The sequence below is a fragment of the Glycine soja genome, chromosome 6 (assembly GCF_004193775.1).
Source record: "Glycine soja cultivar W05 chromosome 6, ASM419377v2, whole genome shotgun sequence".
Lineage (NCBI taxonomy): Eukaryota > Viridiplantae > Streptophyta > Magnoliopsida > Fabales > Fabaceae > Glycine > Glycine soja.
The window spans coordinates 455190-599368 of record NC_041007.1 but is presented as its reverse complement, the minus strand read 5'-3'; the positions used below and the strand labels follow the sequence as shown (position 1 = coordinate 599368).

At 30.6% G+C, this 144179-nt stretch overlaps 14 protein-coding genes and 2 long non-coding RNA genes across 19 annotated transcripts; 5 read left to right on the top strand and 11 right to left on the bottom strand.

Annotated features, from left to right (window-relative positions):
- Positions 1–18103: 18103 nt before the first annotated feature.
- Positions 18104–20340, bottom strand: LOC114414446 (V-type proton ATPase 16 kDa proteolipid subunit). Its single transcript, XM_028378715.1, has 3 exons — positions 20152–20340; positions 19542–19827; positions 18104–18597 (listed from the first exon to the last, which is right to left on the bottom strand). The coding sequence occupies exons 1-3, from the start codon at positions 20225–20227 to the stop codon at positions 18465–18467; spliced, it is 495 nt and encodes a 164-aa protein (XP_028234516.1). The 5' UTR covers positions 20228–20340; the 3' UTR covers positions 18104–18464.
- Positions 20341–24015: 3675 nt separating this feature from the next.
- Positions 24016–24616, bottom strand: LOC114414447. Its single transcript, XR_003667214.1, has 3 exons — positions 24557–24616; positions 24359–24454; positions 24016–24277 (listed from the first exon to the last, which is right to left on the bottom strand). It is a non-coding gene; the product is annotated as an uncharacterized LOC114414447 (long non-coding RNA).
- Positions 24617–35787: 11171 nt separating this feature from the next.
- LOC114414037 (probable ribosome-binding factor A, chloroplastic) lies at positions 35788–37259 on the bottom strand. The gene is made up of 4 exons (XM_028378408.1): positions 36801–37259; positions 36535–36708; positions 36237–36439; positions 35788–36088 (listed from the first exon to the last, which is right to left on the bottom strand). Exons 1-3 carry the CDS (start codon positions 37257–37259, stop codon positions 36305–36307), a joined length of 768 nt encoding a protein of 255 aa, XP_028234209.1. The 3' UTR covers positions 35788–36088; positions 36237–36304.
- A 2479-nt stretch (positions 37260–39738) lies between these two features.
- Positions 39739–40357, top strand: LOC114414133. The gene is made up of 2 exons (XR_003667126.1): positions 39739–40005; positions 40204–40357. It is a non-coding gene; the product is annotated as an uncharacterized LOC114414133 (long non-coding RNA).
- A 6026-nt stretch (positions 40358–46383) lies between these two features.
- Positions 46384–47402, bottom strand: LOC114414445 (auxin-responsive protein SAUR50-like). Its single transcript, XM_028378714.1, has one exon. The coding sequence runs from the start codon at positions 47162–47164 to the stop codon at positions 46844–46846; it is 321 nt and encodes a 106-aa protein (XP_028234515.1). The 5' UTR covers positions 47165–47402; the 3' UTR covers positions 46384–46843.
- Positions 47403–57979: 10577 nt separating this feature from the next.
- On the bottom strand, positions 57980–59392 carry LOC114414036 (pentatricopeptide repeat-containing protein At3g12770-like). Its single transcript, XM_028378407.1, has one exon. It carries the CDS (start codon positions 59390–59392, stop codon positions 57980–57982), a length of 1413 nt encoding a protein of 470 aa, XP_028234208.1.
- An 884-nt stretch (positions 59393–60276) lies between these two features.
- Positions 60277–60837, bottom strand: LOC114414443 (auxin-responsive protein SAUR23-like). The gene has a single exon (XM_028378712.1). The coding sequence runs from the start codon at positions 60761–60763 to the stop codon at positions 60476–60478; it is 288 nt and encodes a 95-aa protein (XP_028234513.1). The 5' UTR covers positions 60764–60837; the 3' UTR covers positions 60277–60475.
- Positions 60838–62923: 2086 nt separating this feature from the next.
- Positions 62924–63459, bottom strand: LOC114414442 (auxin-responsive protein SAUR23-like). Its single transcript, XM_028378711.1, has one exon. The coding sequence runs from the start codon at positions 63412–63414 to the stop codon at positions 63112–63114; it is 303 nt and encodes a 100-aa protein (XP_028234512.1). The 5' UTR covers positions 63415–63459; the 3' UTR covers positions 62924–63111.
- Positions 63460–67301: 3842 nt separating this feature from the next.
- LOC114414444 (auxin-induced protein 15A-like) lies at positions 67302–67753 on the bottom strand. The gene is made up of 2 exons (XM_028378713.1): positions 67573–67753; positions 67302–67408 (listed from the first exon to the last, which is right to left on the bottom strand). Exons 1-2 carry the CDS (start codon positions 67751–67753, stop codon positions 67302–67304), a joined length of 288 nt encoding a protein of 95 aa, XP_028234514.1.
- Positions 67754–95045: 27292 nt separating this feature from the next.
- On the bottom strand, positions 95046–95345 carry LOC114414032 (auxin-responsive protein SAUR21-like). Its single transcript, XM_028378402.1, has one exon. It carries the CDS (start codon positions 95343–95345, stop codon positions 95046–95048), a length of 300 nt encoding a protein of 99 aa, XP_028234203.1.
- Positions 95346–107520: 12175 nt separating this feature from the next.
- Positions 107521–111326, top strand: LOC114414441. Its single transcript, XM_028378709.1, has 5 exons — positions 107521–107950; positions 109487–109783; positions 109953–110168; positions 110270–110398; positions 110937–111326. Exons 1-5 carry the CDS (start codon positions 107708–107710, stop codon positions 111153–111155), a joined length of 1104 nt encoding a protein of 367 aa, XP_028234510.1. The 5' UTR covers positions 107521–107707; the 3' UTR covers positions 111156–111326.
- A 5011-nt stretch (positions 111327–116337) lies between these two features.
- On the top strand, positions 116338–118650 carry LOC114414008 (COBRA-like protein 2). The gene is made up of 6 exons (XM_028378387.1): positions 116338–116458; positions 116555–116637; positions 116797–117253; positions 117493–117652; positions 117741–118003; positions 118251–118650. Exons 1-6 carry the CDS (start codon positions 116380–116382, stop codon positions 118544–118546), a joined length of 1338 nt encoding a protein of 445 aa, XP_028234188.1. The 5' UTR covers positions 116338–116379; the 3' UTR covers positions 118547–118650.
- Positions 118651–120288: 1638 nt separating this feature from the next.
- On the top strand, positions 120289–124706 carry LOC114414439 (5'-methylthioadenosine/S-adenosylhomocysteine nucleosidase 1-like). 4 transcript variants are annotated; one of them, XM_028378706.1, is made up of 8 exons: positions 120289–120449; positions 120544–120607; positions 120957–121048; positions 121487–121593; positions 122196–122270; positions 123041–123115; positions 123999–124091; positions 124288–124706. In XM_028378706.1, the coding sequence occupies exons 1-8, from the start codon at positions 120392–120394 to the stop codon at positions 124483–124485; spliced, it is 762 nt and encodes a 253-aa protein (XP_028234507.1). In that variant the 5' UTR covers positions 120289–120391; the 3' UTR covers positions 124486–124706. The 4 variants fall into 4 exon arrangements, with proteins under 4 accessions (XP_028234507.1, XP_028234506.1, XP_028234509.1 ...); XM_028378705.1 differs by having other exon boundaries at positions 122999–123115; XM_028378708.1 differs by lacking the exon at positions 123999–124091.
- A 1785-nt stretch (positions 124707–126491) lies between these two features.
- LOC114414438 (5'-methylthioadenosine/S-adenosylhomocysteine nucleosidase 2-like) lies at positions 126492–130385 on the top strand. The gene is made up of 8 exons (XM_028378704.1): positions 126492–126651; positions 126727–126790; positions 127069–127160; positions 127504–127610; positions 128321–128395; positions 128747–128821; positions 129602–129694; positions 129902–130385. The coding sequence occupies exons 1-8, from the start codon at positions 126555–126557 to the stop codon at positions 130097–130099; spliced, it is 801 nt and encodes a 266-aa protein (XP_028234505.1). The 5' UTR covers positions 126492–126554; the 3' UTR covers positions 130100–130385.
- Positions 130386–131555: 1170 nt separating this feature from the next.
- On the bottom strand, positions 131556–133818 carry LOC114414437 (putative ER lumen protein-retaining receptor C28H8.4). The gene is made up of 6 exons (XM_028378703.1): positions 133360–133818; positions 133045–133244; positions 132800–132940; positions 132631–132711; positions 132101–132225; positions 131556–131978 (listed from the first exon to the last, which is right to left on the bottom strand). Exons 1-6 carry the CDS (start codon positions 133580–133582, stop codon positions 131930–131932), a joined length of 819 nt encoding a protein of 272 aa, XP_028234504.1. The 5' UTR covers positions 133583–133818; the 3' UTR covers positions 131556–131929.
- A 1777-nt stretch (positions 133819–135595) lies between these two features.
- On the bottom strand, positions 135596–139308 carry LOC114414436 (probable alkaline/neutral invertase F). Its single transcript, XM_028378702.1, has 5 exons — positions 139138–139308; positions 137936–138411; positions 137161–137592; positions 136444–137002; positions 135596–135983 (listed from the first exon to the last, which is right to left on the bottom strand). The coding sequence occupies exons 2-5, from the start codon at positions 138368–138370 to the stop codon at positions 135688–135690; spliced, it is 1722 nt and encodes a 573-aa protein (XP_028234503.1). The 5' UTR covers positions 138371–138411; positions 139138–139308; the 3' UTR covers positions 135596–135687.
- Between the last annotated feature and the right edge of the window lie 4871 nt (positions 139309–144179).

Genomic DNA, 144179 nt, shown 5'->3' with positions numbered 1-144179 from the left:
AGGAAACAAAGTTGTTGACTGACTTGCCAAGATTGGAGCTTCATTTACTTTGAAGTTGTGGCAGATTTGCCCAAGCCTTCTTCTAAATGTTGTTTTTGCTAATGCCTTAAGTGTTCTTTATCCTAGGGGTAGCTAAGTTTTTTCTTTCTGTTCTGTTTACCTTCCCACTAATAAAAAAACAATAAATTAATTAGATTACATTTTTTTAATTAATAATAATTTTAATTGCAAATATTTTTTTTAAAATCACAATAATTTTTTAAAAAATTACTGAACAATAATTATTAATTATTACAACCTTGCTACAGCGTATTAATTTATAGCATTGTCTTTTGTTGATATATTAAGAACATATTCATAGCATTGTCTCCTTAAACGTTAACACATTCACGTAAGGGAGAATGAATCGAAGACTCTATTTTTGACAAATACTATTGGAAACAATAGATAATTGTTTTTATTAAATAAAGAAGAAGAAAACGACAACATACGTAAAAGAGAACACATATTCCACTCTTGACATGCTATAAATACTTATTTTATTAAATAAGGAAGAATAAGATGGAAAGGGATATTAAACTTAAATAATATTTAAATATATTTGAATATCTCATCGGAAAATATTTAATTATTTATAACCTCACATTATCTATTAACAATAAATTTTAACTTCTTTCTGTCTCGCCTGTTAAAAATGTACTTGTTTTTTTAACTTATATTTTTATTTGAATGTAAGAGTTTTCTGTTTTGCGAAACTTCCTTCTATTAAAGACACTTTTATTAGTCTTATATTCTTGTTAAGAGTGTACTTATTTTTTTAACTTGTATTTTTACTTGAATGTAAGAGTTTTCTATTTTATAGGTCTTTCTCCTATTAAAGACACATTTATTAGCCATATGTCCATCCTAGTGTGCCATGGACCATGGTTTCACATTTTGGTAAATACAAAATTATTAAAAGATCATTAAAAAAAACTTTGTTATTTCATACTTAAAACTCCTGAAAAAATTATCCATAATATATATAAAATTATAGATGTTCTATCAATGGTCAAACGTTTATTGAAAGAACCACGTCATTTTATTTTCAACATCTAAATTCCCTCGCTATTTATATATAAATTATAATTGTTATTTTCCAATAAAATTGTTTTTAAGAGTTTTTGTCAATTTATATCACTTTTATATTTATTTGCAAATTAAATTTTAATAATTTTTTATCAATGATTAAAAATAACTTTGGATCACTATATAAGAACTTCATTAACCAGAAGATTTAGCTATAGTTATATTTTTAATTTTTAAAACCATCTCAAATTTTCATTTTACTCTTTACAAAAAACATTATTTAAATTTTATATTTTATATTTAATAAAATAATGTAATTTTAACCTATATTATACATGTTTTTTAGATTTTAATGAAAGATTAAAAATGCATCATTTTATTAAATATAAAAATTAAAATTATTTTTTATAATAGTTAAAATTAAATATCATGATATTTTTAAGGATGAAAACTTACCAAAAGAGGGATGTATTACTATTTACATCTGAGGTAGTGAGGTATGCACGGGGAAGTTATCAACCGGGCGAGGTTCATCAGTGCATATGTGCACCTGTTTTTCAATTTTTTTCTCCATTAATGATGAATTACGGATATACCTAACCTGCCACAAAGGGAACCTGCACGCCCCTGCCATGCCAAAATTTATGTATATTATATAATGAAATTGTAAAAATTGTTCATTTTAATATCTTAAATTCGAAGAATTTTTTTTAATTCCTCAAGTTCGTTTTGGTGGACTAAAGAAATAAAAATAAAAGTAGATTTGAGTATCTTGAATTCACTTAGAAAACTAAAAATAATATTTTACAATTTTGAGAGAGAAATACAAGTAGATTTTTTATTGGGAGAACAGAATAAAAAATGTCTTATATTTAAAAATATATTTAAGCTTTTAAAAAAATTAAAGAGAAAGATGATAGAGGTTAATTAATTAGGAAATAAAAATGCTTAACTATTTTGAAATTAAATTTTATATATAATTATTGTGGTGATTTTTATATACAATTACAATATTAAAATAGTGGTAATTTATAATAATACTCTACGTTAATAATAAAATAAAATAAAAATATGAAGACGAAAAGTAACCATCGTTGAACAGTACTATAACTGGAACCGGAAGGTTGGAGTAATTTAAGGTGATAGATTAATTATTTTTTTATCCGTAAATATTAATTTTTATTAATAAGAGAGATTGAATCAGTAATTTTTTATTATTTTAATCACTCCATTAATCATATATTTCCAGAGTTAACTGTAAGAATATATTTTTTTATATAAAATAATCGTTCATTGGTATAAAGAAAAAATGGATTAGATTAGTATGATAATAATCCAAAAGAAGCACCGGATGAAAAGAAAAATAGAACATATAAAAATATGAAATATTTTTCCATTTTTAGTAATATTTTAATAGTGCCGTGATTGGAGATACTATAAGGTTAGTTTATTTAATTTGTTAAAAAAATATTTTTTAAAAAAACAGTTTAAAAAAACATTAAAAGATAAAAAAAAAAAAGGTAATCAAACATGGCAATAATGAATTAATGATTTAATAGCTTCACCAAATGAAGCTCTGCTCCACCAGCGGCTGCTGCCGTGTCCAACGCAGCTACTTGTTGTCCACGAAAGGTACGTCTTAGCGCTAACTCTGTTTGACTATTTGAGTGGGAGATTCTATAATCTTATAATCTTATAATCCGTGCTCTAACTTGTCTCTTCCTTTTCTTTTTTTCTAATTGAAGGTCTTAACCTCTCATAGAATGTTCCACTCCTGAGTTTGCCAATTTTGCTTTTGCTTGACATTCGTGTGATGATTGTGCACTAATGATAATATAGCGTGTTTTTCTTTGCATAGCAAATATAGCGTGTTAAACACTTTAAAAGACGCATTTAATTAGAATACTAATGTAAAAAATACTATACTATTATTTAATTATAAATTATCATTTATGACAATAATGTAGAATTTTATAATATTTACTTAAATTATATTCTCTCTAAAAAAACGTTAAATTATATCTAAGATGATTTTTAATTAATTAACAATGAATTTTCTTTTACGATTATTCAAATTAAACTCAACTACAAAATTAAGTCAGTATTAAAATAACCTGATCTAATTTAGTATTTACGAATGAAAATCTAAGATTCTGCGGATAAAGATGAATTTATAATATAAAAATAAAATAAAAGGAAGCAATGATAATATTACAAAATTTAATTAGTATAAATAAAATAAAATAAAATGTTGAATGACAAACTGGAATGTAAGAAGCTGAAGTTCGATGAGACAATAATTATTAATCAACATAAAAATCTATAAAAAAAAAAATATAACTGCAAGTCTTAAAAAATGATAAACTGGTTTTCAATAAACAAGACAATAAATCATAATATAGGAAATATTTTTGTAATTTTGGAAATACAAATTTTATTTTGTTATATAGAGTGTGCTTGTTTCGTGGATAAAAAGTTTATTTCCATGAATATAAACATGAAAACCTAACATTCTTATATATGATATATTTTTTAAAAATTGATTCTTGGAAGTGTTTTAATTTTCTTTTTATTATGTTTTTTATATTTTATTTCAACAAGATGAAAATGTGATATTTTCATAGAAGATATGAAAAGTTATTTTCTAGTATATATAACTTATTTTTTATTTATATTTTAAAAATTATTATAAAATATTATAATGTAATCAAACACATTTTTAAATATACTCTTAAATAAACATTTATAGTTATCATATTTTTTTAAATATAATTTATGAGAATATAACATCATTCCATGGCACAATCATTATATAAATAAAATAGGTAGATGTATTTGATATTTCATTTTTGTTATTATTATTAAAAGCATCAACAATAAGATTTAAATTAATTTTATTTTATATTTATAGAAAATAACTACGGTAATAAGCTAATGACAATAGGTTTTCTGATGTTTAGGTTTAGGGGTGGAATGTTCATTTAGGATTTATGATTTGGATCATTTAGGATCTTATCTAACTTATTTAATAAAAAGATTAAACTTAAATTTTTTAAAAGGTCTATTTAGGTAAATAGATCAGATCACATATCAACTCATTTAATAATAATATTTTAATTATAAATATGATATATAATATTATAATTATTTTTAAAAAATATAAAATTATTTTAATAGTTTGATGATTTATTATTTTAATTAATTTTTAAAATGAGTTAATTTCTATGGGCATAAATGGGTAATAAAAATATAATTATTTTTCTTTTAGTGAGATTTAAAAGATTTTAGTAGTATGTTATATATGTAATGTTTATAAATAAAATTTGTTCATTGTGATTTAAAATTATTTTTTTAATGAAAATATTTGGTTTTAATTAAAAAATAATATTTTTTACACTTTTTAAAATGAAATAGACCTTTAAAACCAAACATAAATTTAAAAATATACTCCTAACGCATATCTGATATAAACTTAAACTATAAAATATAAAAAATGTCACTCCATTTACACCCTGTTCAGGATTGAAGAATCCGGCTTTTTTTTTTATCAAGTGGGTGTAAATATTTTATATTTTTTTCACATGGAGTTATTACTGAAAATAAGTTAAATTATAATATTTATTATGATTTTTGAGTTAGAACTCATAATAATATTATGACTTATTGTTTTTTTTAACTAAAGTCATATAAAATTTTATAACTTTAGTTTAATTTTTTTATTTACAATTTTAAAGTTGTATATGTTTTTTTATTTTTATTTTAGGACTTTAAAGTAGTAAGTTTTATTTTTTTATATTTTATAACTTTGAAGTTATAACTTTTTGTTTTTTTTTACTTGTAAAGTTTTTTGTTTATGATTTTTTTATTTACTTGTATTTTCTTTTATCTTGCTTTCAATTTTTAAAAAATTTATATATAATTTTATTTATTTATTTATTAAATAAATATTTTTAATTTTAATTGTTATTTTTTAATATCTTGTATGCATTTTTTATATGGTTTTATTTAACATGTTATATATATTTTTGTGGTCACATCTAGATAGATGAGTGTGTTGAAAGTCTCATATGACGGGTAGACATAAGAAAAATAGGACATGGTGAAGTGCCACATCGAATAAAAACAGTGTCGAGATAAACTATATAAGTGGGGAGCAATCCTCACCTTACAAGCCGGTTTTATAGGATTGAGTTAAACCTAAACTCATTTTCTATTTAAAATTTAGTGACAATGAGTCATCATGAAGAGGAGGCTCATAAGAATGAGTCTCATAAGTAAAAAGAACATAAGACGTATGAATTAAGTTCTAACTTACTAGTGTTCTCTATGTGCCTAAATTGAATTGCAATCTGATATCTGTTTCACAGATGATGGATGAATTGTCATCTATGTATTGTGTAAGATCGTATTTCGAGGACTCTGATTAGAGCAGGTGAACGGAGGGATGAACTCTATTTCCTCAAAGGGGTTCGAAATGTGAGATCTTACAAAATTGATGGTTTGCATTCCATAGACTTGTGGCACAAACGATTGGGACATCCTTCTTGAAGATTACCCAGTTGATTCCTAAGGTTAGAAAACACAAAGATAGCAATGTAGTGAATAAAACATGTGAAATATGTTTTAGAGCCGAACAAATTAGATAGAAGTTTCCTTTGAGTGAACATAAAGTCAATAGTGCATTTGAATTAGTTCATTGTCATTTATGGGGACTATATGAAACTCCTTCTACTTGTGGTGCTTTTTATTTCCTGATAATAGTTGATGATTATTCATGTGTTGTATAGATATACCTATTAATTGATAAACGAGAAGTATCGAAATGCTTCACAATTTTTTTTGCTCTTACCAAGTCAAAATATTCAGAAGTGATAATGAGACAGAATTTAACATATCCCATTTTCCTCATGATTACCCGTCATGTGAGACTTTCAACACACCTCTTTGTCTAGGTGTGACCATACCTCCCCTCACGCTCAAGGCTACCTGTCTAGAGCATGACAAGCATAGGGATCTATTTAGGATAGACTCTAATAGGGCATGTTGAAGTCTCACATCGAATAAAGATATTATCGAGATAAACTCTATAATTGGGAAACAATCTTCACCTTACAAACCGGTTTTGTAGGGTTGAGTTAGACCTAAATCCACTTTCTGACATGGTATCAAAGTCTAACCTAAACACATTTTCTGACAATTTTTAATATTATTTTATTTAAAATATTTGATATATTTTTTGAATATTATTTTATTTAATATATTTAAAATTTAAATATTTTTTAATAATATTATTGAATTTGATTTATTTTATAAATAACATAATGTTATTTAATATATTTAAAAAAGCCGATAAAATGGATAGGTACAAAATTTAGTCCCATTTGATAAAAAGTAGAAGAATCCATAGCCGGATGAATAAGCCAGATAAAATCGAATCGAATCGAATCTAAACGGTCAGCTCTGTTTGTACCGAGGTGAATGCAGTGTCTGTACCGAGGTGGCAGCGTGTAATAATCGCGTAGGAATCATGGACAACTCTGGTTTTTTGTTTTGCTCAAATTTCAACCTAAAAAACCATAATAATAATATTTTATTATAGGATATTGTTATGAAAACTTTTAAAATAATGACATCTCTAAAAAATGTCATCTTTAAAAAATGAATCATACATATATGGCGAACTGCGGGTGATTATATTCTATCTTAGGTTTTTTTCTTCGTTTCTGCAATGAAAATCACTTTGATAAGAGGACTAATTCTTCTTAATACTTTAGTATTACACTTAATATTATATATTGAATTGAAGAAATACGTAAAATTTTCTCTCAATTGAAGTAAACAAAAGGAGGAATTCTTTGAACAATCGCATTGCGTTCATATATCTTAAATACTTAAAGCTTGCCAATTAAGCTAAAAACTTGTTAAGGTGTGTTTGGTTAAGGGAAGATAGAACAGAAATAGAGAAAAAATGTATAATCTCATATGAGTCTCACACATTCAATTATTTTAATTCAAAAAATTATCTTTTATTTTTATTTTAGGTATTTCCATCCTTTAAATAAATAAAAATAGAGAGAGTTCTTCACGCGAGATACCTTTTTACTGAATCACACAAATGCGCATTGTTTTTTTTTTTGTTTTAAATATTAATGGTAAAAAAATATTTAGATCACAAATATCTTATACTTTACATAGTTATGTTTGAGTCGGGTCACAATATTATAGATAGTAAAATTCTTGCTTTAAGTATTAATACAGTCATGTACTCAAGATTTAAACTTGATAACTTTAGTTAAACTAATAGTGATGAATGCAAGGGTGGGCAAACAAGGATCTTGTCCCTCTTCTCCCTCAAGACTCTTTGTATATGTGAGAAGAAGAAAAATTAGATAAATGAATAAAATTAGTGTATTGAGTTGACGTTTATTTTATTTCTTTTCCATAGTAATTTTCATGTATAGTTTTACACATAACATTAATAATAAATATTTCTGTGAAACTCATAATTTATTAAATAATTATTTTTAGAAATTAAGTGTTCAAATAATTATGTAAAAAAAAATTGACCCCTCTTTTGATACATCTAGATTCATCCTTGAGCTGAAACAATTTCATCAAAATTGATTCACGGACTGGGTCGTTAATTATTATTACTGTTTGAAAATCTTAATATGTCAGGCTTATGTAAATAATAAAGAAAAATAACAGTACGAATGCAAATTGTTTGAAAATTTGAATTTTTTATTTTATTTAACTTCTATTATCTTTTTGGGTGTTGTTTTTTGGGTGCATTTTGAGAGTGAGGCAGGGCCACGAGGAATGGACAAGAGCTGTTAGTAGGACGAGAAAAATAAAAGAAACAGTGGGCCCCAGGGGATCTGAATTTCCTTTATATGCGAGGAGGCCCACAATGGGGATCAGATTGCAATTAAGTGGGCCCGGTGTCTAAATTCTTGACCACTTGTGGGCTCGTCGCGGATTTCAAATCTATTTTGTGTTTCAGTCACATTCACATTGGCCGTTAACTTCCGTTATCCTCCATGTGTCATCTCATCTCTCCAGTGTCTCAAGACTCACGCATCCACTACTTATCTTAGGATTATTGGATGATTGTGTAACCATTATCAGAATATTTTTTTTCATTGAATTTAATTTGTATATTGATGGTGTAAATTTTACACCCACATCCAATTATAAATTATTATTTGATTTTAAAATAATTATTTTAAAAGTTAATAAATTTATTTTATATATTGAGTTGTAATTAGATGATTGTATAAAAAAATTTAAACTTTCAATAATGCATATTTTTCTCTCCTTTTAATTTTACTTCATAGAGTGTTAAAAGTGAGTGTTTTTAAGACTTAGATTAAAAAAGAATTGTTAGAAAAAAATAGTGTTAAAAAGAATATTAAAGAGAATCTCTTAAGACTTAGATCTTTTATTCATTAAATATTTATTTTTATTTTCGAAAATGTGAGATGATTATAAATTAATTCATAAAAGATAACAAATTCAAACTTAATCACTATGCAAAAAAATAAGTAAGATTAGTCCTGCAAATAATTTAATGATAATTTAATTCCTAAATTTTGTAGCTTAATCTCAAATTGACTCTTAAATATTATAATTTAATGACAAAATGATTTCATAAATTTAATGACAAGATTAATCTGATACACTTTTTGTACATTTAAAAAATAAATTTGAATTTTTCATTTTTTAATAATCAATTTATCATTATTTTACACTTTCAAAAACCAAAATAAATATTTATTTATTTATTTTAAACATGTTGTCTTATTATTTTTGGTATATAATGAAAACAACGAGGTATGTACCAAAAAAAATTTGACAATAATTTTAAGATAGTGAAAGACTTAATTTGAATATTTGTCTTTTATCTTATTTTTAGTTTAATTTAATCTTTTATTTTAAAGAAATATTTTTTTTTATCTTTTTAAGATAATTCAATTTGATCTGTCCCTTAATGTAAGTTTAACACCATCAATAATTTTAAGATACCAACAATTAAAAACGACTATAATATTTTAAAAATGTGTTAATTACAGTGTGGAGATAGGTGAGAAAAAAAGTATTATGTTTCATGACAATTTTCAGGTGTTAATATTTTAAAATTGTTAACAATATTAAACTTCCATTAAGAGAAGGATCAAAATCAACCATCTTAAAATGATAAAAAATCAGAAATAATTATTTTTAAAAATAAAAGATTAAATTAAATTAAAAAATAAAATAAATAACCAAAAAGATCATTTAATCATTTGAATACAAGTCTAATTTTTATATATTATTACTATTTTTTAAATTTCAACCAATAAAAAATTATTATTAACATGAATTTTAAGATTATTATTGTATTCGTTAAAAAAGATATTACGGTGAAAAAAAAAACTTATACTCACATTTATGATTGAATGAGAATATATTTTATACACTTTCGGTGTAAACATCTATATTATACACTGGACGAGCTAAAATACTAATGAATCAATATTTCTTAATTAGTAAGCATCTTATATAAGATACCAATAGCAATGGGTGATTGGTTCAAGTAATTTAATATAAGTTTAATTTTATATATTATGACCAGTAAAAAAATTTACAACATCAACTCATAAAAAATATTATTAACATAAATTTAAAGATAATTATTTAAAAAAAAAACCTTATCATATATATGATTGAATGGGATTTTAAAACTATTTATACACTCTCAGTCTATGAAATGTCAATGTATTGTCAATATTCCGGATTTGTATAAAACTATTTGCGAACAGATACCTATGGTTTTATTAATGATTATCTTATTAGGATACCTAACCTGGTTTTATTTTAAAACTAATGTTAACTTTTGTTTTAGCATACACTTTTCGAAAGCTACGATAGAAAGTGTAACATACAATATTTGAAGTTGCTTTTTCGGTGACGTTTTTATTTTAGCATTTTGTTGTTAATATATAGAGAGAGAGTCATTCACAGAAGATTAGGAAGAGAAAAAAAAAAACATAAAAAGGACCTTTTGATAATTAGGGGACAATTTTTTTCTAATTTATTAAACGAGGTCAGTTTTTAAATTATTTACTAATCAGAAATAAATTGTATGGAAGATTACGACTTCAGATGCAGAAGTCGTATGGTTTTTGGAACTTTTTTTTTATGAAATCATAAATTATTTTATGATTTTCTTTTTTTTATTAATGTTTATTTATTTTTTAATATTAAATATACTAAAGTCGTATAGAACTACAAGACTTTAAAGTTTTGAATTATCGTCCAACTTTATAGTATTATTAACTAATTTAATTCTGACAATTAATCCTACAAAAACAATAAAAATGTTTTTTTAATAATTTACTAATAAAAAACTTCTTAAAATAAAAATAACATAATACATTAAAATAAATAAAATAATACAAATTATCCACAAACATAAAAATAAAAAATACATATAATATTACGGATCAACTTGTTTATATAAATAATTACTACAATTAGGTCTCAAAGATAAAAAAAATTATATCTTAAATGGTAATCATCCATACGACTTATCTTCATTTGGTAAATTAGAAAAAAATTATTCCCTAACAACAGCATTAAAAAAGTTTCAAATATAAAAAATGTTACCTTTTTGGTAAATTAGAAAAAAATTATTCCCTAATCATCAAAACCCCCATAAAAGGAGCAATCAGAAGCAGTCACTTGGAGCTACTTCAACCCTTGGGTGCCAATAACTAACAACAGCATTAATCAAAGGGAACTACGCTAACCACTTGTGAATAAACTTCAAAAGAACCTCACCTATCATTATATCTTTCTCGTTTTTGGTAGATGGAAATCAAAGGTATGTTGCAAATTTATGGTATTTTTAATCCATATAATTTTTTCAAAATTTGTTTTCTGTTCCCAACTTTTAAAATCAATAGCATTCGTCCTTATATATTTTAAATATTTAAGCTTTTCTATACAAAAAAAAACTAAAACCAATGTTTTAAAAAAGAGCCAAAAAATTAGTAGGAAATTGAAAACATTTTAGAGACTAAATATCATTAACACTATTTTTATTTATCTGTTATTTAAAAATTTCAAGATAACCTTAATCATCCTTTTCTCAATCTTGTCTTTATATAATAAACAAAAATTATTAGTTTATAAAATGTTAAGTAATAAATATAAGAAATGACATATTGTTTATTTTATTTAGGTGTGCTCATTGAATGAAATTAAATTGATGAACTCGACAATCTAAACAATTAAATCGGTTTGGATTATTGATTCTTTTACTCCAAATCTGAAAAAAAAAACTATTAGTTCAATATTCAAAATTGTCTTTTTTTAACCCAAATTTCAAACATCCTAAAATTTTAATATAAGAATTGTTATTAATTAGTTTCAGTTTAAAAAATTATTTATATAAGAATTTGTTTGAATTAAAATGATTATGATATATATATATATATATATATATATATGAATGTTTGTTTTTACAATATATTAAATATGGTTACAGTAATTGAATAATAAAAATTATATCTGTTTTAATTATTTTATTTAAAATTGATTGAGTTAAATAATTATTTTATAAAAAAAATAAGTGTTTGCTATAAGATTGTTAAAATTATTTTATAATTATAAAAAAAGTGTAACAACTTTATATCCTGATTAAAAACATTAAAAGATTATAACTACTGTAAAGATAATTATTATAGTAATAATATAACATGTATATCTAGTTTGAATAAGATATTTATTATATTTAAATTTATGAATATCAAGAATGATTTACATCTTATCATATTTTATTTTAATATATCTTGAAAGAAAATCAAATATTAGATAATATTAATAATTAGATAAATTTAGATAATAGAGCAAAAAAATACAAGGAAAGATTTGATGAGTCAAATCTATTGAAAATATATCTCATGTAATTTAATCTTAAATCATATACTCTTGTATTATATAAGGATAATTTTTTTTTCTCCTATAACTTTATAGACGGTCTTTCTCAGAAATAGAAAATTAGTATATCACATGAGTTTGAGAAGAAAGAAAAAATAAAAAAAATCTTGTTAACCCACTAAATGAAAAAGAGGAATAATAAGAAAAGAAGGCGTGAATTACTATATGTTTCAAGAGTTGAATAAAATAACATTCTTTTTCTAAACTTTTATGATATAGATTCTTAGAAACACATATTTTTGAGTTTTTTGGTCATAAATTGATACATTGATCCTTGCATGAATTAGTTAATGTGATGATTGCAAAATTTGGTTCAATACCATTCTTATGTGAAGTTATATAAGTGTCTGATATAATAATATCAACATATAGTTTTTACTATTCATGGGGTTTAATATAATTTTACAAAAAGAGATACTGTAATATACGAAACGTCATTGATTGCATATTAAATCTTGAAATGTATTTAAAAATTCATGAGTCAACTTGCTTGAATTTTGTGTTTGGTTATCATATATATCAACTAAAATATATTTTAATACGTGTGTGTTTTATTTCATAGTTAATTATTAACTAGCCTATATGATGCACCACACACACACATCCAATGAGAACTTGGGAATTCTTTAAAAACTTGTTTTGATCATGAAATTATTATCTCATTAAAAATGTTGTTTTCAAAATTTAAGAAAGAAGCTTTAGTTTATTGTCTATTCAACTTAGATGAGAGAATTGAAGATTTGGTTTATTGTTAGTTTAACTTTGTATATGTCTATATTTGAGAATAAAATTATTTATTTATGTAAGGACTCGTTTATTTATAATATTTAAAGTATTTCAAATCATTAAAATTTATAAATTCTTATTTTATGGACATTTTAAAGTATATTTTTAATTGGTTAAATTACTCATTTGATTCCTATAATTTCATGGTTCTTACCTTTTTAGTCCCTATAGTTTGAAAGTGGTATTTTTAGTCTCTATAATTTAGATTTTAATTCTCCTAGTTTAAAAGTGTTCTTTTTAACATTGCTCCACTTAATGGTGAAGGTTAAGATAGTTCTTAGAGTGTGTAATGTGAGAGGCCTAATTCAACCCCAAAAGCTAGCTGAAGGGGTGAGGTTGGGTTGTCCCTCACTTATATATTATAATGTGAGATTACTTTTAACTGATGTGAGACTTGGAAGCGAGGGCTAGCGGCTTAGAGTGTGTAATGTGAGAGACGTAATTTAACCCTCCAAAAGCTAGTTCAAGGGGTGAGGGTTACCCCTCACTTATATATTATAATGTGGGATTACTTTTAGTCGATGTGAGACTTGAATTATTTCCAATAATAATAGTATATATGAGATTGTAGGTTTTAAATACATATGCTAAAAAAATCCATGTTTTTCATGGTATAATGCTTTGTGGCGATTTACTTAAAAATAATACGATGTTAGCTAATTTTTTTTTTTTTGAGAAAGAAGCTAATGTTTTTACTGTCTACCTTTTTTATATATGAATAAAAAAACTTTTTTCTTTTGCTGCCCTTTATTTTATTTTTTCTTTGTTTTGCTGCCCTTTCAATTCTGCACCTAACAATTGTTTCATATCTGCATTTTCTTTTTTGTCCTCTCAAAACTTAAAAAGCCTCCTCAAATTGCATCCATTTCAATAAGATACGTTCTTAGAGTTGGCTTTTTGCAATATTTATTGTAGCATGACGGGAGGTGATAAAAAGTGACAAATAAACAACGAGGTGGTCTATTGTGTTTCCATATTTTTTTTGAATTTTTAATATAATAATATTTTTATTTTCAGATTTAAATATTGTAAAGTATGTAAATATATAAAGTAAAAGAATAAGTGTGTATCTGCTATTCATTTGGATTAAAGTGCCTCTCAGAATCTTAACTAACTTCAAATCAATAGAAAATACACTTTTACTTTTCTCAATTTAATTAAATTACACATTTGTCTTACTTCATTTTCTATAAAAACATTATATATTTTTACTTATTATTATGCGCTCGTAGACACTATAAAAAACCCGTAAAGAAAATCAAAGATAATAAATTACACATGTGTCATCAATTAAGAAATTACTAATGGTTCGGCTAGTATACTAATTAATGGCACATTTTTTTTGACTGAATATATTAAGTTATTAACCCAATAACGAAGATGTATATTATGAGGCTATGAGCTATTATTTGCGAAGCGAGATTAAATTAAAAAGAAATGGTTGTTAGTAATGATTCAAACAACCAAAAGGGGACAAGAGAGTGACGCACATAAAGGGGACAAGAGAAAATGCAATGTATAGAAACTTTATGATTTGGCAGGCATATGTCGAAGAAAAAATGCTCAACAATCTAAAGAAGGAAAAAGCGTATAACCCACTTCGTCAAAGGAGCAAATGGAGCTGCATAAGCTAAACAACTTGGCATGTATTTGACACGTTTCATGTTTCTTTAACTTATCCATAAAATGAAACCATGTCCTAATTTTTTCTGGTCATCAATTAACCTAAGCCACCAGCTGCTGCTTAATTGCTACCTGACAAAGGACACCCACCCCGCCCCGAGATAATGGTAGAACCATTATGATTTTTTCCCCCACAAAAAATTACAATTTTATGATATAAATAAAAGAACGCTGTCTTAATCCAAAGTTGAATTTTTTCACACTTATCACGTCATATGGAACAGACAAGATATTATATTATATAAAAAATATTGAAGGTGTAATAGTTAGCATATGGCTACAGTTTTCCTTCTTCTTTATATATATATATATATATATACGTGGAACAATCAAATTAAATTATATCAATTTAACTTAAGAAACTATTATATTATTTAATAATTTCATATAAAATATGATTTTCCATTATATTATATTTATATATTATAAATTTTATTAAAATTAAACAAAAATAAAAAGATAATCAAATGATACATATTTTATTATATCTTAAAATTTTTATATTAAGTCAATTTTGATTTATAAGATAACAAATAATTTTGTATTAATATAAAATTTTATACATTTGAGTTATTGTGTATGTATAATATTTCAATTTTTTTTGCGAAATATATAATATTTGAAATGAAATTGATTGATTTGAGCTATTAGATCATAATAATAAAAAAATTAATGAATGAGATTAAAACCCATATTAAAAAGTCACGTGCTTCCACGGATTTGGTTTCTTTTCCGAACATGTACACAGTCTTGCAATTCACCTTCATCCCTCATTCATTTTAGTTTTTGCAATTGACCCTATTCTTTCCAATCTTGCAATTGACATGGACGCTGAAGAGTTTATGACTGTTTGTTGCACCGACATGAAATTAATTGACCCTATTCGCCTTTCAAATCATGAAAAGTTTCGGAACATTTGCTCTATCAACATGGATATTGAAAGTGCCAAAGGCCAAGCTTGGAGCAGTGAAAGAACGATTTGGACGAGAGATCCATGTTTTTTCAAATGCTACATTATCCAATGTTGTGATTAAAATTGTGAGTTGTGGAAAAAGAATTGGGGAAGGAAGCAGCAGACACGTGAAACTTTTAAAACAGGTTTTAATCTCATTCATTAAATGTTTTTTTAATTATGATCCAATGGCTCAATTAATTATTCTCATTTTGTGTTCTCATTTTTTTTAGAAGAGATGTGTTCTCATTTGAAACATTTCTTTAACAAAGAACTTTTTTTTTAGAATTATTAGAAGTGCTATAAAGATACTTTTCAAGTAAAAGTATCTTGACAAGGGTGAATTAAAAAATACTTGCATAAAGAAACAATTATATCAACAATCAAAGATTTTTTTTTTCATGTGTTGAATTATTTACACTCAAATCCTGTAAACACAACTCACGTCACAGACATTTATGAGTATTAATTCCAAGATATTTTTTTGAATTATCTTGACAAAGAGTATTGATTCCAACATCGGAATGTATGTATTCACCAAATTTTAATTGTATTTCCTTTTCGTTTAATTTCATTTACTGTATTTATTTTCTAAATATTTAATCTCCATCAAATCTCAATTTCGATTTCTTCTCTAAAATCAAACTATTTCCAATCATTTTTTCGTTATTACGTTCTTAATTATCATTATTTATGAGTTTCGAGAGAACTGTTTATTTTTGTTAAAATAAAAAATATTATAATTGAAGTAATGATCATTATTTCATTAAACGCATAAAGTGTAACTTTCTTAAGTAGTTAAGTTGAAAATATACTTTTTTATTACTTGTTCAACCGTGGAATTTAACATGCGTATACTTTGTGTTTAGTGTGATAGGATTCTAATTTCTATCTGGTTTGGGATGTTATTTTGTTTTGGCTCCTTGTAATTGTGGTCCTAAACTTGAATTAAGATCACCAACCTTTTATGCATGTGTCTTTGTGGGAGTTTGGATTGACTTAAAAAATACACGTTTAATATCATCATTTTTTTTATATTCAATATAAACGCATAAGATTTTAATTAAGGTGATGTCAAATAAAAAAACATTAACACATAAACTAGTATTAGATACATAAAATGATATGCATCCTATTTACCATCACATTTTCTAATTACTTAAAAGTTATATTAAAGACTATTTTTGACTTACTGACAACATAATTTTCACTATTTATGTATGCCTACTAAACTATTGAATTTTATACACAATAAATTTAGAGACTAAATTACTAGTAAACAATAAGTTTAGAGGCTAACATGCATATTTACTCTTTTTTTGGTAGCTGAATTATTTAAAAATCTCTTAACTTTGAATGATCCTTCTGATATGATGCACCTTACTAACTTTGTAGTTATTTTTGGTGATATCGAATTTGCACAGGCACTATATTGATGAATTCAACTAATTTTTTTTAGATAACAGAATAAAGAAGCAAAACTAAAGCGCTATAGAGCACGCACACAAGGTACACGTCTCCAACGTCGTCAAAAGCAATAATATGTCACATGGGGGAGGGAGTCTAAGTCTACATAACATGGGAGGGGAGGGATTCAACTGAATTATTATAGCTGGCTCATGTCAAAACTTAATAAACTTAAATAACTGTCATTCCCACGGCAATATCATATACTTCCTACTTCTCATAGGAATAGAATTTGCTTGAAATATAATAATATAATATTCATGCAAATATAACGTACCTAAGAATAAATTTTCACAACCTTCTAATAAAATGGGTGTAAATATTCCCACCCTAATATTTTTGGGAATAAAAAAACTTGACGTGAAACAAATGCCCCCATATGATATGTTACACTATCAACGAATAATATATTTTTTTCTATTTACATTAGTAATGATTCCAAACATACAGGCAGAAATTTTGTTGTGCCATTTCAAAACAATGTCTGTCAATTATTTTTAATCAAAGTTTTAACAATAAACTAACTCCGAAAGAATTAATTTCGGAAATACGTGCTTAGAACGCTACCTATTTATGTTTTTTTGTTCACTCTACCAATTTATAATTGAACTAATGGACTAATGGAAACCATATTCAAATTATAAAGTGAAATTGCCTGCATTAAATATTTCCAGAAGCATAAAACAATTTCTACCAGACGGAAATGAGCACAAAAGGCTATTGTAATTGAAAATTACAATCAAGGACAAACAACAGAAGCATATTCCAGTTTACCTGTGGCTGTAACACTCGGGTGACTGGAAATAATAGTAATTTTGAGTATATAAGCCACCGAACCGGGCAGCTTACTCTGCAACTGCCAAAGCTGATCGTTTACTCAATCACAAGAATAATACTCTAATCCATGTGGATAATAGCAACAGGTCAACCAGTGTTACTCGTTTACTAGGACACTTACAAGTTATTTAGTTTGATTTTTATTAATTACTAGTGACAATTAATTCGTTTCTTTCATTTCAGTTCTTTGTATTATAGTTGCATTACATTGATATTTATCCGGTACCTGATCAGAGTTCAATATAACTTTGTGTTCTCTTTCGATAATATGATTCATTTTTCACCTAACCTAACCATAATCTACGAGAATATAACACAAAAAGCAGCTGTTACCAATATCCAACATGAAAAGACCCATGAAATACACTGCATTGCTAGCCAAATCATTACATGCACCAGTTTCAGCAGCCCAAAAAATACATATAAAAGTCGGATGATATGGCAAAATACAATCAATAAAGTATAAAAAAGAGGAAGCTTAAGAAGCTTTATTAAGTAAACATAAACCTAATTATACAAACAAACACCACAAATGGCGAATTGAACTTTCACACCATTGCTAAATCCTGAAAATGCTGCCTGAACATCGCTAAGCTCGGAACAACTAATAATTACCTCCCTCATCCCCTTTAAAAGGAGGTTAAAACAGATGGGTGGTCAAAGAATATTTTGCAGCACAACTCCTTTCTTAGTCGGCTCTAGACTGGCCAGCACGAGAAGACAGGATAATACCAACAATGAGACCATAAAGGGCAAGTGCTTCAGCAAAAATGAGGATGAGAATCATTCCAACAAAAAGTTTTGGTTGTTGTGCATTGGCTCTGTAGAAGTAGATTGACTTAATCAGTATTATTGTAAAAGGAAAATCCACTGTCAAATTCACAACAACAAATGCAAGCTAGTAAAGGCAAAAAGATATATGTTCCATGAAGGATCATATTTTATTTGACAGTTGAAAAGGCTAGAGACATATTGAACTGTACTTCCTGGAAGCATTGTTAAGCAATGCAAACATGTCCTCAAAGAAATATAGTTTGAACAATTGATTGCTTTACTAAAAAGTAAACACACACACATATGGCTCTGTTTGGATAAACATTTTAACAAGCACTTATCCGAGAAAGAAATAAGAAAGTAAAATGAATTAAGCTTTCCCATAAATTATGCATTAATACCTGTTAAAATAGTTGTCTTATTATATATATTGTTCAGCTTTAATGAAGCTGTTTTTATATCTGTTGTAAAGTTTTTTTAAAGCTGCATTTTCTGCTTGTGTTTACCTACTTTATGTAGGCTGTAGCCTTTCTTCTACCTTGGTAAACCAACTTGGCTATATATATGTATTTTGATTATTGAGATGCTGAGAACTTATCTCAAGCACTTCATCAATGTAATGTGAATTTTAGCAACTCAGCACAATGTAGTCCTTAACTTTAACAATACCGATTGAAACAGATATCACTTTAACTTATGCATGAGCTAAGTTGGAGAAACTCAACCATTTAGTTTCAGCAAAAGTTAATTTAAACTTGTACATTAGCTAATTTTAGCTTTTGGGAGAAACCTAATTCAGTTTATCTTGTTACTTCACTACAAGTACTGACCGATAAATTCATCCAAACAGGGCAATAATGTATAAATATATGTAGATGTCTTTCATGTAAAAGTCAGTGGATCAAGAGTTGAGTGTCACTATGCAATATTGCAATTCAATAAGACCTTAAAACATACAGAAATAAGAAACAAAGTAAAAAGGCTTTTGTACCTAACACCGGCATCACCAACAATACCAATAGCCATGCCAGCAGAAAGGCCAGCCAAGCCACAGGCAAGACCAGAAGAGAGATGTGCATAACCATCAAAGAGGTAATAGGATTTGGCCTTTGGATTAATACCGGTACTGATAATAACAGCAATAATAAGGCCATAAATGCCCAAAACTCCAGCCATGACAACAGGAACAATCGACTTCATCACCAGCTCAGGTCTCATTACACCCATGGAAGCCACGCCCACGCCACTCTTCGCTGTGCCATAGGCAGCTCCCATACCTATCAACCAAATAAAATTCCTCACAAATTTTTATCAATTCAAACAAACAACCCTAAGATTAAAATTCGATCGATCAATCACTTTCACACGTGTGAAATTATTCCGATTACCTCACAGGCACAGATCAACCAATTTTCAGATATCATATATTAAACTTAACGATTTGCAGTAACTAATGATTCCAAATTCAACACCTAAAATAATATACGGTTCTGAGCATTGGAACATGAAATTGGATTAAAAGTGAAAATTAGGAAAGGATTAAATAAATAATGAAACGGTAAAGACGGATCTAATTGAAATGAAGAGAGTAGATTGATTACAGGAGAAGACGAGGGCAGCTGCGGCGCCAAGGAAGCCGAAAAACGGTGCCGTTTCATCACCGCTGAAGGCAGCCATAACGGTTGGTGGATCTGCAGCGACGTCGGATAAATCTGAGAAATTAAAAAATGATCACTATGATCTGTGTCTCGATTATTCTTCTGTTGCCGTGAAGAAAACGTGGGGTCTCCACGTCCATTCCCTTTATAATCTCACATTCTTTACTTGGGCGGGTTAATTTTCTACTTACATTAATAAGATGGGCCTCGAAACCAGGTCCAGGCCTATCTTGTGATTATTTTAGGCCATTGCTATATCCCTTCCTCCTAATTGCTTAGTGCACTTCCCTTTTCATATTTTTTCCCTATATTACCCTTTTCTTACCGAAAATTGAAACACATGCAGAATGTTTCCCCTCCCCGTAATTGTAATTTATCATCAAGAACCCCCACCCTCCAAAAAATCCCGCTGTAATTCTTGCATCAAGGCCTCTTAGTGTAGATGCACATATAATGTCCTATTAATCCACAGCCACAGGTATTGTTTATGCACCTTTTGAAAACTATTGGAGAGTGTTACAAAAGATGTGCACAATAGAGCTTTTCACTCAAAAGTGTGTCAATTCTTTCCACCCAATAAGAGAACAAGAGCTCTCTAATCTCATCAAAATGATTGATTCTCACAAAGGATCACCCATCAATTAACCTCACTCAACTATGCTTTCATCGATATTTTCTATCACTTCAAGAGTTGCTTTTGGCAAGAAATGCAAAGAGCACAAAGAATTCATAACATTGGTTAAATAAGGAGTTGCAGCGGCATGAGGATATTTGTTTTCTTCCTCTAGGTGGCTTCAATTTGCCACTGGTTTGAGGCCTAAGTTTGAGAGGTTGCATGTGCAAGTTGATCGGATTCTAGAAAAAATCATCATTCAACATAAAGAGGCAAAGTCAAGAGTTAAGGAAGGCTAAAAGAACGAAGATTTGGTGGATATTCTCCTAAGGTTTTTGGATGGTAATGATATTAACAAGGATGTTTGTTTAATTAACGACAATATTAAGGCTATAATCCTAGTAAGGATATTAACATCTTTTTTCAAATCCTTTTATTTCCAATAAATGTCGATGCACCTTGTCCGAAAAACACGAAAGAGAGGGGGGAGAATGAGAAAACAGGGACGAGAGAGGAGAGAAAGACAACAAATAAGGACAAAAAGAGAATTGGGGTGGAAACATTCTGCAGCTGTTTCAATTTTCTAAAAGAAATGATATTATGGAGAAAATATGAAAAGGAAAGTGCACTAGACAATTAGGAGGAGGTATTTAGCAATTGCCTTATTTTATTGCATACAAATGAAGTTTTTTGTATGATTCCTTGTTGCGGAAAACAAAATATATTAGGCTAAAATCTATTACTTTCTCATTAAAAGAATGTCTTTCTGGGACACTTGTCACACTCTGGATTATTTAACTTGTGTTGGACCAATCTATCACTCACCCCTCAAATTTTTATTTGAAATTCTTTCTCTATCCCTATCTGTGTCTTCTCCCTTCCTTTCTCTCTTTCCTTTTTCATTTTTTCTCCCCTATCTCTTATCCTCTACCTCACTGCAAGGGAAGCCGCAGCTAATCGATGCCTGCACTTCGGTCCCCAACATCGTTCGCACCATAGTTCAAAAACCCAATTCGACGATCCAACTGGAACCCAGTGACATAATCGAGCCAGTTTAGTTATTAGACCAGTTATGCATTTAGCCCATAATGGTCCGGTTAAATCCGGCTGGTTTGGGGGTAACTCTTGTAAGCCGTATCGGTTTTTAAAACCTATCTCGCGTAAAAAAAACACTAAAAAATAACTCGAAATTTATATAATTGTGTTATTGAATTATTATTTGTGTGCTTCTATTATCAACTTTAATACTTCAATTGTATTTTGGATTTTAGAGTATAAATGAATTTTTCTTAGTTATATACTTATATATAATAAATAGATATATAATTTTAAATTTTTTAATATATACCGGGTCTAATCGGATTAATTACTAACCCACTGATCCGACCACTGACCCACTACCTCAATCAGGTCAATAACCGCACCGGATTTCATATGTAAGTAGTTAGCTAACAAAATGATTGAACATACTTTATAGATTAAATATCAACTTTACTCACATATAATACCATGGATAAAGTACAATTTTTTTTATATTTTTTTTCTTCGATGAGGGATCTGCTGTTACTGGATCAAGAGAAGGACTTGGGATACTTCTTTAGATTTTGGTAGAAATTAATGTAGAGGTATAATTCAATTCAAGTACAGAATATTATGATCTGATTCAAATAGTGAAAATTATTTGTTCTCCCTATGAAGGATATTTTTTCTGCTCAAGTATTATGAGATTTAGAAAATTATGTGTTTTAAGATATATGTTTTACAGAGCTACTGACATATGTTTCCTTCAGGTTACAACAATGGCTTTCTTTGGTAGAATTGGGAATTTGCTACGACAAACAACGAGCAGGCAGGTTAGTTCAGAATTGTGTTCATCCCCTTTGTTTTTTCAGGCTATACGTTGTATGTCTTGTGCTCCAAGAACAAAACTGTTTATTGGAGGAGCGTTTGAACTTCATTTTGAGCTGGATGCTTTATATGTTTTTTTTATTCTTTGCCTTTTTTATCTTTGACTTTTATGTTTCCCTTGAATGTCACGCTCTTTGTAACTAGGATAATTATGGATCGTGAAATTGGTAGATCCAGAGGATTTGGCTTTGTCACATACATTTCGGTTGGGGAGGCATCAAGTGCCATTCAGGTCTTGGATGGTTAGGTAACAGACTGTTTGTTTTTAGTGCTATAATCTTGCGAGTAGCATTGGTTGTTATGGTTGCTGCAAAATCATCATGTTTGAACTTTTAACACCTACCAATAGCTTCAAATGAATAAAGTATGCAATATGCATGTTGTGCATGTTGTGCTAATTTTGTTTACTTAACATTGTTTTGAACTTGGCAAGCTTTTAAAGTGTTCTCATGGTGGACATGATGTGGCATAATCACTATTAGAAAATATGCTTTCTACATCGGTTATTTATGACTTTCAACATCGGTTTTTCAACCGATGTTGAAAGTACCGACGTTGATAATATTATCGTTAACATCGGTTTTTCAAAAACCGATGTTAAAGTAAAATTACCAACATCGGTTATATAAATAACCGATGTTGCTAATATGAATTACACCCAGAAAATGTATATTAATATTGAAAGTTAACATCGGTTTTTACAAAAAACCGATGTTAACGAATGTGTTACTGTTGACAGTTAACATCGGTTTTTTACAGAAAACCGATGTTAACGTTGTTAACGTTCGTTAACATCGGTTTTTTATAAAAACCGATGTTAACGAATGTGTTACTGTTGACAGTTAACATCGGTTTTTATGAAAACCGATGTTAACGTGGGTTAACATCGGTTTTTTCAAAAAACTGATGTTAACGGATGTGTTACTATTGATAGTTAACATCGGTTTTTTCAAAAAACCGATGTTAACCCACGTTAACATCGGTTTTTTATAAAAACCGATGTTAACGAATGTGTTATTATTGAATTTTAACATCGGTTTTTTTACAGAAAACCGATGTTAACGAATGTGTTATTGTTGACAGTTAACATCGGTTTTTTTAAAAAACCGATATTAACGAATGTGTTGCTATTGACAGTTAACATCGGTTTTTATAAAAAACCCGATGTTAACCCACGTTAACATCGGTAAAAAACCGATGTTGTTTTCAGGAATTTTTTTTATATAATGTCTTTGTTTTTACAAAAAACCAAAATTTAACCTGTAAATTTAAAATCAGACCACACAGCACACAACATATATCATTTGCATTCAGTTTTCAAATAGATTTTAGCAAAAAACTAGCTATCAACAAAGGTTGTTCAATGTTAAGATGAAACAACAATTGTAAAAAATATAATGCAAAGTACGTAAACTAATTTATTAACCTAAAGTTACATAGTTGCCTAACATCCTATGTTTGATTTCTAACTTTTAGATAATATTGTGCCCACTGTATGCAAAGTGCCTTAAATCTCTCTGCTTCCAATGGTCTAACTTCATTAAAATACTGCATGATGAAATAAAAAAATAAATTAATAATGTAATAACAATTATAAAAAAACCAAATTTGTTTGTAATAAACAATTACCGTCTCCCAATTATTCCTGAAAGATCCTAAGATTATGGTGGACATCTAGTGCATCACGTAGTAGCCACATTCAGTGATTCCTTTTTGTCTATTACACTAAATACATAATGAAATTTGGATATTAATTAAACGTTAACTACAATTAGTGTACACACACATAAAATATATATAAGTAGAACTTTTATTTAAATCACGTACCTTAACAACAATCCACCTAGCAGCAGCCTTGGATTTCGGTTGTGGAGTATCATCAAGTCCTTTCAAAGCACTAGTGTTGAATATAAGGAACATTAAAATATTGATGTTGTTGAGTTATGCCAATGAAAATGTATTGAAAACAATACTGACCTGTTAATTATTCCCTTAAGGTAGTTGTCTGGCCTGTTATGCAAAGAACAAAACCAGACAACTAGGTTTTCCTTAGGTAGAATGACGACCATTTGCCAGTGTCCACTGCAGTAGAGACGAATATAGTTTATTGTAGTAGTATAGATTATTTAAATTCAATTATTGTGTTTGACTTACCTATTCAGATAGGCTCCAAGGTAAACATCTCGTTTTGAACTCTGTATCCAACTCTTGATGTAACTTTCGGATTCAAATTGTGATTGTCCAGATCTCTGAATGGACTGTGGCTCGAGGAATCCATACACATCAGAATTCCCCGCTCGCACACTTGTCTCAGTCAGATGGCTGTGTTGTTAAGTCAAAGTTAATTATGTATGAATTTAAAACAATTACTTTGGTAATTAATAGTAATCTAAAATGACTTACAGAATCCACAACTGTATAACTGATATGCTGAGACATTGACCACCATGTGCAATTTCAGAGAGATCTTCGTGCTTTATATACAACGGGAAGTTTTGATTAAACACCCCGAATATGGTAGCATCCCACATAACCTGGAGCGGCTTCAAAAACAGTTGTGGGATGGTCAATGTCATCAGGTACAGGGGATCATCGACCTCTTCATCCGGGCTTTCTGGAGGTTTTGCTGGAGACACAGCTGCCTATTGATAAAACATAGTTAATTAGCAAGTTTTGATTACAGTGAACAAATTAATTGAAAAAAATAAACATATAATCAGAGTAAAATACCTGTTCTGATAAACGCTTCACAAGATGTGTGACACAATTTTCATTATTCATATAACCAAACTCATCCAATAATAGTAGTACACTCGATCGGAACATAAATAACAAAAGGGTAATAGTAGGAATTCAGAATACTGTTAAATTATAAGATGAATCTCACAAAATTAATAAAATAATAAGATATGAATCTCACTAAATAATTAATAAATATAATTTTTTTTAATGGGTAGTAACAAGTAATTTTATTGTCAGCTTGTGAGAACAGAATAATAAAAACAAAAAAAGTACCGTCAACTTTAGTTGAGTTGTTAGTCTTCAATCTTAATTACCCACGACTCTTCTCATCTTCCAAGTTCCAACTACCTGTGCAATGCATGCCGTCAATGCTCAGAATAAATCATAATCTGCTATTTTTGTATTACCCTCTCTCCTTAGTATTTTTGAAAAAGTAAAGTGTATTATAAGTCCCCTTAGTAGCATATTGATTCAATCTTGTCCAACATTATCAAGATACGCTAAATCAATCCCAGTGATATATTAAAGTAGGCCCCTTATATTTTGCTTTTTCTCCAACTTGAAAAGAAAATGAAAGAAAGTTTTTGATATATCAAAAGTTTTATGTCATTTTATATATACATACTTTTCCTTCTTTTTTTTTTAACAAGCAAACGATTTTTTTTTATCATGTCCATACACTATTTTCTCTTGTTTTAAACTAGTTATGGATATTGGATAGATGTTTCTATTTTTATACTTGGTAAATGATAGTAATTTGTAATTACGGTAAAGACATAATCTAAGGTTGTTGGCAACCGAGTTTTTATTTTTTTATTTTTATCAAAGTGTTTGGATATTTACAAGTAAATAAACTGAACTGCAGTACTTGGCATCAAATTTCGTACCTGTTAAGTAATGGCAGTTTAAATTGTACTGAAAATAAATAAATAAATCCTTTATTGTTTTAAAAGTTGCTGAAATACTGCAGAACATGCTCCTTTCATTTTGTTACTTAAAGTTAATTTTACGAATTCTGTGAAGAAAAAAAAAACAGATTTATGAATGTGATCCAGTAGTAAATAGAGGAGCTTTGAAATACTGGAGTATAGTTTTCAGTATGCCTTTGGCACTAACCTGTTACCAAAAGAAGCGTGCAACTTAACGATTGTATTTTCCTCTTCAGCAGAAATGTTCCCTCTTTTAAGGTCAGCTCTCAAATAGTTAATCCATCTCAGCCTGCAACTCTTCCCGCACCTTAATAATCCTTCCAAACCCCAAAAATGCCAGTCAGAAAAAAGAAAAAAAAATATCAATTGATCTACAACACAAATTACTTCTTCCACAATAAATACTCCCATATAGTAGCAACAAAATTAATTTGCTGTTGGAAGTTCAAACTTATTGTATCAATCGATAAAAAAATAAATATTATTAACAATTAATACGTACCTGCATTTTTAGGCAATGACCTCCAAGAACCTTCCCCGTTGGTCTGAATGTATTTTGCCAAGGTCTCACCTAAAAATTGACGCGACAGAGCAAATGAATCGGGTTGATAGCAAGCGGATAAGATCGAGAGGCTTACCTCGAATCCGAAATGAGAAATGGCGGAATCGGCAAGAGAGCGATGAAAAACCTAAAAAAGAGGGGAGAAAATTAGGGAATCGGAATGAAATTGGGGAGTAGAGAGGATCAGAGAGCAATGCCAGTGAAGAAAAGTAAGCAGAAGGTACGGGCGAGGTCGGCAATGGCAGAAGAGAAACCCTAGAAGACAGAGTAGAAGGAAAAGGAGAGGAGGATTTACCTTTTTTTTGTGGAGGGAGAAGCAGAAGAGGGAGAAGGCAAAAATAGAATAAAGAGGTTTGAAGGACCTTTACTTATTGTAAAAAATAATTTGAATAATAAAAAAATTAAAAGATACCTGCACATAATCCTTTTAAATAAATTCATATAATTACTAAATTTTAATCCTGACATTGCCTCAAAAAAAAAAAAAACCTTTAATCCTGACAAACATTTAAGTTTTTATAATTCTTGAATACGTTGATTTTTTTTTTCATTATTTACTCATATATGGTCGTGCTTTCATATTGGTTCCTTTAAATATTATATATTTAGCATTTAGGTGGGACTTTATATTAAGACTTTATAAAACTTAAAAAATAAGCACAGTTTTATTTTACAGTAAAAAAAAAAAAGCAGAACTAATGGCTTAAAAAAACCCTTTGCACCATATACTGTAACTGTACTGTACCTGTCACTTGCTTTTTATTTTATTATACTCATTTGTCCACGCCATGCCTTTGCCTTCACCCTCCCTCGTTTCAGGTGAATTTGTTTAAACTAAAAAAAATAACTTTATTTCTTAAAATAAATAAAAAATTATTTTTTAACAGAAATAATTTAAACAAACATATTTAAAAAAATAAAAATTACCTATTTTATTAAAATAAATATTTATTTCAATAAACAAATTTATCTTAAATAAACACTACTTACAAAATTAAAAGATGTTAATGTACGTTAGTTGTTTGTACCATTATTAAATGTATTCAAAAATTGAATTTAAAATTAATTAAAATATTATAGTGTAATTATTTTTAAAATATTATTTCATTAGAAATTATCATATAATTAAAAATGATTGAATTTTATAGTAATATCTAAAAATCATATCTAAAATCGTTTGTAATTAACGCACGGTGAAAATTCTTTACATTTAAGTTTTAACGTTGTACCAAAAAAAATCAGGAATACATGGATACTTATGTTTTTTTTTATATATCTAATCAATATCTCTTATTTATCTCTTCATATCTCAAATCTCATTACCTATAACATTTATACTTTTTTTTTTACTTTTCTTTCTCTCTCACTAGGTATTGTTAGCATATTAGGTATTTATCAATAATTTTTCTATTCTTTATGATATACTTCCTCATCTGTTCTTAAAAATATAAGATTATTTTTAAAAAAATCCTTAAATACAAGGCATAGTGCATTTTAATTATTAACAATTATTTTTTATATAATAAATTGTAAATTTTTTTCACTTTTAAATAATCATCATAATTAAAGTTTTTGACTCTATAAAGCTCAATATAATTTTAAAAATTTGGATCTTTTTGAGCAAATCATTATAATGTTGATTAATTTTCATGGGATATAATCACATTTTTTAAAATATGCATCTTCTTAACGGCATGTATTTAGTATTATGCAAGAATCATATCTTAAATTAATTTTTATAATTTTTTATAAATAACTTTGCTTAGTCAAATGATAAAAAATATGACGAAGTCTGGTCAAATTTTGTTGATTAAATAATAATAAGATTAAAATTACGAAATTCATTTTAAAAATGTAGTTTAATTTTTAAATGTTTACCTTTTGAATTTATAATTGTTTCTTAATTATTATATTTTTTTAATTAAAATATAATTAATAACACAATATATGATTTTTTTAAAAATATATAAATAATTAAAAAAAAAGTTTATATTAACATCGGTTTTTGGAAAACCGATGTTAACGTATGATACGTTAACATCGGTTTTTTAGAAAACCGATGTTAATGCATACACGTTAACATCGATTTTTAAAAAACCGATGTTAACATATCATACGTTAACATCGGTTTTTGAAAAATCGATGTTAACATCATTAGTTAACATCGGTTTTTTAGAAAACCGATGTTAATGCATACACGTTAACATCGGTTTTTTAAAAAACCGATGTTAACATATCATACGTTAACATCGGTTTTTGAAAAACCGATGTTAACATCATTAGTTAACATCGGTTTTTAAAAAATCGATGTTAACGTGTATGCATTAACATCGGTTTTTTGGAAAACCGATGTTAAGAAGGATACTTTATTTACAAATATGCCACTGCGTTTAACTTAACATCGATTTTGTATAAAACCGATGTTAATAAGCCGATGTTAAAACTACTTTTTGTAGTAGTGAATAATGCAGTTCTCAGTTGGGGATGACGAGGTTGTGATGGCCACATCAAGTGATGCGGACCCATATTCAAATTCGATGTTTTAAAATATGCAGTTGTTTCAAGTAAAACACATGTCAATATGGACTTTATTTTACCATACGTACATTTTGGATGATATCTGTGAGGACTGTCATCACTGGCTAATACTATTATCTTCTGGAATGATTTCGTTGTGCCTTCACATGCTCACTCTTCTTTCTAATGATCATAGTTGTCAATAGCACACCAAATAACAGCGTTATCACAAGATCAAGAAGCTCTGCTTGGTAGAATGTTATATATTTGTCAGCATAGAAAACAGAAAATAATTGACAAGCTTATGTTACTTGTCAATCCGAAGCTATTTTCTTTTATTCTAATTGGTTAGAATAGTGGCCATCCTACTACCTGTTATAGCATTCTATGATTCTGTGCTGACAAATATATTCAAATTTGGTGTAGGTCGTGACACCAAATATGATCATTGAACTGTTCTCTCTTGGGATTGACCACTATGCTTTTTATGCTCACTATTAGTGTGTCTGATAAAAGTAATATGAATATATTTGTCATTTATTATTTACAAACAACAGGAAGATATTTGGTAATGATTAGAAAACCCATTGAAAGAGAGCACCATTATCTTGGCTATTTTTAGTTTTCCATTTACTTGATAAGCTCATGCAATATTAAGTATCCAGTTTAGTGCCAAACACTTATTAAATGTGATAAATTTGTTTTCCGCACTGTATGGTACCATTATTTTTAAGTTTGATTATTTATTGATAAATGGGGTATGAATCAAATCCTTTATCTTGATACTGATTATGAAAAAAGAAAAGAAATAATGACATTGAGAAATCAAAAAGAGGGGGAGCAAATTATTATGGTTTGTTAACACGATTTTTTTGTATCAGTATCACGTGATTGATTTTAAACACTCGTTGCTTATTTTCTTAATGCTTTATGCATTGTCATTTGTCAAACTCGGTTTCAGATACAAGAACCATGTATTTTTGTTCCAATAAAAAGAAACATAAAAAGGTTGAATGAATCTTGCTTTACATGATAAGATTAAATTGATAATGACTAATAATATAAAATATGTTAGTATATAATCAGTGAGACAAAATGTGATAAATAATGATTTGGAGAATTTGAGATGCATCAAATCACTTATGTTTGCCTATTTTCTTAATGTTGTTTTATGCAGTGTCAGAGATGGTGTATAAAATCATGTTGATCGTCTGCTCTTCATATTGCATATTAAAATCGTGTTTAATTTTATTTTTTTTCGGAATTCAACCTTTGTGCTTTATGCACTGTCGATGATGTTGTGTCTCTGCCAATGGTGGAGAGGGTAATGTTTTCTCTATTTATAGGCCTTTTTAAATTTTAAGATGAATACGAACGATATGGAACATCTGTTGTTTCCCATGGTGGGATTTTTGTAGGTTTTAAGGGAAAGAATATCCTTAATGACAAACATAAGATCCTTCATTTTTAAGGTTGTTACACCTTTCTCTCTATTTCGTTGTCTTCTATTTATAGAAGCAAAATTGTCTCTCTCAACTGTGTTTTTCTTTCAAAGATCTCACGCATTCTATTTGGACTCAATCTCTTTAATTGTAGTGACTTTGTGTTCTAATCAGTCCTTTCTTTTTTCATGTAGAAAATGTTATCTCCTTAATTTTTATCACCAATTTAAACTCTCTTTCTCTATTTATTTGTAATTATCATTTCTTGCTTAATCTTGAATATGTTTCCATTGCAGGTTATGTAAGCATTATGCAACATATGGTTAGACAGTTCCTTATGGTTACTGCCATCTTTTGTACTTTGCAACACTTCTTGTACTGCACCTCAATTTTTGCTTAATAGTTTCTTTATTTGGCCTTCCAAACAAAAGACTAAATATAATTTCTAATTTTAACAATTGTAGTCAATCTAAACAATTTTTTTTCTCGTTTTTTTATGCAAGACGCATGTGAAACTATTGGGTTTCACTTCTATCATAACACCTATATTTTAAATAATAAATATTTATAATCGATTATCATAAATACTATTTTTTATTTCTACATTCATTCCCTTGACAATAGGTGTTATGATATTAGTATTAGAAAAGGAAAAATATTTTCTATTATTTTCAGTTAAATAAATATTTCAAGAACATGAATAAAAGAAATGTAGATTAATGAGTTTTAAGTACATGGTGGTTAGATTTTTGAAATTTTTTTAAGTCTTTCTAATTATTATTTTTTAAATATTTAAAAAGATATATAAGACAAATGCGTAACAGTAATATTGAATTGTATGAAAATAAATCTTAATTCTATTCATTCAAATCTAAAATAAAATAAATATTGAATTTTATGAAATTAACCTTAAGGTTATCAACCTTAAGATTGGTGCTAAGAATACTTCCTAATTATTTATTTACAGCCTTACACTTTATGGATTTAATTTAATTATAATCTTTTAAGTTATCTTAAAATGCAAATAGGGAAAATAAGTAATTACTGTTTGGCTTATTATTTATTTACAGCCTTACACTTTATGGATTTAATTTAATTATAATCTTTTAAGTTATCTTAAAATGCAAATAGGGAAAATAAGTAATTAATGTTTGGCTTATATAAAAGGTTTATATAAGTTGAGGATGAAAATGTTGCGTTGGATGAGTGTGACATACCAGACAAGAATAAGATTAAGAATGAATAGGTTGGAGATAAGATGGGGTAACACCTACCGACTGTAGATAAAAATGGTAGAATATCACTTTAGGTGATTTGGGTATATAAGGAGAAGACCTAGTACGGAAAAAAATTAAGGAAAACAGGAGCGTGAATAGACAATGGAAAATACCACTAAGCTTGCCAAATATGAAATCATTTTCTGCAATAGACCGTGGCTATAAATTTAATGCAGCATGTTGTCCTTTGAGCATATTTCTTATTAAAACATCTTTTCATAGCACAATATCCCAGTCCCTTGTGCTCTCTGCTAAAGAATTTTTTCTTCTTAATTTACGTATTCTTTTTACATATTGACTCAATCAACTTTCATGACAACACTCGGGATGCTCAAGAGCGCATTTTCTGTCTCTTGGAATAACTTTTTGACTCAATGAGTCTTTTGTGCATGACTACCATCAAGCATGAGAGTAACAAATGAACTTTATAGATATTCAATCTCTCATTCTGCTCATGGACCATTTCACCTTCTTGTACGTGCGTGTATGCTTGTGAGTCGAGCATTTTCTCATATACATATTGTTGAAATTCTAGTAAACCTAACATTCTAACAGAATGAAAATTCATTAATGTTAACTAGTCAATGTATTTATTATTTTAGAAAATTCATGATTAATCTAATAATTTCTTTAAAATATAAAGTATTTTTGTTTACGTAAATAATAACAGTCCGCATTCCCTAACTTTAAGATGGCCTCTGCTCATTATGAATAGATGATATAATAAGTGAACTATCCCCGCCTGGGAATCTGTGGTAATAATATGAATCTTGGGATAAAGAGAGGTTTTGACATTTAGTCATATGAGAAGGAGCCCCAAATGCCCGCTTGCCAAGAGACGATATAGGATAGACTTTAAAACTGCACAAAGGACAACGCGTATGTTGATATCTTGATACAAATATTCCATCTTGATCTTTTAAAATTTGATGAAGGGGTTTTGAATCCTACACTTCTTAAAGTGTATCATGCACCTCTCCTTTCTTTATGAGATACGTCTCCCTTCCGCAACGAAGACACCTCTTAATCGCGACGGCTCCTCGATGGCATCTGGTTCACCCACGACTCCTCCTCCTCTCCCTTGCATCACACCAATCCCTTACGTTATGCTCAACTTCCCCATTCGCATTTCACACCAAATCAATGGCTTCCACCACCACTCTCTCCTTTCACTTTCCATACCCTACAACAACAACACTTTCTTCTCTCTCCACAACCTTCCCACCCAAGTCAAACCCTGGACCGTTTCTTCCCGCCAAAATCTTTGCATCTCCAACACCTCTATCTCTACTTCCAGAAAAAACTCAACCTCTCCAACTTTTCTCGCTATGCCTTCTTGCAAATCTGAGTCTATGCTCCCTCCTTTCAACATTTTGATTATTGACTCAACCAAAGGTTAATTTACTTCTACACTATAAATTAAATTAGAATCCATAACTTTAACCTTGCTCTCTCAATTAGATATTCTTAGCACTTTCTAAATTATGCTTATGGAACATCCATTCTGGAACACAAATTGATTTCCTATGCCGGCTTTCCGGAAACCATAAATTATACTTTCAGATTAAGGATTCCATAAAACGCTTTTAACATTCTGGATTAGGGAATATAGAGTCAAAAAAACATGTTTTCGGAGCATGCATTCCAGAAGTATATTTTATGTATTTTGAAATGCCTATTATGGAGTTTCGGAATGGTCATTCCATAAGTACTAAGTACAAATTGGACTTTCAGAATACCTATTCCGGATACGGTTCCCACTATTTCTCTTCCAAAATAGATGGTCCATAAATCAAAAAGCTTCACAAAAAAAGGAAGAAGACGACCTACCTGCACGTGGACTACCTCACTAGAGTTGTACAACTGCACGTGGACAACGCTTTTGCTGCCTCCCTTATGGAAGAGAATCACTGTGTACAGCGAAGAGATGGAAAGGAAGCTCGTGGAGTCAAATGCAAAGGAGGAAGAAGAACCTCATGGAGTTCAATGTTAAGGTCGTGGTGGCATCTCTTGGTCGTGAAGAGGAAGCTCGTTGGTGGTGAAGTTGAACGCTGAGGAGGAAGAGGAAGGTATAATCTGAAAAGGGTAGTTTGAGATTATTTTAAAATTGGAAAGTGCAGTATGCGAAATGGAAGGTGTAGGATATAAATGCGGGGGGAAATGCTTCATTGCAATTTCGTTTGATAAAAGCCTTCTCAAGGAAGCTGCCAAATAACTAACTTGGGGTTAGATTCCAAATTCGCTACAAAGTGGCAATAGAATTCCATGTGTGTCTATTGTCTTCAACCATGGATTTGCTTTATGGTAAAGTCAGATACTCATTATTCCTTCTCCACAATTGATATACCCCAATGCGTTATATTCTATCCATGCTTTTGTATTTAGAAGAACCATCCAAAAATTTCTCAACCTCCCCCTCCCTGGTTTTAGGATTTACAAGTGTCAAATGAAAATTCGCAGGTGGTACACTCCTTAGTGGAGGCATCCCAAAATCCCTTCTTGTGTCAAAGTAATCATTATAGATGTCAGCCAAGTATCACCAAGTCGACACCCTATGACAACATGAGCTATCGACTTCGGGAGTTGTTCTGAACCCAACTTGACCCAGTTTCAATCTGACCTGACATGCTCGAAATTGGATACGTATCAACAAGGCAACACTTCATGTTACTGTAAGCTAGTAGACTTGGGTGACTACTATATATTTCAGATCTAGCCTAATCCATGTCCAATAGGGTTCAACGGACTCATTTGGGAACAAGTGAACAACCTAGTCCGATAGGACCAAGATGGAGCAACTAGTGTACAGCTAAAAGCCCTAACAACCGAACAACAATCTGAATACTCTTACAGTACCTATCATGCCAGAAGATAATTATTTTACCATAAGATAACTCCATTACTTTTTTTTCACACGTTTTGAAATCTAAGCTGCATTCTTGCGAACAATTTGCTGAAAAATGTTAGCAATTTCTACTTTTCCCATGCCTGGCACTGAATGAAAAGTACATAATATGCATATAATGTTTAAATTCTGAAAATGCAAGTACTATATAAGAAATTGATTCGTCATAGATTATTTGTCCTATTTAACAGGACAAGTGTTTGCACATGTTTTCATAATTTATATAAATTATATTTGTTCAAAGGAGACTAGGAGAGTATGCTTTCAGAATTCTGATACATTTCATAATAAACGGGTCACAGGAGTTTTACATTGCAATTGTCCACTGATTAATATTCAATGTTCCACTTGTATTGAGGGTGATAACCAATTTATTTGTATAATGTATACTGTGATAGTCTATATGACTACAGCTTTCTCCACATAATTTAGGAAGAAAATATAACACTGGTTCTCAACGAGCAACTTAGAATTCTTCAGTTTGCGAGAACAACTTAAGAAATTCTTCTGAGTTTGAGAGACTATCATTAACAGATTGATTGGATGAATGAAAATGAAATAAGAGCAAAGCAAAGACATTTCTAATTAAACCCCTCAGTTAAACGGATTCCATGTAAAAAAAGAAAGAAAGGGCCAAAGGATACCATACCACATTCACATGTGCATGCATCTCGTTGATCGTGATTTGTTGAAGACAGCCGAATTCGAATAGCATAGCAATAGTAAACATTATAAATTCCACTTACAGGAATAAGTAAAGCAGGAAAAGAACTTTATACAGCAAACCCTCTTGTATAGTAAGATCCTGGGTTAAGGCATATAAAAGGAGAGAAAACCCAAAAATTGGTCTACATCACATCACTTGGGGATAGACAACGCAAGAAGGTCTTTGTGTTGAGATAATGTTGTCAATTGTGACTTGTCACAACTACAAATCTAGAACAGCGTCTGTCCAGCAAGCATTTTAGTGAAGTGTTTCCGATCACTGCACATAAGTAATTGATTAGTTAACTGAATGAAGCTAACCAAACTTGGGATATAAGTACCAAATATATATTTATCTTAAAATAAAAGTATACTGAAGTAGCAAGTATGATTATCCAAAAGTAATGCAATGCTTGATTAAAACATACCTATCAACAGTGAAAGGTTTGTCCATATGAAAGATGCACAGTAGTGATAGAGTTACATAGGGAGACATCTATTCCACATAAATGATGCCTTCTTCAGGATCTTCACCATCCCAATCATCGTCGTGATCCTCATTTGGTGACGAATCCAACTCCGCCTTGTATTGGCTTTTGTCATTCTTTATTTTATCTAGTATTGCAATGACCTGAAAATCATGAACAAGTGAGGTGGGGGCTAGGGAAGCATTCACAGAGTGCAGCAATTATATAGAGAGACAAGTAATAAGCAAGTAGTACCGACCCTGCTTCCTCTCTCAAAAGAATCATCCTCAAGAAAGCGTATCTCAGGAGTTAAGCGCAACTTGATACGCTTGCCCAACTCGCTGCGAACATATTTAGCCTTAGATTTCAAGCCGGCAATGGCGACTTCTTTACCTCTTTCATCTCCAAAAACAGAAACATACACCTTAACAACCTACATAGATAGATAGATAGATATGTAGAATAAGGAATTCAATCAGAAACAAATAGTGAGAAATAGGATGCTGAAAAGCAAGCATGGCATGCCTGCAAGTCGGCGGAGACTTGGACGTCGGTGATGGTGGTGAGAGAAGAGAGGTAACGGTCGGCTCCTAAGGAGGCTTCGGGAAGAACAGCATACTGCAAGACTTTATCGGTGAGAAGCATATGAGAAAGCTCTCTCCTAATTTGCTTGGCCACCATTTGAACTCTTCTGGGGTTAGCCATGCACCTTATCATTCTGGAACCAACACCAACAACCGCTTTGCCTCTCAGATTTGGCATTGGAACAGCGACTCTGGCTGTCGCTGACGCTGAGGCTGAGGGTAACTCATGCCGCCCAGGATAAGGATAAGGATAAGGACACGATGCTATCAGTGCCGCCGGGTGAAGCATTGCAATTTCAGATTCAGAGACTACCAAGTACGTAACACCAGATATTTTCTTTTGTTCTTGTCTCCACCCGGCCCACTTAAGGCCCAACAGCACAGTAGCCCTTGGGTCCATGCTCCATAGACTCAACTCACTCTAAGGTCCTTCAAAATTTACTTTCTTTTCTTTTTCTCAGTCCATCACTCAATGCTCCTTCAATACTCTCTAACAACAATTACCATTCAATTAAAGAAGATTCTATTCACACCATCTTTTTATTTTTTTACATTCCTGTTATATATTAATGTTCTAATATATCACGAAATTTAGTTTTTTTAATATAATTTTTATAATTTCCAAAATCTAAAAATCACAACATAAATTTGTGGATTAACATTTTTATATATTGATGAAAAATAGTTTCTATACTGTATTAGAACGTAACTACATTACAAAATTTTGTTTTGTAAAATTCATGAAAAAGTAGGGGTGCAAGGTGAGAGAGAAGAGGAGTATTTTTGTAACATTAAAAAGAATAGAAGAATGGAGGTGTGGAAATCCGAAAAGAAGTGTGAGTAGCATGTGGCTTCCATTAAAGGGCTTGCCAGTATGTGAGCCCACACAGTTTCCCAAATAGTACCCATTGATCTAACCTCGTTGGGGCATATTCAAGGTGCATTGACCGGTCCAGTAAAGAAAAACAAAATTGACATAAAAGTTGATTGTGTAATTATCAATTCGCTTTTCAAATTGATCAATTTAGTATTTTATATATATATATATATATAAATTAACCGAAGTGAAGGGTATTAGTATCCCTCGAAAAGTTTCCAGCTGAGATTAAGGCTATTAATGTGAATAACATAATGGAGAGACGTAGCATGGTTGTTGGTTGAAGATGAAAAGCAGGACTAGAACCGAATATTACATTAATGCATCCCCTCAGCCGTTTTTTTATTTTTTATCTTTAGAACAAGGGGCATGATGACATTGAGAGTAGTGAGTAGTGACTTAAACCGTCATGGTTAGAAAATGTAAAAGTTAAAACTTTTTGTGCCCGAAACCCCTTACTCTCGCGCCCAAACCTAGCTTGTTGCCTTGAAACCGCCCACTCTCGTGCTTTCACCTTTGTGCCGCCGCACCGCACTATCGCTCTCAACGTTGAAGCCATGAACCCCTCTCCCTTTCGCCTTTGTCACGCCGCAACGCTAAGGTAAGAACCCCTAACCTATCGCTTTTTGGACTTCCATGTCAATAGTGAGTGGGCAAAACTTTTTTTGACCGCAGTACCAACATGAGTGTTTGATAGTTAGTATATAGGCTAGAAATGTTGGGACTAACTCTGCCTCAATTGGAACTTCAGCTACCACGGTATCATGAAATTTCACATAACTAGTGGAGAATATTAAAATTCACTACATATGATTCAACGCATCAAAGTTCATTTCCATCCAGTAAAATGAATTTGGAAATATCACATTTCCATATTTTGTACGAGTTTTGAAATACATTCTTAATTATTGTTGATTTTTAGGAATATATATATATATATATATATATATATATATATATATATATATATATATATATAAAATGTTATCAAACTTGATTGTTTAAATAAACTTGTGAAAGTTCTATAAATTTAACTTGTCAACTTAACTCTTAAGAGTTCATCTCATATAAAATTAATAATAAAATATCTATAAATAACATATTAATTAAGTATTTTAATCATATAATAAAGTAAAATAATAAATTATAATTTTCATAATACAAATAACCAAGTCTAGTAATGCATAATTATTAGATAATAATTTGTATATGTTATAATAGTAGTAAATTATTCTCAGAAAGAATTTGATGTTATTAAATATGAGAATTTTTTTATTCCGAAACAACACACTACCTAAAATGACTTACATTTTGGTCTAACTTTTTTTAACTTGTTAACTCATTAACTCAGGGTAAATTCTAAAATTTTCTATGTTTATTAAAAGTTTATAGAGTCTAAAAAAAATTTACACACAAATCAACTCACAAAACATAAATAGTTGCCAAACATACCTTTTAAAAACATGTTCATAAAGACAGATTTATGTGAATATGACTTTTAAAAAAAGTAATATTACACTCCTTAAAAATAGATTAAGAGTTAATTGCTTAAACAATTTTGCTAGCTATAATGCCATGCTTTATACGGATTACTTAAAAATGTTAAAATAAATTTACATGAATATTTTACTAATGAAAATAAATTTAAGTGACAACCAATCATTAGTTGAACTACATCACTTTTTCTATTACCATATTAATTAACAATTTTTTTATTATCGATGATAAACAATTTTTACTTAAAAGAAAAATATCTTTTTAGTGTTTAATCAAGATTCAAACTAAAAAAAAAACTAACTAAATCAAAATATTTATTCTAAGTGATTAATTTGACGTTTACATACATTATAAAAGTTTTATTCACCAACTAATTGTAGAAAAATTTAATATATAAATATAGAACTAAATCCACCTTCACGTATCACATTATCTAAATAGAAAATATTATAATATATACTTTTTCATTTTTTAAAACACTGTCTTTATTATTGATTAAAGCTTGTTAAAAAGTCCATCACAATATTTTTGAATCACACTTGAGTTTTACAAATAGTTTTTAAATTTGAATATGATTGAATCCCAGTGCATGATACTGATACCTTTTGTCTAACATGTACACCGCAATCGGTGGTCTAACTGTGAGGTCGTACAACCGTCAACCGGGCCAGGTCACGTGGGCGCATTTGATATGTTCCACCACTCTGCTTCTCTGTGGGGTCTGCTCACGTGCTTCTCTTCCCCGCGCTCCAACAGTGGGCTCCGCCGCACTGTAACTTCTTCGGCCTCTTTTCTAATTATCCTCTCACGTGAAATCAATCCTTCATAATATTCACATATTAAACTAAAATTTATCACATTTTGTTTAATTGGTTTATATTCTTTTTTTGAAGTGAACATTATTAGGTTTATATTCTTAATCACTCATTTTCTTTTATTTTTCTCCCCCATCATTTTATTTTCCACACAGGTTATATAACGGTAGGTGTCAAGGATTTGGAAAAAGCTCCACAGCCAACTGGCACATTTTTCGTGCTTTATGTTAAGTCATATTATTGATCACTTATTATGGATGATTTGATATATAGTACGACGAGATTTGCCATTTTCGAATGCTTAATTAATTATTGAGTGTTGAAGCATTATTTTTATTGTGGTTGTTATATTTCGTGATACAGGTTCAAGAATTATTCTATTCCTCTACTACTATATATTCTCGTTTGAGATCAATTTCATTGTGAAAAAGGAACAATATTATGTGTAACGTTGAATGCTATATGTAAGTTGTACTTAAGCTGGATCGATCTCCCGGAAAATAAAACAATAATGAACTGTTGAAGAAGATTGAAATTAAGAATGGATGGTATAACATTGCTCCTGCATCTAAAATCCTTAATGATTACAAATTATAAAAAATAAAATTAGTGAATTCAATTATATAAATAGGTATCCTCACAGGTCCACCATGCGATGCTGCAAATGGTGGGAGAGTCACTTAAGATATGTACCTCTCCCGAATGTGTTTTGGAGCCCAACATGGTTTTCAGCCGAATGACATCCCACCCTCCATCCAGAGTCCCTTTCATTTCCCCTCTGCCCAATGTGGAGAATTGAGCTATAGCTAAGCTAGAAAGACAAAAAGATAATATGAAAATAACAATTGAGTTCAGATATCACTACTTTTATTTTCTATGGCGACACCAGGAGCAAGACAGATAGGGACCGTTTTACATAACAATTTAATTTCTCACTAACTCCTAATAAAACATCAGTCAAGAATTTATATAATCCATTATTCTATCCTTTCTCTCTTCATTATTATTCACAAACGTCAGTAAAGTCGCTTCACGTTACGTGACTTGTAATTATTTCGAATGATTGTTTGATTATTTTATGATTAACTTAATCTATGGTATTTTAATGTATACTTTGTTTGATTTTGTTTCTTTGATTTTTTTAGTTAAGTTGTTTTTTTAATAAATTTTAATATATATGTATACTTTGTTTGATTAAGGAATTTGGTATTTTTTTGCTTTAGCAAGAAAGTGTTTAAAACAAGTTACTTTATTCAATTTATGAATATTTTTAGTAAAAAGAAAGACTTAAAGGTAGAATGGAAATTGATATAAAAAAATCCAATTAACTTAATTTTTAAAAATAAACTTATTATTATTCATAAATCATCATACTAAATCTACATGAGGTTATTAAAAGTTCCGGTTACAAAGCATGAAAGCAACAGGATGGATATAGAATCATGGATAGCATTAAGAGTCCGATTCTCAACGTAAAGGATAGTATGGATGGTTACAGATATAATAGACCAAGATGCGCTTTTTCCAGGAAATAGGCGAGAACATGGGTGGGGCACTTTGGGACAAAATTCCAATAGAGAAATTCCTAATCGATGTAGATGTAGATCACAAATATTTTTCGCAATAGATCCATGAAAATTAATAATATCCGAAAGTATTTACAATCTGGAAATACTAAAGAGAGAAATGCTAAAACTTTCTTTTTGAAACACTCTTTATGTTGGATGAATTTATATGAATTCTGCTAAATACACATGTTTCATTTCCAAACAAGTAAGACTCACATGAATTTTTCAACGAATAAGAAAAAATATTGGAAACAGAGTTACAGAAATATTATAACACTTATCGGAATTTCTTTCAAAATTCCTCGTGTTTGGAAAGTCCAGAATCTCATAAAGGAGGTACAAAGGGTGGATATATATATATATATTTCCAGAAGAGGGGCGCAGTTTTTTGGTACGAAAAATTGGGAAGATTTTTTTCTTTCTTTCTTATGAAAGAGCTTCCTTGTATGTGATTAATTCAACTGAGTTAAAAAATGAAAGAAAAATCCGATTAAGGCGGACATCATGCGTGCGTGGTATTGATTTTCAGTTTTTGTCAAAATGTTCATGAATCCCCTTATATTTATTTATTTATTTTGTTACAGATCGCAAGTATATATATCCTTCACGCAGGAGACAACGCGCAAAGTATAACTATTATTCATGAAGCCACTTTCATATCACTGTACAATTTCCCTAGCAAAAAAAATTGTATCTCAAGGGCAATACGTTTTAGTTATTTAGATTCTAACTTTGACAAAGCACTGAACATCTGCTGCTTATGGAACTTATGATTTTCTAAATCAAACCTTCACATGTGCTTAATCATGTGTTCTTGAGAGTGAGCACAAGATGCTGGAGAGAATCATGGGCAAGAAAAAAAAAGAAACAAGGGAGAAATCATGGATGATGATTTTTGAATTTATTTCTGAATTAAGGAAAAACAAAATTGGATCTTGGAGAGCAGAAGATATTCTTTTGGGGCTAAGGGAGTTGGTGAGGCAGTTATAGAATAGTTGTGAATGGCAGATTCCCTACGTGGCTAAAACGAAAAGAAACAAAAAGAAAGAAGCATTAATAATGAAGATAGGACCATCTAACCAGAGGCAGCCTTTGTTTCTCAGCTGGTCCTTCTCTGCAAAAGGAAGACCAGTTCCTTTCAAATGTTTGTTTTCATGCAACTTGCTGCTTTGCCTTTAATTAATGCGAATGATGATTTTTATAATGTGCTACCACTCCCCCTCATAGTTTGAAACCCCCTCTCTTTTGGTTTCTTTCTAAAAAGTACGAAAATATGTGAGATAATCTATATAGATTTACTTTTTAAAATTTATTTGTAACTTCGAAGCATCGCAATATTGCACTTTCTCTTGCATCAACTTGCATGCTATTTTATTGATTGTGAATCACATGATACAAGATTGTTTCAATTTAATAACTAATTTGAGTTCGAAGTCTTGAATATATAAGCACATTAAATATTTTAAAAATAATTTTGCCATCTATAGTAATTTTGATTTGGATAAATTTATCTCTATAAAAGATATTTTTGGTTTATACCAATCAAAAAAACTTATATACTATGATAACTTCAGATTATTTTTTTGGATAACATTACCCTTAGTGTATGGTTGACACGATAGAGGTGAGGGAGGGGATACCACCTGCAAACCCAAGATTAGCGTGTCTTTGGAATAGTTATAAAGACATAAGCACGTTAAAATATATAAATGCTATTGATAATCTGTAGCTTTTCCGTCTATCCTATTACCCTCTCTGTGTTTGGATGCGCCTTCTAAGATCTTGACTCATGTCTTCTTGAAGTAACTATTAGTTGCTTATCCATATTGGATGTGATGTTGGTAAAATGTATTTTATTGACAAAATCAAACACACGTCATGGTATTGGAATGTGGTTCGAATTACATGTGATGTTGAGACACTTTGAATGTATAAGCATAGTGCTTTCTTTGACATTTTGAAGTGAATTTACAGTTTATCAGTTTAATTAACCTTTATATTATAAATTAGAATATTTTTTTAAGAACTAGAGTATTCATTTGCCGAAAGTTAATGATTAATCCTCTAAAATATTAAAATTCATTTACAGATTAGTTAGAGTCAAACAAATAATAATACTCTTAAAAAATATGTTATCTATTAATCATGTTTAACTTAAAAAAAAAAAAAAAAACTCTCACTATTATAATACTCTCAGATTTATGGATTCTCAGCCCAATCTCTCTTCTCTTTTTGAAAGATAAATTTCACAGATATTCTCTACTACTAGAGCTAAAAATTTGAACCCAACTCAAATAATTTGTAATTAAGGTTGGGACTAAGCTCTAAAATGTAAGAATCTAGCCTAAAAAAATGCTGGACCAGTAAAATTTTGGCCGGCAAAATATTAGGCCTTTAAGGCCTTCTCCAATAAATTATTTTAAATTTTATTTTTATAAATTTATATAATTAAGATTTTATATATTAAATATATTTAATTTATTTGTAATTAGAGCTAATTAGGCCAATTGTCTAGTTGGCCCGCTATAAGACTAGGATGAGTCATAAAATTTTCAACCTGGAAGAAATTTTGCCTAACCCGATCTCACGCACAACTCTGCCCTAGAGCCTATTACTAGTAAAAAAAATCTCTAAAAGTATATGTTTAATTTCATGTTAGATGTTAGAGAATTGATTTTGTTTTAAAAAAACGATATAAGATAAAATTTATATGTTTAGTTTCATATGATAAAGTGTCCAAATTTATTTTGAGTCTAAAATTGGTTCTAAATTAAAATAAATTGAATAAATTTTACATTAGATGAAAAAATTATATGAATTTTATTCCTATGCTGTTATTATAATAAAAAACATGCAAAATAAATTTCATTACTTTTTCATTCAAAACTATTTCTGTCATCGCTCAACCAATTACACATTAAGTAACTTAAACATCATCCTTTTTCTTTATCTCTATATAAAAATATTTATATATTATATTTTATGTAGTATAATATTTTTTTATATATAATATCTATAATATATAATAAAATATATAATCTACAATATTTTATAATTTTTTATTTATCTTTAGATAATTAATATTGAAAATATATAACAGTAAATTATTATATTATTCATTATTTATCCACCAAATAATGTACATAATAAATTGTCTTGTAATTTAAGTATTGATCTTATATTATTCTATTTATATTGTATTTCAACGTATATCTAATACACCCTATACATTACAAATTCATGCATTAAATTTATAGTTCGGTATATTTTTTTGTGTGAGAATAGTTTGGTGTATTTATACATTCAAAATTTATACAATTTAATTGGTGAACACTCAACCTGTTTGATTTATTTATGCACCAACAAAAGTTAAACTGGGGAAAGAACAGTGACAAAAATCATGTGACCAAGTTGTTTAGCTATGCATTAATTTATAAAAAATAGTAATCTAACGGGACCAGATTAACCAACGGGATTTAGGATGTTTTTGTTTCTTATCTCATAATGTTCAAGATATATGAGACGGAGCAAAATTAATATTTGTACATTAAAGAAGTTTTTTTTTTGTTTTTGATCAATTTTTCCAAACAAAATATAGAGCAATTATAAAACATTTTTTCTTACCAAGAAAACAATTTAAATCTCAAACAAACAGCGATGGAGGGGCGTATACTGTAAGTTAAATGAAGATCTTTTGGATAAGTGGAACAATCTAATTCTTCCCTTGGTTAAGAAGAAAGGAAATAAAATGAGAAAAAAATCAAAATTAAATTAAAGAGAAAAGGAAAGAAAAAAAAATGTTCCTAAAAATAATTCTCTCTTTTTTCCTAAGTAGATTTTTGGGTAGAAAAATACCAATAACACCTTGTATGATACACTCTTTCAAATATATTTTTTATTAGTTAAAATTTATTAAAAATAAACAAATTTTATGAATCTACCTTGATTTTATAAATATTCTACAAAATATGTGGAATTAAATTGTTTTAAAATAATTTAAATTATAATTTATGATTAAATGATATGATAATTTTATTGTAAAATTATTGGTGGATAGACATTAAGTTTATTATATATATATTTTTTATAAATAGTATGCGGACTTGTATTATTGTTTAAGCAAACCTACCGTGATTTTATATATATATTCAGAAAAAAAAACCGTGATTTTATATTGCTTCATTTACGAGATTGGACCTATTCTTCCTTAATATGGTATTCATACGATGTGGGGCATTCTATCCGGTCTTTAATTTAAAAGTTGAGACCAGATGATCCGTACACTTAAGTACAGCACGTTCTCTGACAAGCTATGCATGCTCTCGTGTCTCTCTTTTTAATAAAGAAAAATTATAAACAAGTCTTTATTATTTTTTTTAATTTTTTTATCTATCTCTTTTTTAAAGGAATTTTTAACTATCTCTTTAATCATATTAATTTTCACGTTTACTACTTTCTTTTTCTACCTTTTATTCTTGTAAGCAATATAATTTTTTTTATACTGTTGTCTAAAAAATCACAAATCACACTCTCTTTATATATTTATTCAATTTCTCTATATATTTATATTAAATTATTGACTTTTATAATAATTATTTTAAATATTATATTAATAATGAATTTTTTTATTTGTTGGTAATTTTTTTTACTTTGTGTGCATGGAAATTAAACCTTTTTTTATTTACGTTTATGAATTATTCATTTTTATATTGAGTACAATACAATATGAAGTACAAATATTCACAGGCACAGTTGATATAAAAAAAATGCATAGGCACAAATCTCAATAGCGTATGATATTTTGCAGAACAAGAGATATAGAGAGAAACAGAGGAGGCAATCACTACAAACATCCCAGCTTTCATTGGGAAAAAAAACCAACTTCTCTCACAGGGTATAGTATGTAGAACCTCTGTGAGGAAAATCTCAACGACAAACCCTTTATACAATTTTCACCCCAGAAATACTTATGGGGACAAAAGTTAGAGTCACATGATGAACATAAGAACCCAAATGGGGCTGTTCAAAAAACAAAAGAAAAAAAAAATGGGACCAAAAAAGAACTAGATGGCGAACTGATCGATGAGGAACACAATGACTAGGGTACTGATGAAGTGAAGAGAGATCGATGTTAAAAAAAAAGAGAAGCAAAAGCAGCTTCATCTTGGCCACCTTCGATCTTTTCTTCCTTCAAGCAATAAGCAGAATATAATATATATATATATATCTAGCATCTTAGCATGGATGTTAGAGAGCGGAAAACAACTTCTTCACATGGAATAGTGAGACCCATTTCGTGATCGAAACCAAATTCTTCTTCAGCTTGTCGAAGGAGAGACTGAAACTCGGGGTGAGTCAAAAACGAGATGGGTACAATGTATCTGCTTCTGTTTTGTCCAACGTAGACAGCGAAATGGCCTTTGGGGACATCGAGAGGGAGACCATCATCATCGTACCCGTTTTTCTTTCCTAAGCTGGAACACCTCTTGAGGATTTGCTTGAGGACTGTGGTTTGAGAAGTAGTCTTGTTTGATTTTCTAATGGCCATTTTTAGAGAGAGAATTGGAAAGTGGTGGGAAAAGAATGGGTGATGGGTGTATTTATGAAGAGGCAGAGAGAGACAGAAGCAGAGGGTTCATGTGGAGTGTGGGGGCAAAGGGTAGCCCACGGGTGTTTTGGGGTATGTGTATTTGTGTAAGGACATGGTGGGAACCAAACCACTGGTCTTCACTGTTGTATGTTAGTTCTCCCAATGCCAACGTTGACATGGACCCTATCTCGCACCCTCACTCACAATTACATCAACTACATTCATTCACCTTTATAAAACCTCAATCCATCAATGGAATCTATTTTTTAAATATTATCTATTTTATGTGAGTAGGCTTTATTTTTTAAGGTTTGATTTGATGATGTTTTCCATAATTTTATTTGACCAAAAAAATATTTCAAACTTTATTTTCTAACAAGGTCTTAAATATCTTTTAATTAAAAATTATAAAACATTAATTTTACTTAGTTAATAAAGATTAAAAATATTTTGGTCACTCATTTTTTTAGTTTAAAATTAAAGCCTCATTTTAATTTCTTAAAACATCTCTAATAGACTAAATTGATTATTTTGTCACCTTTTTAGCTGTATTTTTTTAAAAAGAAAACATAATTACTTCATTTCATTCATAATATATGGAAAGATACAATTTAAAATATAATCAAACTCTTGGATGCTAGCTGTATTTATTTTGATTAACATAATTAATAAACACTTGCAAGAGTGGTATCTCTCATAATTTATCATATATTATCTAGTTGATCGAAATTAAACTTTTTAAATCTAGAATATCAAACAAGAAAATTTTGAGTTAATTATACTAATCACCTATGATGTTTTGTGAAATTGCACAATTTTTTTAACATTTATAGCAACCTCTTTTGTTTGTAATAAAAAACTTTCGTACCCCATTATCCATGCGAAAGTATGAAGGAGAGATATTGTACCAGCATTGCCCTTGTAATGTTGAGAAAAAATATTTTTTATTAGCAGAAAAAAATTGTGTAATTATACGAAATCGTAGAAGTTGTAAGTATAATTTGCGGAAAAATTAAGATAAGAGAGAAAGAAATTAAGTATTTTAGTATACGACTAAAGAAAAGAATGTATTTTAGTCTAACAAACATTCTCCAGTGACTTATACAATATGCACACTCCTGACGAAATACTGATATACACGGTCTATTACCACCGTAACCCTTAATTACTCGATTGCCTTCTCTTTCACGGTAATTTTTGGTTTTCTAGAGACATACTCTCCCTGAATGACAAATTCATAAAATCTTATACTTATTACATTTTATCCTTTTTTTTTATACATAAAAATGAAGAAGATAAAAGTAAAATTAATTTATTTTCAAAAACAAAAGTATTAGTAACAACTAACAAGTGTATACGTCTTCGGTAAAAAAAAAAGTGTATAGGTCTAGGTGCACAAAAACTACTATTGTTACATAAAAAAATGGGTAATGTCTATGCTCATGTTTGATTAAAAATACATGTTTTGTTTATAAAATTAATAAGCACAACCTACTTGAGGAATAGTGAAAAATAGGAAAAAAAAGCTAAGCTAATGTATTAATTAATATGAAGGATTGTGTAATATATATATATATATATATATAAAGAATGCTAATATTTATCCTAATTAGTGTGCATTAGTATTCAACACAAAAATTGGACTAAAAAATTATTGAATATTTTATTTTTCAAAATTTAATTCAAAGACATTATTGTAATTTATCATTTAATTTAAAAATAAAAATTCTCATATATATATATAAGAGAATCATGAAAAATAGATAGTTGAGAGAAAATAATATTTTATTTTTATTTTTTAAAATTAAATGATAAAATATCACAATATTCTTAAATTAAATTTTGAAAAATAAAACAATCAATAATTTTATAGTCTAATATTTTTTGTTAAATATTAATGCACTCCAATTAGAATAAATATTAGTATTTCTGCATATATGATGATAATATATATATATATATATATATATATATTTATATTTATATGTAATACTAATTTTATTTTGTGGCCTATATTGCACCCCTAAACCCCACCGACCCTTACCACTTTGGCTATATATGATCAGATTTAGATCAGTCACTATTTTATTTTGTTGTTACAACAGGGTGATAAATTTACGTTTATTTGTGCGCATCTATTCCCACAAATTAAAGACGTAAAAATCAAGACTTTCCACCATTATATATATATATATTTGAGTAATGTGATTTGTACACAAACTTTCATAACAAATTATATTCAAGAGTGATAGACATAGAAAAATTATAATTTGATATTCACCATTAATATTATAAGAATTGTAAAAAATATAATTAATTTTATATTAAAAAAATAAAAATAAAATTATTTTAAAATAATTATTTTTATCTTATACAATTATAACGAGACTGAGAGAATAAAAATAATGTGACAAACATAAATGGAAAAAATAAAAATGTAAAAAATATTTTACTAATTACATTCCCCAGGTTTTGAATGCAATCCTACACATGAGAATACAATGCTCACTCACCAGTGCGCTTGTAACTCTCCCCACCTGAATACAAGTACTCACCGGTACAACCTGGTGATGGTATTGATGTGGCTTTTCTGATTGTTGGTTTTATGATACTGTGATCTGATGAATGAATGACACGTGGAATTAAGTTGAATCAGACGTTAGACTCAATGCAAACAAAACCAACTTTGCAGAAACCCATGTGCTGCTAATTACTCCTTTCCAGATTTTGACCTCAGTAGTATATATATCGATCGTTATTCGTTACTTTACCTTCAAATGAAATAATACGCATTTCATACCAAATTGTTAGCCTCATATAATTGATCTTTTGCATTCCCATTTCTTCGATCTTTTTCAATATCATACCAACAGTTAATTAATCTGCATGGAGAATTGGACACATGGATAAACCTCAACTGTCAGAGATTGCGAGAGTACAAGACCAACACGGTAAAGCTCCATACCAAATAACATTTAGGGACACAAGGAGTTTGTATCAATTTTCCAACAATTTTGGCAGACAAAGAAATTAAAGAAAATTATGATGCACTGATCAGTATTTGTTTGTATTATACTTAGATTAGATATAGTATCATCATATACATTGTTTTTATACTTCAATCAAAATTAAGATTTAGCTCAGTAATCGCTACCAATCAATTATTGAGACGAAAAAGACAATTATTGAGATGAACCATTGATTTTGATTAATACTTATTAATAGTACTAATAACACTTATAATGCCATAACCAAGTTTTGTTCTATTCCTTTTTCAAGAAAATGCTTCACCATCTTCCAATTGCACGAATAATTGAACAAGAATTTGAGTATTATATGGCTATATGTATATACCTAGTAATTGCACATGTCTGTATTCTGATTATTTAAAGGTTTGATCAAGAGAGCAAAGCATGACAAAACAAGCTAAGCTGTCGTGTAAGTTTTGAATATGTATGAACATGGATTTTGAGAGGTCATGCTCAACGTGGTTGGTTGCCTGGATGGTTCTTTTCTTTGGAAGGCATTCATATTAATTGCTCGAGCGGAAAACAAAAAAAGGGATAGGATCAAAGTGTAACAAATGTGGTAATAAAAGCTATTTCTTGCTTGTCAATTTCTCAACCTACATATCACTACTTCAATGTTTTCTACTAGAAATAGGTGTCTCAAAACTGCAGGCTTCCCCATGTGGTCCTGCCTAAAACAACCAACACTATATACAAAAATTATAACCAGACAGAAATCTATATCAAATTTATACTAATATACATTGGCTTACCCTGCCTTCATTTTGCTGCTTTTTACCACGTTTCCAAGGCTGAAAAAGTGATCTTCGAAAGCTAAGTGACTCGTATACGGCAGTGTCCTGAATTTTCTGTGATTTGTCCTGAAGTGTTTGTGTTTTTCAATGCCAAACAATGATAATGTTACTCTAGGATGACACACAACTTCACAGGGACAAATTCTAACACCTCGAAATTTTTCTTGTTTAAAAAATTAAAACTAGCACAAAATACCCAAGTTAAAATATACTTTCAAAGCTCATCCGATGAATTCATGCATGATTCAACTGCATTAATTATTTATTCTCATTATCATCTAGGGATAGAAGAAATTAAAGTGAGATTTTAAGGATGGCAGTAGGTCATGAAATATTTCCATATTAAACTATAGTTTTTTTTCTTCCTCTTGTTCTAATGGGAAACTAGCTAGTTTACTGGATCTCATCTTCCTTACAGAGACTTCATGTTCTGTGAATGAGATTAATTGGACAAAAAAATGAATTTAAAATGGAAAAGATTGGAAAGCTCATCCATTTTCACCAACATATGTGCTAAGCAGAGTAATTCAACATAAGGGATATTCTTTTAAGTTGATAGGGACTTTACCTTTCATTTGGCACATGAAAGCCATGTTACACTTACCCCAAAATCCTCTTGCCAAGACAACATAGTGAGGTAATTAAAGGGCCTCATGATATGGTTACAACGACTTTTAATAACTTTACTATCCATCTATGTACCTTGTGTACATATATACAAAGATGAAAATGTTAAAATTGTTGTTGTAAAAAGTCAGAGCTTTCAACTTTTAGTTAAGAAGATTAAGTCGTTAAGATACTATTTTGTAAGTTATTATGACTTTAAAGTTACAAAATTATAAGTATAGTGTTTTTTAATTTAATATATTAAATACTATCGGTCAGAATAGATTTTTTTTATATATATAATAACCACAGTGAGAATTAAACTTTAATTCTTATACATCTATCTTAACCTCCACCACTAGGACTAGGGTGGCAAAACATTTTGACCCGTTTTGCCATTAGCCCATCCAAAAATGGATCGAGGCGTGCTAGCATGCATCTTTGGTGGATTGAAAGTCTTGATCGTTTCGTTCAAAATGGGTTAACAACCTAGCAATGACCTGTCAAAATGAAAAAAAAAATCTCAAACTTCTTAATTCACAACATTAATTTAAATCCATAAATTTAATTTAGGAACATAAAGTATATAAAAATGTACTTTGACGAACACTAAAAAAATTAAATAAATAAATAAATTGATCTCAATTATATTGACTTGTGGTTTTTTAAGTATTAAACATTCTTCTTCTCAATAAATTAATGACCTTAAGTAACAAAAGCAATATCATTTTTTAAAATAATAATAATAACATTGGCTAGTGTAAATGTTTAAGGAGAAAATAATATATGCATCGGTAGTGTAAATGTTTTTTATATTATTATTATCTAATTATAAATTAGTATGTACGTATGATAAGATAAGTTTGTTAATTTTGATTCTTTGGAGAAAAAAATTATTAATTTTGATAATAATTACCATAAAAGTTATAGAAAGAATAATGTTTTGTAGTGTAAAACCATCTGCACCGACAATATATTGTTTAACTTAAATTAAAACGTAGCTAATATCTTATTATATAATAATTATTTAAAAGTACAAGTAAGTCAAATTTGGAACGGTGATACGGGCTTCTCCAACCTCAGTCAAGAGAATAGACTTCCTCTCAAATTTGAATCCCTAGTGGAACCACCCATGTGCTCTTGCAACCTTCTGTTCCGAATTATATTCGCCCCTTGAACCTTGATGTACCAAAAAGAATTAACTTTTGTGACTTTGTTCTTTTGCGACTGGGTGCTTACTGCTTAGTGCTTAGCTAACAATTTAGTTGAAGGTGAGGGAGAGCGATGAAAGAGATTTTCATAAAAGTACATTTTTTATTGAGAAATTTTGAGCGAACAAAACTAATTTTGTAAATTAATTATTTAATAAATAAATAATAATAATACCCAATTATACTTTTTACTCCTAATTTTTTTTATAAATTTATCCCAACAATTAATCTAACGCATTTTATCCATATTTTCTATAAAAAATTGTAAATTTTATTGTCTATCATTGAGTTATCATGATATGTTTATATAAGAATAAAATTTGAGAATACAATTTGTTAAAAAAATAAAAAATTAGAGATTAAATTTTTCAAAAAGTAAAAACATTCAGAGTAAAATTGTAAGAAAATAAAAAGTTGAGATATAAAATACAACTATGTCAACACACTAAATCAACTCAACGAAATTAGAATTTTAAAAAATTTAAGAGTAAAATGTAAAAAATTAATTTGGTAGGAATAAAATTTGTCAAAAAGTACAAAAAAATAGGATAAAAAATGTAATTAAACCTATAAATAAAAAAAATTATTTGCCCTAATTTTTAATATTTTGTGTGGTTAATTTTATTGACTTCTTTTATAACAATCTGAAAAATAATTCTGGTTATTTTAAAGACATGAAATTGTACTTTATTTTCTTATTTCATTTGAATGTTATTTTTTTAACTTTTTATCATTTATTTAAGTATTTAATATTTCAGGTTTTTGGCTAATGTAAAGGTATTTTATGTAGTATATCTATAAAATAGAAAGGAATTTTTCAATGTTTAAGAAATAAGAAGCAAATACGTAATCCACATATAAATTAATAATTAAACTTCACAATTACTAAACTTCACGATAAATTAAATAAATGTATTCATTTCATTTCGTGGGAAATGAGTAATATTTTTAATAATAATTAATAAACTTCACAATAAATTAGAGATATAAAAGAAAGTTAACAATTACTAATACATTTAAGAGTCTTGCTAATTTGTACTCTTAAGTTAAGAAATTAAAATAATGTCTGATTTGAGTGTTTTTTATTTTTATTTTTAAAGAAATAAAAATAAAAATATGTTATTTAAAATTTAAAAAATATTTATTTAAAAAATATTTTTAGAAAAGACCCAAAAATTAGAAATAACAAATCAATGTTACTGAAGAAATAAATTAAAACATGGTGATAATATGATTCAGATGTTTTATTAGTATAAATGATTTATTTTTGTAATGGAACTTGATGTGATAAAAGATTATGGGTTTTGATCATCTTTATTTCTTTTTCTCTCCATTTCTTTTATTATAGGCTTTTGTGAAAATAAACATTACTCCCAATAAAATGTTATCATCTTCATTTTCTTAATTTCCCCAAAAGCTTATAAAAACGGTGGAAAAAGGAAACAAAGAGGATCCATTTCCAAAGATTACCGTACAAAAGTGCACAAGTTTTAATAATACTATAAATTATATTGAAATTCATATCCACAATCATTTTTCATTAGTTGATAATATAATTTTTTTCACACAAATAATATACAAAAGTTAAGTTCATAAAATAATAATATTAATTATATTGGAAAGAAAATTATACTCAAATAATATTATTGTTGTCGAATAATATTATTGTTGAAGTCTAATTAATATATTTCGTACATATGGGATTGGAAAAGACAGTAGGAGATTTTGGATAAAGGAAAGATTTGTTCAATGGATAAAGTTGATTATGGCAAGTAGGTTTTTGTTTTCTTTTATATATTGGGAATATGAATTGTTTATTAGTACAGATTTCGTAGAGATGGAATTCATTTCCTAATTTCCTAAGGAAATATAGGAACCACATAAACAACGGGTTGGGTATATACACTGAAATGACGTCTGCGAAATGTACATCGGGGACCATCTTATGCCAATGAGAAATGGACATCAGATAAGTTGTAATTTTTATATGTACACCCATCATCCTGTCTACCAATTCTAATGCCTTAGGTAAATTTTATGTTGAGTCTTGTGCAATCATTTTTTAAAAATTTGTAATTTTTATTTTTATTTTTTTATTGAAATATTTTGCCTTTCTTTTCAAAAAATTCATGTTTTTAGCCCCTGTATCTAAATTATTAGTTATGTGACAAAATATTTTTCAAATTATCTAATTATTAATAAATTTAATTTATATATATATATATATATTTTTTTAAAAAAATATATATAGTCAACGATTAAAATTAGTGACGGAATTAGAATTTTAAATTATTTTAAATTTAAAAAACAAAAATTTTCAAATAAAAAATAAAAACTAAAATCATGAATTTTTTTAAAGTGAAAAAAAATGTTTTAATTAAAAATAAGAAATTAAAATTATTTATTTGAGAAAATAGAAGACAAAAATTATATTTTATTATTTTTAATTAAAATTTGATAATCAAGTAGTTTAATATCTCATCCTATGACCATTCAATCATGATCTCACAATATTGTTTGATATCAAATTTAATATAAAAATAATTTTTAAAATTTTCTTTTGACAATTATAAAAATATTTATGTATATACATATTTTTAAATTGTATAATTTCACTAATAAAGTAAGTACATGTAATATAATAAAATTTATTATCAAATAAATGAAATAAAAAATAATAAACCTATACGTGAAACCTAAAAAATCAAGAACATAAATTTGAGGCTACCGCCACTGACTCATTGGCCTTGCGGCAGACCCGGCTTTGCATCCAGTTAGAAATGGGGCCGGCTATGATGTATGACAACTGATTTTTATGTACCTAAGGATTCCTCTACTTCATTCTTTTTTAATCAAACTGCACTCTTGTTTGTACGCACTCAAGGAAATATTAATGTATCCCATCGCAAAGTATTGTGGGCAACTCTTCTTAAAGCTTTTTTTTTTTATTTATTTATTTTAACACAACTCTTCTTAAAGCTATGAATTAATTGATCGGACATGCTATTAAATCTAGGCTAAATTATAATTTTAATCTTTTAAATTTATGATTTTAGTCTTTCTATTTTTAAATAAATAAAAAAATAAAAAATATTTAAATAGGAATTAAACTCATGCCTATTTATTAATTATTAATAAATAAGGTAATAAATTACTAACAAACTTGTATTTAGTTAACTATATTAATATTATTTTATATGTGTTATAAGTTAAGAATTTATTTTTTTCAAATAATAAAAAAATTATTTACGTAAAATAAAAATATTTATATATTAAATATTTTTTAATTTATAAATTTTGATAATGTGAAGAAAAATAATAACACTTGAGTGATGATACATAAAAAATTATGTTAATACAGTTAATTAAACAAAATAAATTTTTTATTGTCTTTTTTGTGAATAATATTATGTACATAATTTGAGTAAAAAAAATTTGTATATTAAAATAATTTTTAAAAAAATATGTACAAATTTGCATATTAATTTATGAAACTTAATTATAAATCGGTAAAATATAAATAAAAATATGTAAACTATTTAAAATAAAAACATATAAAATGATATAAAGTAAAATTAATAAATCTTGTCTAATGGTAGATAAAAAAGGGTAAATAGTCACTTTTGTCATTCAATGTGTAATTCGCTGTGACAAATGCATCCCTGAAAGATGAAAATACAAAATTTAGTCCCTCAAAAGTGCGACAAATATATACTGCCATTAACTTCTTTCATTACCGTTAGTAAAATAATCTACGTGACATGGAGGGACAAATTTGTGGTTGAAATGATTGCCAACAAGGATTGTCAGCATAAGAGCATATTTGTCATAATATTTTTTTTGACTTTTCATCTTCCCAATTTTTCCCTGACAAATGCGTCCCTGAAAGATGAAAAATGCAAAATTTAATCCGTGAAAGTATAAAAAGTGCGACAAATATATTCGGACGTTAATAATAGATTGTGACTAATTATTATTAATATTATTATTATTATTATGTGTTTATAATTTAGTACTCCTATTTGTTTAATACTTATGCAATATATTTTTTAAATTTTATTTTAATATATATATTTTTATTATTTTGATTTCCTTGTCAAACCTTAATCGTTACTGTTAAAAAAAACTTTATCTTATACCTCATATTTAGATTGAAAATAATATGTCAAGAATTTTGAGTAGAAAAAATACAACCGACCACAGAATCAAATTTATTTAGTTCTTAAATATTTTATTTTAAGATTCTTGTTACTCGTCTATCTTTTTCTTATTTCCACTCCAAAACGAGGTAGACGATTTGATGAATATCACTACTCCATCTTCTCTCTTCTCTCTTTCTGTTTCCCCCTTTCCCTTTTATTATGTCTTCCAAGCGTTGCATATAAAGGACGTAAAATTATTCTTGAGAAGATACCACGGAAAGAGTACGTGGGCTAATTATTTAGGTTGGAGCATGACTGTATGATGTTTGGAATAGATTCCATTTTGAGAGAGTTGAAAAAATATTATCTTGTTGAAAGGTTTTATACATCTATCTTTTTTCAACGCATATTTTTAGATAAGAACTCCATTTTTTCCTTTTTTCAGATGATAAATATTTCTGAGAACATGGAGTGTGAATCAAATCCATATTTGAATTGAAATTGAGATAGTGATGCAAGTTCTTCCCTTCTCAATCATGTATACTCATATCTGAAAGAGGAGGCTTCCTAGTTTTTTTATTCTTGACCATGTTTTGCTGTCTAGTTGGGCTATCATTAGGCAATTGTTATATATACCTCCCACTACTGATAACATACCTCCTTTTGTATTTATTTTCCCAAAAATGTCCTTTTCTGAGATTTACTCATCTAACGGAACTTACTGTGAGAGAAGAGAAAGAAGCAAGCAACGAAATTCACAACAAGAGAAAGATGTAAGTTCTTCCTTTCATTTTTTTGTTGTGACTTGTGATGTGGTCATCTTAAGAATTTGAAGTAGAGACCCGTCATCAAGATTTAAAATAGAAGTACAAAATAGATCTTCTCCCACTAATTTTGTGTGCAGACCTATTTGAATCTTGTGTTTTCTCTCTTGTTTTTACAGGGGTGAAGCAACTAGAGAGGATACATATACCTCTTAAAACCTATTCAACTACTCACTCACCTGAACCCAACTGCATCCAACATCTTTTCTTAGCCCTCTTGCTTTGATCAATACCCTCAAGTGACCGATCTCCTCCCACATACCAAACCGGGCATACAGATTTGATAGCATAATGAATATCCCAACATTTTGGGGATCTAACTCAAGGGCCCTCTCAGCTGCCAATTTGCCAAGGTCTAAATCCCCACGATCCACACAAGCACTGAGTAGTGCTCCCCACATGGACACAGTACAATTTCCCATTCCCTTATAGAGTGTCTCATTCAGCAATTCCCACGCCTTCTGCAATTCACCAGCCCTACAAAGCAAATCAACCAGGCAGCTGTAATGTTCTGGACCAGGATCTAACATGAAATCATTAGCCATACACTCAAAGTACTTGATACCAGCATGAACTTGGCCAGTGTGACCACAAGCTGAGATCACTGTCAAGAATGCTATTCCATCCGGTCTGATTCCTTCCACCAACATCTCATCATACAAGTCAAGCACTTCCTTGTAATGCCCATTCCTACCATACACACCAAACATTGAAGTCCATAACACAACGTCCCTGCTTCTTACTTCTTTTCTAATCTCCATCCCAACCAACTTGAACACTTGCCAAGCCTTCTTTACTAATCCACACTTGCCATACATCTCAACCAACGCGCTCTGAAGAAACACATCACTCTCTATATCAGGTGTCGTACGGAGCAAGTAACCATGCACTTGCCTACCCATTTCAACAGCAGATAATCCAGTGCATGCACGCAAAGCTGCTGATAGAGTAAAGTGATCATGCTTCAATTTCAACACGGGCATCTTCCTAACTAGTTCAAGTTCCTGAACCCACAGGCCGGCCTCGCCATAACCCGACAGAAGTGCATTGGCACACACAGTGTTCTTGTCAGAAATTTCATCGAACACATGGGCTGCATCTTTTACATTCGACAATTTGGAGTACAGATCAATGAGAGCACTACCCACAAACACGCTAGAAGACCAACCTGATTTTTCCACTTGGGCGTGTATCTGCTTCCCCAAATTAAGATCTTTGACTTTGGAGGAAGCGGTCAACGTGCTACACAAAGCGTATGTATCCAAGGGAACACCATTGGTGTGCATGAAGGAGAAGGAGGAGAGAGCGAGAAAGGGGAAACCTTTGCGACAGAAATCGGATATTGTGGCGTTGAAGTGTAATGGGTTGGTGGAATTCATGCATTTGAAGAAGTTGTTGAGGGATTGACGGGTGTTGTTAGGGAGGCATGCGGCATATGTGGCAATGAGTTGGGTGTGGAGATGATGGGAGAGGAAGAGCATGCCTCTTCTGAGTAGCTGAGCATGGAGTTTCTTAATGGCCGAGACATTGCCACTTACACGGGATTGGTGCAAAAATTCAAAAACGTTGGACTTGGACATGTAAGAAACAGAGTCGTCCTTGTATATGCTAATATGTTAACGTGGGAGTATATCAGTACTTGAGAGATGAGAAAGATAAAGAATAAATAGTATTCGGTCCTTACTTTTATTTTTTATCTTTTAAATAATTTAATTTAATTTTTGATTCAATCTAATATTTTATTTTTAAAAAAATTCAATTTGATTATTTATTTTATTTAATTTTTCCATTTATTTATTTATTTTTTCTTCTGGTATGACTTAGACCGGGAAATCATATCCTTCTACGTAATATCACATAAAGTAACATGGAATGTTTTTTTTTTTTTTTTTCTATTTTATCTTTGGACGAATGAACTAATTGGTCTTTATTTTTAACATATTAAATATACTCAAATTTTTCTTTAATATTTTTAATTTCTATGAATAAAAAAGTATTATCAGAAAATAAAGTTGAAACAGGATGGATTTGATAGATAGAATGTTAATATTCCTTAATCACTTGATTCACTTCTTATACTTATGCTACAATGGTGTTGTTTTCCTTGAATGATTCATGTTAAACGATCTTTTTCTCTTCACATCTGCTATTAACCCGGTAAACTGCTTCCATATATTATGTGAGGTTGGATGATAAAATATTCCTAATATCTTAGCTTATTTAACCCACAACAGTTTTAGAAGCTGTATTTAACCCCCTTAAGGCTATCAAAGTTACTATTAATTTCAGATTAATTAGTACCTAGATTTTTTTTATCAGTAAAGAAAACATGTTATATATATATATATATATATATATATATCAATCTAGGTACAAGTGGTACCTAAACCCAGATTAGTACCTAGAGCTAGATAATTATCAGCATTGAAAGATCGGCTTCAAGTTCTCACAGAAAGAACCAAAAGAAGAGGAAAAAAAAATGAACATGAGATATAGTAATGTTCTTTGCCTATGATACACTTCCAACATAATCTGAAAATCCAATTACATAGTATAAGTAAACCTTTCTGCATGGGTCAATTTTTCACAACCCCATGTTGAAAGGCAAAAACTATGCAACAAAAAAAGTCGCCAGATTTACTTTGGCTGCATCATGTCATAGCCTATATATGTAAGCCAGAGGTGATGTTAACAAAAATGTCTTCTGTGCAGGGAATGGTAAGGCCACCCATTGGATGAGTGAAGCCAAATTCTTCCTCAGCTATACTTAGCAGTTCTTGAAATGAAGGCTGATTCAACAATGACACTGGTATCACAAATCTCTTCTTTTCACCTTCTCCTACATACACAGCAAAGTACCCTTTAGGCACATCCAGTGATGTTGCAGCTGCATTAGATCTGCGAAGAATGTGTCTAGCACTCAAGGCACTTGGCAAACGAATAGCCATCATAGTAGTATTGGTAAGGTCTTGTAATTAAGAGGTTATTGCTTTTCACAGTTGAGTTGGATGGAAAAGGCTTAGTGCATGCTGTGTATTTATAGATGAAATTAGACATGGTTTTTATTAGTGTGGGACATATGCATTCAAAAGATCACGCGGTGTGTTCTCAATTTTATTGGCATGAAACGCGTTGATGACACTCACTTCTTATCTGCAGCAGAGGCTGACGATTTCTCAGAAAACAACATCTTAGGTGGCTTAGAAAATTGATTTAACATAGATCTGGCCAGTTTGGAGAGGGACTTGAGAAAGAGGATAGGATTCACTATTCAATTTTTGTTTTGGTCGGTGAGAGTATTCCAACTTTTAAACATGACTACACGAGTAATAATTCATCAAGGCTCCTCTATTCTTAACATCTCATTAGACAGTTATCCTTTCTATCTTGCTCTCTTTTCCTTGTCACATTCTACATTATTCTCTCTTGCATCTCTTTTTTTTTTACTAGGTGTCAAATAAACTCCATTTTTTTTCTTATCACATTCTACATTATTCTTCCGTATCTCTTTGTTTTACTAGGTGTCAAATAAACTCCAAACGTCCACAAATAATTTTTCTGTAAACACGGGTGTCTCTACTGTTTGTTGACAAGATGATGTGAGTGCAAGTTTCTACCACTCTTTTTTTGTACGGTTGAAATCTGACTGTATTGGATCCACATTTCGCCTCAAATATCATCTGATTCTTAGCTGTGCAATAACATATACTGATATATACTAAGTCATAAACTCATAATGCCAGTCCACAGATTGGAAGATAAAAACCATTGATCTAATGATAATGCGACTCTACTATTTCTTGACAAGATATAAGTTGGCCGTGCAGTGGCTAAAATTGATTAGACTTCCATTTGGCTAATAGTATTAACCACTCCTTTGTACGATGGATTTTTTTTTTCCGGTTAGATCCATATTTCTTCTCGAGTATCATTTGATCGAATATTTGATTGTACTAATCCAATCAGAATGAAGTCCACGGATTGGAGTTCAATGATCAATTATTTCGTAGCCAGCATTCAAAGTCTGACTAAATTTATATTAAGTTTAGTCTGCTTTTAGTCTTAGATTTATTGGAGGTAGTTGACTGATTTATATGGCTTCATTTTTAAAAGTTGAAAGTGAATCCTTTTCTTCCTATCTTTAATTATGCCATTTTTATTCTTTGTTCTGATCAAACCCTAAGATACTACTTGTTTTGGTCAGATCATAGATATCAATAACCGTAAAACCATTAATTGAATGTTTTGTTTATATGTCAAATTTAGTTTCAAACTTACAGTATGCTCCCTAGTTTTTTAGTTTTAATGGAATTAAAAAAAAAGGATTATTAGTGAGAAGGACAACTAACAATACCAAAAAAATGGAAAGAAACCAATTAAGAATTCTGAATAGTTATTAATTAATTGCTGTTACAGAACAGATTTTGGGTCCTTCACCTTTAATTTTTGTGATGTTAACTGCGCTTCGTTGGATTTTGATCCTCTACAACTGCATAAATCCAAGCCATTCAATTTATTTTCTTACATAATAATTTAATCTTTAAAATTAAAATTTATAAAATTTGATGGTTAGATTTGCAACTGCACCATGTACAGTTTCTTTTCAAACTTTAGAGGATCCGGATCCGTGCTGCGTTATATAGGAGAGGATGCTTCCCCGAATCCTACTTCGTTGATTTGTGTGGGGAGGGTATCGGCTGTACTGTGATAGTACTGGCTAGTGCTTAGTCACGGTGGGCTTCTTGCTACTATTATTATTTCATCAATAATTAAATTAAAAAATGTATTTTCACATTTTAATTCAATTAATTGACTAGTTTAGTTTGCCACTCAGCCATTGAATGACTCCTATACGATTCCTAAACTTGAAAAACCATGCATATATCATGCCTTAGTACGTTTATAGAGAAGGAAAATTTTAGAATTCAACAATTGATTTTGGTTATTTGGTCATCGCATTTTCTGACAACAGTAACAATTCTACAAGTTATACTTAAACCTCCTTAAGGATATCGAAGTTACTTTGATACTTTCTATTCCAGATTAGTACCTCCTAGATAATTAACAACAATGAAACAACAGAAATAAAAAAAGAACGGGTAAAAAAAAACTATAAACAACATGGAACATATATATATAATCAAGTTTTTAATCCATTCATTTTGTACTGATGTTCTTTGCATAATAAACCTTTCTGCACGGGCAAACTTTTCTCAACACCACATGTTGAAAGGCAAAAAAAGGCAAAAAACATGAAAAAAACTTTCTTCACATTTACTTTGGCTGCATCATGTCATAGTCATAGCCCATGTAAACCAGAGGTGATGTTAAGGAAAATTTCTTCTGTGCAAGGAATTATGAGGCCACCCATTGGATGACTGAAGCCAAATTCTTCCTCAGCTATACTTAGCAGTTCTTGAAATGAAGGCTGATTCAAATATGACACTGGTATCACAAATCTCTTCTTTTCGCCCTCTCCTACGTACACAGCAAAGTGCCCTTTAGGCACATCCAGTGACGTTGTAGCTGCATGATTTGCAAACAGATTTGATCGGCGAAGAATGTATTTAGCACTCAAAATACTAGGCAAACGAATAGCCATATTCCAGTAGTATATATTGGTTAGAACTTGGAAGAGGTTATTGTGTTTCACAATTGAGTTGTGAGAAAAAAGTTTAGGATATGATGTGTATTTATAGTAGATGAAAGCGTGAGGAAGAATCAGTGGTGAAAGTGGACATATGATTTATTAGTGTGGGACACATGCATTCAAAACAACACGCACTGTGTACACAAACTTATTGGCGAAAACGTGTTGATGACCTTCTCTCTGCTTATTTATTGCGGAGGCTGACCAAGTGATCATGTCTTAGAGAACACACATGCATGTAGATGGTTCATCAATTAATTATTTCAACATAAATGATCTAAATGCAAGTTTCTACCTCTTTTGTACGGTAGAGATCTAATTGGTTAGATTAGATCCACATTTCCTTTCAAATACTACTATCATCTTATTATTTTGGACTTATCTAATCTTAATGCAAGTCCACTGATTGAAAGGTAAACCCCATTGATCAAATCATAATTTTCTTGACAAGATGGTATAAGTGGGCCAGAGGCCAAATTTAATAATTAAATGGTCAGCGTTCCATTTAGGTATAGTATCAATCGCTATTTTGTACGATATATGGAAATTTAATTGGTTAGATCCGTACTTCCCCTCAAAAACCATCTGGAATTATGGATTTATTTGCCGTGCAAAACATGCATGCACTGATTATACTGATCTAATCAGAATGCAGGACCACTGATTGGAATTCCGTGATCAATTATTTCCTAGTCACCATCAAAACTGAACTACTCCTAGATTCAAATTGAATTCAGACTTCTTTTACTATGGGATTTATTGAAGACAATTAATTTGACTGTTTTTTAGGTCTTCACTTAAACCGAATCCCTTTCTCCCTATGCTATATCTTCTTCTTTTTTTCTTCTGGCTAACTAAACTCTAGGATACTACTTGCTTTGGTCAGATCACACAAGTAAAAAATGTTAAAGACCAAAGAGGAACTTGTTAATACCGTAAACTTGTTGACTGTTCTATCTATATATGCCAAATAAAATTTGAATTAAGCTCCCTAGTTATCTGAGTTTCAATGGAATTTTAAAAAAGGATTATGTTTGATTTAAGCTAGTGATTTCCAAAACGCATTTGCATGGTCATTTGGCTGCGGAACTCCTGACCAACGTTATTGCATGAAACAAGGAAATAATTAATGTAACAATTAATTATTAAAAATTAAAATCAATTGTGCATTAGGCTTTTTGGAAATTTGCATATGGCACAGATTCATGTATAGCTATTAATTAGCTAAGTTGTGTTAGCTAAGTTGTGAACAAGCTGCTTAGATTGTAATTGTATAGCTATTAATGGGAAAAATGAATCCTCATATGAAACTGATAAATTGGGAGTAGAATGAAAATTATTCTATCAAATTTGAAAAGACTTGTTCATGGTGATGTTTTTTCGTGAGTTTCTCCACGAACTATAATGGAGATATCTGTAAACATATTCTAATGTTCAAGTTAGAGGTGTAAATATAAATAATTATTAATAATATGTGATTTGGAATCAAATTTTTTTATCTAAATCTCGATGATTTCTTATATAAAGAGAAATTAAATTATTTAATCTCAATTTTCTTTTTTTAGATAATGTAAATAGAGAAATCTTATCTTTCTTTTAACAAAATATTTTCTGATATTAAGATTATATCTTTATCTCATCATTAAGAAATAATTTTTTTTTATCTTATTTAAATCTCTGACATATTCTGGACCAGCCGACTCAACCAATTACACTGAGTACAAGAGTTCTTGAGTCCGAGTAGAAGAAAAAGTATTGTGCGTTGAGTTATGAATATATATTTATAACATGTAAGACCAACAAACTGCACTAATCACTCTAACTGAATTGATTAGACAAATGAGACTAGCTAATAATTAAGTGTTCTTGAGGAACCGCAGTCAGTTCTGGCACTCGGCTTCTCTAGAGGCTATATGTTTGGAGTTTGCTGTCAAATTGTTTGGTCAAAGAAGTGTTTATTCTGACATGAGTTTGACTTCTATAATCCTTCCAGAAAGTGGAATCATAAGAGAAAAATAGGCTTCATATATTTATCTACTTCGTTTGGAAAGGCAGGAAATAAAACTAATAGTAACTTGATGAAACACGTGAGCATACAAAAATGAAATCATAAGTGTTCACTGATGTTTTGGATCAGTTCATAACTATAATAGTTTCAGGAGCAAAAGAAAAGGGGGAGGGTTGGAATTTTACGAGCAAGCCTGAGAGAGTGACCTTGTGAACTGACCAGTGGAGTTGCCATATTGTTCCAAGTATCGAGACTATTTTGAGTGCCTCGCACTTATATGCCTTTGGTTGTTGTCATCTTAATTGATCGATATAGGACCTGCTTTTACAGGAGAAAAAAATGGCTGACCATTTATATATGTGAGGACTAAAAAATAGGTGACCAAAGATAAATTATGAGATGAATTGTATATTCTTTTAGATTTATTTAATATTAGTTACATGTTTATGAAAAAATATATAAAAATTAAATTAAAAGAAGTATGAATCAAATTGGATGATTCAAATGCAATACTATTATATTTAAATCAATCTAAACTGAACCGCAATTTATTTCCATTATCAGATTAGATGAGTTTTTATTATTTTAGAAGCTAATTAATCCAAATTGAACCTTGATCTCCCTAAGTCCAACAACAATCTGATATGGGTACATGCATCTAGCGACTAGAGCAATAACAAAATAGCCAAATAGGTTATACTTATAATGTCAATTTGCTCACTTCGCAGCAGATTAGGTTAAGTATATTTGCCTCTAACTCTTATATTGTGAGTTGTAGCAAGTCATGACATGATGCAAACTTATTTTTCAATCTCTTCTTTCAATATTCACACTTTTGCGATCATCTCATTTATTATTTTATATTTTATTTATTTTGTTTTTTTCTTATTAGTTTTATTATTTAAATGAGTTGATCCAAGTTTGTAAAGGAATGAATTAACTCTTTTAACCCATGTGATGTTACTGTGTACATAGTGGCGTGCCTAGTCTTGGCTCATGCTGGTCTTTTGCTCCTATTATTATTTCATTTAAAACCAAGAGATATACGAGAGAAATGTACGAAACTACAAGAATATATGTGTATGTGTTGTATTTGTTATTCGGAGTTAAAAGAAATAGAAAAAAAAGTTTATTTGACAAATTAAGGAGAGAGTTTCGTACATGCTTAATTTGTGCAATTTGTTTTCGTAACAAACAGGATTTCTCTTAAATTAAAAGGTATTTTTCACATTTTAATTCAATATATTGACTAGTTGAGTTTGCCACTCAATCAATGAATTGCCCCTTTACAATTCGTAAACACGAAAAAACATATAGCACGCTTCATTATTGTTTTATAAACATGGAATTTGACATTTCAACAATTGATGACTTGGGTTAATTATTTTGGTCCTCTATCGCATTTTTTCTGACAATGACACAATCTATACTTTTAGATATCAAGAAACCTACCAGCGTTGATTCAGTGATGAGGAAATTTAGTAGAATGTATGAGATTTTAAATTCTATATTTGCTACTGTCTTACTTGAAAAAGAAAAAAAAAAACTCTTAAAATATCAAGTTCAGACACGTAAATTAAAGAACAAAATCACAAGGATAAAAATGTAAAAAACAAAACATGGAATATAGCCATGTTTTTAATCCAATTTTTAAGTGATGTTCTTTGCCTACGATAGACTTGCAATATATAGTCTCCAAATCTCCAGTAGCTAGCACAGTAAACTTTTCTGCATGGGTCAACTTTTGTCAACCCCATGTTGAAAGGCAAAAACCATAAAACATTTACTTGGCCTGCATGTCATGGCCTACGTACGTAAGCCAGACGAGACGTTAAGGAAAATGTCTTATAGTAAGGCCACCCATTGGATGAGTGAAACCAAATTCTTCCTCGGCTATACTTAGCGGTTCCTGAAATGAAGGTTGATTCAACAATGACACTAATATTAGTGACAGATCCAAGACCCTAAGTCAATAGATATAAATTATAAAAAAAAAAAGTTCAGCGGTTTAATTATATAAATATAAAAAAAAAATATAAAAATATAAGATTTTATTTACAAATTTGATAAATTTTAAAAAATGAGGGGGTGCAAATGCACACCCTTAAAGTAATGTAGGTCCGCCACTGGTATCACAAATCTCTTCTTTTCACCCTCTCCTACGTACACAGCAAAGTGCCCTTTAGGCACATCCAGTGATGTTGCAGCTGCATGATTTGCAAACAGGTTAGATCGGCGAAGAATGTGTTTAGGACTCAAAACACAATGCAATCGAATAGCCATTCCAGTAGTATTGGTTAGATTAGAACTTGGAAGTGGTTAATTGTTTTTCACAATTTGAGCTGGATGAAAAATGTTTATGATATGCTTGTGTATTTATAAGACGAAAGTGTGAGGAAGATTCAGTGGGGTGAGAGTAGACATGGTTTATTAGTGTTGGGACATATGTATTCAAAAGATCACGTAGTGTGTTCTCAAACTTTGGGGCAAAAAGGTGTTGATGACTTCACTATGGATTGCAACAAAATCAATCATTTCAACACAGATGATATAAATACAAGTTTCTACCTCTTCTTAACTGTTGAAATTGAATTTTGGTTATATTTAATAGGCATGGTTAGATTAGATCCACATTTTCCCTAAAAAATCATCTTATTTTTTTGCCGTACATAATAACATATACTACTGAACATCTGCATGTACTCATTTAATGCAAGTACACTGATTGGAAGGTGAACCCCCACATTGATCTAATTATAATGCGAGTTTACTTTTTCTTGACAAGATGGTATAAATAGGCCAGAGAGTCAGAGACCAAATATGATTAGAGTATTTGGGTATAATATCAACCACTCTCTTGTACGATGGAAATGTAATTGGCTAGATCCACATTTCTGCTCAAAAACCATCTGCCGTGCAACACATGTATTGATAATTGATTACACTGATTCAATCAGAATGCAAGTCCACTCATTCGAATTCCGTGATGAATTATTTACTAGTCACCATTAAAACCGAGCTTGATTCAAATTAATGGTACGTTTAGTTTACGAAAAAAGTGATTGAAATGAATGAAAATGAAAATAAAAATAAAGTGTTCATAAATATTGTGACTATATCTAAAGAAAATTCATTCCGTCACATTGGTTAAGGAATGAGACTGAGAGTATCAAATTTTCACACCAAACAATAATTGGTATTTATATATAATTTTTAAACATCAATTGATAGTATTTTTAGTAAATTAACATATTAAATAATTTTAATGGATAACATCTCATCCCATGATAATATAACACTATCTATATATATTAAGGGTTCAGCCACGTGATGATTGTGTAGTGCAGTTAGTCGCTGGTGAATCCAGGTTATAGGGTGTGGGTAATTGTTCCTACAAGATTTTTTTTATTTGTATGTGTAATGAAAAAATTATCCCCATAAAAATAGATATCATCCTCATAAAATGATTTTTAAAAAAATGAATGCAATAAAATATAAGAAATAAAAAGAGAGAATAAGTTGATACTAATTTTACTTCTTTATTCTTTTAATTTTTGATAATACTGTCAATAAGAAAAATCATAGAACATTTTTAAAATATAAAATTACATAAAAGATGATTATAATTTATAAAAATATAAGTATATATTTAAGATTTTTTTATTATAATATTACATATTTTGTGATGACTGGTGATATTATAAATTATTTCTTGTCTCCATCAAGAAAATTTTTGGCATCAACCACTGAGTGCAATCATGGTGAGTTTCTAGCCCTTATCATCAAGAATTCAATTAAAATGTATCTTAATTCAACTAATACTTTAATTCGTGTAATATACAAGTAGATAAGTTTTATTTTTATACACTTAAGTTTATAATTAATAAATATTTTAATATATAAAATATATTATAGTTACAATTGATCATAATAAAAATTTTGAATTTATGATAAACAATTTTATTATGATATAAAATTATTGACATTTCTTTTAAGAAAATTTTTAAAATTAATTTATAAATAAAGATAAAAATATAGATTGAAAAAGATAACCGATTAAAAAAAATCACGTATATAGATATAAAATAAAGATAAAAAAGAGAGTAATTTGAGAAAGATTTTTTTTGTGTTTGTTAAATTAAATTTGAAATTGTAATTTTGAAACATATTTGAAAGGAATAAAAATTTAATAAATTAAACACTATATATATATATATATATATATATATATATATATATATATATATATATATAAAAGATTAGAATGAGATATGCGACTCCATGAAAATAAAAAATAACTTCGAAAAACATTTTCATTTAAAAATAACTCTCAAAACACCCTTATTAAAAAATAACTCGTTAAAAGACTCTCATTTAAGCATAAAGATTCAAGTTTATAATTAATATATGAATATATTGATTAGTTTAGTTGGCCACTCAATCATTGTATTACCCCTTTACAATTCCTAAACATGGAAAAGCATAGCATGCAAGCATTAGTATATTTTATGGTGACGAAAATTTGAGATTTTCAACAATTGATTTTGGTTGGTTAGATCTTTATCGTATTTTTAACAATTCTATCCGCTTTCTATACTTTAGCAGTTTAGCTTCCTTAAGGCTATCAAAGTAAATTCTGTATTAGTGAGTGGAATTTTATTCACATGAAAATAAAAAAAGTAAATTATACTAATTAATATCTTATGAGATTTCTTGACGTTATTACACATAATCTTTTTTTTAGCGTTAATAGTAACTTTTTTAAAAATAGAATGCACAATGTAATATTTTTAAATAATTAATAGATTAATATAATATATAAAGAGAGTGAATATAATATTTTTTAAACGATTAAAAAAATTAGTATGAATAAAAATAGAGGAGAATAAAAAGAAACCTTAAGAATTGCTAATATTTATGTAATTTACTCAAATATATAGGCGTCAAATTTAAAAATAAAGAACCAAAAGAATAGGGGGCAACTTTATTGGGGAGGCAATAAGCAACTTTAAGCCTTATTCTCAAAAATTACTTTGGTTGGGAGATATATATCTTGGTGTAAAAGAAAAAGGGGTGGAGGTGGGGGCAACCAATAAGCAAGCATGGAGTATAGTACTGTTTTAAGCAATTTTCTTTTATTGTTGTTCTTTGGCTATGATACACTTGCAATTTAATCTGAAAATCCAATTGCATAATAAATAACCTTTCTACATGGGTCGCAACTTTTCTCAACCCCAGGTTGAGAGGCACCAAAACCATGAAACCAAAACAGTCGTCAGATATATACTTTGGCTGCATGTCATAGCCTATATATATATATATATATAAGGCAGAGGTGATGTTGAGGAAAATGTCTTCTGTGCAGGGAATAGTAAGGCCACCCATTGGAGGAGTGAAGCCAAATTCTTCCTCGGCTATACTTAGGGCTGATTCAAATATATGACACTGGTATCACAAATCTCTTCTTTTCACCTTCTCCTACATACACAGCAAAGTGCCCTTTAGGGTGAGTTTGTGTTTTGCACTTAAAGCAGTTGACAAACGAATAGCCATCAAAGTAGTATTAATTGGTTAGAATTTGCAAGCTATAGTTTCTCGCTTTTCTCAATTGAGTTGGATGAAAAAATAGTTTGGAGTATATTCCATGTTAGAGTTGTAGCGACATCTAACATCGAGTAAAAATAAAAATATTAAGTATCATATAAGTAAGAAGAAAAATATGATGTCTAAGTTTTTTTATGTGATTACTTATGATTCATTGGTGTAAATATGTTCAATTGGTATGCATTTATAGATGAAATTAAGCAAAGAATCATTCGGTTGAAGGTTAGGCAGGGTTTATTAACTAGTGTGGGACATATGCATGCAAAAGATCACGCAGTATGTACTTAAACTTACTGACAGAAACGTGTTGATGATCCTCACTGCTTATTTATTGCAGAAGCTGACCAATTCTTAGAGAACATCATGTATAGATGGTTCGCAATTAAAAATTTCAACATAGATGATGCTATTAATGCAAATTTCCACCACTTTTGTACGGTGGAAACCAGACTGGCTAGATTAAATCCACATTTCCATTCAAAATATAATCTATGATTATTTGCCGTGCAAAACATGTACTGATTTGTACTCATCCAATCATAATGCAAGTTCACTTATTGGAAGCTAAACCCTATATTGATCTAATCATAATGCGACTCTACTATTTCTGGACAAGATGGTATATATAGGCCAGATACCAAATTCGTATCAACTATTCTTTTGTACGATGGAAATCTATTTGGTAAAATCCACGTACATTTACCCTAAAACACATCTGGTTTATTTGCCGTGTAAAACTTATACTTATTATACTGATCTAATCAGAATGCAAGTTCACTGAATGGAATTTCGTGTTAGTTGATTTTATTTAATAATGTTAAAAATTTAAATCTTATTCTAGTTATGATTAAATATATTTAATGACACTACTTGTAATTCAAAAGGTAATTTTTAATTTCTATTATTAAGTGTGACTATTGTTAATCGGCCAACGAATGCATCTACATACATAGAAAATGACCGATTACTTTACAATAAATTAAGAATATATATCTAAAATTACTGGCTAAAAAAATACACCCATTATTTCTTATATAAAAGACGATAGGTATTAGCTTGTTCTCGTAATTTTGAATGGATGACAACGTATTTAACTATTTTAATTTTTAAACAAAAACAATGACGCTAAAACATTAGGCGTTTTCTGATTATATATAGATGCTTTCCTCCAACTCAAATCTTACTTAGCCTAAATGATAATTATTTTCTCTTTTTTTTTTATAAATATTTTTTAATTTGTTTTGAAAAAAAAAACGGTTTAAAGCAGATTATAGTGTTCGACAGTTGAGTTGGGTGAGAAAGGTTTAGCATATGTATGCTGTGTATTTGCTGATGAAAGCCTGAGGAAGAATTGGCAATGAAATTTTATACATTCAAAAGATTACTGTCGATGTATACATGAGAATGATTTATTTAATTGAAGAATATATGTTTGATTTTTATTGTATGTAAAATTTACTTTAATCAGCCACAATCAAACAGTGTAAGATTAATTTTTAACTTAATAAATTAAGACACACCCATAATTTTTGTTCTATGACGGAAAAAAAAAACTAATCGTGTTGATGACCTTCACTGCTTATTTATTGCAGAGGCTATCGTACCATTTCTGAGAGAACACCTATAGCTGACTGGATTTGGATCTCCTACATGAGTTGATGATTGAACTGCATGGGGTACAGTTTTAATTAACTCCAACGATGATTAAATAAATTTCAAAAAGGAACTTTCATTCTTAAAATTAAATTAATACAAAAATAATTTTGAAAGGTTAAGGTTTGTGCAGTCACTAGTAGGACTCTAGAGGATTTTTTTTTTACAGCAGACTCTAGAGGATCTTAATCCATATATAGGTGCCATACCAAATTATTTTAACTTTGATGGTAAATTTGATCCCTTTCAGTTTTGAGAAAGAGGATACAATCATTCAATTGTTCAAGTTTTGTTTCCGCAGGTTAGAGCATTCAACTTTTAAACACGTATGCATATATTGTTTGTTGACAAGATTTAAATGCAAGTTTCTACTTCTACCACTCTTTTGTATGGTGGAGTTTATTTTTTGATAGATTTTTATGGTGGAAATTTAAATTAGATCTCCGAAATTTAAACACGTATGCATATATCTGATGATTTTTTTTTTCTGGTGCAATACCACCTGATTATTTGCCGTGCAAAACATATACTTATTGTACTCATCTACTATTTCTTGACAAGATGGGGTAAATGATTAGAGTTCCATTTTGGTATATGAGCCACTCTTTTTGTGCGATCGAAATGTAATTGGCTGGATCCACATTACCCCTCAAAAACTATCTAGAAATTTTCCGTACAAAACAGGTACTGATTATACTGATCTAATCAGAATGTAAGTCCACTGAATGGTATTCCGTGATCAATAATTTCCTAGTCACCATCAAAACCTAGCTAGCTAGATTCAAATTATATTCTCACTATTTTTAGAATTGGATTTATTGGAGACAATTGACTGATTTATACATACGACTTCATTTATTTTTTTCTGACTAAACTCTAGAATACTTCTTGATTTGGTCAGATCACAGAAGTTGAAAATGTTCTAGTTCTAGACCAGCATAGAGGAACTACGTAATACCGTAAACCCATTAACTGTTTTGTTCATTTATGCCAAATTTAATTTGAATATGGTCCATGGTTATTTAAGTTTTTGTGGAATTTTAAAAAAAGATTATTAATGAAAATGACCACAAACAATTCAAAACTAACGGGGAAAAAACAAAACAAACAATCCGAATAGTCATTGCTGTTACATGAATGATTTTGGCTCCTTATTCACCTTTAGTTTTAAGTTGTTAATTATTCTCCATTATCAATCCCTTAAAAGAAAAATGAGTGATCTGCACATACAATCAAATCGATAGAATTAAATACCACAACCACAAGCCTACCAACAACTAAGCCGGTGATATGAAAAAGCCTCCATTTTGTATTGACGAACTCTACGATTACATATTCAAAGTGTTACTTTAGCCTGATTTTTTTCTTGTACCTTCCCTGCCCTGGGCTCAATAGGATCTCTCCCCAGCAAGTAGTAACCTAGTTTAAAAAAATTTGAAATTAATTGAGATGGAAATTATAAGGATATTTTCGGGAAAAAGTGAAAACAAATGGAATGGGAGGTATATTATTAATTTATTAGGGTATATTTAATAATTGGCCTTTCTTTTCTTTGAAGTGAAATAATAAGTGTTATTTACTTTTTGTTAAAAAAAGTAATTGTTAAAAAAATATATATTGTTAATTACTTTTTGCTATTTATACTTCTAATAATATTTTTTTAGAATGTTGTTGTTGTGTTGTACTGTTTTCAGAAAAAAGGATGATGAATTTTCTTTGAAAATAAATCATTGGAGAAACACACTTACATACGAGACACGAGACACGAAAACTCTCTTTAATGAATACATTCTAAGTCCGAGCATCTTTAATAGGAAAAATTATCTTCCTATGCCCATTATCTCATTCTTCTCCTCTATCCATCCCTCTTCTTCTATCCATACATCATCTCCTAAAGTGTAAAGTTTCTCATGAAAATGAGAGGTTATAAACCCCATTATTGGGAGCCTAGTAGTCAAATTTCCTTGTAATGTAATATTTTCTTACTATTTATTTAATGCAATGCCAATTTTTATTATTTCTTTCTTGTGCTTTATTATTATTATATGACTTGATCATCCATGCATTAATTTTATTAGTTATACATAGGGAAATATTAAGTTCTAAAGAATTGGGAAATGACATCTAAACAATTCATTACTAAGGATAGAGTGACTTTGTTTTGTCTCTGCATATATTTCCATGCTTCATGCGATTTACTATTCAATATTTAAAATAGATAAGAAGGGTAAGAAATTTAAAATAGAAAATTAGGAGATAAGATAAAAAAATTAAAGAGGTAAGAGATTTAAAAAGTAGTAGATAAAATAGATAAATGATTTTAAAGTAAAAAATAAGAAATGTAAAAGATAAAGATAATGATGCTTAAAGATAAATTAAAAATTTAAATATGTTAGGGTCTAGCATGTCAAAACTACTTGTGATACAATACTAATGATTTTTTTATCTTTGCTTCCCCGCACGAAGAGCCTAAAGTATATATTCTTCTATCCTAAATTTCTTTACAAAGATAAAAATAATAAATCGCATTAAGATTATATATGTATGAAATAGGCTAAATGAATATCAATCTATTTCTATTTCTAGCAATGATTTCATTTAGATATCCTTTCTCAGTTCTTTAGAAAATAACAATTTTTCAATGTATTATCCCCTAAACACTATATGGATGGTCATACCATAATAAACAATTAAGTACAAAAAAGAGCAATAGATACAAAATTACATTAAATGGATAAGAAGAAAGAGTTGCATTATTAGAGTTGGTCTGTCAAGCTCCCAATAATGGGGTTTAACCTCTCATTGGCATGAGAGATTTTACACTTTAGAGGTTGATGTGGATATAAGAAGAGAGATAGATAAAGGAAGATAAGGGGATAATGGACATGGAAGGAGAGTTTTCCCAATTAGAGATGCTCAGATTTAAGATGTATTCATCGAAGAGTTCTGAGTCTTCATGTCTTTATGTATAGGTGTGTTTCTCCTTTGATTCTTACTCCTTTTATAAGCCTAAAGTAACCTAATTTTCACGCGACCTCGTGCTTAGCACGGACTTTCGTGCTAAGTATGTCTCTGGGCTTTCTTCGCGCTAAGCATGAGTTGACCACTAAGTAAGGAGACGCGCTAAGCTTATACTAAGCGAGTTGTCCCAATCTTCAACTTTTCTTCAAGACTTTTTCTTTCAGTTTTTGCATCAATTTTCTTCTAAAGCACTTGAAATCTTCTTCTTTTAACCTCTTTTGATAAAAAATTGCAAAGATATTAATTTCTTCATTATTTCATTAAAAACAATATGCCAAAATTGACTATCAAATTAACTCAAATTTTGCAGTTATCAACTCCCCCAAATTAAAATCTTTGTTTATCCTCAAGCAAAAGACAACTTTTGAATGTACCGACACATGAGATAACTCTGAACCATTCTCAAACCTTTCAATGAATGACCCTGAGCTTCCATTTGTCTTGATCTTGTGATGAAAGCATGAACGAATGCACATAGAGATGAAAAAGGTTAACAAATAAAAACTTCATCAAGGCAGACTTACAACACATCATTCCTGGCTAGTGTTTCTCTCAGCACAGGTGTCTCGGCTAGGAATGTTTAACTAATGTTCTCAACTTCACACTACTTCTTCTCAGGTAAGGCAACAATCACATTTATCAACATGTTAGGCCTCAACATATTTTAAATTCTGAATTTATTTTTAGCATCATTCTCTTTATCTTCTACCTTTCTTATCTTTTACTTTAATCTTTTATTTCTTTAAATTTTTATCTTATCTCCTAATCTTTTATTTTAATTTTTTTATCCTTCTTATCTCTTACTTTCTTTAAATTTTACATTTAAATTTCTTATATCTTATAAATTAGATTTGCATCAATCTAAATATAAACAAAATCCTTGTGGATTCGACATTCAGACTTCCGATTACTTTACCACTTGAAATAATTTGGTGTACTTGCTAAAGAGTTAACAAAATGGTTTTGTAAAAATTAAAAAAGAAAATAATAATAAGATTAATTTAGTAAATTTCTATTTTTTTCATTTATTTATTATTATTATTTGTTTGTATAAAAAAACTAAAACGTCTTAATTTATTATGAGATGAAGGAGTGACATATGGAAATGCCTCATAAGAGAATTATTAGATGTATTTGGGGCAGCCTGTGGTCGATTTCAGAAACTTGGGCAAAGGATCAGATTCATGAGTTACCATGTAGGTATGCTATTTTTAATAAACTTTAAGCCAGTAAGATTTGAACAGGTCATTCAAATAAGAGTACAGGAAAGTTCCATATGGCTCTACCGTGTAGCCTACCGATGATCTCTATCCACAATTAATGACAAATAGTGTGCACAAGATTTCCATTTCAATAGTGATTTTTGGGTTAGTTCTTATTTATTTTTTGCATTGATATAAATGGACTCTAACCTGTTAAGTTTTTTTCTTCTTCTTTTGTATGTGTCATGGTACCCGTTGTACCATCTTTTATATATCTTTTTTGCTGAGTTAAAAAAAATAGTAATTTGAAATACACATTTTATTGATAATTTATTGCATTATTCTGTAGTGGACTTGAAAAATTAAAAATGGAAGACTTCTATCGGCAAATTTGATTTATTATTTGATGGCTTTACACATCTGTTTTTGACAATTATGTATGTTGGTCTATTGAAAGGCTATATTTCTGGAAAAATGACTATACATTTGTTTTGGTGTGAAAAAAAAAAAAGAGACTATACATAATACATATAATGTGTGAAGTGCCATTCCTATAGTCTAGTCACACTATTCGCATGCAGTAGTTATTGTTTGAATATTAGCTGGCTGCTAAGTGCCGTTGTTTGAATATTCCGTGATGACTCTATTCGGAATCAGTAGCCTGCGCTTTCTCACAACTATACTTTGACGACAAGTCCATGTGAAGTGCATGGGGAGTCCTTGTGATTTTAGTCTAAAAGTCTTCATCACGACCCAAACTCTTCCAATTAAATTTAATCGTCGCCCACTGTATTTTAATATTAAGGCTCTACAAAGATAAACTATTTTGCAAGCACTTATGAAAGAGAAAATAAGAATATTGTAAAATAATTTGAGTTTCTCATATATATATAAATTAAAATCAATTTAGACATCTCAATTTTTAATTGATAAGTTAAATGAGAAAATTTTTCATAAAAATTGAATATATAAGTTGATTTAAACTTTAAAAAGTGGTTCATTTTATTTTACTTATTTTTTTTCTCTTATAAGTATTTATAAAAAAAAGTTTATCCAAATTAAATAAACCCTAACTAGACATTGATATGTATTATGTTATGCGGGTAGAAAAGTTAATTACGTTATTTTAAATTTTATTGAAATAAAAGGTAACTTTTTATATATTTTAAAATGATTAATTTCGTGTATGATATTTTGATAAAATAATTATGTGTAGATCACACGTAAATGTAAATGATTCAGTAAAAATTTTACAATAAAGTACGTGATTATTTCTTATATCTGTAATTGTTGAACCTTTAAATTATATTGAAAATTAATTCTAATCAATAATGAGCAAAAAGATGTTTTTTTAACCAAGCAAAAAGTTGTTAAGACTTGCAAAAGTGGTGATGATGGATAAATACCAAAGTAGAAAATATTTTTGTCTTTTCTTTTTGATATTTGTACTAATGTTTTAGCTATCAAAGGTTGGGTTGAAATGTGAAACTACAATGTAAATATAGTAACTCGAATAATTAAGATAAACAATTCGAATAACAACTCAAATTATTAAGATATTAGCCATGGATTCAGTTGTCTGTGAAACATAGCAAAAAAATGATTAAGATAATTGAAAGGAAGTGTAACTTGTGTTTAGAGAAGTTAAATCCAGAAAAATAAGTAAATAAAAAAGAAGCTAACAAATTAATCATCATAGCATATGTACAAAAAAAAAATCTTCATAGTATGATGTGATTATTAGAGAGAATTTCATATCATTGATATATCCATTAAACAAATAAATATATTATAAATATGAATAGATATCTTCATTTTGATAGTTGAATATTCATCATGGCCTGAGTTTGACTTCCTTTCTCCATAGATGAAAAAATCAGGATACCTGTGCCAGAAAAAAAAAATAAACATGCTTCATGGTCATCAACTGAAAAGAAAAAAAAACATTTATAAGTTGCAGTACGTACAGTTAAGTTTTAGTTTTGTCTTGTGGGTGGTCTCAATATATATATCCATTAGATTACTGATGTACATCCTCATAACTATGTAATTAGCACAGTTTTTTTGCTTGTGCCTTCATACTTGATTTATATATAGACAAAAGACAACGGATATATATATATATATATATATATTTCCACTAAAGGGGAAACAACAATATTGAAAAAAGAAAAGCCTTCTGAACAAAGAAAGTTGTGTCAACTAGTTTATTTAGGGATTAGGATAGATCTTTTGTTGTATGATTATTATAGCCGGTTCAAGCGAGAAGCTATATTTAAGAACACATCCTCCTTGCAGGGAATTGTGAGACCACCCATGGGATGGCAGTAACCAAACTCCTCTTCAGCTTGGCTAAGCAATTCTTGAAATAAAGGCTCGTTCAAGAATGATACTGGAATCAAGAACCTCTTCATTTTCTCTCCAACATACACTGCAAGATACCCTTTTGGGACTTCTGCAACCTTGCAAGAGGATGCTTGGCTTGCACTGAATGATGAACGTCTAATACTAGGTAAGCGAAAACCCATTGTTTTCTATTTCTTCACACGCTGATCAGAAGAAGCAGAATGATTTCAAAGTAGTAGAAGGAAAGCAGTTAACTAGTATTGCAATATGAACTGTGTTGCTTGTGATTTCAATGACGGATATATATAGATGGAGAAAATTAACCATTCTTTGCGGAATTATTCAATGGGGGTTTAGTGAGAGACAGGTGTTCATTAAAGATCACATGGTATTATGTTGAAAGTTTTCATGAAGGATGACATGAGATATGAGAATATATGTCCTACCTTTTAGAAAGTAGGGCAACGAAAGAGACATGTGTGTAATGGCGTGCTTCACATGCTCTAGAATATATTAATTAAACCTATAAACTATGAAGTCTACTTGGACTTGGGATTGTGAGCTTCTTTTAGGGAGCCTGAATGTTTTGACAGAAGAGTGAAGGAACCTACTATCCAGGTCTTAGTATTCATTCATCTAGCTATTTTAAGAAAGGATTATTAAGAAGAAGAACCACTAGATATACGAAATTAGGGGAAGGGGGGACCAACTAAGCTTTGGAAATAGTCATTGTTGTTAATTGTAATATCCATTAAAAGATATGAGAAGAAATGGTGAAGTTAGTCAATTAAACTCTGGTGGGACAATGCTAGACGTCTACTTTTTTTTTTTAATGCTGTGTTTTATTTAAAATTAAACAGGGGTTTCCAAAATGTATTTCGTCATTTGGCTTAGTTGCTAACAAACTGTATTGCAGGGAACAAGGGAATGACATAATTCGACAATTGAAAATCAAAATGAATTTGAACGATAGACTTTCGGGAAACTTGCATAACACAAATTCATTCATACATATCCTTGACGCGTGTTTCAATTGGCTTTTATATGATCTGTCCTACTCAAATAGAAGCAACGAAACAGCAAGCTCATTCTTCAACAGACAATTTCATAATTTATTTTATTTTATTCCTTAAATGCAAATATTAAAAAATAACAAATTATAGTTCAGACAGTGATATATTGATTTAATCGCTTACAGTCCTTAAATATTTATAAGGACTTACATATAATGGTATAAATATTTTATTTTACATTTGTGCAATGTGGATTGGTTTTAAAAATGAAATTGTCCTTTTCATTTTACCAAAAAATAGTAATTTGAAACACACGTTTTTATTGCTATTATTTTGTTGCCGGTTGGACTTAAAAATAAGAAATGAAAGACTTCTCATAATTGGATAAGTATTATAGTAAACTTTGATCTCTGTACTGAGAACTTAATTCCGTGTTCATATTCTATAGTTCTATTGAAAGGATATAATTCTGGAAACATGTCTATACATAACGTGGAGTGTGTCATTCCTCTTGTCGATCGAGTCACACTCTTCGCTAATCGCTAGTAGTAAATGTTTGAATATTGGCTGGCTGCTAGGAGCTAATTGAAATAAAAGGCTGCTGTTGCTTAAATATTGTATGATGGCTCCATTTAAATTAAATTAGTAGCTTGTGCTTTCTCACAAACAAACAAACAAACAACTACTTTGACGACAAGTCCATGTGAAGTGCATTGGGAGTCCTTGTGATTTTAGCCTAAAGAATTGAGCATTACACTTTTGAGAAACTTGCATAACGCAGATTTATTCATATCCTTGACATGTTCCAACTTCCAACTGCTGTCAATCTTGGCACTTAACTTTAGTGGCTATCTGTTTGTTGTTTGCAGTGTGACCGTTTTCCCCAAAGAGAGATTAATTCTAACCTGAAATTTTTAGCTTCTATAATCCTTTGAAAGGGTATTTAAAAAATACCATTATTACTACAAATTGTTGATTGGAACACTATTTTCACAAGAGAAATATTGGCTTTTATTTTATTCATCCTACTGAAAACACAAGAAAATACCCTTATGCAGCATGTGATGTGAGCCAGAGGTGAGATTAATGAAAATGCCTTCTCCGCAGGGAATTGTAAGGCCATGACATTGCTAAGCTTGACTGTATTAGTTGATGGATTTACCATCTATTTGGAGTAGTTAATTCAATACCCATATTATATATGACTCTAGCTAGTGAAAGGCTGTTTGTCTAGAAATATTAGTATACATAATCTGAAGTGCAATTCCTATTGTCTAGTTACCCTCTTCGCTACATGTAAATGTTTTCTGTCATTTAAATAAAAGGAGATTATGATGATTCAGGGAACGCTAGTTGGCTGATAGGAACCTTAAATCTAGGGTTGCTATTATTTTCATATACTAAGATGACTCTATTCAAAATTAATAACTTGTGCAGTTGTGCTTTCTCACAACTATATATCTTAACGACAAATCCATGTGAAGTGCACAGGGAGCCCCTGTGATTTTCTTCATCGCAACTATATATTTTTTCAAAGTAAAATTAATTGTTGACTAAGACATCATTCTAAGCTTGGATCAATTATTACTATATCCATTTCTTCAATTTGCTCAGGTAAAGACGGGCAATGATTTTTTATGCAAGTTTTAGCCCCCGATAACAAACATTGTCACACACTGAAATTTTCATATTGATAGTTGAACGATCATTATGGTCTGAGTTTCTGAAAATTTGGGTATTTTATACCTATGCCTAAAAAGGAAGAGCATTCATCATGGTCATCAACTTTCTGTAAGTTGCAGGACGTAGTAAATTCTGTCTTTGGGTGGTCTCAGAAGATATTGGAAATGATTATTATGCCTTCACATGAATAATTATGTGATAGAAAGTATCTCCAAAATTAGAAGGGGTTTGTGCTTGTGTATGTATTTGTGTTCATTTAAATAAACCAAATGAACAGATAACTGTGAACAACATAATTTCATAAGGTTCGCATTCAGATTACATTTGTCCACTTGAGAGGACACAACAAAATGAAAACGAAAAAGAAAAGAAAAGAAAAGCCTGCTATACAAAATTCTCAGTTAACTAGTCTATGTCGGGATGTTTTGCGGTAAGAATTATAATCGTTTCAAGTGAGAAGCTGTATCTAAGAACACATCCTCCATGAGGGGAATCGTGAGACCACCCATAGGATGATAGTAACCAAATTCTTCTTCAGCCTTTCTTAGCAATTCTTGAAATAAAAGCTCGTTCAAAAATGATACTGGAATCAAGAACCTCTTCATTTTTTCTCCAACATACACGGCAAGATACCCTTTTGGGACTTCCTCATCCTTGAAAGAAGATGCTTGGCTTGCACTGAATGATGAACGTCTAAAACCAGGTAAGCGAAAAGCCATTGCCTTTTTGTTTTTTCACACAATACACCACAGAATGAGCTGAAAGAAGTAATAGAAGAAGAAGCATGCTTCAGTACAAGAATGATATGTGTTTCCTTGTACACCCAACGACGGATACATATAGATGGTGGAAACCTATCAAATTGGATGGTGAATGGGATATTCAACTGTGTTTAGTGAGAGACAACGTTCAATAAAGGCCACATGGTATTGTCTTAAAGGTTTTGTCAAGGATATATGGCATGAGATTGAGAATAGATGGCCCACCTTTTTGAAATGTATGGCTATGAAAGAGACCTGTAATGCGCGCTTCATATGTTTCAAACATATCAAATATTTTGATCAAACTTTTGTAAAGTAACTTATATCTTCTGCCTAGTAGTACTAAACGTCATATTGTTTGGAGGCAACCTCTTTAAATGCCATAATTCTAATCTAGTACATAGATTACCTGATTTATGGCTCCACAAGTGAGCACAACCCTTTCTTTCAAACAGTTATTAGTTAAACTACTAATGTAGGCTGGTTTGTGTAATGCTTGCTATGAAGCGAGTCCCTGGAAGAGATGTAGAACTTTTGAAACTTTGATTATAAGCTCAACCCCTGCTCTGCCTGGGGGAGGATTCTATAAACAACAAAATTTTGTGAACTTGTCTTTAGACAACTAGCGGTCTCGGAGTTTAGACAACTAGCCAATGGCAACTTTTGAAGACATCAATTGGTTTGGTAAGTAATTAGGCTAAAAATAAATCAAGAATTACTTGAAATTGAACCTATAATATAAAGCATGAAATCTACTTGGAAGGGCTTACAACCGATTCATACTGCTTCCTTGGTTTTTTGTTTTAAGGATAGAAAAAGGAAGCAATATGAATCAAATGTAAAATCTGAAACTAACTAATCCTTGGTTTTTTGTTACATACAACATACTAAATTTTATTGGGTCTGACTTATATTTAAAAACACTTAAACAAATGAATTCTGAAACTAACTAATCCACTAACAGCACCAGAATAAAATATTTGTATCAATTGACTTATTCAAAACTAAAATTAAAACAGCCTTAATCAGAAACTATTGCTAAAGCAAGTTCCCAACACTCCCAACAAGACATTATATATTATTCTAACTATTGTTTCTACTAGTTGAACTATTCTAATCTGTTCTTCCTGCATTTAGTGGTGAAGAATTGTTAGTAAGCAAACTGAGATAGGAACTTTCCAGAAAAATCATCAAAAATGTTGATGGATCTAAGCGGTATTGGGGCAGTATCCCTCAATGTCCCCACGAAATATTTACATTTGATGGCGTCACTTCCCCCACTGATGAGCATTTGGATCCGAAAAGCTTTTAGATGGTAATGTATGTCTTTTGTGCCATCGTAAGGTTCCACTATGGGCTCCTGAAAATGAACGGGAACCATATGATCGACCCTCATAATGTCAACTGAAAAAGGATGAAAATCCCAGGGACGCCTTCCTTCGTCAGTATCAGTACCTCTGCTTCGTAGCTGTCAAACTGCTTCAATGCTGCAATCATTTCTCGTTAGGTATCAACGTTTCTTTCATGGTTTTCGGGAGTTAAAGCTCTACCTATTCTATTTCCTTCCAACTCCATGGTTTCGATCCCAAGATTCTCAAAATAGAGTGAGTATTTGAAGGATTTGCTTGCCTAGGGTTTGCACGCTAGGGCATACAAACCAGGCCAAAGTTATCCGTTTTCATCCAACTAGCCTGCTAAATAAGTAGATTCATTTTTTCTCATCCCTACTTTTTCTATTCTCATCACCAACGTCGGTTATTTTTGTATTATTCCCTCAATGTCATTTCCACGAGATCATAATTTCACTATAAATATAAATATATATATATATATATATATATATATATATATATATATATATATATATATATATAATAAAATCCTGATTTTGCTGTTTTATTTTTTTCACCTCAAAATGCACAACCAAATCATCACGATTTTATTTTATTATCCAAAATAGAATCATAATTTCTTTGTTTATTTTTATTAAAATTATTTGATGAAAAAAATTAATATCTAAGTTTTATATGGTAATTATCTATCGCACAAAGTGCTGAAGCCGTCACTCCATGTCGATCTAGATGGCTGACCAGGCTCATCAACATCACCCCCTTCCTCCATTAGGGGTCTTGTTAAGCAACATATGATAGTCCTTCGTGTGACTCATGAGAAATCTAAAAAATAAATAAAAACAATACTAGTTAAATTCCCAAATCAATATAAAAGAAAATAATCAATAAAACCTAACAATTTAATTTGTAATTTTAATTAATAAATTAAGAACAGATACTAATTTTGAAAACATTAACCAAAATAAATAAAATCTAGCATCATAAAATAAAATAACAAAATCATCAATTAAAATACCTTTAAATAAAAAATATTAATATCTTCAAAAATAAAAATTGTACAATAAAAATGTGATTCTATGGGACATGGATACACAACATAATCACATTTTCATTGACCACACTAACGCCAAAAATATACCTACAGCGATGTTGAAAAGAGAGGCAGTGAAGGGAGGTGTAGGTTACTGTCCAGGGGTTATTCTTGTCCTTTCTGTATAATTTAAAATGTATGGGTTGTGAATAATAAAATGGGGTGAGAATAGAAACTCTCTTTTGTCCAGTTTGTGTCTTGCCCACTTAAACTACGGGCCAATGGACTGGTCCTTAGGCTGAACTGAATAAAAAAAATCAAAATATTCTAAAAAAATTAAAAAATAAAAAATCATTGAAACACTTAGAAAATTATTTTTAAAAAAAATCACTAATTTACTTCCTTTAATGTTTTAAAATATTTAATTAGTTCCTTATTAAAAATTTCAATAAAGTCTTTCATTTTTTACCAGTAAAATTGTTTTTTTTTTTTTTTCTGGAAGCAAGTGGTTAAAGCTATTCAAGACAAAGTACTCGCTTTTCATATTTGGAGCAACAGTAAATTATGTCTAGTTTACGAGAGGATGAAGATGATGATGGGTAGAGACTTAACTGATATAGCTAAAATTTGTTTGTTTCTAAAAATACAATAAAAATATTATTACCAAATAAAGGTTAAACAGAGAGATCAAACTCGTGATATATTAAATAAAAAAGGCTGTATGATAATTTTGTATTCATAGAATTGTATGTTAGAGTACATCTTTCCGGAACAAGAAAAGTATACATGGTTATATTTTGTCATTTCTAGAAAGTATACATGTTAGAGTAGATCTGCACAATTAATTATTTGATAAATATTGACACTTGCATATGTCTTGTGCTTCTTATCGCCTGTGCAAGCGAGAAGTGACATCTAGGAAGACCTCTTTTGTGCAAGGAAGTGTGAGGTCACCCATTGGATGATCAAATCCAAATTCTTGTTCAGCTTGACTCAGCAATTCAAGAAGTGAAGGTTGGTTCAAGTATGATATGGGAACCACAAAGCGCTTCTTTTGGCTTTCTCCTACGTACACTGCTGCTACACTGCCCTTTGGGACATCCACACGCCTTTGAACACCACGCAAACTGAAACCCACTATGCTTAATTCTTTTTTGGTGTGAATTTTAAAAGGAACGTCTGAATAGAAAGTATTTGATGCTTAGAGAATGCTTGGAACTGCAACCATGAATCAATATATATAATATAGCTAAAGAGAGGAGTTTGGTACAGAAATGATTCTTGAAGGGGCTGTCCAAATAGGGTATAGTGGGAGACATTGGCATAAAGGATCACATGATTATGTCTTAAACATCTTTATCAACTATCAATAAACACCTCAGAATGATAGCCTCAAGAAATTCATGAAGGGTCAATGGCCGAATGGGATCTAGTGAGAGAAAGAGGCATTGGCATGAAGAATTACATGCCGCTTTCTAAAACGTCTTTATCAAAAAGATCTTGAGACAACTAATGCCATTTCCATTTGAAACCTAATGCCTGTCTAAGTCTAGCTTATTTTCTTCTAGACATGTCTAGGACATCTCAATTTTTCATCAAGTTGATTAGGAACCATTTAATAAACATATACCAGGATCACCTAGATAAGGATTGATCTGAAATTGTACGGGTTTTAATATTCTGAAAATAGTCTTTTTCAGTTGTCTATATAGAAACAAATATTGTGATGTAATGGATGTTGTTTATGTAGTCATGGAGACCTTTTAGACCTACTGAGCAAAGTGAAACAAAAAAATACTTAAGATGTACTTGAATACTACTCTGAAACTGTAGTCCCGAACAACCCTCTATTCAATTAATTCTCAACTAGAGACTCTCACAACTTTACGTTATTAAATCCTATAGGCATTTTTATTAATTATAACATATAATCGTATTGAAAGTTGATGGAAAAGTCTCATAATCTATCAGAGACAATGATAACGGGCGTGTTTCGTTTCTGTTTCGTGTGCATAAGCCAAAAAGGAGAGTCGTTGTTTATCTTTGAGTGAGATCATTACATAAACATATGCCTTTTGTAAATGTAAAACTCGGATATATATTCAAAATTCAATTGAAGCATAGCATCCTCTTCAGGTCTATATACCCAAATATGGTGGTGATTACTACCACATGGATTGTTGGGCAGTAGAAGCAGACGACAAATAAACATTGCGAGTGAAATAACAAAGTGTGATTTAATCATGTGTTATAAACATAACTTTTTATCCAATCAACAAATTGGGAATTTTTTCCAATTTAGAATTAAAAGGACAAGGTTTATTTTCTACTTTTTATAAAAGCAATAGGAAGAAGAAACTACTACAGTGATATCCCATGTAGAGCTCAGGAAGTGATCATTAACCAGTTTCATGCATTTGCTAGAATGTTATTGGTTGTATGGACTATGGAGACTGGTGCGATGAAAGACAATCTGGCCTCTGCCGTAATGTTCACATGGGCCTTATTCTAGTGGCCACAATGCACCAAATTGGATTAGTCTCCAAAAATAATTGTCGCACACAACCAAGGCGGTTTATATGTGTTTTTTTAATTAAAATAATTAAAATTATATTAACTTTTCAGAAATTAAAAAAATAAAATTAAACATTATATAACAATTTTAAGTTTTGTCTAAGCTCACTTAAATACCATTTCATCAAACAATTAAAATCATGTACATCATAAATTAAACATTATCAAAGAACAGAAAATTGCTATTTCTTCCATTGAATATGTAGTTACTCATGAGTTAACCATTGTTTTTTTGTCGAACAAAGATGAATAACAACTTGTTAAACTAACGGTAAAATAAAAATACTATTACCAAAATAAAAGTTAAAACAAAAAGAAACCAAACTCTTCATAGAAGAAAAATTAATAATCTTTCTTTGTATTCCTATAATTCTATTCTATGTTAGAGTACATCTTTCCGTTTCCTGGGAGGAACAAAATGGAAAGAAGAAAGAGTGAGTATACACGGTTAGACTTTGTCATTTCTACAAAACTAATTGGTCGATCAATATTGACACTTGCATATGATATCTGTGTTGAGTTCCTTAATTTATCGCCTATGCAAGCGAGAAGTGACACCTAGGAACACATCTTCTCTGCAAGGAATCGTGAGGCCACCCATTGGATGATCAAATCCAAATTCTTGCTTTGATTCAACAACTCAATAAATGAAGGTTGGTTCAAGTATGATATGGGAATCACACAGCGCTTCTTTTGATTTTCTCCCACATACACTGCTACACAGCCCTTTGGGACATCCACACGTCTTTGAACACCACGCAAACTGAAACCCATTACGCTTAATTAATTCTATTTTGGTGTGAATTTCAAAGAAATTGAATAGAAAGTATTTGATTCTTAGAGAATTCTTGGACTTGAATTGCTTGGGACTGTAACCATGATTCTCTCTATATATATAGATTAAGAGAGGAGTATGGTAATGAAATGATTCATGGAGGGATATGCAAATGGGGTCAAGTGGGACACATAGGCATAAAGGATCACATGATGCTGTCTTAAACATCTTTATCAAATATCAATAAACACCTCAGAAGGATATATAGCCTCATATATTCATGAAGGGGCAAGGTCCAAATGGGGTCTAGGTAGAGACATTGGCACGAAGGATCACATGATGCCTTTCTTAAATGTCTTTATCAAAGATCAAGAAAAAGCCAAGACGTAGTACTGTTCCCATTTAAAACCTTATGCCACTCTAATATGTTTTAAAATCTGACATATTTTATTTCCTCCATACATGTCTAAGACATATCAGATGTTCCCTTCATCATATCTATCGGGAAGCACACAATGTATCAGAATCATTTAGACATGGCTTAGAAATGAATGTCATGAAGTGATCAACTAGCATGCTTCCTACGGTCGGGTTAATTGTTTTGAAGGTACAACAGAGATGGAGTTATGGATTCTATTTATATGCTCTTGAAGACCAATTAGACCTCCAAAACAAAGTGAACAGAAAATACTTGAACTGTACTTGAATACTACCCTGTAATTGTAGCCTGGAGGCTGGAACTATAGTGGTCTCCATTAGATCCCCACTAGGCATGGCACCCGCGCGGGGCGGGGGCGGGTACTCCCCGCTCCCCGTCCCCGCTCCCTGTGGTGGGGTATTTGTTGCCCCGTCCCCGTTCTGACTTCCTGCAAGACTCCGTTTTACATTAAAAAATGTCAAAAATTATTAAAAAAATATAATTTTTTTGTTTTATCTCAATTTTTCAATAATAATAAATTTAAGGTTTAATTCTAAGTTTAAAACATGACTAAAAATACCAAAATAAATTAATAATAATAATAATAAAATCACACAAACATAAAAGCATCCAAAAAATATCCAAGTACACATTAATATTACAGTATTACACAATAAAAACAATAAAACTAGCATAGCATTACAAGTCTTCATACAATAAATTAATATCATAATACCGAATCCAGTCTTCATACTTCCATCCAAGTGCAATGAAACATCTTCAACATCAAATCTACACAATGAAACATGTAAATATGGGTTTAGAAAATATAAAAAAGTCATGAATTAATATAATAAAATTTTCATACTCTTGGCGTTGTTGTGTCTGCATCGTCAACTATTGACTATTGAACAAAATTTCATCTTTGATTTTAAGGAACCTAATGACACAATGAAACGAAAAGTGAAGAAGGAACGATGAAGAAGCGAAGAGGGTGAAGACAGTGTGAAATGGTGAAACGAACGGTGAAGAAGGAGCGAAGGTGAAGTAGTGAAAAAGGAACAAAGGTGAAGAAGGAAGTCGGAACAAAGGTGAAGAAGGAAGTCAAGGAACAAAGTCTGGATGTTTGATGCAGCGTTTTAGGGTTTGCGTTTTAGGATTTGAGTAATGTTTGTGTCTTTGTGACTTGTGAGATATTACTTATATATATGTAATTTTATTTTGTATTTTTTTTACTAGTAAAATATTATATTAATACTTATATTTATGTTATACATATTATAACTTATGAGGGTATATAAGTAAAATTCTATATATGCGGGGATACGGGAACCATGCGGGGCGGGGAGCATAGTCCCCATCCCCGTTCCCAAATTAGCTGCAGGGGGTTTTGCATCCCCATCCCCGTCCCCGCGGGAAACTTTTTCCCGACCGCAGGGCCCTAAATGGGGCAGTCCCTGCGGGGATCCTCGAGTTGCGGAGAAAATTGTCATGCCTAATCCCCATTGGACTCATAGCATTACACTATTAAATTCTACAGGCATTTTTATTAAATATAATGGTAATTAAAGTTGGTGGAAAAGAATTTGGTGATTTGATTAAAATTACAAGCCTCTCTCCAAATATTAAATCTCATAAACTATCGAGACAATGATATTTGGGGTGAATTGCTTATCTGTTCTATGTGCAAAAGCCAAAAGGAGAGTGTAAAGCAATAGTTTATTTTTTAGATCATTACCTAAAAATATGTGTTTTGTAAATGCAAAACACCACTATATGTTCGATTAAAGCATACCATCCTGATCTAGTTTGTACTTTGTATAAAAGCAATATGAAGAAGAGTAGCATTAGGCTAGTATAGTGGTATCCCATGTAGAGCTCTAGCAGTGGTCTTTTAACCAATTCATGCATTTGCTAAATATGATTGTACAAGTCATGGTTCACTAAAGAAGTTACAAATGCATATATTATAAGTCAAAAAATACCTTTAAATAGGTGATAACTGTGAAATATAAGTTAATTTGATAGTCAATTTAAACAAATAAGTGGGTGTAATTTCTTTACTTTATTATTTTTTTAATGAAATAATGAAGAAATTAACATCTTTTTTATTTTTGATTAGCAAAATGCAAAAGAAGAAGATTTCAAGTGCTTTAGAGGAAAAATTGATGCAAAAACTGGAAGAAAAAGCCTTGTAGAAAAAATTGGAAAGCTCGACTAGCGTGCAAGACCGGCCCAACGCGCACTCTCGCTCAGCGCGCAACACACGCTTAGCGCGAAAAAGATCCACGAAGAAGCCCAAAGTCGTGCTTAGCCCGGGCTTTCACGCTAAGCACGAAGTCAACGTGAAAAGTAAGCTATCTGGTGCCTATTTAAGGAGGGGGAAACAGAAGAAAAAGACAGAACTCACACACTGGGTCTATCCCTTAGGGGAAACCGTCTCTCTTTAGTCATTCTACCTTTTCACCTTCTTCCATCTACATCAACCCCCTAAAGTGTAAAAAATCTCTCATGACAATGAGAGGCTAAATCCCCCCTTAGTTAGGGTTTGACAAGCCTAAAAAGCCAACAAATATATTGTAATGTTTCATATCTATCAACGCAACCAGGTGTTTTTTTTCTACTATCCTTTCTTATTTTAATTTCATTTATCATTCATTCTTGCATCATCTTTAAGGGTTAGTCGCTCGGGAGACGATAATCCTTAATAGAAATACAAGGAAGATCTTACATGCATTAGTTTTAAGGGTTATTTATTGGGAAATGATAATGTCTAAAGAACTGGGAAATGACATCTCAACATTGTATTGCTAGGGATAGAGTGACTTTGTTGTGTCTCTGCATACATAATGTTGTTTATGATTCCATCTTTGCAAAGAGATGTGGGAGATCCGGGTTAAGCATATTAATAGATGTGGATAGGAAAAATTTACCAAATTGATAGAGAAAAATCTAAAATAATAGACAAATAAGACATGTTAGGCCCCAACATAATTGCATTATGATATCATCTTTTAATTATCTTTATTTTCTTCTTGTTTATTATTTCATCTTTTTTTTTTTTTGCATTTAAATTATTCTTTATTTTTCTTGTTATCTTTTTTCTTTTTTTTTGTCTTACTTCAAATTTCACATTTATAATTCTTTGTATGTGTCTTTTTCTCTTCCTCGTCATTGCTTAATAATTGGGATTGCATGTAACCAAAGTCCCTCTAGATTTGACATTTTTACTTCCATTTTAATCTTTTAAAATTAGTACACTTGTCAATCTGTTAACAATAAGCTAATGAGATTAACTTTATATGTAAGTTAGAGAAGACTTCAACCTTTAAATAAACTTACAAATTGTCAAATATAAGAATTTAATTAAAATACATTGATATTGTATGAAAATTAAATTCAAGTAATAATAATAATAATAATAATAATAATAATAATAATAATAATAATAATAATAATAATAATAATAATAATAATAATAAATCTACTTGGACTGACATATGCCTCACACAAACTAGGTAGGTTTCCACGAGGGTCCTAACCAATTTTCACACCTATATGATATGCGTGTCCTCCAACAAGTACTCACCCCTAATCCATTTTCACTCGTTATATATCATGGGATGGATCAGTTTATTGATTTATTAATATTCTAAATATTTTTCAATATTTGAATGTTTTTCATAATTTAATTATATTTTAAATCAAATCAATTAATAATTCTTCAAAATAGCCAATAATTTACAAAAAAAAATCGTTTAATTACATTAATATTTTAGAAGGTGAGCTTAACCGATGCAGAGCGCCTGTTTTGAGCCCAATCAAACAAATATCAACCCACATAAGACATAATTAATTAGACTTGACCCAGATAGCCCAAACTATAAATTATAATTATAATATTAATCTCTATATTTTAACAATTAAAAAACTCAAAAAATTGACACCAAAATATAAAAGGCAACCGTATCTCATTATTCAATGTTAATATTGTCTTAATGCGGTACTTAAAAAAAATAACTATTTTTTGCTATATTTATCTACCGGACTTGAATCCAATCCATTGTCATTGTCATAAGACAAGTACCATAGGGATCAAGAGTGTCCGTATAAAATATTCTTTTATTGTTTAGGATATTTTTAATTTAAAGTTTTTAAAATTAAGATTGGTTTTTAGTTTGTAGTTTCAGTTTTTTTTTTTAATTTAAATAATTTGTTGTCTATCTCATAATTTTCCTTTAAAAAGTTCGCTAAAAAGATGTGAGGATCTTAAAAAGATATTATGATGTGAGATCTCAAATATGAGCCAAAAAAAAATCTGAGATTTTGCGGGCTAAATTTAGATCGAACAATAATCAAATCAAGCTAAAAATTTCAGATTTAATTTTTGCTCAAAATTTGAGTCCAAGTTTTAAATTTTATTGAAATGATTCAGTTTATGTTAATCACAACTCACAAGCTCGATCACAAATTATAATAAGTTAGGTTAAGAAGTCCAAATTCAACTTGGACAATTTGGACTTCTAAAATAAGACCTAATAAAGTTGATGAAAGCTTGACGATAAAAGGTGTTTTTTTTTTTAGTTAAGTTCAATTGTGCTAGGATTGGGTTAGTCTAAAATGACCCAAAATTTAATTTGTGCTCAATATTAAAATTGAAATTAAGGTTTTTTATATAAACTTACAAATTTAAGTTTCAAACCCACTTATAAAAATTGAAATTAATGTGGTCTAACTAAATTAAAATATATTTTTAAATTAGATCATATTCGACAAAATATTTTAGTTAATTTTTTATTCTTTTTACTAACTAAAAAGTTTGTTTGAGAAGTTATTTTTTATAAATAGCTTCTAATGTTTTTAAAATAATATTTTTTAAAACGTTAATTTTTAACTTCTAAATTTTTATAGATTTTTTTATTTATTTTTATTCTTAATATATTTATTCATTTTTTTGTTATCTTTTTTTAAATAAATTATAATATTATTATTTTTCTGTTATTTTATATTTTCTAGTTAATTTTTTCAATTAGTTTTTTCTGAATATAGTCTAACTTGAATTATGTTTTGGTTTGTTAAATAAAGATTTAAACTTTTGTCATCTTATAACGTGATGATCAATTTTAAAAATAAACATGAAACAAATATTTTAAATATTGCTTAATCCTTGTTTTTAATTAACATTAATACATATGTAGATCATAAGATTTTAGGAGAAAATACACTAAAATATTTAACTATCCTAATTAAAAGACTCTAATTAATATGTTGAGACGGCTATATTCACAAATTTTATATAGACTTTGGACAAACTTCGCATTATTACTCGGGGATTAAGATAGCAAAAGACGGCAAACATGTCCTGATGCAAATAAGATTTTAATATTTGTTTATCTAACAATATACGTATAACACTACGCAAATTGAATAGAAAACTATAATTGAATTCAATTATCACATAAATAAATAACTAGTTCATTACCAATAAAAAAAGCAATCATTACCAAAAAAAAAACTAGTCAATTTAATTTTAAGAGGATATTGATTTAATTTACTTGTTAAAATTTTATTATTGTTATCAGTAATTACTCTTTTTGTCTCATTATAATTGTTGTGTAAAAAAATATTCCAAAATAATTATTATTTTAAATTTTAATATAATAACTATTTTTTTACTTATATATCAACTATAAAATTTAGAAATAAATTAATGATAATATAAAATTATTTTTATTTGTATAATATTACTTAATTAGAATGACATTCTTTATGAACGGAAGGAATATAAGATTTTACAACAAATTATGTTTAATTTAATCATCATCTACAATAATGAACCAGTAGCCTCAAATTAATAAAAGAATATGGTAACTAGAAAAAGCATTGAACGACCAGCATAACTCTAATTTGCAAGCTTTAAATGACAGGAAATGAATTTTAGAGTCTAAATTACAAAAACTGTACGTATTAGTTAAATTCGGTAGTGGCTATTTTGCTTCTCACATACAGTGAATATATAATTAAACTTTATACAGTGGAATACATATCTATTTATCAAGAGTGGAGTCAGTAGGAAAAACACTCAAATGTTGAATACAGCAGGCTGAAAAATGAAGACAGATATATAGATAGATCCTTCAGGTTCAGGAGGCACGTAGTTGAGAGGTGAGAGTGATGAATGCCTCTTCTTTGCAAGGGATTGTGAGACCGCCCATTGGATGATTGTAGCCAAATTCTTCCACGACTCGGTTTAGCAAGTCAACAAACGAAGGATGGTTCAAGTAAGATATTGGAACCACAAACCTCTTCTTTTGAGCCTCTCCAACATACACTACTATGTGACCCTTTGGAACATTCGAGTGGTTTCTACTATGGAGATGCTGCTGCCACTTGAATATCTTGTTAGCATGAAGAGCCATGAATATTGGCAGACGAATACCCATATATGTATAATGTGATTTTGATCTGATCTGATTATAGGAATTGTGCAAGGTGTTGAAGACTGAAGTGGATATTAATTGTTGGAGCGTGCACTTGAAGATCATGTAATGATTGACTTAATTTGTGAGTGAAAAGGGGTTGGCCTTGTATTTATAGTGTTAGTATCTCAGAGTGGGAAGCCATACATTTCCAGAAAGGATCATCATCGAACAGATAACTCCAAGTCCTAGTTGGGGTATGGTGCCACAAAAGCCAGGGCCCACTTCATGAAAGTCACAAAACGCTCACATGGCAGAACTCATTTAGCTTACTCAAACTCAATTCCACCAATTCAATCTTCAATCACTCACTCTATGAAAACAGCGTGCCGTACACTGAAAACGAAAAGAGCCACATCATCACACCCTTCACTTCACATGTGATGGCTTAGCACAAGACCCGATTCGTAAGGGCCTCAAAAACTTAGGAACGTCAATGCAATTTATATTAATCACACATCCGTACTATATGTCCTGCACCTCTTACTGCCTCTATCATAGCTGTGTCTGTGACTGTTTATTATATAGTAGGAGTATTTACTATATTTTCTTCAGAGCTACAACTACAAAAAAAAGAATATCCTAACAGTGGCATTAGCATTTAGCCATGTGTGACTTTGGAACTCATAGCCAAAAGCCTGACTTATATTTGGCTTAGATGATAATCAACGTGGTACAGCTAGCAATCTATTATACAGACTATTACCTACTTTTTCTTAATGCATGCATCCGCAGTTATTTCAAAGTCATTAATTTTATATCCTACTACTAACATTCCTATTTTTCCTTTTTTATTTAATCAACTATAAGTATTTTTTTCCCACAATCTTATTCGAGATAGATAAAATTATTAAAAAAGTTTTTTTTTTAAATATTTAACGTGATTTTATACTCATAATTTGAACTCGAGATATAAAACAATTATATGCATTAATTGATTTACATACTCAATAATTCATTCCTACCTATATTTATTTTGTATGATAAATATTGAAAATATTTTTATGTTTTTAAGACATCAATTTAAATATTTTTTAATTTAATACTTTCTTTATAAAGTACTGGAAATATGTGGGTAGTGGGCCTGGGTAATTTTTTGAGGTATAATGAAGGATGAGGTTGTTATGCTTGGTTATGTTATATTAGAGCTATGTGTATCATTTGTACCCTTTTATAATGAATATATGTTTTTCTGAGGAAAAAAAAAATTGATCACTGTAGATTTTGCATAAATGATCAGAATCCTCGGGGAACCACCACTACGGCAAACCTATGAACCAGTGGTGTACATTTGAATTTACCAAAAAACAAAACAGATGGTGTTCATTATTATTTTTCTTATAGGGTTACAAGTGCAAAGTTTTTCATCAGCTTTCTTTTGATTACATCTATAAAAAAAAATTAATAAAAAATTAATTATGTTATTTTATTCATAAAATTAAATTCAAAATATTATTTAAAGAAATCAAATTCAATTTCACTTAAGTTGTACTAAAAAATTATGATAAATTTAACTAGCCTTAATTAATTCAATCACACTTTATAATTTTAAGGTTTAAATATGTTTTTAATCATTTAAATATGATGATATGTTTGTTTTAGTTCCTCAAATTAAAAGTCATTTTTTTCAATTCCTCAAAATTAAGTAATTCTTTTTATATAGTCCTTTAATAAAAAATAATGTGGCAATTTGTGACTGTCTTTGATGGCACAATTTTGATTTTGAAAAATTAAATTAAAAATATAATTTCTAATAGTTTAAAATCGTCAAACATTGAAATTCACACAATCAAAATGAATCTGGAACAAATCAATTCCCTAAACAGATTGGCACGTTTTTGAACATAACAATCAATATGAACAATCACAGACTTTTGCAATATCAGAATCAGTATACACGCCTTGAAATCACTATTTAATCCCATATACACGTCCTTTATCGTTAGTAGCCATAGGCCATTTTTGTTTGCCTTTTGTACTTCCCAACAATATTAATAGTGAATTGCCAGTTTACCACTGTGTTTGGCATTATGTACGAGATCTAACCGATGTGCACCTTTCTTTTTGTCTTCTATAATCCTTTCCCCTCTTTGATTCAGTATCGTTGAAGGAGCACAAGTAGTCACTACTAATCCATCATGCTAGTGATTCAGTATTACACGATTCTAAATGCGAGTGGTTTATAAACAATCGAATAAGCCAAAAGCTTTATTCCGAATATTGAATCAAAATCGAAACAAAATGTAATGAAACAGGAAGAGAATGTACGCTACCTTGGTGAAACAAGCGACGAATGCGCTGCACAAGAAGGCTTGAGCGAATGAAATCTGGTTACATTGTTGACGCTGGGAAGAAGAAAGGGTTGTGTGAGTGATTAAGAAGCTGACGGCTCGAGCCTTTGCAGTTCGGAGGGGAAGTATCACTGTTAATTAGTTAGTTATTAGAAGTTATTTGAATAAGTTAGTGTTTGGTTACTCAAGTTAATTATTTCTTGTCTTTATATAAATAAATCAACTTTGTAATATTTTTATGAATAAATCTTAAAATTGTTTTTCATCTATCTTTCATTTTTGATATGGTATCAGAGCCACGTTTTTGCTTTTGTGCCTCTTGTTTCCTATTGAAGTTATTTCTGATTCTGCCAGTGGTGTGAATATATAATGTCATTAGCCCTCGCTTTGCGGTGACAAGCCCTGTCTCGAGGAGACGTGTTGTGAGTCTCACATGGGATGGTTAACGAGTATGGAAAGTTCTTGTATAGTTGAGTATGTCACCCCTTATGAATTGGTTTTTAAGGGGATCTTTTGGATGCTTGATTGATTCTTTTTTTTCTCTCATGACCATGGCTAACATGCTTCCAGAAGATCCACTTATGACTTTTGTGTCTTTCTGAAAAATAACCTTCTTTTTTGGCGTTTTAAGAAATAACCCACTATTTCAAAATTATCCACTGAAGCTAAATATCAACACCAAATTGCAGATGTTTTTACATAAACACTCAGACCCAGTTTTTGATGACTTCATTGTCAAGTTGGGAATAAATAACATCTATTCGCTAACTTGAAAAGTATCACGATTAAGCTGTTGTCGCAGTTGATTACTAAAAGTTACTAGAATAAATAAATTTTAAAATTGTTTTTTATCTATTATTTTTTATAGAAAGGGCATCGTTTTGAGCAGGGAGACTAAGATAAAGAAATCTTGCGGATATTTTAATTGTGAAGTTTTAAAATTTTCGACGATTTAGGTACGAACTAAAATTGCCATAAATTGCAAAAGGTATATCACATCTTTCATCCCATTAACGCCTTTATAACTTAAGGACTCGAAAAAAATAAACTTTATATTTAAGGAATTAAAAATATATTTAAATTTAATTTTAAAACAAAAACAAAAGGTTTTTTAACAAACTTGCAAAGGCTTAATCTTCCAATCATTAAGGAGTGAAAAATATTATTTAAAATTGTCCTACTTTATTTAAGATGATAAGAGAATCAACATCGAAAAGCACAACATATATCTGCACAGTGCAAAATGCATGCATATTGTCAGAACAAAGGCGTGGGTCTCTCAATCATGGCGGTAGTGGATCATTATAATGTGACTGACTGCAAAGAGTTACTAACCAGTGCTGGAGTTTAATCATTATGTCAATGCTAGAAGTAGGTTCGATTAGATTCGTTGCGTGTGTTGGTTTTGAAACAGAATATAAATAATAAGCTTATAGAAAAGAAATAACAGTATTCTCAATAGACATTCTTAAAACAAATCTTATATATATATATATATATATATATATATATATATATATATATAAAATATGATTGCTATGATAATATTTTTTTACATGAGAATAATTAATAATAATCATTAAATTATAATTAAAAATAATAAAAGTTGAAATTAAAATTTAATATAATTATTAAATTTTTAAAAAAATTATTAAAATAAATTTTATTATCTTTTTTTATATGATGGTGGTAGTGGTAGTGATAACAACAATAATAATGATAATAGTTATTCGAACAACTGATAATAATAATAATAATAATGATAATGAGTAAAATATAATTAAGTTATATTTATGACATAATTTATTTAATGAATCTTTTAAAAATTTATGAGTTATATTAGATGTTAATTTAAATTTTTAAGTATTTTAATATCAACTGTTTATATTATTTTTAATCATGATCTAATAATTGTTATTAATTATTTTGATGTTGTTACATAATATAGTCATATATATATATATATAAAATTGTATTATTATTTAAAATTTTAAATTAATAGGTCGTAAATATATGCAATTTTTCAGCAATAAAAATTCCAAACATTTTTCTCTGCACTATTAGCACTTGCTAGATGTTTTTTAATTGATGCTTACAATATAACAATATTTTTTTGCATAAAAATTTAACTATCTACCTCTCTGTACTTGCACTATAAATCATAGAATAATACTGACAGCAATTACAGGTCCAATTTGGCACTCTGCTTAGTTCCTTGCCCACCGTTTTTCATAGAGAACGCCATGAACGTTCAATTAATCTTTGACGTGACACGCTGGATGAATGTTCAGCAATATCATGAGACTGAGAATTCGTCAATCAGCAATATTTAAATATGTATATTCATTCCTTTGGCGTGATTAATTTTGCCCACAAGCTTCATCAAAGGACAAAAATATCAAATGGGTTTCTTTTATAAATTATATATTTAAATAGATTTATTTTGAAATTATTTAGTCCGTGGATCTATTTTTTTTACTATAATGCACCTCCTCGAGAAACACATTTTCCGTAAAGATGACACGTGATATGACTTAGGATGCGCCCTGTACAGACGTGATTAGTAGTACTGCTACAGCAAGTGCGTTGGGTCACGCTGGGGATCCAGACACGACCAGCTAGCCTGTGGTCCCCCAAGCCACTTCAAGTCACTCCTTCCCTGAAAAAACAATACAAAGTATGTCATTATTAATTTTTTTTCTTTCTATATTAAATATTATATATGTAATTAACACGTTTAATTTAAATTAATAAGAAAATTATATTATATATGTAACAATTTTTTGATGATCAATACTAAACTTTACTTAATTAGAAATGTAAATTGTATTATATATGCAAATTACACGGACGATAAAATGAAATAGTAATTTTATTTATATTTTTGTGTGAAAAATAGTAATTTTTTGTAACTTAATAATTTAATATTTGGTTATAATTATGTGTCATTCACATTATCGTTATTTATTTTTATTTATTTTAAAAGCATTGCATAATAAGATTGAAACGTTAAAGTGACAATAATATAAAATTAACATGGAAAAAAATTATACAAAGTACATGACAATGTTAAAACATAAAAAAAGACATTCAATATTTATTATTTATTATTTATATGTGTCATTATTAATTTTTTTTTTGTTTCTATACAGGGATTTTAATATGGCATATCAAAAAATTAATAAAAAAATGAATAATGACATACTTTGTATTGTTTTTTTTGGGGAAGGAGTGACTTGGAGTGGCTTGGGGGGACCACGGGCCAGCTGGACGCACTTGGGTCCCCAGCGCGACCCAACACGCATGTTGCGGCAGCGTTATGAATCGCGCTTGTACATAGGACACGTCCTAAGTCATACCACGTGTTACCTATATGGAAAACGCGTCCCTCGAAAAGGCGCGTTGTAGTATAAGAACATACTAACAGAGTAAATAATTTTAAAACATACTCATTTAGATAAATAATTTATAAAAGGAACCCTATTTAATATTTTATCAAAGTTCAGTATAAATTTAAAACAATGACATCTTAGTGGGAAAAATTAGAACTTGTATAAATAATTTTGGCCTTTTCTTATAGTTTCTCATATGCAATTTCCCGAGAAAAATGTTTGCGTCATTCATTATGAGTTTAATTAATATTTAGTCAACTTTTGCATTTTTGTGGTCTAGTTTTTTTCTCACTTTTTTTTCCGTATAAATAAAAATTAGGCCAAACACTAATTAATGATACAAAAGTTCTTAAATTTATAAGGAGCTTATTTTGGAAGAAGAAATCTTTTTTTAAAAAAAAGCTTTTAATTACAATGAGATTTTTAGCCATACTAATTTACTTCAAATCCCGGCCATATCCTGCTATTTTAATTTTACTTGATACTTACTTCTTGTTGTACGTTGAATCTTCCATTTTATTACTTTATTATTTTACTTGATACTTACTTCAAACATATATGATTTGGTTCTTAAAAATAGATAGAATTTGTTTATTTAAAATATATATATTAAGAAAAAACAGTTTAAAAAATAGAAAAAGCTCATTTTATTAAAAAAAAGAAAAAAAAAACTTAAACAAATGAACTCTTAATTTTTTTAAGCTCTAACATTTTAGCTTAAACTTTTAAGTAAAAAATAAGTTGGTACCCAAACATATCCTATATATATATTTTTTAAAGAGAACATAGGTCGGTATGGGAAAAAACATTTGAATTATGTTGACACCCAAACTAGTCCCCAATGAGAACCCTTCTGATTTCATTTAAAAGAAAATGAGGGAATAAGCTGGGGACTAAACCAAAATTCAACAAAAACAACTATTTAGTATTATTTTATAAAATAAGAGAATGATTTGTAGGAAAAAAAAAATCATTACTTTTTTTTTACCAAACACATAATTTCATTATACTTTAACAATTATAACAATACTTTATATATATTTGGTAAAATTGTAAATTTGATCCCCTATTTTATCTTTAATTTCAGATTTTTGTCTTCTGGTAAAATTATTCACGAATTTTGTCCTCGTATCTAATCAAATCACGCAGTGTTGGTCCTGCAGTCCACAATTGGACGTTAACTGTTACAAAGTAATGGTGAGTGTCACGTGTCACGTGTCACGTTTTTATTGGATGATGACTCTCACGTCATGTTCTGATTGATCAATGAAAACAACAATGCATTTCATCTTGCATGGAATTGACATCCTATCAAAACATGACACGTGACAGTCATCATCCAATAAGAACGTGACATGTGACCGTCAACATTACTTTGTAATCGTTAACTTCCAATTATGGACTGGAGGATCAACATTGTGCGATTTGATTAAATACGGGGATAAAATTCGTAAATAATTTTATCGGGAGACAAAATCCAAAATTAGAGACAAAATGGAGGATCAAAAATACAATTTTACCTATATCTTTTTATTATTTATATTTATAAATTGAATTTAATAACTATTAATAGTGTAGATCAATTGACAGATTATTGTCACTTAATCAATGATCTCCAATTTAATTTATAAATATACAATACTAAATACTTAAAAAACTTAAAAGTAAACAAAATTATCTTATTCGAAGACAAGACATGAATTATTTTTTCAATTTTACTTAAAATATATAATGCATGCATCATTTAATTAAAAATGGTTATATATGATAAATTTTTAAATTTTTATAATAATCACTTAAAGTCATAAAAAAATTCTGATTTGTTCCCTGAAAATATATCTGTTAAACTGGTTTTGTTAACTTTAAAATTATTCGTAGGGAAATTTGCTAGCTTTTTAAACATTCAAATGCTGAGAGCTACTATATTGAAATTTGGGCTTTCCGTTTTCAGACCGTTTGGTGGAGGAGAGAAGCCTACATATATCAGCGATTCAGCGCCCGATACCCACATCATATATCGGATACCCTTCCCTTCGTTACGTACGACTTTACAAGGAAGCCATTGGCATTTGAGGGTTCGTCTTTTACCTTGTACCACTCTTCATTTTAATTGGTTTTTATTATTGAATTGAACTTGGAGTTTTCTTTTTTTTTTTTTTTGAGAGGGAACTTGGAGTTACGTACTACTATATCTTTTCGTTTTAAGTTCCAAATAACATTCAAGCATTGTAATTTTCACTAGAAACAATTAAAATGTCGCAAGTCACCTTTCAAGACTGCATGTGTATCCCCGTTGGTAACTTTTATTATGACGCAAAGGACAATGAGTCTCACACCTGAGAATCTACCAATTATGTTTCTGATTTCTTTGCTCTAATTATGGATTCCCCCGTGGTTTCAGGGTTTGGTTTCTAGGGAAACCTCTGTACAAGACCCACACTTGTCAGGGTTTTTGTAAGAGTTGAGTGTCCTCTAGATTGAAAAGAAATAAAAAAAATTAAAATAAAATGTAAAAATATAGATTCCATCTCATTTAATTTATTGTTCATTTCTCTTTCTTTACAAACAATGCGGCCCTTCGTTTCAAAGTCCTCTCGTAAGTATATAAGAGGGGAGTCTTTTATATATATATATAAAATTATAATCCTCACTTGATATTTGTTATCGTAACTAAATCCATAATTTTATTTGTAGGTTGTTATTTGGTTATGCTTGCCCGTATTAGAGATAAAATTAATTTAGTTAGTTACTAAAAGTTATTTGAGTAAATTAATTGGTTATTTAAGTTATAATTATTAGAAGTTATTTGAGTAAGTTACTGTTAGTTACTCAAATTAGTTATTTCTATCTTTGTATAAATACATCAACTTTGTAATACTTTAATGTATGAATGAATCCTAAAATTTGTAATACTTTAATGTATGAATGAATCCTAAAATTACTTTTCATCTATCTTCCATTTCTTTCATTCCTAATATGGTATCAGAAATTTTTGTTTCCGTGTCTCTTGTTTCCTATTGAAGCTATTTATGATTCTGTCCGGTGGTGTGGATAGTGTTGTTAGTCCTTGCTTTGTGGCGCCGAGCCTTGACTCGAGGAGGCATGTTGCTAGTCCCACATTGGATGGTTCACGAGGATAATTCAGTTCTTATATAACTGGGTAGGTCACCCCTTTATAAATCATTTTTTAAGGGGACCTTTCGGATACCTGGTTGGTTCTTTTTTTTCTCTCATGACCATAGATGCCATTGATGATTAAGTTCTTATATAACTAGGTAGGCCACCCCCTTATGAATCATTTTTTAAGGGGACCTTTTGGATGCTTGGTTGATTCTTTTTTTCTCTCATGGTCATGGATGCCTTTGATGATTAAGTTCTTATATAATTTGGCAGATCACCTCCTTATGAATGGTTTTTTAAGGGGATCTTTCGGATGTCTGATTGGTTCTTTTTTTTCTCTCATGGCCATGGTTGCCATTGATGATTCTAACCCCTTCATTCTTCTGACAATCTTGACATTGCCTTAGTTTCTCATCCTTTCATCGTGTTCTTGACAAAGGCTTAGTTGCTGATGTGGTGTTGTGGATGAATTGGCGTGGAGCGGTTGCGGTGCTCGTTTATGCCACCGTATTGTGGTACCTCTTCGAGCCTGTCGGTTACAATTTCTTGTCCTTCGTCATCAAAGTTTTTGCCAACAAGTTTTGATGCTTGCTTTGGACTCTTGGAAGCAATCGAAGTTGGTCGAAGATTTCTCGAAATTTTTGTTTTGACCGAAATATTTTCAACATGTTTCGCTATATTTCATGTTTTCAAATTTTTTTTCTTTTCTCTTTCTTCTTTAATGTTTTCAACACATTCCAACTTGCGGGGTATTAGAGATAAAATTAATTTAGTTAGTTACTAGAAGTTATTTGAGTAAGTTAGTTGGTTACTCAAGTTATAATTACTATAAGTTATTTGAGTAAGTTACTATTGGTTACTCAAGTTAGTTATTTTCTATCTTTATATAAATACATTAACTTTGTAATACTTTAATGAAGGAATGAATTCAATAAATCCTAAAATTACTTTTGATCTATCTTCCATTTCTTTCATTTCTAATAGCCCCGCTTATGAATGCTTCGAAACTGTGGAGTAGTGTGGCCAATAGTAAACCAGACATAAAAAGACTCATATTTTAGTGTCAGTATTGATACTAATATTTTTCATTGTTTTAATGTTGGCTCATCTAATTCTTGTAGGATTGTAGTTGCTTTCATTATGTTTGTTGAAGGATTGGGGGTTACTTGTATTTCTTGATATTATTACTCTATTGACTAAGTTTTTTTACATCTATTTTTTTTCCCTCTTTCTCTTCGGACTAATTCCTATTTATTGTTCTGTCTGGCTGTATATGTTCTCTTTCTTTGTAAAGGTTACCATTGTACAGCGAAGCCAAATTGGCGTTCTTTGTGTATCTCTGGTATCCTAAAACAGAAGTAAGTATTTAACACCTTCATAATCATCATAGATAAATTACTTGTGTAAGTGCATGTTTAAATTTTAGTTTGAAGAATTCAAAAATATTTTAATTAATTTTCAAAGTAACAAAATTTTGATTCTTCATTTTGTGTAATGAAATTCCAAATTGTGCATTAAAATTAGCAAAATTATTTTCATTCTCATCCAAACATAGATGACTGTTATTTTCATTTTGGGTTTTGTGTACAAGTATTTCATGTTGGTGATAATGGCCTCAAGGTAGTGTTCATCTTTAGAATTCCTTCATCAGACTTTATATGGTGAAACATTAGAAGAAAATCGACGATAACTGTCTAGAGCTCAAAGTTAAGGCTATAGATTTTGTAGGATTTACTTGGCACGGGGCTTTGATTTGCGGCCAAAAAGGACTCGGTGGAATTCTAAACCGTGTTACTTCTCAGGCAACACTGCAGCCTCCTACTGATCAGGTGCACATGGACAAACAAGGCAGTTGCCGAGAAGTTACACTAATGAAGCAGATTGTGCAATGTATACTTTTAGGACACGTGCACCTTTAGTGTATAACTGTATATATTTATTAAGTTTTTATAACTGTATATATTTATTAAGTTTTCAGGTAGAAAAGGTTTTCATTTTTTATTCTTCATTTTTATTATTGCTGCAAGTTTTCTGTCCAGTAAATCATTATGTTTTTCAATCGTCCACCTCAATTGGATTATTGCAATAACAAGTCGGCTATATACAATGTGCGGACACACACACACACACACACACACACACACACACACACACACACACACACACACACACACACACACACACACACACACACACACACACGTGTATCCATATATCACAAATAACTATTTGTCACCTTAGGTGTTCATATATCTTTATCCAAGTTTAATTGGGATTTGACATGATACATCATCAATTGTTTGATGGACATTCAATATGTTATCCAACACCCAGGGAGAAAAAAATAAAAGAAATATTTGAAACTACAGTATATTATAATTAACGAGAGTATTTGAAACTTCCTAAAATAAATTAATATTTTAATTTGTGCAGTGTGTAGGATAGATGTTATTTTTCTATATTTATAAGAAATATTTTTAGTAGGTAGATATTGGTTGCCTTGATTAGCAGGTAGATACTAGGAAGTGAACGCCATTGGGCGTGGTTCGCGTGGAATGCAGAAGATGAACATCATAATTACAGGGAAACCTTCGTGAGTGAGGCCCACAATTCGTAAATGAGATGTAGTGTAACACCAACAGTAGGAAATTGCTTCCTGCACTTCCTATATTACTTTCGGAATTGTTTCCAGAATTAGAAATATGGGAAGTCCAGGAAGCAGTTCCGAGAATGCAGAAAAAATTACCCGACACGTATTATAAACGGATGAGACACGGTCCAGTCCAATACAAGAGTAAAAAAAATGGCCTAAGTCACGATCTACAAATGGGTTTATTGGCCTACAACATCTTTGTACTTTGTCCCGCATTTTATTTCATACCTAAAAATACGAGTCCATCTTAGATATTTTTAGTCTATGACGGATTGATTGATGGTTTACTTTGAGGTTTCTTACATTACGTGATAGGGAAAGTTCAAAAGTGACTTGTGAATTTGTATCATTTTATTATAACTTATTTTAATAAATTTTATTTTTTTTATGATTGGATTCAATATATAAATATTTGCATAATAAATTTATTAAATAAATTAAGTTACGTACACAAACACACAGAAAAGAGAGAAAGAATATATAAAATCACATCAAATCAAATAACTACTAAAAGTACAATGAATTTCACAAGGAGAGAGGTGGAAAAAGGACAAAGCAGGTCTGCTTGGTGGTGGATGAAGTAACTTTCCTTTCCATGACCTAAACAAACAGGACCAACGACCAACGTATTTTGAGCACATGTTGTGTTTACCCTTTTTCTCTTACATTTATATGATTAAAACTTACATGTATATACTTTGTTTGAGGAGCCACTTGTGGGGTTCACAGTTCACACTATCGCTGACTGATACAATAATAATGACCTTCCTCCTTTCCTTCCTCCACTGTTCTTAAACTCGTTAATAAACCAAACACAGGCAAAAGAGTGGTATTACTGTGTTAGTGTTACCTTACCACTCAGGCAAAATAATGGGGAGTAAGAAAAAAAATGGTGGAAAGGGAGAGATTGTGGATGGTTCCAAGATTATGGAGTTAGTTGGAAACGAGAAAGTTTTCAGCAACTTTGTGGACCATAAGTTTGATGAATTGGATAAAGACAGAGATGGGAAACTCTCCATGAAGGAGCTTGAACCTGCTGTTGCTGACATTGGTGCTGGTCTTGGTTTGCCTGCTCAAGGCACTAGTCCTGATTCAGATCACATTTATTTTGAGGTTTTCTTTTCTTTCTTTTTCTTGCCCAATAATCTCTACTTTTTTCCTTTTTTGGGATTTTGTCTTGTTTTTGTAAATATCTTGGATTGGAATCTTAGCAATGTTGTGTGTTGGGTGGGGGGGTTAAACATGAAAGAAGATATGCATGGCTTTATTTGAAAGGAAATTACCAATGACTAACAAGTCTTTTTCAATTGTTTATAATTCCCACTTAGAAAACAAGTCATAAGACTCAAATAGGTTGCTACATAGTGTCAAACCGACTTGCTACCAAGATTGATGTTGTAAGGGGCTACTTAGCTTTATTTGACATTTGTGTTGGCTTAAGCTTTGGCAGTATTCCGAATGCTTGTTATTTTAATTCTGTCCATGACAATTCTATCATGATGACTAAGAAAAAATTGTTAACTTATCATCAATATAATACTCACTACCGTCCTCTGATTTGTTTCGTTTTCCATGTCTTTTGGTTTCCATTTGTTAAAATTTTCTTTCTGTATATGTGGCCTATTTGCAGACTCTATAACTTTTTAATGCTTCAGATGTAGATGAAGAAGCAGTCTGTCTGAACTTGGGATAAAAAAAATCTTAAATGACAATATGCTTTTTAAAATTATTGTTTGTGTGATGCTTGCTTTCTAGAACAAGTTCTCTAAATTTTGACTTGTAGCTGGCCCCAGAGTATCATAATCCATGAACCATGTTACCTTGGTCGGTCCAGTGGAAATCTTCTTTTTCTGTTGCAATTGCTTGCCCTGCTCTATTTTGCTTTTTATTATCTCCCTGGAGAGAGAATCTGGTGATGTATCTAGTGGAAGAAACAATGTTAAGCTAGCAATTATAACTGCTAATATATGTTAAATTAATAGATTATATGTTAAACCATACTTGATCCTAGACCCTACTGCTGAAGAACTGGAAACTTTGTAGTTTATACTAGACTTTAGAGTAGCAAAAAGTTAATTTGTTATTATCGTTAATGATGAATTCCTGGGACCCAAACTGCTAGTGCTCCACTCCATCTGTGGACAAGTAAAGGTGTTCCTATAATGGCATACTTTGGCAAAAAGCAAATCCCTTACCTAATTATATGCTAAATATGGACAAACAATAAATACTTAAAAAATTAGAGTACAAGACATCTTAGCATACTATGTGGTTTTACCGGAGGGCTTTTTCCTTTGGTTATTTTCCTTTTATTCTGTTTGTTATGAAGTATGAAGTACTATTATGCTAGAACTATATATTGGACCAACAAAAACTACCTGGTGGGGTGTAATTTTAGCTAGAAATTGATTTTAAATAGGATCAATATGTGTTTGTGGGGTATATAGGTATTATTGGGTAAACCAAGATGAATCTGCATTCCTTATATTTTTTAGAATAAGAGTTTGATTTGTCATTATATTTTCAATATAAGTCCTCAAGTTCCTTTGATGATTTCTACATGTACTACCCAAATTTCCATGCATTAATTTGCACTACTAATTGAACAAGACTAAAAGAGTAGAAAATTTTGTTGACTTGTCCTAATAGGTCTTGAATGAGTTCACCCATGGCAAGCAAGAAAAAGTGAGCAAGACTGAGTTTAAAGAGGTTCTCTCAGACATTCTGTTGGGCATGGCTGCTGGACTAAAGCGAGACCCTATTGTTATACTCCGCATGGATGGGGAAGATCTCCTTGAGTTTGTTAATGGTCCAAGTTATGAAGCAGAAATGGCATCCATTTTCTCTCAGATTGAGTCCCCTAGTGGATCCTTTCGTGAACATGTAATTGAAGCTTTTGGGAGACTCACTGTTGATCAAGGAATTCCTCCAACATCAGATTCTTGGGTAAATGCAACTATTGTGTGCTTGAAAGATGTTTTTGTACATCAAAGGTGTTTTTGAAACTAGAATTTGTGTGATCGAAACATGGTTAAAATAGATTTCATTTAGAAATATGTTTCAATCTTGTTTCATTTCCTTACCCTCCTGACCTATCTTTTTTTTTTTCATCAAGGTTTTCAACAACATTGTGGATCCAGCACTATCTCAAGGTGGCCCTGCTTTGGACAAGCCTGCTTCTCAAGAGACATTTTTGGAAGAATTTAAGAAAGTCGCATTGAGCGTGGTTGATTTTCTTAAAGAGAAACCTGTCATTGTTGCCCACAGTGAAAACACATTTGATGGACGCGGTGTCAAGAGACTTTTATCCAACAAGTTTGAATTAGACAGGGTTTATTTTTATTTGTGACTCATTGCAATATCTTTCTCGTTTTGAATTTACTTTGTTTAAACATCCATACATGAAACTTACCAATCTATTGCGTGATGCAGACGTTGAACTTAGCTTTAGAGAATCTGCCAAAAGATCGCAATGGAAAAATATCAAAGGACTATCTGCGGGTGGCACTAGATCTGGTGTCTCCATCTGCTGGTTTACCTCCAGTTGGTGCAATTGAAGAGGTATGTTGCCAATCCATGCAGACAAAGCCAACCATCCACATTCCAACTTAGTTCAGATTCATCATCTATTTGTCAATTGCTTTCACTCTATTGAATTTTGTATGCTGCTGGATAAAGAACTAAACTAGGCTGAAAATATAGGAGATTTGTCACATGTTCTGTTGAAGTGTTCTTACTTAGTACCTTCATTTATAAGTGATTCTGGAGCAATTTGTTTTATGATACTCACTTAAAGCTCAAAAATCACTGTTGGCATGAATCAGTGCTACTGCTCTAGCGCTTATAGTAGAGATTGTCACATATTCTATTGAAATGTTCTTAATTAAAACTATTGTTTATAAATTGAGGCTGGTGCAATTTATTTTATGATACTCAATAAAAGCTCTAAAATCTTAGTCGGCATGAATCAGTGCTACTACTAGTGTTTATGTTCTTTAGGTCATGCCAGCATAGCATGAGATACAATGATGTCTTACAGTTTATGTTCATTGCATCTTCCTGAGCCAGAGATTGAAAACCCGTGTGTTTGATTTTACAGATTGATAAGGTCATTGTTGAAGCCTTTAAGATGGTGAATGCAGAGGACACCAAGACAGTTAAAGAAGACGAATTTAAGAAAATTTTAACTGAAATACTGGGTAGTATCATGTTGCAGTTAGAAGGCAATCCCATATCTGTTTCTTCAAATTCAGTTGTGCATGAGCCTTTAGGCTCATCTTCTACACTCTTGCAGCCATCTTCTAGTGAAACAGCATAACTGTCTCAAGTTTGTGACGGATCAAAAACCAAGTACAATAAGAATTTTTATTCATGGAAATTGTTACGGAAATAGTTTGTCTTTAAAGAATTCACTTTGTATGATGTGGATTATTTATGAATCTGAAAATTATAGAATGCCATGGAAAGAAAAAAAAATTGTTAATTATCCCTTGCCGGGCTTGTTTATCACCTCAGTTGTAATTTAGATAGATGTGCTGTAGGCAGTTGGTGGCAACATAAAAAAAGAGAATATAATAATATGGCATACATTTTTCGAATCACTCTCTTTGAAAATACAATATACCAGCAATAAGGACTAAGGAGCAAAGAAAAAGTTGTAAATATAAATTAATATGGATTTTGTTAGGCACACACCGTTTGTTTTACCTTTGTTTTTGCATACAATTACAGGGATCAACAGGCAGAGGCAAAAAAGTTGTAGAAATTTGGGATGTAGGACTATGCCGGCTAGAGGATACCTTAAGTACCTAAAATATTTTTTTTAAAAGAATATGCAATGACGAAACATGTATTTAATACTTCTTTTATGAACAACTGATCATGGGCAACAATGGAAGCAAGGAGTTTTCGTTAAGAGTTATTGTCCATCAAACAGCTTGTTTCATAAATTATTATTTGACTTGTGTAAAGGCATAACTACTTAACTAGGCATAGTGTTGCATCTTTTACATGAATTTTAAAACATGTCAAACAATATTTTAAATTATTCTATTTTCTTCTTTCATTTTTTTTCCAATTGGATAACAATTTTTTTATTTATCTCGCGTATGGTAAAAAAACCAGCTCAGCATTCATGCAATACCCATTCGTACTATATGGACTAGTGCAAAACCTGCAGACTTATGGACTACTATGACAGTTTTTATTATTATTCCCAGCAAGATGCAAATTAGATGGCTCAAATATGCAATTGATGAAAGCAACTCGCCCTCTCATAAAACTTAGTTATTGAAATTAATTATCAAATAATTGAAGCCCAGTTGTCCCTCCCTAAAGAAAATCGGCTACTATACTGGTTGGGTAGTGATGTAGCATCACATAGTTGTTGGGACATGGGAGCGATTGGATAGTGTGTGTGTAGCTGCGTATAAATCTAGGTCATGGATAAGTTTTGGACACAACCTAGGAAATATGTCCCTTCTTGTTCTCCACAATTGACACTGTCACCAACACGTGATCTCCTCGATGAAACATAATATCACACTTGAATCCTAATTAACAAGACCACTAGACACTTTGCTTTAAAAGTATATCATCGTCCAATCAAAATTTCACTATCATATTTATAATTTTGGAATTCTTTTATATACTTTTAGTTTTTAATATGAATTACATTTCCTTATCCTTTTGGAATCCAATGCTTTCTCTGTAGTGTTGTACTTGGGTACCGCTGGCTCATCATAAATTGCAGCTATATGCATGGTGAACATTTCCAGGTATATATGCTTTTATGAAACATAATATGTACGTGTAGATGATAACTAGACCACTAGACAATCACAATTCATTTTGAAAAAGGCTCATTATAGTCCAATCAAAAAATATTTCTTGTTAAAAAAATGTTCTATATCTTAAAAAAATAAAACAGTTTTAGATTATCATCCAATCATAAATTATTATATATGATAAAATTATTAACTATAACTATTTTAAAAATCATACAAACAATAATTTTTTCTAATCATAAAACTCATTATTTTTATACCGAAGACAATTGTTTTGCGTTTTATTGTAATTTGTAAGTTATGTTTTTATCTTTTGGAATCCAGTAGTTTCTGAGTGAGTGTACATTTGTACCTCATTTTGGGTATATGCTAAACAGAAAGGACTTGACAGAAGCAGCCGCCGTCCTCAATGAGGACCTGTTCATACCATTATCATACAATATGTTTTCAACAGAAAGAACTAGGTAGTTTTTATCTTCATCTTCTCTGTTTTGAAAAATGAAAATGCTTGCCAAAAAGTAGCAGATATATTTTCCTTGTTAGTTGATTTTGGTCATTTTTTTTATAGAGGTCATAACATGTTTTGCAAAACATAAGAAATAAGAAATAAAAAAGAAAGATAAAATTCGTTGCAAGAATTAAATATGTATGCTCATAATTTATGTTTTCATGATGAATTGATATGATTTGGAGACTTCATTTACACTATTTAAACGCATCTAGTTATCCAAAGATAAATAGACCAATCTCAATCCATTTAGATATTTAATGTCTTTTGAAGGTTCGGCAGCTAGTGGACAAAGGCAAGAAGCCGTGCCTCAGAACAGGGGAAATTAAAATATCAAGCTCAACCATTAATTTCCTAGTAAACTTAGGGTTTGAAGAGAGGAATTTTGCTATTTATGGTGAAATTAAATAGAATGTACTCATCATCCCTACTGATCTAATCTTTTTAATCTTGTTATTCAATCGATTTTCCACTTTTCATCATTATATGAAAGTAACATATCGATCAATGACTTCATTCTTATGTCTAATTAAATAAACCTTTGTATTTAAAAATAGAAAAATCATTATAAGGTTATGAAAAAAAATCTCCTTCTTTTGTCATAGTTTGTTTTAAATCTCCTAGGTTAGTATGAATTAAACTAAGGGATTTATATTCACATTGCATAGAGTCCTGATCACAACTCATACATGAACTTGTTCGAGAGGAAAATATTTTCTAGCTTAAGATCCTCTAATTGCTTGTGATATTCATTGATTTGGACCATAATGTCCTTCTTCTATATCATCTCCTAACAGTAATTTTTTTTTATAATGAACCTTTGCCTTCCAACATCTTTGATTGTGTACTTAGGGTCATGGAGTCCCAAATCTCCTTTTCTTTGTTGTAGAAACAATAGGATCTAAGAGTTTAGAGTTCACATACCTTATTCGCATAGGTTCACTGCTCAATTTGTTTGCAATTAGCAACGGAGTTAGGCATTGGGTTCGTAAAAGATGCATTTCTGCCTCCTACAAAAGTTTTGGCCGACACGTCTGAAAACGATTTGTCATATGTGACCAACAAAAGTAAGAACAATCAATTATGGAACATAGGGTTCAATCACTTCAATGTGATGTCTGTTAGCTATTAAGTTCTTGAAATTGTTGTTGCCTTACACAAAAACTACAATTTGATCTTTGAAATCATGAACTAAACTTGAGACATATGAAACTCAAACTATTGTTAAGGATTTATTTGTGTGTGATGCGCACAAGTTTCCATAATTTAATAGATTCTTCCCAATATTAATTAGGGTAACAAAATTGACAAGATTTAATGATGATAAATCCAATTAAGGGTCATATAGGGCGGATTCTAGTATGCAAGGCCAATGTGTAAGACATGTCAAAAATTTTTTTTACTCATTTGATATTTTTTTTAATCAAAAGGCTAAGATTTTTTTCATCTTTTTTCTATTTTTCTTTTTCTTGTTTCTGTCCTTTTACCATTTTATCCCTTTGTCCCCATCTCTCCCTCCCTCCCTCCCACCCATTTGATTCTGATCTCCTTTGTCGTATCTTCGACTAGATTTCCGACCGTCGACCCCACCATCCCTCCATTCTCTTTGTCTGTCACAATGCAAAACTCACCCAACGTCTTCGTTGCTCCGCCACCGCTCCCCTTCCCTCCGCCGTGGAGCCCTGCCGGCCAAATAAACGTCATCCCCTTCCCACTGCTGCCACCCTTCGTCAGAGCTCCCAACTCCATCTTCCAAATCACTGTCCTCCCCTTCCCGTCGCCGCCACCGTTCGCTGGACCTCCAAGCACCGTAGATCTCTCCCCGCCCGAATTCCTGCTCGCACTCCTCGCCGTCGTCACCATCCTGGCACTAATCTATACCTTCATCGCCACCGGGAACCCTCCTCCGGCGAGCCCTCCGTCGCGTCGGAAGTGTCCCACCACTACCTGGCGGCGGAGGGAGGGGGAGGGGGAGCGGTGGCGGAGCAGCGATAACGGTGGGTGAGTTTTGCATTGTGACAGAGAAAGAGAGTGGAGTGAAAAATCTCGTCGGAGATACAATGGCGAAGGTGATCGGAATCGCAACGGGTGGGAGAGAGTGAGAGATGGGGAGAGAGGGACAAAATGATAAAAGGAGAAAAATGAAAAAAATCTTAATCTTTAATAAAAAAATAATATATCCAATGGTTTAAAAAAACTTTTAGACCTGTCTTGCACATGCAAGACTTCTTTTAATCCATGTTGAAGAGTTTTTCAAATAACTTTTTAACATTATACAAAGTCCTCTAACCCCGCATTCAAACCCGATCACTTTCTGATAAGGAAGACTTAGTAAAATAACGGTCGCACAAAAAATTAATTTTTAGATAAATTCAAAATTGAAATTTAATTTAATTTTAGAAAATAATTAATGAAAAAATCGAAGAGATCATAATTTGCATGGCACTACGTCCACACAAGATTTTTTTATGTTAGGTTCAGATTATAATAATTTCTTAAATAATATTTTATAATTAATTTATATCTTTTACTTATATTTTTAAAATGAATTTTGTAACTTAATAGAAGTTAGAGAAATATTTTTTTCATTTGCTTTGGATGGGGGGATGGGGGAGGGGTTCGGGGGATTTTTTTTTTTTTTTGAAAGCAATTCAGCCGAATAATAGGCATTGAATAATAAGACTAATTTTTTCTCTGTTAATAAAAAGTTCATCTTAAAACGTAATTTAAGATCTAATTTAATCTTATAAAATTAGAAAGTTATCCTTTACTTACATAATCTAATTTGATCATATTACTGATTAATTAATGTGAGATCTTCAAAAGTTCATTTTGAAATGAAAAGTGTTAGGCTTAATTCCAACCATGTTAAGATTACTTTTGGCGACCTTGTGCATGGTTTCAGTGGTAACTAGAGGTAGGAACAACAATGCATAAAGCTGTCTCAATAAGTAATGACAGGTCAAGAAAAACATTTCACCAAGTCTGGTGCATTAGCAAGTTTTGGTCAAGAGGATTTATTTGTAATTTGTAACTCGGCAAGCATTAGAGTGGAATCTTTGAAGGGTTCCTATAATACTGGCCAAATTCAGGATTTGTCTAGTCATAATAGGTAGCTGATATTTCCAATGACCCCTTGTTTGATCCGAGTACTATAATAAGAAGCAACAGATTACGGGTTTCTCTAGATTGATACACAACTAATTAAATAAAAAGGCACCCAAACCTACCCATTGTCAACGGAAAAAATGGTTCTGAATGTTCATCGCGTATATTCTCCTACGCTGAATTCGATAATACTCTTACTTGCTCTCTGCACTTTATCAGGCAATGAATGCACTTCTCCTTTATCTGCTGCTTTTTTTTTTCTTCTTCCATCTTTTCTCCTTTGCTCATTTTTTTCGTTCTCAACCTTCTTTGCAGATTGCTATGACCCGTTGGATCCTAATGGAAACATTTCCGTAACTTTTGACATCCTCGAACGTACTACAGATAATGGATATCTGGTAAGTAGAATCACACTCTGAAACCTCATTTTGATTTTTGAATCACATATTTAGTAGCTTGAGAGTTATTTATGAAAGTTCCCCGGGAGCTTGAGAAATTATACACTGAAAGGACAAAAATATATATTAAGAATAATCTAGATTGAATGTTTTGTGCAGGCAAGGGTGACCCTTGAAAACTACTATCAATATCGGCATGTAGAGAAACCCGGGTGGAAACTAGGATGGACGTGGGCTAACAATGAAGTGATATGGTCAATGAGTGGTGCCATAGCAACTGATAGAGGGAATTGTTCATCTTACAGTGGTTCTCAGATGCCACATTCATGCAAGAAAGATCCCACCATAGTTGATCTCTCTCTAGATGTCTCGCAAAACAGGTCAGAGCATTGTTGCCGTGGTGGTCTCCTCTCTGCCTGGTCTATTGATCCTTTCAATGCCTTCTCTTCATTTGAACTTGAAGTTCGCAACGTGGGAGATAACAACCCACTTGGACAAGCTCCTAATAATCTTACATTGATGGCCCCAGGTCCTGGTTACACTTGTAGCCCCCTTCTTGACACTGATCTCTCTGTCTCCTCAGATTTTGGGGGACTAAGACAAGTTCCTGTTCTCAGTAAGTTACACTTTTTATGTCATGTAAACTCAATCCAATTTCCCTCAAATAGAATAATTAAGAAAGGATTTTATTTCCATGTAGTCATGCACAATAAATGTAAAAGATTTTTCACTGTGAATCAATTGAAAGTAATTATTACAAAACTAAACAATCTTAGCATGAGAATCTATGATTTTAATTTAAATGACAGTATATGATTAGTGTTCTTAGCACACGTTTAACATTTTGCATTTCAGGAACTTGGAAGTCAACATGTGCATACTCCAGTTTCATAGCAAACACAATACCGGTATGCTGTGTTTCCCTCTCATCATTTTACAACCCTGCCATCACATCTTGCCGTAATTGCAGTTGTGGATGCAGAGAAGCAGATAAAAGTACAGCATCTTGCATAAGGTGTATTTCAATTTCAATTGCTTGCATTTGTGAGCTCGCCGTTACTATAATTCTCTCACCTTATTCATTTGTGTGCTTATCTAACCAGGCCTAGTTCCTTGCCACGGTCTAATGGAGACAACACAATTGATGAAATAATAGAATGCACCGACCACATGTGCCCAGTTCGAGTCCATTGGCATTTCAAGAACAACTATATGAACCAATGGAGGGTGAAGCTTACAGTTTCTAACTACAATTACAACAGAAACTACTCAAACTGGAACGTGCTGGTTCAACATCCTGGTTTCACCCAAAAAGCAAGAACTTACAGCTTCAACAGCACTAGACTTCCTACCCTTGGGCTCCAAGGTACTTTCTTATTGTAGACCACTTCCTATCATTGATGATACACTGCATTAATTAACAATAATATTTAATCAAAAGAAGTATTTAAGTTTTTACACAACTTGAACCATTAGATTTGTTGTCACCATCATCATAAGTATCTGTTTAGTTTAGAATATAACAGAAGTACATAGCCCAATATTCATGACAATGTATAGACTATATTCCTTACATTGATACACAAATTAATTAAGAAATAAATTTCTGGCAGATGGAGTTTCCCTTTTTTGGGGGATAGACTATTACAACAATGAGCTAGTGCATTCTGATAAGGGTGTTGTGGGTCTTGTGACAACAGAAATACTATTGGATAAAGATCCAAATTCTTTCACAGTAAGTAATGGATGGGCATTTCCGAGAAGAATATATTTCAATGGGGAGAACTGCGAAATGCCTTTACCTGACACGTTTCCAATGTTACCCAATGGTAGCTCCAGTTTAAGAGCTACTTACTGTGGTTTCAGTCTTTTATTTATCCTCTTGTTTCTTGCCCTACTACTCCTTTAATTTGGTTTTGAACATATATACCTCATTTTTGAAGAATCCTGTGTGTTTTCTTGTAATACATTTATGTCGATTGAAAATTGTAGTTGTATCTTGTTTGTACAACACATGCAAATTCATTGTCAACTATGTGTTAATTTATTACTCATTCCTGAGATATGTTGGTAATAAACTTTCTAATGTATTTTTTACAATTATTGGTTAAAATTCATTTAAAGTCATAAAATTTAATTACTCAAAGTCATAAAATTTTGAGTATGTGATGCTTATTTAACGAGGTTCATTTGGGAAGTCATAATTTCACAGTTTAAATAATTTTTAATCAATATATTTAAAAAAAAATTAATAATAGAAAAATATGCTAAAAGAGATGCATTAAAAAATATGTTGCCAATGCTATTTTTTTTAACTTTTGTTCATAAGAACGTAAGTCAAACATATTTTGCTACCTTAGTCCTTAAAAATATAGTATCTTTTTCAGAAATTTATTTATCCATTTCGTAAAATCTCTTCCAAATTGCCTCTTATATTATTTTTTTACCAAAATATATATCATTAATTGTTTTACATTTTTAGTCAATAAACAATAATTATTGTAAAGTAATAACAAAAAAATTTATATCTATTAAAAAATAATAGATGGAAAAAAAAGTAGTGTAATGATATGTTGTATCATAAATTAAAGAAAAAATTTAAACTAAAATTATACAGTAGGAAATGGAGAAGGACCAATATTTGTTCAATACTCCTTAATAAATAAAGGAGCAATAAATGATGAGAGAATGAATATTCGTTTTAACCGTTATTAGGGATTTCACAAAGTTTATAAAATTGTTTGATAGAAATTAGTTTTTTTAATCATAAAAAAATGAGAGTAGGGACCTCTCAATCCATCATGAGTCATCCAAAAACAAAAGAATAAATTACAATTTCATCAATCAATATTATTAAGACACTAGCACGATTTTTATAATAACTATTTCTTTAAAAGTTATATTAATAATTTTTTATTTATTAACAATGTTAATTTTTTACTCTAAAAATACAAAAAGAAGTTGTATTTTTTTAAATAAAAAATTAATAATTTATAAAATTTTATATCAAAAATAATTATTACTTCACACATCAAAATATATATATATATATATATATATAAAAGATAATTTTTAATTATAACTTATTAATCAAATTGAACTAAAAAAAATAAGCGTCCAAAAGCATTTGTTAACATATTTTCTTAGTAAGAGTAAAGTTAACAAAATAAATATAGGCATATTTTTAGATTAAAGTCTAATTATATGTATTCTAACTAAAACTAATAAATGCACATTACCAAATTATATATATAAATTAAAACTTATTTTAAAAATAAGAAATTCATTTAATCATTTTTAAAATTATATATTAAGAAGTTTTTTTTTCTCAATTTTTTGATTTATCAAAAAATTAAGAGATCTTGATTAATTTAAAGTTTAATCGAGAATTAAGTAAAATTTTATTAAAAATTAAACTATAGTGAAGAATTCAACCTTAATCTTAATCCATTAACGTTGAAAATAATTTATCCTTTTTAAGATAACATTGAGAATAGTTATTGCTTCACCACAAACTTAAAATTATATTTTTATGTCCCTTTGGTCTTACCGAAAATAACGTGTAATTTAGCTTTCATCCAAAAGCCAGTAATAACGTGTTCATTTCTCGAAAAAAAAAAAGGTTTTATTTTGTTTTATTTACGGTCTTTATCATAGAATCATTTTGTGTGATCCGTAAATTAAGTTACTTGTTCTTAATTTCTGCTAATATATTGTATCGTCTGCGCTTGAGGACCAATCAGTGGAAGAAACCATGGCTGCCCAACCCAAACCTCAGAACCGACCCATTTCTAATATCGTCTTCGTCGTTGGTACCTTAATTACGATGCTATATATGTTATCATGTTGACTTTTTTATGTGATCGTCTTAACTCAATGTTAATATTAGTATGGAATGAATAACAGCTATGCAGACGGAGGCACTTCCCATCGTCAACAGATTCCAGCTCACTGAGGACCCTCACTCCCCGTCGGTCTCACTCACTCTCTTTTCTTTGGGTTTAAGATCACTTACTCTAATTAGTTAATCACACACTTTTTCCTTTCTTTTTATTTTTATTTGGTTAAATATATTTTATTACATTAAATTTTAAAAATTTCATTTTTATTTTTCTTATGTTTTTGAAATTTTTATTTTCATCTTTTAGTAGCAACGATTAAAATAAGTGATTCAAAATTTAAAGGGTTGATAAAACATAATTAACCTGTTTTAATTAATTATCTATTTATTTATTTTATGGAGGTGTTGAAGGAAAATGGACCTTTGCTTTTCATGTATTTACATTGATTGAAGTGTCTATCTATGCACAATGGTGTAGATTTCCGCAAGGGGCTCCTTGGGTCCATTATCATGGGACATTCAAAGATCTCAATATAAACTTGATTTGGACTGGGAATGATCCAACTTTGGGTAAGATGTATATTTGTTCTTTTCATTTTGATGCTTACTTCACCACTTCTAATTCTAACTACTCAAAAAGTTATAGGTAGCTTTTAAAGCTACTATCACTTGTTAAATTCGTTTTTTATTCTTCACAAGCGTATGGCAAAATTGCAATGGATTGCGTTCTTAATTATATTTATGATGTATTGATTGTTTGGAAGAAATTAGATGAGCGGGGGAAAATGAATATTGCTATCTCAATCAAAATTGTTACGGCCAAATATAAAAAAACAGGGTTTTTGCTGAGCTTTATCAAGCTTAGACTTTCTTTGTTTTGTTGTATATGTGTGTTAGTTCGAATATGTGTTAGAATAACTATATCATGCCCCTACTACACGTCTTCAAGGAACATGAAGGAAAGTGTTGTTAGTTTTCATTTGATTAGTCCTGGTCGATTTCTTTCAGGGGTTGATAGTATAGGCACGATACCATCTGCTCTTGCAACATATGCTGCTATTCTAGCATTACAACCAGACTTGATCATCAATGCAGGCACCGCTGGTGGCTTCAAGGTGGGCACTGTCTTGTCCCAAGCAATTCTAGTTTTTTGTTCCAAAATGCCTATATGTTGCCTTTTTTAGATCTTTTCCTAGTTTAGCTAGTTTTGATCCCCTTTCATGTGTAACTATTGTCCTATGCGTTTTAAATAAACATTTCAAAGAAAATAAAATCTTGACACCGCAATCTATGTTAAATAATGTTCCTTATATTCTTCTATAAAAAATCTATAATAAATGAACTTCCAACAAAAGTGATCAAAACCAATTAATCTAAAGCATTATTTGTAATCAATAATTAATGGTCATTGATTTTATGTCTTATATTTTTATATATTTTTGTAATCAAGAAATGGATTGAACTAAAATGTATGACTATTTTAAGTGGATTGACAACTTGACTTTGGTCTGTTGATGACAAGCTTAAGTTTTACCAGCATCTAAAGTTGTTCTACTTTCCACCATTGGTTAACATGTATCAAATAGTAACTCTTTAAAGTAAATTAAAATCTTATGATGATTATGTATGTAGCAAAAAATATTATGATGCAGCTATATGCTTTCGCATATTCATGAACATTTTTTTCTAAGTAGTGTTCATTGTTGAATGCTTTCAGGCCAAAGGAGCTAGTATTGGTGATATTTTTGTTGTATCGGAATGTGCTTTTCATGACAGAAGAATACCTATACCTGTAAGTGTTATTCCTCTTGGTAGTTCTTGATTGTTTTGTCTTTTGCACTCTTCTCTACTTGACTTAAAGTGTAGTTGACTATGGCAAGTTTATATTGAAGACTGCAATGAATGGAATAATCTTTTGGTAGTGGTGGTGTTCTCTTATTATGTATGTGATAGGGGAGAAGTGGGAAAGAGGGTAAGAAAATATATCCTTTCTCTAGTTTTGGCTTTTGTTCTATCTTATGTGGGATACTTTGTCCTTCTTTTTGACATGCATCTTTTTTTTCCTTCCAGTAATATAATTTTACCTAGGAAAAGAATTATAATGATTTCAGCATCATATACCTCATCATGCGTTATTGTCTCTTTCGACAATCAAGAAAAACAAGAGTAAGAGTAAGGTGGTTGACCTGTATTCTATAAGTATGTCAAGTTGGGTTTTGAAGACTTCTAATGTGTTGGCTAATTAATCAAGCGGATTAAATAGTATTTTTCTTTTAAATTTTGCTATTAGCCCAGTTTAGAATCTTATTAAGAAACTACTTGCATAGGGACTTGCAGTAATATATTTCAATATTTTTTGGTCCATACTTGTGGATTATAAATTTCAAAACTTCTGTTGAGATATTTCGTTTGTGAGATGAATGCTAAATAGATACTTGCTTTCATTTTCAAATTAATTTTTTAATAAACCTTCACATTTATTTTTTTAACCTTTTTTTTTCATGCTTGCTATGTACTAAGGTAGAAGTTTTGCCGTCAACATCAATATGTGATGTCTTGCAGATTTTTGATCTGTATGGAGTGGGTCTTCGTAAAGCCTTTGAAACACCCAAACTTGTAAAGGAGCTTAATCTAAAGGTGAGTACTATTTGATAAAATGTATATGCTTCTGCAGAAAACAAAACTCTTCATAACAGTTAGTCTTGTTCAAAATTCATATTGCCAACCCAATTCCCTTGATATTACAATATATTTTGCCATCTGAATTATGTGCCATTTGGTAACCAGATTACCTGGATTGAAGAATTGCCCATGTTTGTGAAGTTTGTGCCTTTGAGCACAAAAATTATCTTTCCTGTTTCTATGATTCTCTTGGTTTGACATTGATTTTGACTAGGAGTTCATTTCGGATTAGTTTTTCATACTGACATCATATGCATATATGGTGACTTCAAGGATTAAATTTGAAGCCAACATATAATAATGTGCATATTGTATTTGTAGACTAGTTTATGAATTGATATGCCTTAACGGATAAACATTTCTGCTTATACAATGGAGAGTTATAAGTTCAAGTCATTTTCACTTGTCAGTCTCATATGCTATCAATAGTAAATCATAAATGAATGAAGAAAACAAACCATTTTATGCCAATGTAAGAAAAATTGTTAAGCTTCCGCCAAGTTGTTGGCTTTTTACTTTGTTCAGGTCATTAATACCTTTACTTACGTGTGTTATTTTGAGGCAGATCTTGGTATAGCTTGAGTTTGGACTTATACCCAATTTAGAGGGAATTGAATGGAACTGGTTTTTCTTACATTAGCGTTGGTGTATGAGGAGGTTGCCAATGTATTGCTGCCTTGGCATTGATAATCTAGCTAGTAAATAGATAGCTTTAACCTCGATAATAATGATAGTAGTAGTAGTAGCTCACATTCTCACAACATAAAGATTCTACTCTGAAACGAGGTTATGTTCCATAATCCATTTTACATTTCAAAGTCAAGTATGCATATTTCAGGTGGCTAAATTGTCTACTGGTGACTCTTTAGACATGACACAGCAGGATGGATCATTAATAATTGCAAATGATGCCACAGTTATAGATATGGAGGTAACCTGATTATTTGTGTTATACCTTGGGACATTCCGCTCATCTATTGGGAATGGAATGAATCCACATATTCACAAGTAACATCTTGTATCATGAAACAAAATCCCCATTTAAATTGCAGAGGACTGAATAACTAGTAGTTGTTCTCATGTTTCCTTTGTGGAACTTAACTCCCCCGTTTCAACTTTTTCTCCAGGGAGCTGCTATTGCTTATGTTGCCGACCTACTGAAAGTTCCTGCAATTTTTATAAAAGCCGTGACTAATAACGTTGATGATGACAAAGCAATTGTAGAAGAATTCCTGCAGAATTTGGCAGCTCTAACTGTTGAACTTGGTCTGGCGGTCGAACAAGTTATTAATTTTATTAATGGAAAGTGCATATCTGAACTTTGACAACCCAATTTCACCTTATCCTAGAAGAATATATTTCAACGGGGAGAGCTGCGAAATGCCTTAACCTGACAAGTTTCCTATGTTACCAGATGGTAGCTCTAGTTTAAGATCCACTTATTGTGGTTACAGTATATACAGAATTTTTGTTTCACGACATACTTTATGGATCTTTAATCTTACCCTCCCCAAAAAAATATATTTCCAATCATTGGTTTTATTTATAGATTTTGTCAAATTTATTGATAAATACATTTTGTTAAAAATTAAGGATAAATAATAAGTTCACGTAGTCAGAAAAGTAAATTCAATCGAAATTTTGTCAAAATTCAAATGTATTTATTAAATACTTTCAAATTGCTTAATGTGTTTATATTTATCCAAAATGTAGAACCACGTGTTTATTCCGCTTAAAAACAAGTGTCTTTTTTTTTTAATCATGGTATTACTATAAAAAGTTTTCATTGAAAATGATTTATATCATACACAAGAGTCAATTAGAGGCAAGCTTTGAACCATTAGGATTTACTTATCACTCGGTTGAGAATTCGATAGTCAAAATTTTTTATTTTTTTCTGTATGAATTAGAAAATTAAGACAAAAAAAAAATTACATCATCTCTCTTGGTAATCCTGGTCGATCAGGAGTTGGAGGCATCATCAGAAACTCCATTGGTGACTGGTGCACAGGATTTCCAGGGTATTGTGGTGTTAATATTATTTTGAATGCAGAATTACAGGCCATCTATTATGGGATAAATCTTGGTCTGTCTGTTGGTTTCACCAGTATCCATGGACAGATTCAGATTGGGATGAGAGGGGGGCAATAAAAAAATCATCCAACAATTATACATCTTAGTAGGAAGCTACTAAGAGTTTAGAATTGTATGAGCATGTGGGGAAGGGTGCAGAAATAATTGAACATGAGAGCATGAAAAGACTGTGCAGTTGCGGTCTGATTTGAGAACTGAGAGCGTACAACCGCTATAAGCAGTAATAATCCTTTTCACCATAAAACCCAGCACAAGTAGACTTATCTACTTTTGTTTCTTTGCGCGTGACTGGTAGCTGCTTGTGCAATATTTTCTCACAATCTACTAGGGAATAGGAAAATTAGTCCATCCACAATCTTGTCAGTCAGCTATTTAATTGACCATTTTTTAGTTTAAGTTATGAGATTCATACTCATGCCTGCACATATGAATTAAAGTTTGGTTTTTTTTACTCTTTTAATTTATATTTTAATTTTCTTTTAATTTTTATAATTTAAATATATTATTTTTATATTTTAATTCAAGATAATTTATAATATTATCCATTATAATTAAATATAAAATATTAATAAATAATTTTTAATTAATTTATCACAAGATAATTTATAATAAAAAATAATTAATAATTTATAATTAATTATTTTTATACTTTTTAATAAAAATTAAAAAATAATTAAAATACATATTATGAGAACTAAAAAAATCACTTATGAACTAAAATAGAATTAAAAATTATAAGAATTAAAAAATTATTTTTAAATTATATAAACTAAAAAAAATTACAATATAAATAATAGAGACTAGAAATATCACTTTTAAATTATAAAAATTAAAAATACCAATCATAAAACACTATAGACCAAATAAATAATTTAACTTTAAAGTTATTAACAAATAAGTTGATATATTTAAATTTACTAACAAATATATTTATAAAATATAAAATCTAATTAATTCACGTCAATAACAACATACATATACCAACAATTTATAAGACTTAGAAATTTACAAATAAGTTGATATATTTAAATTTACTAACAAATATATCTATAAAATATAAAATCTAATTAGTTCACGTCAATAACAACATACATATACCAACAACTTATAAGACATATAGAAATTTCTGATTATATTATTGTACCAATAACACATTTGTCTCACCTTTTTTTATCTTTCATTTGTTAGCGCTACAAACTTTAACTTTAAGGGACAAAATAGTTATTTAGTCCTTATTTTATATAAATAAAGATAGAAGAGGAAAAGTCATAAAAAGCATAAGAATCTGCAACAAATAGTCATGGCTGCGCTTGGGGAACAATCAGAAGAACAAGCCATGGCTGCCCAACCTAAACCTCAGAACCGACGACCCATTTCTAACATCGTCATCGTCGTTGGTACCTTAGGATTCTTATGTTGTCTTTTTTTATTTGATTGTGTTAATGTTAATGTTAGTATGGAATGAATGACAGCTATGCAGACGGAGGCACTTCCCATTGTCAACAGATTTCAGCTCACCGAGGACCCTCACTCTCCGTTCGTCACTCCCTCTCTCTCTCTCTCTCTCTCTCTGTTTTTGTTTTATTAGGTTTTAAGATCACTTACACTAATTAGTTCATCATACACACACTTTTTTTTTCCGGCTAACCTCACTGGAAATGAAATACTGTATGCATGATATGCCATGCTGCTTACAAATTAATTTTTAGTCTTGCGCAGAATCTTAGAATTTTTTTGGAGGGAGTTTAAGTTAAAGTGGACCTTTACTTTTCACATATTTACTTTTATTAAGGTGTCTATGCACAATGGTACAGGTTTCCGCGAGGGGTTCCTTGGGTTCGTTATCAGGGGACATACAAAGATCTTAATATAAGCTTGATTTGGCCTGGAAAAGATCCAACTTTGGGTAAGCATGTTTGTCCTTTCAATTTGGTTCTTATATTTCACTTCTTAATTAGGTTTTTGATGTATTGATTGTTTGGAAGAGAAGGGAATAATGAATGTTGCTGTGATGCTATCCCAATCCAAACATTTAGGAACAAACATAAAAACAGGATTTCTGCCGATTTTTGTCAAGCCTGGACTTTGTTTCCTGATTGTGTTACATGGGCAGTAGTTCGGATGTCTGTTAGCATAACTATAATAACATGCCCCCACTACACATCTTCAAGGAACATAACGAAATAAAGTGGCATGTTTTGTTTTCACTTCTATTTTTCATTTGCCGATTCCTGATCCATTTCTTTCAGGGGTTGATAGTGTAGGCACGATATCATCTGCTCTTGTAACGTATGCTGCTATTCAAGCATTACAACCAGACTTGATCATCAATGCAGGCACTGCTGGTGGCTTCAAGGTAGGCACTGTCTTCCCCCAAGCCGTATAGTTAGAGTTGCTGGTTTTCTAGTTTTCTACTCCAAAATGTCTGTATGTTGTGTTATTTGTTGATCTCTTCCTAGTTTAGCTAGCGTTGGTCCTCCTTCCTGTGAAATTGTAATCCCATTCCTTTTGCAATAATTGAATTGTAATGATCTGATACAATGTTTCCCTTTTTTATCACTGGTGTTGGAGTTGATATAACTCTTTTGAATAAGCATTTCAAAGAAAAAAATATTGACCCTGTAATCTATGTTAAATAGTGCTTTTTATATTCTTCTAAAAATGTTTGTAATTAACTTAAAACGAAAGTGATCAAAACCAATTAAACTAAAGCATTATTTGTAATCAATAATGACCATTGATTTTATGTCTTATAATTTTATATACAAATTGTTTTGTAATCAAGAAATGGATTGAACTAAAATGTATGACTACTTTAAGTGGATTGACTGACTATATGATTGTGATCTGATCTGTTGATGACAAAATTATGTTTTACCTGCCTGTGCAGTTGTTCTACTTTCCACCCTTGGTGTACATGCAATAAATAGTAACTCTTTATAGTGAATTGAATCTCACAATGATTATGTATGTAGCTAAAAATATTATGGTGCAGTCACAGATAAATGGATTTGTATGTGCACGAACATATTTGTCTAATTAGTGTTCATTACTGGATGCTTTCAGGCCAAAGGAGCTAGTATTGGTGATGTTTTCATTGTATCAGATTGTGCTTTTCATGACAGAAGAATACCCATACCTGTAAGTGTGGTGTTATTTCTCTAGTTTGGGGTTGTTCTATCTATGTAGGATACTTTGTTCTTTTTACATGTGTCTCTTCTTTTCTTTCTATAATTTATTTTATCTAAGAAAAAGAATTATGACAATTTCATCATGACGTACCTGATACCTCATATTGCTCTAGTTTCTCATTTAACCATCAAAGAAAAATGACAGAAAGAGTAAGGTGGTTGACCTGTCAATATCATTAATGTTGGCTTTATTGGCCCAGTTAAGAATCTACTGAACTTTTTAATAAGCCTTCATGCTTGCATATGGTGAGGTAGAAGTTTTGCCACCAACATCAATATACATGTGTAATGTCTTTTGCAGGTTTTTGATTTGTATGGAGTTGGTGTACGTAAAACCTTTGAAGCACCCAACCTTGTAAAGGAGCTTAATCTAAAGGTGAGTGCTATTTGCTAAAATGTATATGCTCCTACTGAAAACAAAACACTTCATTACAGTTATTCAAAATTCACATTGCCAACCCAAATACCTCAATATCACAATGTTTTGCCATTGGAAATTCAGAATTAGGTGCCCTTTGTTAACCAGATTACCTGGTTTCAAGAACTGCCCATGCATTTCGTGAAGTTTGTTCCCTTTAGCTTTACATGTTTAATTTACTTTTGCTATCAGTCAGCCTCACACACTAATACACTATCAACAATAAATCATAGATGAATGGAGAAAACATTTTATGACAATGTAAGAAAAATTGTTAAGCTTTCAGGTTGTTGGCCTTTACTTTTGTCAGGTCATTAATATATTTATCTCCTGCTGTTATTACTTATTACCTTTATGTTTGTTCTTTTGAGGCCAGGCAATACAATCTTGGCATAGTTTTGAGTTTGGACTCATACCCTATTAAGTGAACTGAATGGAATAATTTTTTTCTTATATATTGGTGTATGAGGAGGTTACAAATGTATTGCTGGCTTGGCATTGATAACTTTGCAAGTGAATAACCAGCTTTAAATTAGATAATAATAATAATAATAATAATAATAGTAACTCACTTTCACACAAGATAAAGATCCTACTCAAACAAGTTGATGTTCCATTTATAGTTTGAACACATGAAAAAATACTTTGATTTGCTTCATTATGTTATTGTGCGCAGTTCTTTTGTTTAGATGAATTGTTCAAAACTTGAACATCAATCAATATTTGTCCATATTTCAGGTGGGTAAATTGTCTACTGGTGACTCTTTAGATATGACACAGCAGGATGAATCGTCAATCATTGCAAACGATGCCACAGTTAAAGATATGGAGGTAACCTGATTATTTGGGTTAATTTCTAGAACTTATTAGTTTCAGCTAATCTATGGGGAATGGCATGAATCCACACATTCACTAATAACACCTTGTTTCATCAAATAAATGCCTACTTAAATTGCACAGTACTGAATAACCAGTAGTAGTTCTCATCCTTCATTTGTTAAATATAGGCTTAACTCACCGTTTCAACTTTTTCTCCAGGGAGCAGCTATTGCTTATGTTTCTGACCTTTTGAAAGTTCCTGCAATGTTTGTAAAAGCTGTTACTGATATCATTGATGGTGACAAACCAACTGCAGAAGAATTCCTGCAAAATCTGGCAGCTGTAACTGCTGCACTTGATCTGGCAGTTGAACAAGTTATTAATTTTATTAATGGAAAGTGTGTATCTGAACTTTGACAACTCAATTTCACCTTACGAGTTTTTTCTGTATGCAATGTTACACGATGGGGTTCCATTGTACACTACTACCATTATTGGTTGGGAATTTGTGAGATTTAAGCAAAAATACAAACTTATAAACTGAAGATATTGCAGCCCCATCTCCCATCTCCCTTTTGTACTGTTCTGGCCTTGCAGGCTGTATAAGTTATCTGACAGATTGTGCAATCATTGTAAACATGTATGCTGACATACTTTAGTGAATCACATAAAGCAATATGGTTTTGATTGTTTGTCTCTGAAATTTCCCATGATGATGGAATGATTGAGTAACTTGATTTTAATAATGGAAGGCCCTACTTCATGGGTTCTGTTATTTGTTTGAAATTCAGACATTAATCAAGGACAATGTGCTAGTACTGAGCTCAAGCACAAACCTGCTAGACTTTGTAAGCTACAGGGGGTTTGAAGGGGTTCCAAATGGCTTAAAATACCCATGCACACACAACGAAAACGTGATTTTCGTACTTAGTTGCCCAAGAAATGCAGTGATAATTGTCGTTATTTAATGCCTGCCCTTGTTCTTGCAGGACTTAATGGCTGGTTAAAACAAGGGCCACAAAAGACCCTCGTTAAGTGTTCTTCAGATGCACATTAGATCACTTAAAATGTTGAAATATCAGCTGATGTAATTTTAAATAAAATATTTGAATGTTTGGTTTCATATTGAGAAATTGATTATAAGTTTAAAATTGATTCTGAGATGCAATAATTTTTATTAGCTTTAAGGTTAAAAAAAAATAGTCTTACTACTAACTTTGCTTTTAAAATAAAAAACATTCAAACATCAATCACTCTGCTCTAACATATTATTTTAACCAAAATCAATATCATTGAAAATAAATTTTGTAAATGCTTACCTATACCCATACAACCTACCTCCCTGTTGTAAAAATCAATATCGCTTACTTACATGTTTAATTTAACTTTATTTAATAATCACTCGTTTTTATTAATTTTTGAAATTTTCTTGGAAAAGTTGTGTTTATTTCTCTAATGTTAAGCGTTACCAAACTTGTATCAAAGTTACGGTATAGCAACTAGCTAGATGTTAATAAGCCCGGTGATGTGTTCCAGGACATGGAAGGTTTTGGGCAGCTCTTCAATAATGAATCGCATAGAAGGAATCACATTTAGAACGAGAAAACAATAATTATTAGTTTCTGAAAATCACATTCAAAATGTAAAATCCTTACATCCGAAATGTAAAACCAAACACACCAAACGATGACAGCTTTAACCGTTGCAATGAACTTGATACTTACTGGGTTTTGGAGTTACGATTGTTTTTGAAGATATTCGTAGCAGGGACCTAATTGATCTTATTGTTCGTCACTACTATCCTCAAATCCATCATTAGCATGGACCGTGTTTATACGAGGCATTAAACTCTCAAGCTAATTTTGGATACGGAAAAAGAAAACCTTCAACAAATACTTTAATCTAAATGTGACGGAAAATATAATCCCTTCAAAGCAACTTTATGACGACTCCCTCATTGGCTCAAGTCAAGCAGTTAAAATACGATAACGTGGAAAAGTTCTGTCAAGAACTGAATTTGAAGAGCCTAAGCAAATAGACATGTTATATGTAAAGCATTTCCAGCTACAAATACTGTACCTTCAACATAAATTTCTAGCTTTCCCTTCATCTCTAACTTTACAAAGAACCAGATTCTTCCAAGGAGCCAAACATTTTCAACGCAATATGGACCCCGACAATGACAACCGACCATATTGCTTGATTAAGTTAATTTAAACACAAGTATGCAGTGATGTGAATCTTCTATCACACCACTCCAGAAGGTAGGCGGAGAACAAACTGTCCCCCGAAAACACTGCAATAAAATAAATATCATAAGGAAGAGAATCATGCTGAAAAGTTCTTGAGACATTATCAGCAATACCGTGAAAGAAGGTTCAAAATAGGAAAGATCCCTATGTAATGCACTCAACTAACCTTTTGACATAATAGTAGCAGAAATCTGCTAAGATAAAAGTCTGGACAATTTCTGAAATAAGCACCATTGACGGCCATAATCCATACCCCAAGGCAACCAACAAATGTCCACGACTATCTAACACCTGTTACAAGAAATGGTAAGTTAGTAGGACTGTAGGAGACTCGCAATTAGTAAATCCAATAAGTTACACTACTAAAAAAAATGTGCTAAGAACGGCAAACTTGTAACCCACTGGCTAAGAAATTGGATTTAACTTAATTTTAAAAGATAGAACATACAAACAATTAAAAGATATCAGTTACAGGCCAAACACATGACACTGTAATACTTACAGAAGAAAGCTGATTATTGTGCCATTGGAAATGAAAGCCAAACTTGAAATTACAAATTATAATTATATTCACATTTCACTCCTTGATCGACCAGATAGCTGATCACACAAGCCAGAAATGAAGTGACAGCTGAATTTGAAAATGGTTCATAGAGCTGATTAATGCAATCACAAGTTTGGAAGAACATATCATACCTGAAGAACCCAATGAGCACAGCTCAAGAATCTTGCGACACCCAGGGCAAATACATAATGTGCTGTGAATGGCTCAACAATCTGAAAGCATAAAATAAAATGAAATTAAGAAGGAAGAGAGTAGAATTGGATAGCATAAACAACATGTATGATGGATATTCTTATATACTTTGGTGTTCTGCATGACTCGGAGTTGGGGCAGTACTGACACAGCTTCGAGATATACACAGAATGCCCAGGCAATCCTGTTCAATAAATGATGTGAAGTTGATGGATGAATAAACAAGGCTAACACAGCACAGGGTATCATCTGCAGTCAATATATTTTTTTTTAAAAAAAAGGAGCAGATAAATGCACAAGTATATATAACCTTTGAGTTGAGTAAAATGAAAAGAATTAGAGAAGGAGCTTACCACATAGTATATAGCAAAATTGTCTTTGTCTTCCATGTAACTAGACTTCAATTTAAAACGAATCATGTATATAACCCACAGTGTGGTTACCAAAGTAGCCAAATCAAGCAGGGTGTGTATATCATATTCCATGACAAAACTGCAGTACAACCTAACAGATAAAAATATAGCTGTCAATTCCTGGGATTTGAGTGATAATCCTGTACATCACAAATAGTAGTGAGAAAAGGCGTCAAATACGGTACCATCCTCATCACAAGACAAAAAAAATTATAAGGAAATTGCAGACATGACAAGAAATAAAGAAGAGCGGACCGGCACAAGTTTTTTCTTTGATGAGTTTGTAGATGAGAACAGAAATTCCAAGAGAGTGAACAGCCTCGGCGGTGACGAAAAGGTTGTCGTGATCGTGAACGATGAAGCGGAGAAGGACGAGAGCCGCCATGCCGGAAACGACGGCGAGAAAAGCCTTGACCTTTGGGGGTTGCCGCCGCACCCATGTCGTGATTGCGTGGATCGACTTTCTCCCACTCCTCATGATGATCCCTTCTTTTCTTTCTCTTTCCACCAAACCAAAAATTTATTCTTTTTTGGTACTGTATTTGATTTTATGATTTTGCGTTCCTTCAATGAGAAATTCAGAACTTCCTTCCCGGAATTCAATTCTTTCTGAATTAGGGCACAACTCGACTGGCTCAAACGTCAACGTCAAGTCAACGTCAACTTAGTCGCTGACTCGCTTCAATTCCCCACCCCAGCCAGTGTCGTTAAATATTTACGCACTTTTCGGCTTTTTTACGACTGTTTTTTACTTGGGATCGATTCTATTTATAATCTATGATCACCACAGACACCTGTTAATACTTCTGAGGTAAAGATCCTAATATTTGTTACCATCTATTTTATTTTATTTTTTACTTTTTTCAACTGAAATGTTAAAAAATTTTACGTTTAATTTTTTATTTTAATTTATGACTTTAAAATCGTAAGACTTAAAGTCGTAAGTTTAATTTAACAATTATTTTTATTATTAAATTATTAAATATTATTAATAATAAATACCTAAAACAACTAAATAAAAAATCTTTTAAAAAAACTTTAAAATCTATTTATTACTTATTTCATTTTCAATAATAATTTAATTTAAAATCGATTCTTAAATGAAAAAAGTAAAAAAAAAAAAATCGCCCATTCAGTGAAAAAGCCCACACTTTTCACAATATCAAATATATTATTATTATTATTTATGTTATCTTGATACTATTAGATTTCTTGCATTCGATCTTTTTAGTACGTTTCAAAAAAATACTAATATGTGGATAAAATAAATAGTAAGACATAAAGTTAGATAAGAGTATCATAAAATAAAAAACATGATAAATTTTTATAGTATCTAGTGTTTAATATGTACTAAAAATAATAATAATAATATAATTATTTTATATAAAATTTATATTTCATTCAAATTCAATTTGATTTTTTAAATCATCAAGTTTCCTATTTAGAGAAAAACATGGTAGAAATAATAGCAATTCTTAGTAAATGATAAGATCCACATTCTAATAGAGGAAGTAGATCCAAAATCAAATTAAAACAAATCCTAACAAAATCATAAATCCTTGAAATCTATCTCAAACTCTCATTAGATTTACAAATAAAAATTCAAAATTTCAGGTAATTTATTTTGAGTTTTTCATTTACACTTAATTTTGAGTCTTTAAAATACTCAGAAATGTTGAATGAAATTGGATAACTTAACAAACACCCTTGTATATTTGTTATTGATCTCGTTTTTTATTACCTGTTTTGACAATTAATTGATGTTCATGAGTATTAGTATAAAAAATTGTAATAAATAAATTATGCTGTTAATGCTGCTGTTATTTACAGTGAAGTTAACTCGTTTACTGTATATTGTTACTTGATAATTTGTTCAAATTTTGTTGGTTTATGTCTTTTGATATGATTAGTTAACGAAGATTTTTTTTTTTCTGCAACGAAGATGGATAAGAAATGCTTTTACCAATTGGAATTCCCATAACTCGTTTATCTGTTGATGTTATTTTTTTGGTGATTACATATAATAGGTAAAAACTGAAAAGTTGAATTATTGTTACGAGTTAATTAAGGATCTCATCTTCACCAGGAGAGTATATTCTTTTTTATCAGGGACCCTTTGCAAGAGAGAAACTAAGAAGATATTAACAAGGTCATCTTTATATTGTTGTAATTTATTCTTTGTAATTAGTGAGTTATCCTAATTGTTGTAGTTTTTATTTTTTATTTTTTTGTGGTTAGGAGGCTTTGATTGTGTATTTTTTTATTAGGTTTCTTTATATTCTTTGTAGTGATTAGATTGCTTCTTTTTTTTTTCTAGACCATGATTAGATTTTCTTCTGTACTTGTTATTTTTAACTTGCTAAGAGCATCTAATTTTTTAACCTATGTATAATTGTAACTTTTTCGATCCAGAATTTTGGACCTATAATATAATTGTAAGCTTTGCATGTAGCATTTTTCTTGACGTTAAGCTTTCCACATACGGAACACGTAAACACAATAAATGTAAAATAGAAACTAGAAAGCTTGATTTCCGTGACATTTTTATCTTTTTATCATTGCCATTGAAGAAAAAAAAGTGAGTCAGAAAGTGGAGGAAGTTGATCTCTTGAGCAAAGGCTGGAGGTGTTTGTCTTCTTCGAGAGCAACAAGACCTAAATGGGATGGATCATCGAGCATCATCCTAGCAGACAAGTAACCAGCAATGGACCAGGTCTGGAACTTACGGGCCTGCTTTCCAACATATCGGCCCGTCGTTCCATCATAGTATTCGGGCCAGTTGTCCTTCAGCAATTTGCTCTCTGCAATGTTAAGGGCACGTCTTGCAATTTGGGGCCTCCCAGTCTTGATCGATGCCGCAGCCAGAAGCCATAATAGAACTGTAACCACCACAAATCAATGTATCTAAATTATGTAATTACTAGCATCATGCCATCATCTCAATTCAAAGTGTGTTGTCAGCTCCTACTAAATGAGCACAGAGCTAGTCAAATTTCACAATGATAAAAAATTAGAGTTCACTTAACAAAAATCTTAGACAGTTCCTTTAATATTTAAGGTAGGAGTCTAGGATACATACTAGAGAAGGAAAATATAATTAATGATCATTATCTTGTGTCTAGCTCTATGATCATATCCCAATAAGAGAAAAACTGTTACACGATTTAGCACCACCACATGTTTATGGTCCTAGTAAGTGATTCTAATTAATTTCTACATAACACTTTAACGAGGCTTATTAGCTTTTTCTCATGAATTGAAAAACTCAATTACATGTCACAGAGAAATTAATTAATTTGAAATCCATAATGGTAGCATGAGGATTTAGAATAGAATTACCAGGCCAGGATCCCCCGTTGTGGTAACTCCATCTAGTATTTTTAGGGTCACATCCTGTTACTAGCCTCCATTCATGGCTTTCAATTGCTGGATAACAAACTTTGACAGGCATCTCCCCAATTAATTCGTCCCATCGTGATTCAATTAGATCCATGATTGCAATTGACTGCTCAGGAGTTGCCATGCACGACAAGATTGCAATGCAATTGCCCAGGCAAAACCACCGGAAATCCATCCTAGCCGGGCTCACATTCCCAACAAAGTATCCACCATGATGAGGCATGAAATCAAATATCCAATCTGGTAATGAATCAGGAATCACATTGAACTTGTTCACTGCAGTATGCGAGTACTCTTCTGTTTTGAAGCGGTATACATCATTAAGTTGCTTCAAATCCAACCAAAAGTAGCTCCTCATATGATAGCTTAAGGCATGCAACCGTTTCACAATTCGCTCCACGAACTCTTTCCCTTCCATGTCTTGCTTAAGCAATTGCAAGGCACATCTTAAAGCCATGAAGAACAATGCTTGAATTTCAATTGGATACCCATAAACACCCTGAAATATCATAATACAAAGTTGAAAGAAAGAAATGGATAAATTAACCATAGCTATAAAAGTCAGTGTAAATCCCCTAACAGATGATCATGAATCATTTTGGCCTAATCAATGCCTAGTTTCAAGACACTAGACAATCAAAATTTCAGAAAACTCACCATTCTTCGATCAATCATGCAGCATCCATCAGCACATAGTAAAGTTGGAAACGTGTCAAACCCCTCTGACAGGCATAAACTCAGGATCAAGCGCATACCCTTTTGACATTCAGGCCGTTCAGCCAAAGAAGGGTCTCCTGTAGCCTTTGTGTATGCGCGAAGCAATATAATCCACCAAAATCCAGAATCAACTGGAGCAACCCTGCCTATTGCACTTTCACCAAAATCTGCTATCAGGGTCTCATGATTTCTAACTGGATCATGGAATACTTTAAAACTAGCAGGCATCACCCCTTCTGCTAGCTGGAATCTGTCAATCTTTTTCTCCCATGATTGAAGGCGAAGGGTCTTTAAAAGAAAATTTTTAACAATGTCTGTTTCCCCATGCATCAGAAAAGCCAAAGCACTTGGGACAAAGTCTCTTATAAATACCTATGCACAAATGCAAATATACCTTAGATTAGACCTCATAGCAAAATCAAAAATATGGAGGCAAGGAAAGAGAAGTATATAATGATCAAAACCACTGATCTAACATGACAAGGAAGTAAAAACTAAAAGATTAAGCTGTAATATAGCATGTGTATCCGGTTAGTGGATTTTATATCACTTGAAACCATGAGTGTAGTAGATCCATAAAAGATAACATGGTCTAGAAGTCTAACCAAAATTCAAGTATTGTGATGGAATTGTGCCAATTCCTCCCCCCACCCCCCCCACACACACAAAAAAAAAGATACCATAGAAGAAACAGATATATCAAAGGTCATGCTACCTGATCATAATTAAGTTTCTCATCAGAATTATCCAAAGCAGCAATTGTACCAACTGGCTGACCACGAAAATATACCAAGGAACGTCTCAGCTCTTCCCAAGCTTCTAATGTTAATGGAGGTGGAATTTGTGGATCCAATGTCACTGATCTTGGAGTATTAATACCTGACTTTGGCAGAGGAGAATGTAGATGATCAAGAAGGTCTCCCAGGCGAGATGAACTATCAACTTTTGTGGCCAATTGACGTGGAGAAAAGCCTATGGATAGTTCACTCATTGATCTTTCATCACATGATCTTTGTCTCTCTATATTCAAAGCCCTTGGCCTATCTAATGCTTTTGAGAAATCAAATTCCTCCGTTTCTGACACACTAACTAGTGCTTCTGGGCTCTTAAAACTCCCATTGTGAGACCTATCGGTCGGAAACAAAGACATCTTCCAAAATATTAGCACTTCCAATTGTCTTGCTCAAAATCCTGCACAGTTAAGTTTATTGACATAAAATTAACATAAATATAAACCACACTCACAAACTCCTAAATTCCTCGTTTTCTAACACTTCATGAGCCCAAAAACATATATTTCCAAACTCATGCATCATTCTTTTAATCCGAAACGATTGAGTTCAGACATACAGGTTCCCCAAAATGATACTACATGAAGATTATAAACACCAACCAAGAGATTAATTTTGAAAATAACATCACACTGTTCAATTCAAGTGGTTTGTCGTTACTCAACAGAAGAAAAAAAATCAAGTGGTTTTAACTTTTAATTATCAGATTAATTGGGAAATAGAAGTATACAAGTATTGCAGTGGTTTTAAGTTTTAACTATGTAGTTCCAACTTTCCAATTCCAGATCCCTAAAAGGCACAAGCACAACGTTGTTTTTCGATTAATTCTAAAAAAGCTTTACTTCTTAATTACCTAGCTGGCCAAAATTCTCCCAAATCCTAAAGTGAAAGTCTCATATATATAAGATTTTGACAATGTAAAAAAGAGAACCTCAATAAGCATTGAGCAAATTAACCAGACAAGACAACCACAAAAAAGAAAAAGAAAAATTATTTTAAAAAAAGGAGGTAACTGGAGAAGAAACAACATTGTAATTAAAATCTCCGTGGTTGTACAACGTGATCAGAAAACCACTTGCACGTTGCCATCAAATTAATTAAGGATCAGAAAAGTTTCAGGATTTACACTTAGGCATGATGCAAGCTCCAAAATGTTTAGTGTAGGAACACAAACTCGAAATTAAACATGATGCATGGCAAAGAGGGCTCAATGGGTCAAATGAGATAATCATTTTAAATTGCATAGAAATAAAGAAGATGAGAAAAACTAACCCCCAGAAGTTGGGAGATATTTTTTGTTTTGTGTGGGTTGGTTTACAGTACTATAAAGTAAAGTTGTAGAGAAAGAAGAGAAGAAGTTAAAGCACGTGAAACAAAAAGGTCCTTCTTCCTTTCACTGTGTGTTGTGATTGTGATCTGTGATCTGTGATCTGTGAAGGAAACAACGAAAGAATGGGTTTGTTTGTATGACTATGATGCATGATACACGGAGGCGCGCTGATATTGTGATGCTACGTGTGATCTTAATATTGCTCATTCACTCTACCATCATCATGACCCTCACTCAGCCACAAAGTTACAATTTCAAAATTCACATTGTCTTTAATTTTTCATTTTTATTCTCACACTGCTTCGATATATATATATATATATAGAATTTCATTCAATAAATACACAATGTTTTAAAATATTTTCCTATTGTAATTAAAGTTTATATAAAGTTACATAATTCTACAGGTTACATTTGTTCAAATATGAATATAGTTATCAATATTTGATTGTTTATTTGTATAACAATAGTATATATTTATATTTGAATGATTAGAAGGACAAGCTAATAGTTTAATAAGATGTTTGTCTTGAATTGAAATAAATATTCACGTAAAAATATTAATATTTTTTTCATTGAATATGTTTGTTTTTCTAAACTTTTAACAATACTTTCTGAATTTTATTAAATTATTGTATACATACGTGATGATTTATTTTAAGATAATCATAACATTTCTTGAATAACTGATATAAAATTTAATATATTTACTTTTATTTTATTAGAATGCATTAAGTTATTTACTTTTATAATAATTATTTTAAAAATTATATTTGTAGTAATTTCTTTTTTTGGGTGAATTATTTGTAGCAATTTCTAATTAGGTAATTAACTATGTAAAAATCTGTATATTGACAGTGTCAAAAATTAATTTCTCTAATCTTGGATACTTTAACTCTTATGACGTATTTATTAGATTTTTAGATAAAATCTTAACATAATTTAATATGTATACTTTATTACCTTATAGTTACCCGTACAAGGTATGCAATTTCTCTAATCTTGGATACTTTAACTCGTCTCTGAGTGACTTGAGTTTCGGAATTCTTGACCATGGTTGTTCCTTCCCTTATGCTTCCAACTTGAAGGCTCATAATTAGAGAAACATGCTCTCTAACTCGAACGGAGGATTATTGGACATCAACAAAGCTTTGAGGGTATCATTACTCCTTAACTTTCTCGACGAGGGCTGGCTTGAATCGACGCTGCTACATGCTATACGTAATATATATGATGGATGGTAGATATGGATTCTGATGTTATTTTAATAGTGCTGGGCTATGATTGGTGTGGTTAATTAATATTTGTATCTCCCTTATGGTTTAACCTCACGGATCCTCGTTTTTTTTTTCATTCGATGCCTTCCCTTTCTGTTATGTTGGCACCTCTAGTGCCTTTTTCATCAATAATAATTTGTTTGCTGAGTTAAAAAAAATTACTCTTGGACTAAATCAGAACAAGAATTAAATTTTTAGAAGAATATTTTGAATGTGAACTGGAAATTTAATTTTGAAATGTTTTGTTAATTTTAATTTCAAAATTTGTTAAAAAAAATACTTTTAGATATTTAAAAGTTTTATCATACATTATATTTTTAGAATACAAGATAAAAAAAATTCAAGAGTGGTGTAACAAAGAAAGATGATATAACGGCAATTCCCGTGTAGAAATTGACCTGCCCAATGTATTCCATCTTCAATAAGATACATGTCCTTTGTTGCCCTGCTGTGTGTGGCCCAGTTCACTTATACTAAACGGGTCCATACGAGTAAGGAAGTAAAAATCATCGTGGAACACTGTTGCATAACTTCGTGGAAAATGTCATTTTGTTCTCTGTTCATTTCCAGCAAAATCCTAGTAGAATAGCAACATATTCGCAAGTTAAATACATTAGTATTATTTTTGGTTATCAAACAAAAGAGGAAGAGGACAAGAGAGACCTCGATTAGTCACGGTATGGAAATACTTTAAGAGTGTGTTTCGATGGAGAAATTAAAAATTCTGATAAATTTTAAATTCTAAGAATTTCAAATACTATTGAAATTCTTTTATTTTCAAAATTTTGTGTTTGGATAAAAAAATTTAAAATTATGAGGATGAAAAAAATGAATGAAAAAAAGAGAAGATATTGTTGGTGTGTTACGTGTTTGTTCCTCTATGCTCACACCCGATCGATATTTTAGGAGTGTCAGACGGTGTTTCTTAAAGAAGACTATAAGAAGAGAATTTCAATTTTTCACCTTTTAGAAAAAAATTGAAATTTCAGATTTTTAGTTGTTTAAAATTCTGTTTTAAGATTTCAAAATTTTAAATTCTTCATAAAAAAACATCCAAACAATAAATTCTAAATTACATAAATTCAAATTCTCTGATAAATTACTTTCCTATGATAAAATTCTTTATCCAAACGCACTCTAAACAAAATTGCTTAACATGTAAATTTTAAAGTTTGATTACTTACAATTGCGGTTCACACAAGAAAAAGGAAATGTGTACCTGGGCTGTGAGGGAGTGTACTGTACATTGCTGCATAATATGTTCACACCAGACCCACCGTTAATTTTATTTTTTTAAAGAGTAACTTTTTGACTTTGATCAAGATATCTTCACATTCTCAAGGAAAAAAAAAAAAAAAGATACCTTCACAGATATTGCTTTAAGATTGACTTATCGGATACTGTTGTGAGTATCGATTACAACGGAATAATTTTGTAATTACACAAAGGAGTGTATTAGTTTAAGGTTTTATGGCCATTCTTGTTGAAAATATTTGTACACCTTGTACTCTTTAAGCCACTTTTCGAACATCGTTTCTATTAACGTTTTTTTTCCTACACGAATGTTAATTGTTAGTTTTCACAAATATCACCATGAACATGGAGGAGAAAAACTGCAGTAGCTTGCAGTGTAAGGAAGCAGAAAGAAGATGAGTTACCTGAATCAACTTGCTATTATTGATTAATTGTGAGAGAAGTTGATACAAGAGTTTATATACTATAGCTCAACTAATCAACTAACTCACAACAAACATAACTAACTCTAACTAACTTGGTATAACTCACTAACCCGAGTTTAGTAACTCTAATTAGCTAAACTATACTAAGTTAAGTTGGCTAATAAGTTTGTTAATTTTTATTACTAGAAGAAACAAACCTGTGACATTTTCTTCTTCTTTTTTTTTTTTAACCATCAACCAGTATCTCCTATTTCTGCTAACGTACATGGGTTTTTACAATTTGTGGTAACAAGATTCAAGAGGATCAAACTTCAAACCATTTTAGTCGTGTAATCTTTTATATACTTCAACACACTTTCCTGATACCTCTGCCTATTTCAAGACATTTGATCCTATAAATCTGACTGATAGGGCCATGATATTGCCTTTTGTGGCAAACATAGGAATGGACTGTTTATTTGCGGTGCTAAAATTGAACAAGTATATATATTGAAACTTTTTTGAAACTGATGTGCATACCTAATAATAATAATAATAAAAAAAACAATTTGACTCCACAATAAGATGATTTTGGCCTTAATTTAACAGTATTTCGCTTGTTTGACATCCCTTTTATTTTCCTTCTTTTTATCCAGTTGTTTTTGATAATCATACTGCAGATTCATAAAACAGCAAAAGATTACTGCGCAGTTTAATTTCTCTGTTTATATATGATATGGGTTTATTCAGGATACGGATCCCAAAAGAAGTGGCATCAGAAGTCGCAATGTTATACTTTCCAATCACACAACAGATTGTCCCTTTTCTTTTTCTCCATCTCAAAAAGTCAGAGTACCTATCTATATTTACTTTTAACTCCAATCTTACCAACCTTCACCCTAACATTTTTTCACTGTGGGGTAATATGAACCCGGTGGTTACAGATATTTTTTTCTTGCTTAATTTGCCAATATAATGTGTGGTTGTGATATTAGACTTTTGCACACTTAACAGAAAGCAAATTCTACTAGTCAAAAGGTAATAGAGATGTAGGAAAATGGATTAGAGACTAAAACCTTTTGGTGGTTGTAAAAAATGAACAGGACTTCCTTGTTTCTGTTTGATTGTGGATGATCAAGTGTGTGTTTGGATTTAAGTTGGAAATGCAATACACTGTGATTCTATATAAATTCAACGAATAAAAGTAAATTGAAAGTAAAAATAAGAGTGATGATGCTTCTGCAAACGTAAGTTTGCCTCAAATGCACGTTTGCAACCTTCTACCCAAACACACACCAAATAAGTTTTTAAATGCTACCATATTAGAACTACAGTTAGAAAAGGATTTGGTTTTATAGGTAAAACTATATATTGCAGACTACAGTACCTACAAGATAAAGAGGATGATAAGGATCACATTAAAGTGATGCGCAACAAAAATAGTTTATAGTGCGCTATAAAGCCAAATAGAAATCGAATTCCTTTTCATAATGAAGTGATTTGTCCCTATAACAAGTCCGATTTCCAAAAGGGTACTTCATATCACCATCTTAAGCACGTGCCACATAGGCCATCAAGTTGACACCACGTCATGGGGCCTGTTATAACCATTATTGCTGAATGTGATGGCTTACTAGAAAAAGTTGAGAGAACAACTATGCAACTATCTAATGTTGTGAGGTGGATATTAATATTTGATGTGATGAGTGGTTTGTTCTATAAAGTTCCATAGAAGCAAAGGCTTTTCCTTGCTATTATATGCTTTGATCCACTTAATCAGTGTAAGAATCTCTCTATAATTAATCCTTTCCAGATTTTTGAGGATGGGTTATTATTGCTATAAACGCAAGGCTTATAGTACTCATACATCAGATGTTATTGTGATGTTGGCGGTGGCCTTGAT

Bases quoted from the DNA above. Each gene is read 5' to 3' on its own strand.
- LOC114414008 (XM_028378387.1), top strand. From the start codon at position 116,380: ATGGTTCTGAATGTTCATCGCGTATATTCTCCTACGCTGAATTCGATA. The intron at 116,459-116,554 runs GCAATGAATGCA...CCTTCTTTGCAG, and splicing joins TGCTCTCTGCACTTTATCAG to ATTGCTATGACCCGTTGGAT. The intron at 117,254-117,492 runs GTAAGTTACACT...TTTGCATTTCAG, and splicing joins AAGACAAGTTCCTGTTCTCA to GAACTTGGAAGTCAACATGT.
- LOC114414438 (XM_028378704.1), top strand. From the start codon at position 126,555: ATGGCTGCGCTTGGGGAACAATCAGAAGAACAAGCCATGGCTGCCCAA. The intron at 127,161-127,503 runs GTAAGCATGTTT...CATTTCTTTCAG, and splicing joins TGGAAAAGATCCAACTTTGG to GGGTTGATAGTGTAGGCACG. The intron at 127,611-128,320 runs GTAGGCACTGTC...GGATGCTTTCAG, and splicing joins GCACTGCTGGTGGCTTCAAG to GCCAAAGGAGCTAGTATTGG.
- LOC114414032 (XM_028378402.1), bottom strand. From the start codon at position 95,345: ATGGGTATTCGTCTGCCAATATTCATGGCTCTTCATGCTAACAAGATA.
- LOC114414036 (XM_028378407.1), bottom strand. From the start codon at position 59,392: ATGTCCAAGTCCAACGTTTTTGAATTTTTGCACCAATCCCGTGTAAGT.
- LOC114414441 (XM_028378709.1), top strand. From the start codon at position 107,708: ATGGGGAGTAAGAAAAAAAATGGTGGAAAGGGAGAGATTGTGGATGGT. The intron at 109,784-109,952 runs GTAAATGCAACT...TTTTTCATCAAG, and splicing joins CTCCAACATCAGATTCTTGG to GTTTTCAACAACATTGTGGA. The intron at 110,169-110,269 runs GTTTATTTTTAT...TGCGTGATGCAG, and splicing joins ACAAGTTTGAATTAGACAGG to ACGTTGAACTTAGCTTTAGA.
- LOC114414443 (XM_028378712.1), bottom strand. From the start codon at position 60,763: ATGATGGCTATTCGTTTGCCAAGTGCCTTGAGTGCTAGACACATTCTT.
- LOC114414442 (XM_028378711.1), bottom strand. From the start codon at position 63,414: ATGGCTATTCGTTTGCCTAGTATTTTGAGTGCTAAATACATTCTTCGC.
- LOC114414437 (XM_028378703.1), bottom strand. From the start codon at position 133,582: ATGAGGAGTGGGAGAAAGTCGATCCACGCAATCACGACATGGGTGCGG. The intron at 132,712-132,799 runs GTATATAAGAAT...TTATGCTTTCAG, and splicing joins GAGTCATGCAGAACACCAAA to ATTGTTGAGCCATTCACAGC. The intron at 131,979-132,100 runs GTTAGTTGAGTG...ATTTTATTGCAG, and splicing joins TGCTACTATTATGTCAAAAG to TGTTTTCGGGGGACAGTTTG.
- LOC114414446 (XM_028378715.1), bottom strand. From the start codon at position 20,227: ATGGCTGCCTTCAGCGGTGATGAAACGGCACCGTTTTTCGGCTTCCTT. The intron at 19,828-20,151 runs GTAATCAATCTA...TTTGGTTGATAG, and splicing joins AGCTGCCCTCGTCTTCTCCT to GTATGGGAGCTGCCTATGGC. The intron at 18,598-19,541 runs GTACAAAAGCCT...CTACTTCTACAG, and splicing joins GTTGGTGATGCCGGTGTTAG to AGCCAATGCACAACAACCAA.
- LOC114414037 (XM_028378408.1), bottom strand. From the start codon at position 37,259: ATGGACCCAAGGGCTACTGTGCTGTTGGGCCTTAAGTGGGCCGGGTGG. The intron at 36,709-36,800 runs GCATGCCATGCT...CTATCTATGTAG, and splicing joins AAGTCTCCGCCGACTTGCAG to GTTGTTAAGGTGTATGTTTC. The intron at 36,440-36,534 runs GTCGGTACTACT...CATGATTTTCAG, and splicing joins CTTTTGAGAGAGGAAGCAGG to GTCATTGCAATACTAGATAA.
- LOC114414444 (XM_028378713.1), bottom strand. From the start codon at position 67,753: ATGGCTATTCGATTGCATTGTGTTTTGAGTCCTAAACACATTCTTCGC. The intron at 67,409-67,572 runs GTGTGCATTTGC...CACTAATATTAG, and splicing joins GGACCTACATTACTTTAAGG to TGTCATTGTTGAATCAACCT.
- LOC114414445 (XM_028378714.1), bottom strand. From the start codon at position 47,164: ATGGCCATTAGAAAATCAAACAAGACTACTTCTCAAACCACAGTCCTC.
- LOC114414436 (XM_028378702.1), bottom strand. From the start codon at position 138,370: ATGTCTTTGTTTCCGACCGATAGGTCTCACAATGGGAGTTTTAAGAGC. The intron at 137,593-137,935 runs GTAGCATGACCT...ATTTGTGCATAG, and splicing joins AGAAACTTAATTATGATCAG to GTATTTATAAGAGACTTTGT. The intron at 137,003-137,160 runs GTGAGTTTTCTG...ATGATATTTCAG, and splicing joins GCATGATTGATCGAAGAATG to GGTGTTTATGGGTATCCAAT.
- LOC114414439 (XM_028378705.1), top strand. From the start codon at position 120,392: ATGGCTGCCCAACCCAAACCTCAGAACCGACCCATTTCTAATATCGTC. The intron at 123,116-123,998 runs GTGAGTACTATT...TGCATATTTCAG, and splicing joins TAAAGGAGCTTAATCTAAAG to GTGGCTAAATTGTCTACTGG. The intron at 124,092-124,287 runs GTAACCTGATTA...CTTTTTCTCCAG, and splicing joins CCACAGTTATAGATATGGAG to GGAGCTGCTATTGCTTATGT.